The sequence below is a fragment of the Somniosus microcephalus genome, chromosome 34 (genome assembly GCF_052327205.1).
Source record: "Somniosus microcephalus isolate GS21.2 chromosome 34, FLI_Smic_1.0, whole genome shotgun sequence".
Taxonomy (NCBI): Eukaryota; Metazoa; Chordata; class Chondrichthyes; order Squaliformes; family Somniosidae; genus Somniosus; species Somniosus microcephalus.
The window spans coordinates 8,650,132-8,760,999 of NC_141020.1; the positions used below are offsets into that span (position 1 = coordinate 8,650,132).

At 51.2% G+C, this 110,868-nt stretch overlaps 2 protein-coding genes across 2 annotated transcripts; both read right to left on the minus strand.

Annotated features, from left to right (window-relative positions):
* Positions 1-13,445: 13,445 nt before the first annotated feature.
* LOC147096731 (exocyst complex component 3-like protein 2) lies at positions 13,446-72,954 on the minus strand. The gene is made up of 12 exons (XM_085973336.1): positions 72,561-72,954; positions 48,743-49,431; positions 44,657-45,302; positions 43,759-43,873; positions 42,783-42,887; positions 40,373-40,473; positions 30,364-30,474; positions 28,636-28,771; positions 26,343-26,465; positions 24,706-24,861; positions 22,136-22,257; positions 13,446-14,599 (listed from the first exon to the last, which is right to left on the minus strand). The coding sequence occupies exons 2-12, from the start codon at positions 49,407-49,409 to the stop codon at positions 14,359-14,361; spliced, it is 2,523 nt and encodes an 840-aa protein (XP_085829462.1). The 5' UTR covers positions 49,410-49,431; positions 72,561-72,954; the 3' UTR covers positions 13,446-14,358.
* Positions 72,955-82,431: 9,477 nt separating this feature from the next.
* On the minus strand, positions 82,432-93,935 carry LOC147096732 (protein LBH-like). Its single transcript, XM_085973153.1, has 3 exons — positions 93,769-93,935; positions 88,294-88,519; positions 82,432-83,728 (listed from the first exon to the last, which is right to left on the minus strand). The coding sequence occupies exons 1-3, from the start codon at positions 93,814-93,816 to the stop codon at positions 83,625-83,627; spliced, it is 378 nt and encodes a 125-aa protein (XP_085829279.1). The 5' UTR covers positions 93,817-93,935; the 3' UTR covers positions 82,432-83,624.
* Positions 93,936-110,868: the final 16,933 nt, after the last annotated feature.

The following is a 110,868-nucleotide window of genomic DNA, read 5'->3' on the forward strand; positions in this document are numbered from 1 at the left end:
AAGCTTCAGTCTGCAACAGGCACTGACTGCCCTTCTGCCACGGTGCGGAGTGAGCCGATCAGCAGGGAACAAGGCGGCCGAAGAGACTGTGAGTAGGGGAAGGTGTAGAAGTATCCGGAGGATAAGGGCAGAGCACTCGACCTCGGTCGAGGGGGAGCTGAGCCGGTCAGAAGTCGGGTCCAACGGCGTCGGGTGACAGCCGGACCGCGATCGGCGGGAAAAATCCGGGCAGCGACCGCAGCCACGAAGCGCTGAGCCTGCGAGTAGGCGCGGGAGGAGAAACCCAGCCGCAGCCGGGGAGGGAAACACCGGTCTGCGAGAGGGCTGGGGAGGCGAACGGGAACCGTGCGGGTGAGAGCCGGGTGCGGAGAGAGAGACTGCGAGGAGCCAGTCCAGCGGCTGAGCTGTTCTCCACCAACGGGGTACTCAGAGCCGGCAAAACCGAACGTGCGGGAGTGGGTGAGAGACACAGCCGAAAACGGGGTGAGAGACTGCGCGAGAGCCAGTCCAGCGGCTGAACTGTTCTCCACCAACGGGGTACCCAGGGCCGGTAACACCGAACGTGCGGGTGAGAGAGCGACAGAGCCGGGTACGGAGAGAGAGACTGCGCGAGAGCCAGTCCAGCGGCTGAACTGTCCTCCGTTAACGGGGTGTACCCAGCGCCGGTAGAGCCGTGCGGGCGGGAGGAAAAGACAGAGCCGAGTAAGGGGAGCTGTGCGGAAGCCAGCCAGCGGCTGAACCTGTCCGCTGTGGGGGAAGCGTACCCCTTCCACCGGGAAGAAACGCGGGAAGCCGCCATTAGGCGGAGAAGACGCCAGAAGCGGGAAACCGCCATTGAAGTGGGCGGGGCGAGAAAGGAAGAGCGGGAAACCGCCATTTTCGCGGGAAAACCGCCATCTTGATTGACATACCGCCATTGAAGTGGGCGGGGAGAGAAGGAAAGAGCGGGAAACCGCCGATTTCGCGGGAAAACCGCCATCTTAGAAACAAACAAATAAATAAGAATACTTAAAGAAATACTGGTGCTGCTCCCAAGGGAAGAAAAATGCCTAAGCGAGGGAATATTAACGACTTTAATTCTGAAATAGAAGACTGGGCCACGTACGTGGAACGCATAGAGATCTATTGCGAAGCCAACAAAATAGAGGAAGACGACAAGGCGATAACATTGTTAAACTCGATGGGCGCAAAGACATACGGGCTCTTGAAGGATTTACTAGCACCAGGTAAACCGGCGGATCAGTCTTTCGAAGAGATTGTGGTTGTTCTGAAGGACCACTTGAACCCCACACCGTTGATGTTGGCTGAACGATTCAAATTCTATGCAAGAACGCAATGGAAAGACGAAAACAACGCAGAATACTTGGTCGAACTGCGTAGGCTAGCGAAATACTGCCAGTTCGGAGGGAATCTGACAGAGGCACTGCGAGACAAGTTCGTAGGCGGATTGTCCAAGGAAGGGACGCAAAAGCGCCTACTAGAAGAGAACGACCTTACACTTGACAGGGCTGTCCTTATAGCCGCATCACACGAAGCCGCAGCGAAAGGAACGGCGGAAATGCAACTAAAGGCGGCGGCGCTCGGGGTGGACCAAATTACCTCGAGTACAACAAAATGCTATCGTTGTGGGAAGACAACACACGACCAGAATCAATGCTGGTTTAAGAACCAAGAATGTAGGAAATGTGGCAAACTGGGTCACATCGCTAAGGTATGCCGGTCAGGGAAGAAGACCAACAACCAAAGGAAGCCATCACAAGAAAAGTACAACAAGGTATACAAGGGGGCTGAGAAGAGTTCAGACGAACAGAATCCAGACTCAGATCCAAACGGCCAGGAGCTGGGTAGTCTGAGTATCCACCATGTGAGTAAGGAAGCTGACCTACAAACTATCTGGGTCATGCTAAAAATAGCTGGAGTCCAAGTGAAAATGGAGTTGGACACTGGATCAGCTGTATCAGTCATAAATCGAGGGGATTACCACCGGCTATTCTCACACATACCCTTAAGAGATACCAAGTTCGTATTGCAGACATACACGGGGCATAAAGTATACCCCATGGGAAAATTAAGAGTCAAGGTGAGAGATAGGGGTAAAGAACACCCAAGAATGAACTTGTATGTACTACATGAGGGAGGACCACCACTTCTAGGACGGGAGTGGATCAAGAAAATAGACATGGAATGGCACTACCTACAAGCAATGACGAGTGAGGACTCGGTGCAGACAAGCAGCTCAGACTCTGAGCCGGAAGACGATAAGTCCAGCCCACGTATGAAAAACAAGGTTAACATGAACTCACTGACTAAGGTTGGAAAAACGAGGGCGGGCATAAAGACAGAGAATTCTGAGTCTGTTCAAGTCACAGACATATGCATTACGGAGGAACACCGAGCTCGAACTCAACGATATTTCAAAGTACGACAACAATTCGAACAATTAAGTTACCGTCTCGTACAAGAGATGAAAACAATGAAAAAGTTCTATGACACCGAATGGGAGAGTCTGGAAAGACAACAGAACCTGCTGGCTCAAGCAGAGAGCGACCATAGAGCCATCGTGACCAATTACCGATCACACCTCCCTTATGATGTTCAGGAGTTAGAAAATTTGCATGATCTAGAGATACAGCATAAAGGCAAACCACGCTACACTGAGGATTTTGTTCTGCAATTGGAGACGGAGCTAGGGCAGGCAAGGTTAAGAGAAGCTGAATCGCAGTGTGCACTTAAAGAGATGCAGAAAAAAATCTTGGACATGGAAAAGAGAAACGCTTCTTTACCTGATGTGAATAATGTGGCCATGTTGCAAGAGGAGCTTATCACTCAGTTAAATGAAAATAAAGGGAATATGACTGAGATAGACTGCAAGAATAAAGAAGATTTGATGGCAGTGAGACTTCAAGAGGCAGATAGCATAGCAGCCTTGGCTGAACTCCAACAGGAAATTGCGAAAGAAGCAAATGAAGAGGAATCTTCAGGAAGCCGGGATTTTATTCCAGTTCTTCTCTACGACTCCTTACAAGCAGAGTGTGAGAAGTGGAAAGAACAGTATGAACAGGCCCAGGCTACAATTCTGGAGGGGATTAACTCGGCAACCTCCGAAAAGCTAGTTTCAGTAGAAGCATATGAGCAACTAAAGGTTGAACATGAGCAAGAAGTCCAAAGGCTGCAGGAAATTCTTGATGAGCTCAAGGCCAAGACAAACTCATCGGTAGAAGTTCCATCCATAGATGAGAATTTAACGGGGAAAGACATGGCAGAACATGAAAGACAAGATGTCCAAGAACTCATAAAAATATTGGAGGAAACCCAAGACAAATATGAGGCGGCAATGACCGAGGTTCAACGACTTGAAGAGCAGAGTCAACTGGGAATCCTTTCAGTGGAAGGGAAGGAAACTGTAAGAAACACAGAGACTGTAAGAATGGGCTCTGAACATGAGCTTGGGAGCATCAAGGCGCAACTTCTTCGAGCGCTTGAAACCAAAGTACAAGAGGAAAGGAAGGTGAAAGCATTGGAGGGGAAGGTGGATGAAATGGTGAAGACTCTGATCCACAGAGTCCCCGCGGAAGAGTTAACGGTCAGCCAACTCCTTCACATGCTGAGAGACAAGACTCCACAATGGGAACACGAGCTTCAATCTGCAAAGGGAAGGAATTCGGAGCTCCCAAAAGTTACAGAAATAACTGAGGTGGCAACACAGATTTTGTGTTACAGTTTACTCTATGAAGAGCTCGTTGAATCACGTCAATGTGAACAGAAGAATGTTGAAACAGCTGCTTCAGTAGAAGGATTAAATAGCCTGATACCGCAATCCCCGGTGGAAGGGAAGGTATTGAACTCACAAATGAGGTCAGTAGTGAAGGAATGGCAGACAACCCAGGAAGAGCGGGATGAATATGAATGCATGAAGAAGTCTTTTCAAGAAAGATGTCTAGGGAAGGAACCACCATCAGCTAACGTCCAGACAGGTGAGGAGGAAGAAGAAGGCTCTCTCGCTGGCCTAACTCAGGACGAACCCGAATATTACCATGACCTGTTGAGTGACACTGAATATTACGAGGATGTGGTCTGCCCAGCTTGTGATGAAAACTCCCAAAGTGCTGAAGTCCGGAGGAAGCACTTAAGGTCTAAGGAACATAGAGAGTTGGTGGCGCTACAGCTGGCAGCCGAGAAAGGCGCTCCGAGAGTTTCAAAAAGGCAGAAAAGAAAAAGAAGAAGCAGAAGATAATAACTGTCTAAAATATTAGCACTTCTACCATCTCAGGCGGAACACTACGAAAGGAGCTAAATTAGTTGAAAAACTGGAAAATGTCAAGACAGCCAGTTGGTTGTAAAAGTCCGCACTGCTGGTTCAACAGGACGAAAGTTCAAGCTGTTACGTCAAGAAAAAGGCTATGGAGGAGTCACGCTAGCCAGGTGAACCGGCTACACCAAAGAAATGTTGTTCGGAACGAGTCAAGATCAGAGACTGAATCTATGAACTGTTTCCGCAGAGACTGAACCTGTGAACTGTTCCCACCGAGATTATATCTGTAAATTGTTTTATATGACATTGACTCCACCGAGATTATATCTGTAATTTGTTTATAGGAAGTTGAAGATATGTATGTTTAACGGAGACTCTGTAAGTAATAAGCTAAAAAGGGAGGATTGTAGTGTATGTACCCGTCTACCTTTAAGGGAACTATTGAATGTAACCGTTCACCTTTAAGAGAACTACTTTAGGTGTGGCACTATTTGTTTGGCTTCTGTATACTGTAATACCGATAGTGACCACAACAGTATATAAGTGTTGTGGCAGGATTGCTGGAGCAGATTCGCCCGGACCTTCAAATAGTAAAGACCTGTTTGTTTGTTACTTCTGAAGTCTGTGTATTTATTAACTGCACAACCCACAGACTTTACATTAACGACCACAACCTGGGCTCGCCAGGGGCTGGAGCTGCCCTCAATAATCCCCTACTTCAGGAGCCGCTCCACTTCGGTTTTGATGAAAACCCTGTCCCCGGCACTGTATCGCCTGCTCTTTGTGGCGATGGGCTTACAGTCGGGGGTGAGGTTAGCAAACAGTGGGGGGGGTGGGACTCTGAGTGTGGAGAGGTTGCATCTGGTGCGCGGCGGGCAATTTGGAGGCTGCTGGCTGCGGACTGTGAGTGGGGGGAGGGGGCCACCATACGCCATCGTAACGCTTTTGAGGTGGCATTGGAAATCCAACCCCAGTAGAACGGCAGCGCAAAGTTGGGGCAGGACCAGGAGTTTAAAATTATTGAACACAGTCCCGTCTACTACTAGTGTCACCACGCAGTAGCCGCCAATGTCCGCTGACTGGGACTCGGCGGCCATAGAAATCCGCTGGTGCGCAGGCAGGACTGGGAGAGAGCAACGCCGCACCGTGTCGGGGTGGATGAAGCTCTCTGTGCTCCCGGAGTCAAAAAGGCAGTTTATTGCATGGCCGTTTACCTTAACGTCCATTTTGGACCGAGCTAGTTGGTGCGGTCTCGTTTGGTCCAGCGTAACAGAGGCCAGCGTAGGGGTCGGTGTGTCGCTGCGGGTATCAGATGGGGGGGGGTTGGCGGCCTGCTGCGTCCCGGCTGGTGTCCAAGATGGCGGCGTCCATGATTCCCATGTGGCTGGAGTCGTCCAAGATGGCTGCTGCTGCGGTGGTTCGCACATGGCTGGGGAGGCCCAAGATGGCGGCCCGCACGGCCCACATGCGGCGCTGTTGGGGGCCCAAGATGGCGGCTCGCACGGCCCACACGCGGCGCTGTTGGGGGCCCAAGATGGCGGCTCGCATGGCCCACACGCGGCGCTGCTGGCGTTCGGGGTGGCTTTGGCCTTGCAGACGCTAGCGTAGTGTCCCTTTTTCCCGCAGCCCGAGCAGGTCGCATTCTTTGCCGGGCAGCGCGCTCTGGGGTGTTTGGCCTGGCCACAGAAGTAGCATTTCTGGCCTTGGGATACTGCTGTCTGGCTTTGGGACACTGCTGCGGTGGTTGGGCCGTTGTTGGGCTGTGGCTGGGGTGGCACGGTGCTATGGGGCTGTCCTACCGTGTCCCAGGTTGTCGTTCCCCGCGGCGTCCACGGTGCAGAGGAGTAGGCATCCATGCCCCGGTAGGCTGCGTCCAGCGTTAGTGCGATTTCGGAGGCTTTGTCGAGGGTGAGGTCACTCTGCTCCAGCAGTCGCTGTCTGGTGTAGTTGGACCTGTGGCCCGCTACGAAGGCATCCCGGATCAGTTCCTCCGTGTACTTAGTGGGCGTTACCGCCTTACACCCACAGGCCCGGCCAAGCACGGACAGTGCTTGGAGGTATTCCTCAGTCGATTCCCCAGGTTGTTGCTTGCGACTCCCCAGGAGGTGCCTGGCGTAAACTTCGTTCACAGGGCGCGTGTACTGGGTCTTGAGGAGCTGGAGGGCGGCTGTGTACGAGGTCGCGTCCCGGATGACTGAGTACACTCGGTGGTTCACCTTGGAGATCAGGACAGACAGTTTGTTCGCATCCGTTACGACCGCAGTGGAGGCAGTCAGGAATGCCTCGAAGCACGTGAGCCAGTGAGCAAACTTGGTGGAAGCGTCCGCTTCCCGACTGTCCAGGTCCAGGCATGCTGGTGTGAGGATCTTCTCCATTATAAAAAATATAGTTAATAAAATTGATGCGCCATCAATTACTCAAAAGACTGAGGTTGAGCGAGTAACAACCAGGCTTTTATTAACTAAAGAATGAAGGTCTAGTCTCGAGTGGTCGACCCGTCCAGAATACTAAGGGACTGGGAGGTAGTCACTTATATACCTGGAATAGTGGGAGGAGTCAGCCGAGGCATGTCCAGACCTGTACCTAGTGGAATACACATACACATACAGACAGGTATAACAGTGGTTTACCACACACACCTAACCATCTTCTCCCCATATCCCTCAACACCACCTGTCCATCTTCTCCCCATATCCCACAACCCCACCTAACCACCTTCTCACAATATCCCTCAATCCCACATCACCATACCCCTCAATCCCACTCCTTCACCATATCCTTCAATCCCTTCTCTCTCTCCAGTAACACATCTAATTGTCTCTCGGTCCCAATTATAGGCCCCAATTTTAACAGGGCGGTTGGGTATGTTGCGTGAGAGCCTCGGAGAGGGGGGGTGGGGGGAGGCCAATTCGGGGGGAGTCCAGGAACGTGAAGAGCCGTCCCATCTTAACAGCTGGCTTTCATGTCCATACATTTGCTCGGTGACCTGCTGGAACCCGGCCTGATCCACCACCTGAGCGGTGGGCAGGGGCCTGAATTTGATGGCAGGAGGCCGCAGCCGGGGACCCTTGGTGAATGTCGAGGGAGGGAGGCGCTGGACACGATCAGGGGGAGGGGGAGAAACCCCTGGGCAAGAGAGGCCCAAAGCTTCCTTGTGAGGCTCAGAGGAGAACTCTTGTCCCTCCTGGCCCACAAGGACACCTAAAAGAACTTTAACACTTACCTTCCCGGGCCTCTTTGGGCCCACGATCTCACCCAGTCCCGGCAGGTCTGGCCTGGTTTGGGGTGGGTGGTGGGGCCAGCGGGGGAAAAGCGTCACTGTTCCCTCCACTCAAGACCTCTGACTTAAATTGCCCCCATCCGCCTATTTAAAGAAGGACCCCACTGCCCTTCTGCATGTGTCCTGCCCGCCTGCTCAAAGGAGCAGGTTAACATGGAGACATGGTGCGACCGGAGGGGGCGGGGGGGGGGGTGGCGGTGAGCTGTTGCCCTCTTTTTAATTGCCCCAACCACAACAACCCCGGTATCGGCCAAGCGAGGGCATAGGGTTGCCAAGTCTGGCTGGACATATTCCTGGAGCTGTCATCACATGACCTCCAACCGCCCCCGCCCCCACACGCTCCCGCCATTGGTCGCCCGACATGTCCATCCTCGCGACGCCCCGCCCTCCCGCGGCCAATCGGAAAGCGAACGGACTCTTCGGCCGCAATTTTGCCGGTGCTCGGAGGGCGGGATTGGAGGCGGGACCGGAGGCGGGACCGCTGCCAAAATCACAAAGGTTGACAGTGGACAGGAAACCCGCCTCCAATCAATCTTCCCAAGTGTCGGGTCCCCGATTTGCGCATGGACCCGACACCTAGCAGCGGGAAGAGGATTAAAGCCGGCTGTTAACAGGTACTTGATACTTGTTAACAGGCTCTTTTTCAATTTTGCCACTTCTGGCTCGGGTTCCATCAGAACATAAGCAATAGGAGCAGGAATAGACCACTTGGCCCCTCGAGCCTGCTCTGCCATTCAATAAGATCATGGCTGATCATGGGCTCAAAGCCACTTCCCCGCCCGCTCCCCATAACCCTTCACTCCCTTATCTTGCAAAAATCTGTCTATCTCCACCTTAAATGTATTTAATGACCCAGCCTCCACGGCTCTCTGGGGCAGAGAATTCCACAGATTTATGACCCTCTGAGAGAAGAAATTCCTCCTCATCTCAATTCTAAAAGGGCGACCCTTTATTCTGAGACTGTGCCCCTGAGTTCTAGATTACCCCCACGAGGGGAAACATCTTCTCTGCATCTACCTTGTCGAGCCCCCCTCAGTATCTTGTATGTTTCGATAAGATCACCTCTCATTCTTCTAAATTCTAAAGTCCGGACACCACGCCAGGTAAGTGCGTCATGTTGTGAGTCTGCTGAAATGTTTCTGCATTGAATACAGCTGCAGAAGTGGTGTGAAGGATCCAATGGTGCACTAGTGAGCTTCAGAGGTAAGAAAATGTTGGGCAAATCATTTTTAATGCATTTACACTTTTCTGTAGGTAACACGTTTTGAATTGGCTGTCTAGTCCCACCTCATTCTCTCACCAGTGACAGATCGCTTCTGTAACCTCACCTGCAGCTGCCATCTGTTCTAGCCTAAGGAGGGAGTCACTGGAGAGCCTGGGTGCAAGGGCTCACCTTAGTGCAGTGATTGTCAGTGTTTGCAGCACCTCAATGCTGTCAAACACTGAGAAATCAGCTGTCAAAGAAAGATTGTGCGCGATCCCTTTAAGAAAACCGGCAGATGACGCGTCATCAAATGACGTCATCCGACCGGCTTCCTCTTAATTGGTCGGCAAGCTCGCAGAGTGGGGCTTAACAAGGTCAATCAACGTAAAATCACGTCCGTTGGCCGGATGCAGTTGGGGGCGGGACTGGAACCCAGAAACCAGCTGACCCGCTCCCAACCCGCATCCACTGGGAAAATCGCGTCCGTTACCCGATTGGCTAATTCTTGACTGTCAGTCAAACAGCATTTTCCCTCATCTCCAATATTTTTTTTATAATTAATAGACAAAAGTATGGAAAGAAAATGTTTTAAAAACCACAATTCTTTAATCCCCCTTATGATTGGTTTTCTCCCGGGTAACCTGCAGCGATGACTTGGAGATTAGTCTTTAATTCCTGAAGACTCCACCCGGAGGGAATTAGAATCAAGTCCATACCGTCTGCTTCAATGTCCTTCCTTGAGAACTTATTCCACAATTCTTCGTGTGAAAATGTTCTGCCGACTTCCCTTCTTAACTTCTTTATTAAACTTGCGTCCAATGGGATTTGTACCAGTCACCACAGGAAGTAATTTGCCCGTATCATCTTTTGTAAATTCCCTCAATAATCCTGAAAACGTCACCGAGGTCACATCAAAGTCAGCTCCTTTCCCGTGAAAACAAACCCCAACTTCCTTAACCTTTTCCGATGCCCAGGACTGGTCCTTTGCAAACTCCTCCAGCCCTACAAGCCTTCGCGATCTTTAAAAAAAAATTATTCCTGGGATCTGGGCGTCGCCAGCAAGGCCGGCATTTATTGCCCATCCCTAGTTGCCCTTGAGAAGGTGGTGGTGAGCCGCCTTCTTCAACTATTGCAGTCCGTGTGGTGAAGGTGCTCCCACAGTGCTGTTAGGGAGGGAGTTCCAGGATTTTGACCCAGCGATGATGAAGGATCGGTGATATATTTCCAAGTCAGGATGGTGTGTGACTTGGAGGGGAACTTGGAGGTGGTGGTGTTCCCGTGCGCCTGCTGCCCTTGTCCTTCTAGGTGGAAGAGGTCGCGGGTTTGGGAGGTGCTGCCGAAGAAGCCTTGGCGAGTTGCTGCAGTGCATCTTGTAGATGGTACACACTGCAGCCACGGTGCGCCGGTGGTGGAGGGAGTGAATGTTTAAGGTGGTGGATGGGGTGCCAATCAAGCGGGCTGCTTTGACCTGGATGGTGTCGAGCTTCTTGAGTGTTGTTGGAGCTGCACTCATCCAGGCAAGTGGAGAGTATTCCAGCACACTCCTGACTCGTGCCTTGTAGATGGTGGAAAGGCTTTGGGGAGTCTGGAGGTGAGACACTCGCCGCAGAATACCCAGCCTCTGACCCGCTCTTGTTGCCACAGTATTTATGTGGCTGGTCCAGTTAAGTTTCTGGCCAATGGTGACCCCCAGGATATTGATGGTGGGGGATTCGGCGGTGGTAATGCCGTTTCTCCAATTCTGGCCTCTTGCACGTCCCCGATTTCAATCGCTCCACCATTGGCGGCCGTGCCTTCAGCTGCCTGGGCCCCGAGCTCTGGAATTCCCTCCCTAAACCTCTCCGCCTCTCTCTCTCCTCCTTGAAAATGCTCCTTAAAACCGACCTCTGACCAAGCTTTTGGTCATCTGTCCTGATAGCTCCTTCTGTGACTCGGTGTCATTTTTTATTGATACCGCGCTTGTTAAGCACCTTGGGGCATTTAGCTATGTTAAAGGCGCTATATAAATGCAAGTTGGTGTTGTTGTTCCTCATTTCTGTCTCCTTTCCCTCTCAGTGGCAGAATAATGAGGCCACTTTAGCAATGCCTTGGTTGAGGTAACACAGAATCATAGAATCACAGAACAGCACAGAAGGAGACCATTCGGCCCATCGCATCTGCGCCGGCTCTTTCGAAGAGCAACCCAGTTAGTCCCACTCCCCCCGGCTCTGTCCCCGTATCCCTACAATTTTATCTCCTTCAGGTATTTATCCAATTCCCTTTTGAAGGCTACTATTGAATCTGTATCCACCGCCCTATCAGGCAGAGCGTTCCAAATCCTCACCACTCGTTGTGTAAATAAGTTGTTCCTCATGTCGCCTCTGGTTCTTTTGCCAAGCACCTTAAATCTGTGCCCTCTGGTTATTGACCCTTCCGCCAATTGGAAACAGTTTCTCTTTATTTACTCTATCTACATCCTCCATGGTTTTGAACACCTCCACCAAATTTCCTCTTAGCCTTCTCTGCTCCAAGGAGAACAACCCCAGCTTCTCCAGTCTCTCCATGGAACCGCAATCCCTCATCCCTGGAACCATTCTAAAAAAAAGGAAGACAAGACATTCGAGGGACAAAGAACTTTATTTAGTTCCTGTTATAATATGATTTTCACAGTCTGAATTTACACAATCTCTATGATTAGATCAGGCATCAAAGTACATCAAAGCGTTTCCCCAGGATTTCCTGTACATATAGGCTTTGAAAACACAGATTATTCCATTGATGGCTCGGCTGCGAAGGGACTGACATTCCTGAACTACTGCCGCCTGTTGTAGAGTGAGATTGCTTAGCTGCCTTAAGATCGAACCTCTGGTTCTTGAAGCACGGGTCTTGTGACTCCAGGGGGCACCCCCCCCACCCCGCCAGGCAACCCAGAGGTAAACGCCTCGCACTGGCGGATATCGACAGCCGGCGAGTCTTGGCCGGAAACGCTACGATCTACACTGGTTCCGAATCTCACAAGGATGAAAACGCTGGCAGGTGGAGGCTGGCCGTTTTCCGTTGAGAACTGTTTTCCCCCTCCCCGCCCCCCCCCATCCCCCTTTTTTCCCTCTTCGTACAAGAACCTTCTCTGCTGTGTTCCACATGACTCAAGGGCCCCTTTTTAAGGCAGGTTGGGATCTCCCAGTGCTCAGATGGGTTGTACTTGGGCAACATGGTCGCAGCTATACCGACTGAAACCTTCCCTCCAGATTAGAACAGACATACGGCACCTGCCCCACTCACCACAAACAATCTACGAACAAGATAGATTTGAGTTTATCTTTCCAAGATATTTTTGGGGGGGCGTGAATCAAGATGAAGGATTCCAGGGGTACGTTAGCATGCTGGTTATGTTACTGCACGAGTAACCCAGAGACCTAGGCCTAGAAATTCAGTTGGGCGCGCCAGCCGTTAGCGCCTTAGGAGGAGTAGATCTCGAGTGCTAGGCGCTTAGCACCCGGGCGCAGCGCGATCTGCGCCTCGCCCCAACTTCAGTACACATTTAGCGCCGGCGCAAAGTCTTAGCGTGCGCCCTGCTGCGCGCGCAGATCATGACGTCATTTCGTCGTGCAACGCCCTTTGTGCGCCCCAAACCGGAACTTCACTTGCGCCGGCCCATTGTGCGCCGGGCAGCCCTAACGACTGTGAAGTGGAACGGTACACAGCCAATGCGGGCCGTGGGGAGCGCAAATTAAAGGGCCCTCCTGTACTAGAAATGGTACGTCTGGCTGGCTGGGGAGGAGGAGGAGGAGGAGGAGGAGGAGGAGGGAGGACTGGTGTGCCGGGAACACATAACAAACTGATGGAGAGAAACCCTCCCCAAAACCACAAATACACCAGTGTCGGCCTGTCAAAAAAACAAATCCACCCTCCCCCTTTAAGAGCTCACCAGAGCCAGAGTGTCTGCCGTCAATCAGCAGCTCGCCGCACCTGCCCTGCGCCCAACTTCCGGTTTAGCGCCCTGGCCCGCCGGCTTAGCGCCTAAAGAGAGGCGTGCAGCGCCAGTTTTAGCGCTCGAGCAAACTCTTAGGGCGAAGCTAATGAATATCGGAGAAGTGGCCTCGATTTGGCGGCGGGCGCAAACTTTAGCGGCCGCCCGACTTTACCGCCCCAAAAGTGGCTACAATGAATTTCTAGGCCCTAGACTAATAATCTGGTTGGCGCGAGTTCAAATCCCACCACAGCAGCTGAGGAATTTAAATTCAGTTAATTAAATCTGGAATAAAAAGCTAGTGTCAGTAATGGTGACCATGTAACTACTGGATTATCGTAAAAACCCATCTGGTTCACTAATATCCTTTAGTGGAAGGCAATCTACCGTCCTTACCCGGTCTGGCCTATATGTGACTCCAGGCCCACAGCAATGTGGTTGATTCTTAACTGCCGCTCTGAAATGGCCTAGCGAGACCCTCAGTTGTACCAAACCACTGTGATAAAGTTAGCACTGTGAGAGTACCTTCACCACACTGACTGCAGCGGTCCAAGAAGGCGGCTCACCACCACCTTCTCAAGGGGCAATTAGGGGATGGGCAATAAATGCTGGACTTGCCAGCCACGCCCACACCCCATGAACGAATACATTTTTAAAAATGTCTGGGAATGGAGCACGTTTCTTCAGCTCTGGTATCCGGAGTCAGGATTAAGCAGCCCCCAGGACAGGTACAGCACTCCCGCCCCCCCCCCCACCCCCTTTAGATGCTCTACACTGCCTCTCACAGTAGACTGTCCCTCACTGCACCAGTGTGACGCGCTTACCATTTGTCATACCAGCTGCCCTGTGCCCTTGCCAATTAGTGCCACATTGGGTATCCCAATCGCCCGGGCTGGATTTCAACACAGGAGCCAGAGCGGCCTCTTGCATTGTTCCACGGAAGCTCACCGTAAACTCGAGGAACAGCACCTCATCTTCCGATTAGGCACTTTACAGCCTTCCGGACTCAATATCGAGTTCAACAACTTCGGCCCCGATTATATTTTTTTATCCACACCTTTGGTTTGTGACTTTTTCTTTTTTCTCTCTCTCTCCCACGCGGCAGCTGTCTCTCTGCCAGTGCATTTCACACTTCATCTAGAGCCGTGCTTTGTCTCTTTACCTGTCCTATTACCATCTCGTCTCACCTTGAATATCTCTCAATGTCTCTTCTTTCATCCCCTCCCCCATTTACCAGCCCCCAAACTGCCTTTTGTTTTATTTCCTGCCTTTTCTCTCAGTTCTGACGAAGGGTTTCGACCCGAAATGTTAACTCTGTTTCTCTCTCCACGGATGTTGCCCTGGCCTGCTGAGTTTTTCCAGCGTTTTCTGTTGTTATTTCGGATTTCCAGCATCCGCAGTATTTTGCTATCGTATCTGTGAAGAGGTGTCTGACTCTCCAGATTGTGAGAGGTTGTCGGGTCCCAATGTTCGAGGCGCCACCTGTAAAGGGACTGTTAAAGGGTATGTCTCGGAGGGTCCTGGTAATTCCAGGGTGTACCTTGTGGTCCATCTCAAGCCTCAGCTCGGCGGGCGTCAGTTATTAACGATCGCCACGATCATTCCCTTCCTACTCACAGGCGGCCAGACGGGTTCCCGCCACCTCCGTCCCCCCAACCTCCGCCTTCCACCGGTCACCTGGTGCGAACGCTGCGTCGGCGAAACACGGACAGGCAGCCGGAGGCGCGGCTCATGCGGAGGTTGACGCACCCCATTTCTGGCAGGACATCGATCTCGGCGAACAGCGCTCTGTCGCGGGAAAGGACCAGCTCGCCATTACAGTCGTCAAAATCCTGTAGAGTTGCCAAGATGTTCTGCCGGCTTGCTTGGCCTACATCTCCCTTCACATCCAGCACGGCGGAGATATGCTTCTTACTGTAGGGGCAGGCGCAGAAAGAAAGTTAGCATTTTAATTGTTTCACTTCTTCCCCCCGCCCCCCACCTTTTCCCTCCCGGAGACATTGGGCTGGATTTTATCAATGCAGGCGAGTAGGAGGTGGGACTCCCACTTTCAGGGTTGTAGTCCTGCCTCCATCGAGTTGTGGCCAATCCACGCGATTTTCCCTTGATTGACCTTGTTAAGCCCGCCCAGCGGGCTCAGCAGGCCAATTAAGGGCCACCCGGCAACAGGTGACGTCACAGATTGACATTTCATCTGTCAAGAGCTTTTGACAGATGAACTATCAGTGTTTGACAGCTCTTTGAAGCTGTCAAACACTGACAATCTGTACTCCAAGTTAATTCTTTCCTCTCAGGCTGATTTAGAGATCTCTCCAGAACAGAAAGCAGAGGCTGCAGATTTTGACAGCTGGCGGCCATTCTGCTTTCTGTGCCGGTGAGATGAGGGACTCCCGAGACCTGAAGGAAGGAAGCCTGCATTAGTAAGTAAAGGTAAGTAAAACTTATTTAAACACTTTACACACACCAAACACACTTACCTCACTCACCTGAACACCGGACATCTCGAACCCTCCAAGTCCTTCAGCCCGACGGTCCGCCTCGCTAACTTGGCGTGGTCTGGAGCCGTCGGGCAGCCCACACTTCAGGGATAAAAATAGGGATTAGGCTAAAAACTGCCTGTTAACTACCTGTTAACAAGCAGTTAATTGGCACTAATCCCCTTCCCGCCTCGGAGAGGCGGCTCCCAGCACAGGTCGGGTACCCGCCTCCTGGGAAACGGTCATGGAGGCGGGTTGGGGGACGGGATGGGTTCGTGCCCCCTGATTTTGCGATTTTAATACCCCACACGCCTCCATTCCCGCCTCCACGGCCCTGGGAAATTCTAGCCCATTGCTTCTCGCTGGGAGATGTTCTTCACAATTCAGCGGGCGGCTCTCTCACCTGCTGAGTCAGAAGGTCGTGGGTTCAAGTCCCAGCTCCAGAGACCCAAGCATGTAATCCAGGCCGACACTCCCAGTGCGGTACCGAGGGAGTGCCGCACTGTCGGAGGTGCCGTCTTTCGGATGAGACGTTAAACCGAGGCCCCGTCTGCTCTCTCAGGTGGACGCAAAAGATCCCACAGCACTAATTCGAAGAAGAGCAGGGGGAGTTCTCGCCGGTGTCCCGGCCAATATTTATCCCTCAATCACATCACAAAAACAGATTATCTGGTCATTATCACATTGCTGTTTGTGGGAGCTTGCTGTGTGCAAATTGGTTGCCGCGTTTCCTACATTAGAACAGTGACTACACTCCAAAAGTACTTCATTGGCTGTAAAGCGTTTTGGGACGTCCGGTGGTCGTGAAAGGTGCTATAGAAATGCAAGTCTTTCTTTCTATCCAAATATTGTATTTATTATTTGGCATGCAAGCCATTTATGCCTGACTGCCAACCTTTATCTCGACCTGCAAACAATGAGGTTGTGTTTTTAATTATAAAATGAGTTTGTTTAACATTCGTGAACTTCTGTCTGTCTCCTTGGCATTGACCGCTGATGGGAAATTTGGCGATTTATTTTCCGACCCGACCTCCTCCCTTTAGACTAAACATAGATTTTAATTAACAGTTTCTTCAGTTGCGGGATTGGTGTCCTTACATCATGCTTGCGAGGAACCTCCCTTGACGGGATACTCAGCGTCACCACGGAGCTAACAAGATTCTCGTCACAACACCGTGCACCCTTACCGGGAATGTACACTGAGCTTTTCTTTGGTGCCTTGCCAATTTTCTTTGCCTGTTTGTGGGAACTTGCTGTGCGCAAGAGAGTGTGACTGAGAGAGGCCAGAGAGAGAGAGAGAAAGAAAAAAAGCTCCCACTAGCAGCAATGTGATAACGACCAGATAATCTGCTTTAGTGATGTTAGTTGATGTAAAAGATCCCACGGGCACTATGTCTCCATCTATGGCCAGCTCAAGATACCACAAGCAGGGAGAGTTCTCTCCAGTGTCCTGGGGCCAGTATTTATCCCTCAACCAACATAACAAAAATCAGAAAGAAAATACTGCAGATGCTGGAAATCTGAACTAAAAACAGAAAATGCTGGAGATACTCAGCAGGTCAGACAGCATCTGTGAAGAGAGAAACAGAGTTAACGTTTCAGGTTCTGTTCTGACGAGAGGTCATCGACCTGAAACGTTAACTCTGTTTCTCTCTTCACAGATGCTGCCTCCTGCTGAGTATCTCCAGCATTTTCTGTTTTTTATAACAAAATCAGATTAGCTGGTCATTATCACATTGCTGTTTGTGGGACTTTTGCTGTGTGTAATTTGGCTGCCGCGTTTCCTACATTACAGCAGTGACTCAGCAGTACTTTATTGGCTGTAAAGCGCTTTGGGACATTCCGAGGTTCTTTGCGCACGATCCTGGATGGCGAGTGTCGTCAGGCCGTTCGACTGTAGAAGGCATCGTGGCCGACTCCAACCCTGTCCTCAGCATTGTTGGGGTTAGGGTGGGGGGAAACCCGCCACGGTTCTTGCTCCTGATCACCATCCGGTGGCCACCCGCCCACCACCCCCACCCCCTCCCGTGGAAAGAGTGAGTGTGTGGACATCGAGTGAGAGCAGGGTCGGACCCGCCGGCGATGCCTTCCACGGCCGAATATTCTGCCGAAGACTCACTGTCCGTACAGAAAGCTGTACTGAGCGAGAGGCAGGTCCCTACAAGAGAGGAATAAAAGAAAAAAGAAAGACTTGCATTTCTATAGCGCCTTTCACGACCACCGGACTTCCCAAAGCGCTTTACAGCCAATGAAGTACTTTTTGAAGTGAAGTCGCTGTTGTAATGTAGGAAACGCGGCAGCCAATTTGCACACAGCAAGCTCCCACAAACCGCAGTGTGATAATGACCAGATCATCTGTTTTAGTGATGTTGATTGAGGGATAAATATTGGCCCCAGGACATAACTCCCCCTGCTCTTCTTCAAAATAGAGCCATGGGATCTTTTACGTCCACCCGAGAGAGCAGACAGGGGACTCAGTTTAACGTCTCATTCGAAAGACGACATCTCTGACAAAAATAGGGAGGTATTGCTTCAGTTGTACAAGGTATTGGTGAGACCGCACCTGGAATACTGCATACAGTTTTGGTGTCCATACTTAAGAAAAGACATACTTGCTCTCGAGTCAGTACAAAGAAGGTTCACTCGGTTAATCCCGGGGATGAGGGGATGGACATATGAGGAGAGGTTGAGTAGATTGGGACTCTACTCATTGGAGTTCAGAAGAATGAGAGGCGATCTTATTGAAACATATAAGATTGTGAAGGGGTTGGATCGGGTGGATGCGGGGAGGATGTTCCCGATGATGGGTGAAACTAGAACTAGGGGGCATAGTCTTAGAATAAGGGGCTGCTCTTTCAAAACTGAGATGAGGAGGAACTACTTCACTCAGAGGGTGGTAGGTCCATGGAATATGCTGCCCCAAAAAGCTGTCGAAGATACACCATTACATAAATTTAAAACAGAAATAGACAGTTTCCTAGAAGTAAAGGGAATTAAGGGTTACGGGGAGCGGGCAGGAATTTAGACATGAGTCTGGGTTCGGATCAGTCGTGGCCCTGTGGAGCGGGCCCAGGGGCCGTGTAGCCTGATCCTGCTCCTATTTCGTGTGTCTAATTCTGTTAGATTCAGGAGATGGTTCTGTGATAGTGGATTGGCGGTTAGGATCAGATCAGCCATGATCTTATTGAATGGCGGAGCAGGCTAGAGGGGACGATTGGCCTACTCCTGCTCCTATTTCTTATGTTCTTATGTCAGCCTAGCTTTATGTGCTCAAGTGCCTGTGGTGGGACTTAAACCCACAACCTGCTGACTCAGAGGCGAGAGTGCGACCCACCGAGCCACACCAGTAATCAAGCTCGTAATTAGCTCTAAAATAAATCCTGTTAAGAACTTCTCCCTTGGCAGTGGAGCAATTAGTGCTACTATGTTAGGAAATGAGACCGAAGATTATACGGTTTGTTTTCCCCTTCACACTGATTCATTTTTATGTCACGATGGCACCCAATATGGCCACTGGGACAGGAAGTGCTCCTGATTTCACTTCCTGTACACAGCCCTTGCCAGCGTCTAGTTTCCTCCCTTGCTATAAGTAGGATTCCAAATCAAAGCGGAAATGGACGCCTGTCACAATTCAGCGGCGGACATCAGGATGCTGAACAGTCAGGAAAAAGATCAGGAAAAATAACAAAATAAAAAAAGGCAATTGATAACACGAGGCAGTGACGTACTGCCGCGGTGCCAAGAACATTTCAGTAGGAATGGTTGGGAATATTGTTAGATATGTTCCACATTCCTTGGCGTCAGGCTCTGAATACACTCGGGAGTTTGCTAAAGTTCAGGAAGACCTTGTTGGCTTGAAGCATTTCCCATTGTTTGCACATTGCAAGGGCAAGCGGAAGGATTTAGATTAAAGAACATAAGGAATTAGGAGCAGGAGTCGGCCGTACGGCCCCTTGAGCCTGCTCCGCCATTCAATAAGATCATGGCTGATCTTCGGCCTACACTCCACTTTCCCGCCCGATCCCCATATCCCTTGATTCCCCTAGAGTCCAAAAATCTATCTATCTCTCTCAGTCTTGAATATACTCAACAACTGAGCATCCACAGCCCTCTGGGGTAGAGAATTCCAAAGATTCACAACCCTCTGAGTGAAGAAATTCCTCCTCGTCTCAGTCCTAAATGGCCGACCCCTTATCCTGAGACTGTGACCCCTGGTTCTAGACTCTCCAGCCAGGGGAAACAACCTCTCAGCATCTACCCTGTCAAGCCCTCTGAGAATCCTATATGATTCTTTTAAGGTGATCTAATATCTAGGAGGACAAAGTCACCCACCACTGGGAGGGTGGAAATATTGTGCGCCCCTCATATGACTTCCGATCTTCTCCCTCTCCTCTCCTGAAGGTGTTGACTTCTCTTGGAGGGTCATTGACCCCCTCGTCTCAATGGCCAGCTTCATGTGTGAGGACCAACGGTCAAGTGTTGGCAGGGTATTCGCCTGTGGGGGGCATCACAGCTGTGCCGGATCCTGTCCTCACTCAACATCCACACTCGTGCACCTGCCAGCAGGAATCTAGATTTATATTTGTTGCATTTCCCTTGTCTGAAGGATCTCAGGCCCACTTGAAACCTTCCAACTGAGGCCTGGTACCTCAACACAGACATGGGACTTCCTGGTCTGTAGGAGTTAGCCCCAAAGAGTACAATAGTGTAGTGGTTATGTTACTGGACCAGTAATCCAGAAGATTTAGACTAATAATCTAGTAGAACATGAGTTCGTAATACCACCATGGCAGTTTGAGAATCATAGAGTCATAAGGGCACAGAAGGAGGCCATTCGGCCCATCGAGTCCGTGCCGGCCCTCTGTAGAGCAATCCAGTCAGTCCCATTCCCCCGCTCTCTCCCCGTAGTCCTGCAAGTTCATTTCCCTCAAGTGCCTATCCAGTCTCCCCTTGAAAACATTGAGTGTCTCCGCTTCCACCACTTCCGTCGGCAGCGAGTTCCAGGTCCTCCCCACTCGCTGCGTAAAAAAGTTTTCCCTCTCATCCCCCCTGTATCTCTTGCCCAAAACCTTAAATCTGTGTCCCCTAGTCCTTGTACCCTCAACTAGTGGGAACAGCCTTTCCCCGTCTAGCCTATCCAAACCCGTCATAATCTTGTACACCGCTATCAAATCACCCCGCAACCTCCTTCGCTCTAATGAAAACAAATCCAGCTTCTCCAACCTGTCCTTGTAGCTAAGATCCCCCCATCCCCAGAACCATTCTGGTAAATCTCCTCTGCACCCTCTCCAGGGCCTTCACATCCTTCCTAAAGTGTGGTGACCAGAACTGGACGCAATACTCCAGTTGTGGCCTAACCAGCGCTCTATAACCATGAAGCAGTCAGATAATCCTCTCCCGATTTTCAATCCCTCCACCATTGTCGGCCGTGCCTTATGTTACCTGGGCCCTAAGCTCTGGAATTCCCTCCCTAAACCTCTCCGCTTCTCTACCTCTCTTTCCTCCTTTAAGATGCTCCTTAAAACCTACCTCTTTGGCCAAGCTTTTGGTCACCTGTCCTAATTTCTCCTTATGTGGCTCGTTGACAGATTATGTTTTATAACACTCCTGTGCAGCGCCCTGGGACGTTTTACTACTTTAAAGGCGCTATATAAATTCAAGTTGTTGTTGTTGTTGATATAAAAAACAACTGATCCACTAATGTCCTTCAGGGAACGAAACCTACTGTCCTTCGGCAGAAACATACAGCACAGAGGAGGCCATTCGCCCCATCGTGCCTGTGAAAGAACTCGCCAATAAGTCCTGCACCCCTGTAAATTTTTCCCCTTCAACTAGTCATCCAATTCCCTTTTGAAAGTTGCTATTGAATCTGCCCTTTCAGGCAGCGCATTCCAGATCATATATGTGACTCCAGCCCCAGACCAATATTTCTGACTCTCGCTAGCCTCGCTGTATCGAACCTCTGTACAGAATCACCAGGTGGGCTTCACGTACAACACCACCATCTCGGGGCGACTTGGGACGGGCAATACATGCCGGCCTTGCCAGCGACGCCCACATCCCCAGGATGAATTCAATAAAAACACCAGGGGGGAAATTCGGTTGCTTTGCGCCTCCCGTTCGCGCCCTAAGAGGGAGGCGGGGCGCTTCCAGTAGAGCCGCTGCTTCCCTCTTGGGGCGCTATCACTCAATTTCGGCTGCGGGGGGGGGGGCGCTAATCTTCCCGGGGTGCTAAAAGTAGCGCCCCGGTGAAGTTAGCGCCCCAAAGGGGGCGCAACTCAATTTTTCCCCCCTGCAGGAGCTGTATTCACAGGGACAGCTACGTAAACCCTTTTAAAGGCTTTCTTCTTCAGGGCTTTTGGGAATGGTAGTGTAGTGGTAATGTCACTGGGCTAGTAATCCAGAGGCCTGGACTTAATAATTCAGAGATGTGAATTCAAATCTCACCACAGTAGCTGGGGAATTTAAATTCAGTTAATTAAATAAATCTGGAATAAAAAGCTAGTGTCAGTAATGGTGACCATGTAACTACCGGATTGTCGTAAAAACTCATCTGGTTCACTAATGCCACTTTAGGGAAGGAAATCTGCTGTCCTTACCCGGTCTGGCCGATACGTGACTCCAGACCCACAGCAATGTGGTTGACTCTTAACTGTTCTCTGAAATGCCAAACAAGCCACTCAGTTGTAACAAACCGCTACGAAAAAGAATGAAACCGAACAGACCACCCGGCATTGACTGCAGCGGTTCAAGAAGACGGCTCACCACCACCTTTGCAAGGGCAATTAGGGATGGGCAATAAATGCTAGCGATGCCCACATCCCATAAACGAATAAAAAAAAAACTGAACCCAGCACCAGACGGTGTGGATCACGACATGTTTTTTTTTTTCTGTCTACTTTCCTCCCACAGAAATCGCGGCAAGGGGAGGAGAACAGGCAGAGTACTGGCGAAGAGTGATGGTTTAACTCACCGGATATCAGGGTAACTGCTCACCATGGCCCCAACTTCCATCTGCATGGAGGGGATATCCTTCAGTCTGACGATCTCTGCCAGGTGATTGATCGCAGGGTCCAGCCAGGACATCGTGGACTTCTGGAAAAAAAGAGGGGAAGGAAGAACAGCAATTGTCCGTTAGTGGCCAGGATCACGCTGAATGAAGCCTTGAACCCAGAGCTGTCACCACTGGGCACACCCTGGGTGTGAGGTTTCCAGTCTTGGGCTGCTAATCCCAGGGTCTGATCGTGGGAAAAGCAAACACGGCTAAAAGTGGCAAACTGTGTGACATGAATCTAGTCATTCATGTGGAAATGACTTATGAAATGATACTGGGTGGCCTGCTGGTGGCGCTGTCCAGGGAGAGTATAAATACTCGGGCACGGGCCCAGCTTGCTCAGGACATTCTTTAACAGGAACTGGTGAAGGACACAACTAGACCTCCATGTTGAAAAACAGTTGATTAAAGCCTTGTTTAATACTTGGACCAAGTGCCTAGTAGTTTTCATATGTCACTGTGTCTGCCACATAATCTGTGATGGCACAACCTCGTTCTTATTCTCTTTCCCCCCTCTACTCATCTTGTGTACTTCTGTCACCATCTCTCTATCAGAACTGATAGGGTAGATAGAGAGGAACTATTTCCGCTGCTTGGGGAGTCTAGAACTAGGGGGCATAGTCTAAAAATTAGAGCCAGACCTTCCAGGAGTGAAATTAGGAAACACTTCTACACACAAAGGGTGGTAGAAGTTTGGAACACTTCTGCAAATGGCAATTCATGCTCGATCAATTCATTTTAAATCTGAGATTGATAGCTTTTTGTTAACCAAAGGTATTAAGGGATATGAGGCAAAGGCGGGTCTATGGAGTTAGGTCGCAGATCAGCCATGATCTCATTGAATGGCGGAGCAGGCTCGAGGGGCTGAATGGCCTCCTCCTGTGCCTATGTTCCTATGTCTGTCTGTCTCTGCCTGTCTGTGTTGTCTACAAATATCTTCTATTTTCTCTCCTTGAAGAGCGAGAGAATGTAGGAGACAGCAATGGAGGCAAGACAATCCCATCAGTCATAGCTGTTGTGAAAAGCCCCTATTAGGATGAGAGGGGCTATAGTTTTATTTATAAATCAAAAGGACATGTTTCTATTCCAGTGTTGAATCATGTCAAGCTGTTTGTTACAAGTGTAACTGAGATTTATTACCGACGTTAGAGTTTCTAGGGATATTGAATCAGCTGCAAATTAAACATAAAAACACAAGCCCTGATACCATCCCCATCGCATTCACCCTCTCACGGTCAGGCCCACCACCTCCCCCACAAATCCCCCCGACTCTCCCACTCCCCATCCCCCCGACTCTCCCACTCCCCGTCCCCCCGACTCTCCCACTTCCCATCCCGACTCTCCCACTCCCCCCGACTCTCCCACTCCCCCTCCCCCCGACTCTCCCACTCCCCATCCCCCCGACTCTCCCACTCCCCATCCCCCCGACTCTCCCACTCCCCCTCCCCCCGACTCTCCCACTCCCCCCGACTCTCCCACTCCCCCTCCCCCCGACTCTCCCACTTCCCATCCCGACTCTCCCACTCCCCATCCCCCCGACTCTCCCACTCCCCCCGACTCTCCCACTCCCCCTCCCCCCGACTCTCCCACTCCCCGTCCCCCCGACTCTCCCACTCCCCGTCCCCCCGACTCTCCCACTCCCCCTCCCCCCGACTCTCCCACTCCCCCTCCCCCCGACTCTCCCACTCCCCCCGACTCTCCCACTCCCCCTCCCCCGACTCTCCCACTTCCCATCCCGACTCTCCCACTCCCCCCGACTCTCCCACTCCCCCCGACTCTCCCGCTCCCCCTCCCCCCGACTCTCCCGCTCCCCCTCCCCCCGACTCTCCCACTCCCCCTCCCCCCGACTCTCCCACTCCCCCTCCCCCCGACTCTCCCACTCCCCCTCCCCCGACTCTCCCGCTCCCCCTCCCCCCGACTCTCCCGCTCCCCCTCCCCCCGACTCTCCCACTCCCCCTCCCCCCGACTCTCCCGCTCCCCCTCCCCCCCGACTCTCCCACTCCCCCTCCCCCCGACTCTCCCGCTCCCCCTCCCCCCCGACTCTCCCATTCCCCCACCCCCCGACTCTCCCACTCCCCCTCCCCCCGACTCTCCCACTCCCCCTCCCCCCGACTCTCCCACTCCCCCTCCCCCCGACTCTCCCACTCCCCATCCCCCGACTCTCCCACTCCCCCTCCCCCCGACTCTCCCACTCCCCATCCCGACTCTCCCACTCCCCATCCCCCGACTCTCCCACTCCCCCTCCCCCCGACTCTCCCACTCCCCATCCCGAATCTCCCACTCCCCGTCCCCCCGACTCTCCCACTCCCCACCCCCCGACTCTCCCACTCCCCCTCCCTGCTGTCCCCATTGATTATGCCACTCCCGGTCCCACTCCCCATCCCATTCACTGTCCCACCCACTGTTCTGTAACCTCCAAGAATACGCCCAAACAAAGTTGGCCGCCTTAGTTGGGCCTCGTCAGTGTTTTGAACAAACTGTGAACTCACTTGACTTTCAAACAGCTCCTTCACTTGTGCGGACTCGTCGCTCAGTCGCTCAGCTACCTTTGCTTGCATCTCGGTCGATCTGCAGATTATCCGCACCTGCATCAGTGCCGTCAAGTACTCGATGACCACCCGCACGTGGATGGCGTTCACCAAAGCCTGGGTGAAGACATTTTTTGTTTCTGTTTTAATTTGACGTAGGTTGATGCACAGAGGGTTTCAAATCCTCGCAGGGTTACTCATCATTTCGTTAAAGAGTTGTTTTTTTTATTTGCTTATGGGATGTGGGCGTCGCTGGCAAGACCAGCATTTATTGCCCATCCCTAATTGCCCTCGAGAAGGTGGTGGTGAGCCGCCTTCTTGAACCGCTGCAGTCCGTGTGGTGAAGGTGCTCCCACAGTGCTGTTAGGGAGGGAGTTCCAGGATTTTGACCCAGTGACGATGAAGGGTTGGCGATATATTTCCAAGTCAGGATGGTGTTTGACTTGGAGGGGAACTTGGAGATTGTGGTGTTCCCATGCGCCTGCTGCCCTTGTCCTTCTAGGTGGAAGAGGTCGCGGGTTTGGGAGGTGCTGCCGAAGAAGCCTTGGCGAGTTGCTGAAGTGCATCTTGTAGATGGTACACACTGCAGCCACGGTGCGCCAGTGGTGGAGGGAGTGAATGTTTAAGGTGGTGGACGGGGTGCCAATCAAGCGGGCTGCTTTGTCCTGGATGGTGTCGAGCTTCTTGAGCGTTGTTGGAGCTGCACTCATCCAGGCAAGTGGCGAGTATTCCATCACACTCCTGACTTGTGCCTTGTAGATGGTGGAAAGGGTGTGGGGGGACAGCGGGAGGCTGTCGGGACTGTTCACTGTGGGACTTACACCATGGGACTGACAAGTGGCCTTTCTCGATGTAAGTTAATGACAAGCGATCAGGAGCAGGAACCCTGGCTGGTTTCCTCTTCCCGAATCGAGCCATCTGGAGGCCAAAGGGTTGAGGTTTTGGACGAAGTGAATAGAAACATAGAAGATAGGAGCAGGAGTAGGCCATTCGGCCCCTCGAGCCTGCTCCGCTATTCAATGAGATCATGGCTGATCATCCAAACTCAGTACCCTGTCCCTGCCTTCTCGCCATATCCCTTGATCCCTTTAGCCTTAAGAAATATATCTAACTCCTTCTTGAATATATTTAATGAATTGGCCTCAACTGCCTTGTGTGGTAGAGAATTCCACAGGTTCACCACTCTCTGGGTGAAGAAATTCCTCCTCCTCTCTGTCCTAAATGGCTTATCCCTTATCCTTAGACTGCGACCCCTGGTTCTGGACTCCCCCGCCATCGGGAACATCCTTCCTGCATCTAGTCTGTCTAGTCCTGTTAGAATTTTATAAGTTTCAATGAGATCCCCTCTCATTCTTCTAAACTCTAGTGAATATAAGCCCAATCGACCCAATCTCTCCTCATACGTCATTCCTGCCATCCCAGGTATCAGTCTGGTGAATCTTCGCTGCACTCCCTCCATGGCACGAACATCCTTCCTCAGATCAAGTGACCAAAACTGCACACAACACTCAAGGTGTGGTCTCACCAAGGCCCTGTACAACTGCAGCAAGACATCCTTGCTCCTGTACTCAACCCTAAATAGGGGAATGTTACCTTACCTGGTATGGTGGAGTTTTCATTTTTCGGAAGTGGTTGAAATGCTGCTGGATGGTGCTGGTGATGCTTTCAAAACTCTCATTGCTTTGGACCCATTTCTTTTTGAACAGCTTTGAAAAGCTTGGCTGTAAATGAAGACCACAGACATGGGAATAGGGTTTGTAAACAAATCCAAGCTCATAGATTCTAGGACGGTTCCCGCGGATTGGAAGGTAGCAAATGTAACCCCACTATTTAAGAAAGGAGGGAGAGAGAAAACGGGGAACTACAGACCAGTTAGCCTGACATCAGTAGTGGGGAAAATGCTAGAATCTATTATTAAGGACGTGGTAACAGGGCACTTAGAAAATAATAATAGGATTGGGCCAAGGATTTATGAAAGGGAAATCATGTTTGACGAATCTGTTAGAGTTTTTGAGGTTGTAACTAGCAGAATAGATGAGGGGGAACCAGTGGATGTGGTGTATTTGGATTTTCAGAAGGCATTCGATAAGGAGCCACACAAGAGGTTATTAAACAAAATTAGGGCTCATGGGATTGGGGCAATATACTAGCATGGATTGAGGATTGGTTAACGGACAGAAAACAGAGAGTAGGAATAAACGGGTCATTTTCGGGTTGGCAGGCTGTAACTAGTGGGGTACTGCAAGGATCAGTGCTTGGGCCTCAGCTATTCACAATCTACATCAATGATTTGGATGAGGGGAGCAAATGTAATATTTCCAAGTTTGCTGATGATACAAAGCTGGGTGGGAATGTAAGTTGTGAGGAGGATGCAAGGAGGCTTCAAGGGGATATAGACAGGCTAAGTGAGTGGGCAAGAACATGGCAAATGGAATATAATGTGGAGAAATGTGAAGTTATCCACTTTGATAGGAAAGTAGAAAAGCAGAGTATTTTTTAAATGGTGAGAGATTGGGAAATGTTGGTGTTCAGAGGGACCTGGGTGTCCTTGTACACGAATCACTGAAAGTTAATATGCAAGTACAGCAAGCAATTAGGAAAGCAAATGGTATGTTGGCCTTTATTATAAAGAGGATTTGAGTATAAGGGTAAAGACATCTTACTGCAATTATATAGGGCCCTGGTGAGACCACACCTGGAGTATTGTGTACAGTTTTGGTCTCCTTACCTAAGGAAGGATATACTTGCCATAGAGGGAGTGTAACAAAGGTTCACCAGACTGGTTCCTGGGATGGGGGGATTGTCCTATGAGGAGAGATTGAGTAGACTAGGCCTATATTCTCTAGAGTTTAGAAGAATGAGAGGTGATCTTATTGAAACATACAAAATTCTTACAGGGCTTCACAGGGTAGATGCAGGGAGGATGTTTCCCCTGGCTGGGGAGTCTAGAACCAGGGGTCACAGTCTCAGAATAAGGGGTCGGCCATTTAGGACTGAGATGAGGAGCTTTTTCTTCACTCAGAGGGCGGTGAATCGTTGGAATTCTCTCCCCCAGAGGGCTGTGGAGGCTCAGTCGTTGAGTATATTCAAGACTGAGATCGATAGGTTTTTGAATATTAAGGGAATCAAGGGATATGGGGATCAGGCGGGAAAGTGGAGATGAGGTAGAAGATCAGCCATGATCTTATTGAATGGCGGAGCAGGCTCGAGGGGCCAAATGGCCGACTCCTGCTCCTATTTCTTATGTTCTTATGATCATGGTGGGGGGGGGGGGTGGAGTTTAGTGCCTCCCCTCCTCAGAAACACTGACAGAAGCAGCGGTCCTCCCAGAGTCGGGTAATCGGTGCATTATTTGTTTTCTTTCCCCCCCTCCTCTCTCGAAAGGTATCATCTCCGTGTACCTCACCCAAGTGGCCATTCTTCACGTCTGACCTTCAACCCTCGGCTCAACCAATGTGCACACCTGCCCACTTTCCTGCGGTTGCGGGGGGGGCGGTTAGTGGTCAGTCATGAACCGGAGCAGGGACCGAGATTGATGTTCTCCTTCTCAAGCCTGGGGGGGTGGGGGGCAATTGTAGAGCTCCAGCTGTTGGCCAGCTGTTGACCAGCTGTTACCCCAGCTATCAGCACAGATTGGGAACAGAACACCGGATCTTCTGGTCTGGTTTGCCCCAGTAACGCAAGACGCAAGGCAGTGTGCGATCCCACTGAGCCATGAGGAAGGCTCGGAATCTTGATGCCCAGATGTTATGGCGGCTCCCACAATAACGCACGTGTGTGTGAGTGTGTGTGTGAGAGTGTGAGTGTGTGTGTGTGTGTCGCAACTTGGGAGTCCAGCCATTCGACTGAATCCTCCTGACAACGGATAAAAGAAAGACAAGGTTCTCTCACCTTTAGTTCATCAAAAAGCTTCTCCATTAAGAGTCTGTTGCCTTCCCTCACCACCTTGTCCAGAGAAACCATCGCCTTCTTCCTTTCTTCTTCACCGTCAGTGGAGACTTTCTGTGTCAGGCGTTCGATGTAGTCCCTGAAAAAACCATGGCAGAAGGAGAAGGCTGAGTGCGGGGATGGGCCAGGAGCGACAGAGATGGAGATTTTGTCATCTGATCCGCTTGGCCTGATTCCAGCCTGTAACTACTCCTGGGTATCTGTTATTCTACATCTGTAATTGTAGAGTAACTACCCTGTGTATATAGTAGAGTAACTGCCCTGTGTATATAGTAGAGAGTAACTGCCCTGTGTGCACTGTAGAGAGTAACTACCCTATGTATATAGTAGAGAGTAACTACCCTGTGTATATAGTAGAGAGTAACTACCCTGTGTATATAGTAGAGAGTAACTACCCTGTGTATATAGTAGAGAGTAACTGCCCTGTGTATATAGTAGAGAGTAACTGCCCTGTGTATATAGTAGAGAGTAACTGCCCTGTGTATATAGTAGAGTAACTACCCTGTGTATATAGTAGAGAGTAACTACCCTGTGTATATAGTAGAGAGTAACTGCCCTGTGTATATAGTAGAGAGTAACTGCCCTGTGTATATAGTAGAGAGTAACTGCCCTGTGTATATAGTAGAGAGTAACTGCCCTGTGTACACTGTAGAGAGTAACTACCCTGTGTATATAGTAGAGAGTAACTACCCTGTGTATATAGTAGAGAGTAACTGCCCTGTGTATATAGTAGAGTAACTGCCCTGTGTATATAGTAGAGAGTAACTACCCTGTGTACACTGTAGAGAGTAACTACCCTGTGTATATAGTAGAGAGTAACTACCCTGTGTATATAGTAGAGTAACTGCCCTGTGCATATAGTAGAGAGTAACTGCCCTGTGTATATAGTAGAGAGTAACTGCCCTGTGTATATAGTAGAGAGTAACTGCCCTGTGTATATAGTAGAATAACTGCCCTGTGTACACTGTAGAGAGTAACTGCTCTGTGTATATAGTAGAGAGTAACTGCCCTGTGTATATAGTAGAGAGTAACTGCCCTGTGTATATAGTAGAGAGTAACTGCCCTGTGTATATAGTAGAGTAACTGCCCTGTGTATATAGTAGAGAGTAACTGCCCTGTGTACACTGTAGAGAGTAACTGCCCTGTGTATATAGTAGAGAGTAACTGCCCTGTGTATATAGTAGAGTAACTGCCCTGTGTACACTGTAGAGAGTAACTACCCTGTGTATATAGTAGAGTAACTACCCTGTGTATATAGTAGAGAGTAACTGCCCTGTGTACACTGTAGAGAGTAACTACCCTGTGTATATAGTAGAGTAACTACCCTGTGTATATAGTAGAGAGAAACTGCCTTGTGTATATAGTAGAGTAACTGCCCTGTGTACACTGTAGAGAGTAACTGCCCTGTGTATATAGTAGAGTAACTGCCCTGTGTACACTGTAGAGAGTAACTGCCCTGTGTATATAGTAGAGTAACTGCCCTGTGTACACTGTAGAGAGTAACTACCCTGTGTATATAGTAGAGAGTAACTGCCCTGTGTACACTGTAGAGTAACTACCCAGTGTACACTGTAGAGTGACAGCCCTGTGTATATGGTAGGGAGTAACTGCCCTGTGTATATAGTAGCGAGTACACGGCCTGGTGTATGTTAAGTAGAGGTGTGGAGTTACCTGAAGGCAGGGCAGCAATTCACCACCGCAATCGTTTGAGGGACTAACCATTCCGGGCTGGCTGTACTTTCGGAGAATCGTTCATAAAACCCTTGCACACTTGTTTGAAAACTGTAAAACAAGAGACAGTGAGATCAGCGCAGGCTCCAAGACCTCTAAGAAGAGACCGGACAGATTGAGAAGGCAGCAGGTGTGGATGGTGCAGTCTGAGAATGCTGAGACCCGTCAACCAGGCACCAAGTATGGTAGCAGGATGGTAGAGCCATGTGATCTAGTGCAATCGTGAACTCGTATCATATCTTGTACGGTGTGGGTGCAATCTTGCATTTATATAGCGCCTTTAACGTAGTGAAACATCCCAGGATGCTTCACAGAAGCGTAATCAGGCAAAATTTGACACCGAGCCTCATAAGGAGATATTAGGACAAGTGTCCAAAGGCTTGGCCAAAGAGATAGGTTTTACAGAGCGTCTTAAAAGGAGGTGAGGGAATTCCAGAGCTTAGGGCCCAGGCCTAAGAACATAAGAAATAGGAGCAGGAGTAGGCCATACGGCCTCTCGGGCCTGCTCCGCCATTCAATAGGATCATGGCTGATCTGAATCTAGACTCACGTCTACTTCCCTGCCCTCTCCCCGTAACCCCTAATTCCCTTATCTGCTAGGACAATGTCTATCTCCATTTTAAATTTATTTAATGTTGCAGCTTCCACAGCTCTCTGGGGTAGCAAATTCCATAGATTTACTACCCTCTGAGTGAAGAAGTTTCTCCTCATCTCAGTTTTGAAAGGGCAGCCCCTTATTCTAAGATTATGCCCCCTAGTTCTAATCTCACCCATCAGTGGAAACATCCTCACCGCATCCACCCGATCAAGCCCCCTCACAATCGCCTCTCATTCTTCTGAACTCCAATGAGTAGAGGCCCAACCTACTCAACCTTTCCTCATATGTCAACCCCCTCATCTCCGTAATCAACCGAGTGAACCTTCTCTGAACCGCCTCGAGAGCAAGTATATCTTTTCTTAAATATGGAAACCAAAACTGCACGCAGTATTCCAGTTGTGGCCTCACCAATACCCTGTATAACTGCAGCAAGACTTCCCTGTTTTTATACTCCATCCCCCTTGCAATAAAAGCCAAGATTCCATTGGCCTTCCTGATCACCTGCTGCACCTGCATACTAACTTTTTGTGTTTCATGCACCAGGACCCCCAGATCCCTTTGTACTGTAGCACTTTGCAGTTTCTCTCCATTTAGATAGTAACTTGCTCTTTGATTTTTTCTGCCAAAGTGCATAACCTCACACTTTCCAACATTATATTGCATCTGCAGCTGAAGGCACGACCGCCAAAGGTGGAGTGAAGTAAATTGGAGGAGCGCAGAGATTTCGGAGTCCCACCTGGGGACCTCCTGCAAATACTGACACCTTCACAGAAACCATCTTACAATATTGGTGCCCTCCAAGGGAATCCCTGCAAATATTGATACACTCCTGGAGACCCCTTGTTCTCACTTCTGAAAGACAGTCTCAACCAGCCAGAGAAAAACAGTGTTATGATTGCAGAAAATACTTTTTTTTATTTGTACACAGGAACAGAAATAGTGGAGGCAGTTCAGAGAAGGTTCACGAGGTTGATTCCGGAGATGAAGGGGTTGTCTTATGAGGAAAGGTTGAGCAGGTTGGGCCTATACTCATTGGAGTTTAGAAGAATGAGAGGGGATCTTATTGAAACATATTAAGATTCTGAAGGGGATTGACAGGGTAGATGCAGAGAGGATGTTTCCCCTCGTGGGGAAATCTCGAACTAGGGGGCACAGTCTCAGAATAAAGGGTCGCCCTTTTAAAACGGAAATGAGGAGGAATTTCTTCTCTCAGGGGGTTGTGAATCTTTGGAATTCTCTTCCCCAGAGAGCTGTGGAGGCGGAGTCACTGAATATATTCAAGGTGGAGAGAGACAGATTTTTGAACGATAAGGGAGTCGAGGGGTATGGGGAGAGAGCGGGGAAGTGGGGTTGAGGCCAAGATCGGATCAGCCATGATCTTATTGAATGGCGGAGCAGGCTCGAGGAGCCGAATGACCTCCTCCTGCTCCTACGTCTTATGTTCTGGTAAGTCAACAGGTACAGAAAAATATAGAAATATGATGGCCTCCATGGACCCCATAAAATCCCCGGATGCCCTGAGGCTGCCAACAGGGATGCTGGAGCGTTTTACCTTGTCAAAGGTGCTATATAAATGCAGGTTGCTGATATTTGAAGAGAATCCCACAGACGAGTGGGTTAAGGGTTAATGAGGTATATTACCAACAATACTCATTGTGCAGGCAGAGGAGGAACCGTGCAAAAGAACAATGAGTTACGGAACCTGGCCGTCCAGGTTCTGTTTGTGTGGCATGACCTGAACAAATTGAATCGCTTTGCCTAAGGAAGGATATACTCGCCATAGAGGGAGTGCAACGAAGGCTCACCAGACTGGTTCCTGGGATGGGGGATTGTCCTATGAGGAGAGATTGAGTAGACTGGGCCTATATTCTCTAGAGTTTAGAAGAATGAGAGGTGATCTCATTGAAACATGCAAAATTCTTACAGGGTTCGACAGGGTAGATGCAGGGAGGATGTTTCCCCAGGCTGGGGAGTCTAGAACCAGGGGTCACAGTCTCAGAATAAGGGGGTCGGCCATTTAGGACTGAGATGAGGAGGAATTTCTTCACTCAGAGGGTGGTGAATCTTTGGAATTCTCTGCCCCAGGGGGCTGTGGAGGCTCAGTCGTTGAGTATATTCAAGACAGAGATCGAGAGATTGTTGGATATTAAGGGAATCAAGGGATATGGGGATAGTGCAGGAAAGTGGAGTTGAGGTAGAAGATCAGCCATGATCTTATTGAATGGCGGAGCAAGCTCGAGGGGCCGAATGGCCGACTCCTGCTCCTATTTCTTATGTTCTTAATCTGAAAGGGGAACTAACCAGAAATTACAATTCCCAGAAATAAGTGGCAATGGAATTTCAAGGGATGAGGGATGTGTAGGAAAGGGTAAGCGAAGACGACTCCCTCCTCTGTACCTAGCAGGTGAAAGTATAAAGTCAGATGGGGATATACAATGGGCTGTAGGGTCTGTATATCTGTATAACCTTAAAATTAGAGCTAGGCTGTTCAGGGGTGATGTCAGGAAGCACTGCGGGTGGATGGGTTGTTGAGCATTCACGATGCTGAGAGGGTCGTGGATAGCACGTTTAGTGAGTTGGTCACACCGCAGGTAAGGGCTGCACAGGAAGAAAGGAAATGGGTGACCACCAGGCGGAGAAATAGAAGCAGGCAGGTAGTGCAGGAGACCCCTGTGACCATTCCCCTCTCAAACAGGTATACCGATTTGGATACTGTTGAGGGGGATGACTCACCAGGGGAAGGCAGCAGCAGCCAACTTCCTGGCACTGGGGGTGCTCCTGCTGCCCAGGAAGGGAGGAAAAAGAGTGGGAGAGCAATAGTGGTAGGGGATTCTATAGTAAGGGGAACAGATAGGCGTTTCTGTGGCCGTAGACGTGAATCCAGGATGGTTTGTTGCCTCCCTGGTGCCAGGGTCAAGGATGTCACTGAGCGGCTGCAGGGCATTCTGGAGGGGGAGGGTGAACAGCCAGAGGTCGTGGTCCACATTGGTACCAACGACATAGGTAAAAAGAGGGATGAGGTCCTGCAGCAAGAATTTAGGGAGCTAGGTGGAAGATTAAAGAGCAGGGCCTCAAAGGTTGTAATCTCTGGATTACTCCCGGTGCCATGTGCTAGTGAGTATAGGAATAGGAAGATAGAACAGATGAATGCGTGGCTCAAGGGATGGTGCAGGAGGGAGGGCTTTCGTTTCCTGGATCACTGGGTCTGCTTCTGGGAAAGGTGGGACTTGTACAAGTCGGACGGTTTACACCTGAACCAGAGGGGGACCAATATCCTTGCGGGGAGGTTTGCTAGCACTGCTGGGGGGGGGGGTTTAAACTGACTTGGCAGGGGGATGGGATACAGAGTGGAACTATAGTAGGGGGTGATTTGCAGCCAAATACGGAGGAAAAAACAAGTCAGCTGGGAAGGCAGAGCAAATATGTGAAGGCAAAAGGGAATATGGCAAGGCTGGAAGGCATTTATTTTAATGCAAGGAGTCTTGCAAATAAGGTGGATGAACTGAAGTTGTTGTTGAACACATGGGAGTACGATATTGTTGCTATCACGGAGACATGGTTGAGGGAGGGTCAGGACTGGCAGCTCAATATTCTGGGGTATAGAATCTTCAGGCGAGACAGAGGGGGGTGTAAAAGGGGAGGGGGTGTTGCAATATTAATTAAGGAATCAATTACTGCTGTAAGGAGGGATGATATATTAGCGTGTTCCTCAAATGAGGCCATATGGGTAGAACTTAAAAACAAAAAGGGGGCAAGCACTTTGCTGGGAGTGTACTATAGGCCCCCAAGCAGTCAGGGGGAGATAGAGGAACAGATATGTAGGCAAATCGCAGAGAAGTGCGAAAATAATAGGGTAATAATAGTGGGGGATTTCAACTTCCCCAATATTAATTGGGATAGTCAGAGTGTGAAAGGCTTAGAGGGTGCAGAATTCCTAAAGTGCATCCAGGGGAGCTTTTTGAGCCAGCATGTAGAAAGTCCTACAAGAGAGGGGGCGGTACTGGACCTAATTCTAGGGAATGTAGCCGGGCAAGTGGTGGAAGTGTCAGTAGGAGAGCATTTTGGAGACAGTGACCATAATTCGGTGAGGTTTAAGGTGGTCATGGAAAAAGACAAAGACGGCCCGGAAATAAGGGTTCTAAATTGGGGGAAGGCCGATTTTAATATGATAAGGCAGGATCTGGCCAAAGTGGACTGGGAGCAGCTACTTATAGGAAAATCCACATCAAAGCAGTGGGAGACTTTCAGAAGGGAAATAGAGAGAGTACAACGCCAACACGTTCCTGTAAAGGTCAAGGGTGGGACCAACAAGCAAAGGGAACCTTGGATGACAAGGGATATACAAAAATGCATTAGGAAAAAAAGGGGGGCTTTTGGCAGTTACAAAAGACTAAAGACGGAGGAAGCCCTAGAGGAGTATAAAAAGTGCAGGGGCATACTTAAAAAAGAAATTAGGAGGGCGAGGAGGGGCCATGAAATAACACTGGCGAGCAAAATAAAGGAAAATCCTAAGATGTTTTATAAGTATATTAAGGGCAAGAGGATAACCAGGGAAAGGGTAGGGCCCATTAGGGACCAAAGTGGCAATCTGTGTGTAGAGCCAGATGATGTAGGCGGGGTTTTGAATGAATTTTTTGCATCTGTGCTCACTATGGAGAAAGACGATGTAGACATAGAAATCGGGCAAGGGGACTGTGACATACTTGAACGTATTAGCATCGAGAGGGAGGAGGTACTAGCGGTTTTAGCAGGCCAAAAAGTGGATAAATCCCCAGGCCCGGACGAGATGTATCCCAGGCTGTTGTGTGAGGCAAAGGAGGAGATTGCAGGGGCTCTGACACAAATTTTCAGAACCTCTCTGGCCACAGGGGATGTACCAGAGGACTGGAGAACAGCTAACGTAGTACCATTATTCAAGAAGGGTAGCAGGGATAAACCAGGGAATTACAGGCCAGTGAGCCTAACATCTGTGGTAGGGAAATTATTGGAAAAAATTCTGAGGGACAAAATTAGTCTCCACTTGGAGAGGCAAGGATTAATCGGGGATAGTCAGCATGGCTTTGTCAAGGGTAAATCATGTCTGACCAATCTGATTGAATTTTTCGAGGGGGTGACTAGGTGTGTGGATGAGGGAAATGCTGTGGATGTGGTTTACATGGATTTCAGTAAAGCTTTTGACAAAGTCCCGCATAGGAGACTGGTCAAGAAGGTAAGAGCCCATGGGATCCAGGGTGCCTTGGCGCGTTGGATCCTAAACTGGCTGAGTGGCAGGAGGCAGAGGGTGATGGTCGAAGGTTGCTTTTGTGACTGGAAGCCTGTGTCCAGTGGGGTACCTCAGGGATCGGTGCTGGGTCCCTTGCTGTTTGTGATCTACATAAATGATTTGGATGAGAATGTAAAAGGTATGATCAGTAAGTTCGCAGATGACATGAAAATTGGTGGGGTGGTAAATTGCGAGGAGGAAAGCCTCCGGCTACAGGACGATATAAACGGGTTGGTCAGATGGGCGGAAAAGTGGCAAATGGAATTTAACCCTGAAAAGTGCGAGGTGATGCATTTTGGACGGACAAATAAGGCAAGGGAATACACAATGAGTGGTAGGACCCTAGGAAGTACAGAGGGTCAGAGGGACCTTGGTGTACATGTACATAGATCCCTGAAAGCAGCGGAACAGGTAGACAAGGTGGTTAAAAAGGCATATGGGATACTTGCCTTCATTAGCCGAGGCATAGAATATAAGAGCAGGGAGGTTATGATGGAGCTGTACAAAACGCTGGTGAGGCCACAGCTGGAGTACTGTGTGCAGTTCTGGTCGCCTCACTATAGGAAGGATGTGATTGCTTTGGAGAGGGTGCAGAGAAGATTCACCAGGATGTTACCTGGGATGGAGCGCCTCAGCTATGAAGAAAGACTAAACAGGCTGGGGTTGTTTTCCTTGGAGCAAAGAAGGCTGAGGGGGGACCTGATAGAGGTGTACAAAATGATGAGGGGCATAGATAGGGTAGATAAAGAGGAACTTTTCCCCTTAGTAAGGGGGTCAATAACAAGGGGGCATAGATTCAAGGTAAGGGGCAGGAGGTTTAGAGGGGATTTGAGGAGGAACTTTTTCACCCAGAGGGTGGTTGGAATCTGGAACTCACTGCCTGAAAGGGTGGTAGAGGTAGGAACCCTCATAACATTCAAGAAGCATTTGGATGAGCACTTGAAATGCCATTGCATACAAGGCTATGGACCAAATGCTGGAAAATGGGATTAGAATAGACAGGGATTGATGGACGGCGCAGACACGATGGGCCGAAGGGCCTCTTTCTGTGCTGTATAACTCTATGACTCTATGACTCTATGACACTTCTTCACACAAAGGGTTAGTGGAAATCTGGAACTCGCTCCCTCAATAAACTGCTGAGGCTGGGGGAGATCAAGTGAAAATTTAAAAACTGAGATTGATAGATTTTTGTTGGGTAAGGGTATTAAGGGTTACGGAACCAAGGTGGGTAGATGGAGTTAAGATACAGATCAGCCATGATCTAATTGAAGGGCGGAACAGGCTCGAGGGGCTGAATGGCCTCCTCCTGCTCCTGTGTATAGAGTACATGAGTTCAATAGAGGAGTGAGAGCTTTCGTTGCTTAGCAGCGGGACTGACCTTTGAACTTGCTGGAAGCCATAATGAAAACAGCGGGGGGGGTTGATTGATGAGAAACCAAAATGCCAAATTTTGGATTTAGTTTCAAATAGAGTTGGGGGAGGGTTCGAGGTGTCTGCCTCAGGTTTAAGTTCAGTGTAGCGTTGGACGTGAACAAAGAGATAAAAATCTTTGTTGGAGATATGTATTGTCGCACGGGGCAGGTGGCAAGGGCAATGAGAGAAAGAAATCTTTCTGTAGGAATTCCAGTAACCTAATTCACGGACTTCCCAGCTGTGCCCTTTAGCAACAAGGAGGCAACCAGCAGGTTAGCAGTAATTGCAAAGTCAAGAACCAATCAGGAGGCAGAATAGGTTTCATGTGGGGGAAGGGCAGGGTTCTGAGATAGGCTTTACTGTTGATGGAAGCTCATTGCAAAGAAAGACTTGCATTTCTATAGCGCCTTTCATGACCACCGGACGTCCCAAAGCGCTTTACAGCCAATGAAGTACTTTCTTTTGAAGTGTAGTCACTGTTGTAATGTAGGAAACACGGCAGCCAATTTGCGCACAGCAAGCTCCCACAAACAGCAATGTGATAATGACCGGATCATTTGTTCTTTAGTGATGTTGTTTGAGGGGTAAGTATTGGCCCCTGGACACCTGGGGAGAACTCTCCTTCGAGATAGTGGCCGTGGGATCTTCTATGTCCACCTGAGAGGGCGGACGGGGCCTCGGTTTGACGTCTCATCTGAAAGAAGGCACCTCCGACAAACCTTCAGACTTAACATCTGTGCCCCTGAGGTAAAAGCGCAGAGGGCGAGAAATTCGGCTCCTTTGTGCCTCCGGGGGGTGCTAATGGGGGGCAAAGGGCTTATCGGCCGGGGGGGGTTAAAAAAGCACCCCCCGAGAACTTCGGCGGGGCATTGCTGAGGCGCTACCCGATAGTGACGCGACCCCTTAGCGCCCTGCGACAGAAATTTGGCTGCTCCCCGCGGGCGGTGTCAGCGCCAGCTTGGCGGGTCGCGAGCCGGGCCGACCTTCGCTCGCGGGGCGGCATTGAAAGGGGAGGTGCGGCCGCGACCCGCGCCGCCATTTTCTTTTTTTCCGCCGACCCCTAGGTTGGCCCTCCGTGGCAGTCCTTGGCGAGGTCCTGCCCGCCATCGTGGCGCCGGGCTGCTGCCATGGCACCACGCCACCCCGGTGGCCTAGTTGAGGCCATTAAAGGCCCTGCAGAGTGCGCAGCGGCCCTCCCCTTTAACTGATGGGGAGGGGGGGCGTTGAAACGCGGCAGGGCTCTGTGGAGCCTCCGCCGATTGCGCCCTGACATCGCCTCGGTTACCGCCCCACCAGGAAGTGGAGTGCCCGACATTGCGCGCCACTTCCTGTGCGGGGCGGTAAGTCGAATCTAGCGGCCGGGGTGGCACTTCCGTACCGGGCGCTAAATGTCCAGCCTCACCTCGGTTGCCAAACGCGGCGTAACCGAATTTCCTGCCCAGAGTGTTGTTTTAGAAATGAGGAATTATGAGGTTGCCCAATCACAAACTGCACCAAATTCAGTGGCTGACATCTCCACGCACTGGGGCGACATAAGCAAAGCGTCACGCTGTTACAGCCCGGCCCTATATTTCCTGTCTTCAGTTTGACAGGGCCAGTTATCTGAGCTGAGATATTTGGTAAAGAACAATTCAAGGCTTTAGCGCGACAGACAGAGGTCAGAGAGGGTGGGAGAGACAGAGTAAGAAAAGCTCCCACAAACAGCAATGTGATAACGACCAGATAATCTGTTTTAGTGATGTTGGTGGATGTAAAAGATCCCATGGCACGATTTCGAAGAAGAGCAGGGAACTTCTCCCCGAAGTCCTGGTTATTTATCCCTTAACTAACATCACTAAATCAGATTATCTGGTCATTATCACATTGCTGTTTGTGGGAGCTTGCTGTGCGCAGATTGACTGCCCCATTTCCTACAGTATAAAAGTGACTACACTTGAAAAGTACTTCATTGGTTGTAAAGCACTTTGGATCGTCCTGAGGTCGTGAAAGGAGCTATAGAAATGCATCGGTGGCCGTGCCTTCAGCTGCCTGGGCCCTAAGCTCTGGAATTCCCTCCCTAAACCTCTCTCTCCTCCACCGAGCCACATAAGGAGATATTAGGGCTGTTGACCAAAAGCTTGGTGAAAGAGGTCGGTTTTAAGGAGCGTCTTAAAGGAGGAGGAGAGAGAGGCGGAGAGGTTTAGGGAGGGAATTCCAGAGCTCGGGGCCCCGGCAGCTGAAGGCACGGCCGCCAATGGTGGAGGGATTTTAAAAACGGGGAGGCATAAGAAGCCAGAATTGGAGGAGGGCAGATTAATTTTTTTCTTGAATTTGTTTATGGGGTGTGGGCATCGCTGGCAAGGCCAGCATTTATTGCCCATCCCTATCTCAGAGGGTTGTAGGACTGGAGGAGGTTACAGAAATAGGGAGGGGTGAGGCCACGAAAGGATTTGAAAACAAGGATGAGAATTTTAAAATTGAGGCGTTGCTCAACCGGGAGCCAATGTAGGTCAGCGAGCACAGGGTTGCTTTAAGCTGATTCCTGACAGGAGTTTTGCATGGTTAGCAAACTGAGATCCCTCCACTGTGAGCCCGTCACTCGAGCCTCCCCCCACCCCGCCCCACACCCCCACCCCTCCCACACGCACCCCGTGCATCTTCCTACCCTAAACGGGGCACTCGGGGACAAGTACCTTTGCAGGAAGTCGGCCAGGCTACGGAGACAGCAGTGAGCGATTCGAACCCCGAGCTTCTCGGTGATTGCGGCAGATTTTTCAACGTGTTCTTTCAGGTGCTGAGGACAAGATATAAACATTTTTACAAAACTATGAATCGGAAATTTCTCCACCAGGATCCCTTTTAAAGAGGGAGTCTCACCATCAGGGACCCCTTTTAAAGAGGGAGTCTCACCATCAGGGACCCCTTTTAAAGAGGGAGTCTCACCATCAGGGACTCCTTTTAAAGAGAGAGTCTCTCCATCAGGGACCCCTTTTAAAGAGAGTCTCACCATCAGGGACCCCTTTTAAAGAGAGTCTCACCATCAGGGACCCCTTTTAAAGAGGGAGTCTCACCATCAGGGACCCCTTTTAAAGAGGGAATCTCACCATCAGGGACCCCTTTTAAAGAGAGTCTCACCATCAGGGACCCCTTTTAAAGAGGGAGTCTCACCATCAGGGACCCCTTTTAAAGAGAGTCTCACCATCAGGGACCCCTTTTAAAGAGAGTCTCACCATCAGGGACCCCTTTTAAAGAGAGTCTCACCATCAGGGACCCCTTTTAAAGAGAGTCTCACCATCAGGGACCCCTTTTAAAGAGGGAGTCTCACCATCAGGGACCCCTTTTAAAGGGAGTCTCACCATCAGGGACCCCTTTTAAAGGGAGTCTCACCATCAGGGACCCCTTTTAAAGAGAGTCTCACCATCAGGGACCCCTTTTAAAGAGGGAGTCTCACCATCAGGGACTCCTTTTAAAGAGAGAGTCTCTCCATCAGGGACCCCTTTTAAAGAGAGTCTCACCATCAGGGACCCCTTTTAAAGAGAGTCTCACCATCAGGGACCCCTTTTAAAGAGGGAGTCTCACCATCAGGGACCCCTTTTAAAGGGAGTCTCACCATCAGGGACCCCTTTTAAAGAGAGTCTCACCATCAGGGACCCCTTTTAAAGAGGGAGTCTCACCATCAGGGACCCCTTTTAAAGAGGGAGTCTCACCATCAGGGACCCCTTTTAAAGGGGGTCTCACCATCAGGGACCCCTTTTAAAGAGGGAGTCTCACCATCAGGGACTCCTTTTAAAGAGAGAGTCTCTCCATCAGGGACCCCTTTTAAAGAGAGTCTCACCATCAGGGACCCCTTTTAAAGAGGAAGTCTCACCATCAGGGACTCCTTTTAAAGAGAGAGTCTCACCATCAGGGATCCCTTTTAAAGAGAGAGTCTCACCATCAGGGATCCCTTTTAAAGAGGAAGTCTCACCATCAGGGACCCCTTTTAAAGAGAGTCTCACCATCAGGGACCCCTTTTAAAGGGAGTCTCACCAACAGGGACCCCTTTTAAAGAGAGTCTCACCATCAGGGACCCCTTTTAAAGAGGGAGTCTCACCATCAGGGACCCCTTTTAAAGAGGGAGTCTCACCATCAGGGACCCCTTTTAAAGAGGAAGTCTCACCATCAGGGACTCCTTTTAAAGAGGGAGTCTCACCATCAGTGACCCCTTTTAAAGAGAGTCTCACCATCAGGGACCCCTTTTAAAGAGAGTCTCACCATCAGGGACCCCTTTTAAAGAGAGTCTCACCATCAGGGACCCCTTTTAAAGAGGGAGTGTCAGCATCTTTTTAAAGTCAAACTGCAGGAATTATAATCCGGTTTGATTTTTAAAGAAATACCTGCCTCCATTGATTTCTTTATTGGCGAGTCTAGTATCACATTTGGGCAAAGTGTCTGAGAGCAGCGCCTGAGGGAATGGAACGCATAATGACGAGCCATTTCCACAGGGGATGTTATCGACAGTGTTGTCTGAGTTCTGTGCGTGTTAATTGAATAACTTCGTCAAGACCTTTCCTCAGTAGCCTTGGCCGCACAGAGTTAGCCAGCTCCTAAGCGGTGAGTCCCGCTATGTTGAGGGGCGTTGAAAGAAAACCAGATGCTAACCCATGCTGACGAAACGCAATTCATCCTTGGGTCGATCGGCCACCATCTGCTCGTGACCAGTTCTACAACTGCACTGGGCAAGGCCCTCGAGATAGACTACTCTTACACAAGAACACAAGAAGTAGTGGCAGCAGTAGGCCATTCGGCCCCTTGAGCCTGCTCCGCCATTCAATAAGATCATGGCTGATCTTCTACCTCATCTCCACTTTCCTGTACTGTCCCCTGATACCCCTAGAGTCCAAAAATCTATCGATCTCGGTCTTGAATAGACTCAACGACTGAGCCTCCACAGCCCTCTGGGGCAGAGAATTCCAAAGATTCACCACCCTCTGAGTGAAGAAATTCCTCCTCATCTCAGTCCTAAATGGCCGACCCCTTACTCTGAGGCTGTGACCCCTGGTTCGAGACTCTCCAGCCAGGGGGAAACATCCTCCCAGCATCGACCCCGTCAATCCACCTTACCTGAATGACCCTGTTTCCCAACTCCGATTGAAACATTCTGCTCTCCTGTTTCCATTTCTCCTGTTCCGTGGAGAGTTCCTGTTCCATATGTTTCGTAATCTGCGTCTTCAAAACACAAAGAAACGAAACAATCAGAAGCGTCGTTTGGATAAACTCGCGCTCAGCACGGTGAGGGATGCCGGCGGTGAGGAATGGAACCCTTCCCATCTCAGATACCCTGCAGCAGCTCCAGGCGTTCCCAGGTCAGGTACGATGTGGAAGAACGTCGCCTGCACTGTGCCGCAATGATGCGTCTCGACCCTAGTCTCAGATAAGTGCCTCTATTGCACCAATGTGTTCCATTTTCCAATTCCCACACAGTTTGGTCTCTCTTTGTGCCAAGTTAAGGTAGTTTTGCACTCTGGTCCCTTGCTCATGGGGAACTAGGCTGAGACCGAGACCAAACTCCTACTCCAGCATTTAAGGCTTGAGAGGTGATTAGCCCCCTCAAATATGCTCACCAACACTGGCTCATCTACGCTGTTATCCCTGGTGTAGGGGGAAATGTTAGAAGGTTCAACAGCTGGACAGAATGGAGGCAGAATACAACAACCACCTGCATTTATATAGTGCCTTTAACGCAGTAAAACAAGGCGCTTCACTGTAGTGCAATCAGGCGAAAATTGACACCAAGCCAAAGACGGAGACATTGGGACAGGTGACGCAGGGTTTAAGGAGCGTCTTAAAGGAGGAGAGAGAGGGGCAGAGAGAGAATTCCAGAGCTTGGGGCCCAGGCAGCTGAAGGCACAGCCGCCAATGGTGGAGCGACGGAAATCGGGGATGGGCAAGAGGCCAGAATTGGAGGAGATCTCAGGGAGGGTTGTAGGGCGGGAGAAGGTTAGAGAGATAGAGATAGGATAGATCCTGGTATGTTCCAATTTCAGGGAAGCTTTGGTGTTTTTCAGAAATGCTGGTAGGAGTAAGTATCTGATCCTACCTTCACCATGGCGATACACTCATCCTCCAGCCTCTGGACCGTTTCTTCCGGTAACAGCGGTCCCAGCTGTTGTTTTCTGATATGCGCAGCGAGATCCGCGTGGCCCATCACTTCTCTAATAAAAGCAAGACAGGTGTCAGCCGTGGCTCAGTGGGCAGCACCCTCGCCTCGGAGTCAGAAGGTCGTGGGGTTGAGCCCCACTCCAGAGACTTAAGCACAAAAATCTAGGCTGACCCTCCCAGTGCAGTGCCGAGGGAGCGCCGCACTGTCGGAGGTGCCGGCATTCAGATGAGATATCAAACCCGAGCCCCTGTCTGCTCTCTCAGGTGGATGTGAAAGGGGGAAGGCGCTATATTGAAGTAGAGCAGGGGCAGTTCTCCCCGGTGTCCGGGGGCCAATATTTATCCCTCAACCACCACTAAAAACCATTTTTCATGCTGTATGATTCATTCCCATTTGCAACATTTTCACAGTATGTTCTTTCAATTCCTACCTCCCCTCCTAACCGCCCCCCCCCCCCGCATTCCCCCCTGCCCTGTCTCTGCACCTGCTTAATATCTGTTACATCTCCAGCTTTTTCCAGTTCTGATGAAGGGTCCCAGACCTGAAACGTTAACTCTGTTTCTCTCTCCACGGATGCTGCCTGGCCTGCTGAGTATTTCCAGCATTTTCTGTTACACTAAAAACAGATGATCCGGTCATTATCGTATTGCTGTTTGTGGGAGCTTGCTGTGCGCAAATTGGCTGCCGCATTTCCCACATTACAACAGCGACTACACTTCAAAAAGTACTTCATTGGCTGTGAAGCGCTTTGGGACATTCTGAGATCGAGAAAGGCAAGTCTTTCTTTATTTTTCAGTTTTCTCCATCCCCCCTACAGGAAGCCGAATGGTCTTACCTGAAGTAAACATTGTGACACCATTGGAGAAAGATGTAGAGGTCCTGTATTTCCAATTCTTTCTGGCCCATCTCAGAGAGACAGGAAGACAGCCCTTCATGGTAGCTCCTCACGTAGACGTTGAATACGTCATACTCTTTTGGGTAGACCGGAATAATGATCTTTCGGACCGCGATCAAGTCGGTCACGGTCTGCTCTTTGAGGCTGCTCAGCTGCTGGGCGATGGGGCTATTTTCTTTCCCCTTGCTTTGCGACAGCCTCTCGGCCACCGACCCCTTCACCGCTTCCCTCCATTTTCTTCTCAGCTCCCTGGGCCTTCCGGCAGCAGCGGCGCTCCCAGGACCCCCATCCTGACTGGCCCGCGCCTTGTCGACCTTCTCTTCCCTCTCGATGGTCTGCACCATTTGCTCCAAGTGGGGAGCCGGGTGCGATTCGGCCAGCGACTCCGTGACGATTTTCCTCAGCTCGCCCTCCAGCGCCTCGTAGAGTAGCGTCACGTCCCTCGCCTTCCTCCCGCTGTCCTTGCTGGCGCTGGCACCCTCCGAGCTTTGCTGCTTCACCCGCTGGCACTCCTCCTCCAGCTCAATGATGTGGCTGTCGGCCTTCACCAGGTCCCGCTTCTGAATTAGTTGGTGGATTTCAAGAACTGTGAAAAAAAAACGCACAAAAGTAACATTAACAGTCCAACGTCAATAACCGTTTGTCACAGCTCAAATCCTCCGTCCATCTCCCAGCTTACCAAACTTAGAAATGGTTCTAAGTAGCTGGATTGTAACTAGTGGGGTACCGCAAGGATCATGAATCTTTGGAATGCTCTTCCCCAGAGAGCTGTGGAGGCTGGGTCATTGAATATACTTAAGGCGGAGATAGACAGATTTTTGAACGATAAGGGAGTCGAGGGTTATGGGGAGCGGGCAGGGAAGTGGAGTTGAGGCCAAGATCAGATCAGCCGTGATCTTATTGAATGGCGGAGCAGGCTCGAGGGGGCGAATGACCGACTCCTGCTCCTACATCTTATGTTCTTATGATCAGTGCTTGGGCCTCAGCTATTCACAATCTAATTTGGATGAGGGGACCAAATGTAAGATATCCAAGTTTGCTGGGTGGGAATGTAAGTTGTGAGGAGGATGCAAAGAGGCTTCAAGGGGATATAGACAAGCTAAGTGAGTGGGCAAGAACATGGCAAATGGAATACAGGAAACTCTTTGGTCTCCGGCACCGACGGGACCGGCGTGTTGCCGGTTGATCAAAAATTCCGGATGACGGAGAGGGTTATCTACCGAGGTTATTTTTAACAAAGAAAAATAAAAAAATCAAGAAATGTGCAGTATACAGTAATTGGGTACTCACCTACAGAATGTTGTGTTAAATGGATGGTGGAAGATGCTTGATTAAGTACAGTACTGCCAGTTGAGGGTAATGCAATGCAATGACTACCGGCAGCGTGGGAGACACACAGTACCCCTGTAAAATGGCGGATCGGAAGAGACTACTGGCAGCGCGGGAGAGTCAGACTCCTGTTACAGGGGTATTGAGGTGTTCCGACTTCCGACAGCACCAAGAAGCCGAGTAGTGGCAGTTTGGCGAACTACCCCCACTGACTAACTCGGCCACCGCGGGAGGCTCGGACTCGGCAACATTGCCGGTTATTGAGGTGGTGTTTTCGGACTGAGAATTTTGCCGGTTAATAGAGAATTCCGGATATTTAAACAAGAGTTTCCTGTATAACGTGGAGAAATGTGAAGTTATCCACTTTGGTAGGAAAAATAGAAAAGCAGAGTATTTTTTCAATGGTGAGAGATTGGGAAATGTTGGTGTTCAGGGGGACCTGGGTGTCCTTGTACACGAATCACTGAAAGTTAACATGCAGGTACAGCAAGCAATTAGGAAAGCAAATGGTATGTTGGCCTTTATTACAAGAGGATTTGAGTTTAAGAGTAAAGATGTCTTACTGCAATTATATAGGGCCCTGGTGAGACCACACCTGGAGTATTGTGCACAGTTTTGGTCTCCTTACCTAAGGAAGGATATACTTGCCATAGAGGGAGTGCAGCGAAGGTTCACCAGACTGGTTCCTGGGATGGGGGGATTGTCCTATGATTCTCCTAGGCCTACATTCGCTAGAGTTTAGAAGAATGAGAGGTGATCTCATTGCAACATACAAAATTCTTACAGGGTTAGACAGGGTAGATGCAGGGAGGATGTTTCCCCTGGCTGGGGAGTCTAGAACCAGGGGTCACAGTCTCAGAATAAGGGGTCGGCCATTCAGGACTGAGATGAGGAGGAATTTCTTCACTCAGAGGGTGGTGAATCTTTGGAATTCTCTACCCCAGAGGGCTGTGGAGGCTCAGTCGTTGAGTATGTTCAAGACAGAGTTCGATAGATTTTTGGATATTAAGGGAATCAAGGGATATGGGGATAGTGCAGGAAAGTGGAGATGAGGTAGAAGATCAGCCATGATCTTATTGATTGGTGGAGCAGGTTCGAGGGGCCGAATGGCCGACTCCTGCTACTGTTTCTTATGTTCTTATTGCGCAAAGCCACGCCATTTGACATAAATACAAGTTCTTTCTTTCTATGTAGCTGTTGTATTTGCCTGCAAGCCATGAATGCTTGACTGCCAGCCCGTATCTTCACTTCTTTGACAATGTTCTTTTACTAGACGGCAAGCCCTCTTATCTACTGGCCCACCCTCGCAAGTCAATGGGCCCAGCGCCCAGGCTCAAACACAATGGCGGGCAGTGGCCGAATTGCTGTTTGGAACTTCCTGCCTCCAGCAGCTGTCGACGGGCTTGCTGCCTCGCCATCCGCTCGAGAGAACAGGTGCCTCCCCCTGTGTCAGGGAGGTTTCCCTCCCGCGCACAAACCTTTAGCCCTTCTTATAGCCGGTGATCCGGACTCGAGTCGCCAACTCTGGTGGGACGCAGTCCTGGAGCTTTCGGCACGTGACCCGCCCCCCCCACCCCTCCCGCCATTGGTCGCCTGACACGCCTGTCCTGGCGCCGCCCCTCCTTCCCCACACCAATTGGATAGCGACTGGACTCTTCGCTACCCGATTGGATTACTTGAGGCCGTCCATCATGCCCGATATTTTTAGAACCAAAAATATTAATTACTTTCTTTTCAAAAACGCAATTTTTTTTAATGGCCCCCCCCCCCCTTTATGATTTTCTTCCCTGGGTTTTGCTCCCGGCAGTGTCCTGGAGATTAATCTATAATTCCTGGAGACTCCAGGGAAATCTTGGAGGGTTGGCAACGCCCAGATCCATTAGGATCCTTGCCAACCAAGAGGGAACGAGGAAGTTAAAGTGCCCTGTGAAAAGTGGAGTACTTTAATTAGCTCAAGGTCCTTTCTATCTGCATTATGATTTTACACAAAAGCTATTCGTAGCCGGTTCAGGATGCGTTCATCTTATAACTTTACATGTCAGCCGTGGCTCAGTGGGCAGCACTCGCGTCTCTGAGTCCGAAGGTTGTGGGTTCATAGTCCCACTCCAGGAACTTGAGTACAGTATAGTAAAGCTAGGCTGACACTCCCAGTGCAGTGCTGAGGGAGTGCTGCACTGTCTGAGCTGTCGTCTTTCAGATGAGACGCTAGGCCGAGGCCTCGTCTGCCCTCTCAGGTGGATGTAAAAGATCCAACAGCAATTATTTCGAAGAAGAGCAGGGGAATTCTCCCCAGTGTCCTGGGCCAATATTTATCCCTCAATCAACAGATTAACTGGTCATTATCACATTGCTGATTGTGGGAGCTTGCTATGCGCAAATTGGCTGCCGTGTTTCCTACATTACAACAGTGACTACACTTCAAAAAGTACTTCATTGGCTGTGAAGCGCTTTGGGACATCCGGTGGTCGTGAAAGGCGCTATATAAATGCAAGTCTTTCTTGTGGTAGCGAGTTCCACATTCTCACCGCTCTCTGGGTAAAGAAGTTTCTCCTGAATTCCCAATTGGGTTTATTAGGGACTATCTTATATGTATGGCCCCTAGTTTCGGACATGACCACTCACCGCCCCCCCACCCCCCACAATCTGCGCTGTAACCCCCACCAAGATTGTGCGCACGTCTCTGCGAGGGGAGCGTACCTGACAGAGGCTCCTTGACTTTGGCTACCGTCTCGGTTGGTTTCTCCGCCTCGCCCTCCAGATCGGGTTTCTCCAGCAGGGACTCCGTCTTCCCCTTGCTCCATTTCAGAAAGGACAGCCTCTTCCTCGACTCCGAGTCCGCTGGCGAGGCCTCCTTCTCCGAGCCGCCGCCGATCTTCACCGGCGAGGGGAGCTCCTCCGAGTGCCTGTGGCCTTTCTTCTTCTCCGGGCTCTTCCGAAGCGAGTCCGGCTCGGTCGGCGACGACGGGAATTTGAAGAACGACTTCTTCTCTCCGTTTTTCTCCTCGGTCGGAGATTTCCCTTTCTTCTTGTTCTTCCCCAACACCTTCCTCAGGGACAATGTCAGCGTCCCGTGTTTCTCGCCGCCATTTTTCTTGGGCGAGGAGCCATCGCCCGCTCGCTGGCTTTCGTTGAGAGGCTCTGCTGCCTCAGTGGCATTCTCTTTCTCCGCCTCTTCATCAAAAGGACTCTTCTCTTGGTTTAAGTCTTCGGCAAAGGGATTCGTCTCGCTGCTCAGGTCTTCCTCGAAAGGGTTGGATCCACCATTCATGCTGCCACCCAATATTATTTCTTTGTGCAGCTTTGCGGTTCCCCCATACAGTTTCGTGGGGCTCAGCCTAGTTAAGCTGCTCTTCAGGATTGGCATCGGACTGGCACTTTAGCACCTCCTGTACATCGAAAGAAAGGCACATTTGTTACACCAAGTCATTTAAAACGAGCATTCCCTTTACAATAGCCCATTCATCCATGTGTTTCTTATCTCCAGACTCAACAATCCAATTCTCTATTGGCCGACCTCCCATCTTTCACACTCTGTAAACTTGAGCTCGTCCAAAACTCGGCTGCCCGTGTCCCAACTCGCACCAAGTCCCGTTCGCCCATCCCCCTCCCCCAGTGCTCGCTGACCTACATTGACACCCGGTTAAGCAATGCCTCGATTTAAAATTTTTCATCCTGGTGTTCAAATCCCTCCATGACTTCACCCCTCCCGATCTCTGTAACCTCCTCCAGTTCTACAACCCTCCCAGATCTCCGCGCTCCTCCGATTCTGGCTTCTTGTGCATCCCCCGATTTCCTTCGCCCCATCATTGGCGGCCGTGCCTTCAGCTGCCTGGACCATAAGCTCTGGAATTCCCTCCCTAAACCTCTCTTTCCTCCTTTAAGATGCTCCTTAAAACCCACCTCTTTGACCAAGCTTTTGGTCACCTGCCCTAATTTATCCTTAATAACAACAGAAAAAGCTGGAAAAACTCAGCAGGCGGGGGCCTACCTGCGGCCGGGGGGGCGCAATTTAAAAGCAAGGTGCGGGGCGGCCATTTTTGTTGCTGGCCGCCTGCCAGCACCTGCCTCCGCTGCCGTCCCCGGCCTCCTGAACCGCCCCCCCGCAGAATGCCAGCTGTGCGCCAAGAGCCTGGCACTTCTTTTCAGTGCCGGGCTCTTTTGCCAGCACTCCCGATCCGCGGGGGCCCAGCTGGGCCCTGGTTCACGCTGCGCAAGGCCTCTCCCCTTTAAGATGGGGAGGAAGGCCATGTGGGGTGCTTCCAGTTGCGCCCCACTTCCCTCTTGGGGCGCAACCACTCAATTTCCGGCGCGGGGGCGCAACTTTTTCCGGAGCACTAAAAGTAGTGCCCTTGCAAAGTTAGCACCCCAAATGGTGCACTACTCAATTTTTAGCCCTTGCATTTCTATAGCGCCTTTCACGACCACCGGACGTTCCAAAGCGCTTTACAGCCAATGAAGTACTTTTGAAGTGGAGTCACTGTTGTAATGTGGGAAACGCGGCAGCCAATTTTGCGCACAGCAAGCTCCCGCAAACAGCGATGTGATAATGAGCAGATCATCTGGTTTTTGTGATGTTGGCTGAGGAATAAATATTGGCCCCAGGACATTCTATGTAATTCTTTCTCCAGAACATGCTCTTCCTCCTCAACGGCTGCTAAACTTGCGTGACCTTTCCCGAGATACTGTGGCATTCCCTTCCTCAGTTTTCCCTTCCTGCTACCATCTACAAGCCTAGCGTGGCCAAATCCAGTAACTGCTGTCTGAGGTGCCGTTTTTCAGGTGAGAAATGAGGAGGAATTTCTTCACCCAGAGAGTGGTGAACCTGTGGAATTCTCTACCACAGAAGGCAGTAGAGGCCAATTCATTAAATATATTCAGGAAGGAGTTGGATATATTTCTTAAGGCTAAAGGGATCAAGGGATATGGGGAGAAGGCAGGGACAGGGTACTGAATTTGGATGATCAGCCATGAGCGCATTGAATGGTGGAGCAGGCTCGAGGGGCCGAATGGCCTACTCCTGCTCCTATCTTCTATGTTTCTATGAGACGTTAAACCGATCTCACGGCCACTATTTCGAAGGAGAGCAGGGGGGGCGGGAGGAGTTCTCCCCGGTGTCCTGGGGCCAATATTTATCCCTCAGTCAACATTACTAAAAAAACAGACGATCTGATCATTATCACATTGCTGTTTGTGGGAACTTGCTGTGCGCAAATTGGCTGCCTCGTTTCCGAGATTACGACAGTGACCGCACTTCAAAAAGTACTTCAATGGCTGTAAAGAGCTTTGGGACGTCCTGAGGTCGTGAAAGGCACTACATAAATGCAAGTCTTTCTTACTGACCAGTTGCGGAGGTTCCTCCTCTTAATTTCAGGCCCAATTAGTTCACTTCCAGCCACACCTGAGTGTTTTATTTTAAATTTCACCTGTGTGTCGACCGTGAAGACCTTTCTCCCAGACCCTGTGATCCTGCCCCCCCACTATTTTATACATAGGGAGTATCGCATCACATCACATCACAGAATCACAGAAATCACAGAAACCCCACAGTGCAGATAGAGGCCATTTCGGCCCATCGAGCCTGCACCGACACATATCCCACCCGATCCCCGTAACCCCTACACCAACACATATCCCACCCTATCCCCGTAACCCCACGTATTTAATCCCCCTAACACTAAGGGTCAATTTATCATAGCCAATCATCCTAACCCGCACATCTTTGGACTGTGGGAGGAAACGGAGCACCCGGAGGAAACCCACGCAAACACAGGGAGAATGTGCAAACTCCACACAGTCACCCGAGGCCGGATTCGAACCCGGGTCCCTGGCGCTGTGAGGCAACAGTGCTCCGCTGACCCCGTTGGACATAGCGTCCGGCGGTAAGTCAGGGGGGCACTACCGAAGATCGTGGCCAGGGCGCGAGCGGGGCGCTGGGCACGGCGATGATGTCATCACTGGTGGCGCAGCGCCACGAGGCACTACCGGTTAGCGCCGCTGCTAACCTCCCGCTCAATTTCGCGGGAGGCGCCGCACTCAGGCGCTAGTTGCTTTGCGCCTGTTAGCGTCCTCTTAAGGCGCTAATGGGAGGCACATAGCAACCCAATTTTTCCCCGAGTCTTTCTTTATGTACAGCACAGAAACAGGCCATTCGGCCCAACTGGTCCGTGCCATGTTTATGCTCCACACCAGCCTCCTCCCACCCTCTCTTCATCTCACCCCATCAACATACCCTTTCTCCCTCGTGTTTATCTAGCTTCCCCTTAAATGCATCTATACTATTTGCTTCAACCACTCCCTGTGGTAGCGAGTTCCACATTCTCACCACTCTCTGGGTAAAGAAGTTTCTCCTGAATTCCCTATTGGATTTATTAGTGACTGTCTTATATTGGTGGCCTCTAGTTATGCTCTTCCCCACAAGTGGAAACATTTTCTCTACGTCTACCCTATCGACCCCCTTCATAATTTTAAAGACCTCTATCAGGACGCCCCTCAGCCTTCCCTTTTCTAGAGAAAAGAGCCCCGGCCGGTTCAGTCTTTCCTGAGAGTTATAATCTCTCAGCTCTGGTATCGTTCTTGTAAATGTTCTTTGCACCTTCTCCAGTGCTTCCACATCCCTTTTGTACTATGGAGACCAGAACCGTTCGCAGTACTCCCGAGTGCGGTCTAACCAACGTTCTACCTAAGTTTAACATCACTTCTCTGCTTTTCAATTCTATCGCTCTAGAAAGGAACCCGAGGGCTTGGTCTGCAGTTTTTCTGGTCTCGTTAACTAGCGAGGAGAATTCAGAGCCTCGTTGGTCGCGGTTAGTTCAAAGGCTCTGTTTTGCGCCAATCTGCATGTTCATTGTCCTCAGGATATTTCAGCATCATTTCAGTAACCAGCAAGCAAACCAGCCCATGTCTCCGCCGGCCTGTCTGAGGAGACGCTTACGTTTTCAGATTGTTATTATGCTTTTCAACACATTTCAATCAAAGAAAGAAAAAAATTACAGCCAATGACGTGCTTTTGAAGGGTCGTTGCTGTTGAGCAATCAGCAGCAAAGCAAACTCCAGTAGTTCACCCCGTGTACTCACCGCACCCCCTCACCCTCCCCCACCCCACCCCCTCACCCCCACCGCGCCCCCCTCCCCCACCTCACACCCCACCCCACCACACTCCACCGCACCCCCTCACCCACCCCACCCCCTCACCCCCACCGCACCCCCTCCCCCACCTCACACCCCACCCCCTCCCCCACCCCACCATACTCCACCGCACCCCTCCCCCACCGCACCCCCTCCCCCTCCCCCACCCCCTCACCCCCACCGCACCCCTCCCCCACCACACCGCACCCCCTCCCCCTCCCCCTCACCCCCTCCCCCACCTCACACCCCACCCCCTCCCCCACCCCACCACACTCCACCGCACCCCCTCACCCTCCCCCACCCCACCCCCTCACCCCCACCGCACCCCCTCCCCCACCTCACACCCCACCCCCTCCCCCACCCCACCACACTCCTCCTCCCCACCCCCTCACCCCCACCGCACCCCCTCCCCCCCACACTCCACCGCACCCCCTCACCCTCCCCCACCCCACCCCCTCACCCCCACCGCACCCCCTCCCCCACCTCACACCCCACCCCCTCCCCCACCCCCTCACCCTCCTCCTCCCCACCCCCTCACCCCCACCGCACCCCCTCCCCCACCTCACACCCCACCCCCTCCCCCACCACACTCCACCCCCTCCCCCACCTCACACCCCACCCCCTCCCCCACCTCACACCCCACCCCCTCCCCCACCTCACACCCCACCCCCTCCCCCACCACACTCCACCGCACCCCCTCACCCTCCCCCACCCCACCCCCTCACCCCACCCCCTCACCCCCACCCCACTCACCTCCTCCCTCACCCCATTCCCCGCCCCTCCCCCACACCCCCCAACCCCACACCCTCACCCTCACCTCCTCCCTGCCCCCTCCCCCACCTCCCTTCCTCTCTCACCCCACCTCCCTTCCTCACCCCTCTCTCTCATCCCACCTCACCCCCCCCCTCACCCCCTCTCACCCCACCCCCCCCTTACCCCACCCCCTCCTTCCCTCTCATCCCACCCCCTCGCCCCTCTCACCCCACCCCTCCCCCTCTCTCACCCCGCCCCCTCCCTCACTCTCTGGCTCCCGATCCGGTTATACACCTGGTGACCTTACTGAGACTGGTGAGAAGACTTTGACAACAAGCACCGATGCTTTGATGTTGTGTTCCAATTGCATGGCTACCAACTGGGAGAATGGCTGGCTACACAACCAGCACCTTACGTACAGTTCTCACGAAAGATCTTTGACCTGAAATGTTGACTCTCGTTTCTCTCTCTCTCTCTCTCTCCGCAGAAACTGAGCGTTTCCAGCGTTTTCAGTTTCTACGCCTCACGCCTGCGCCCTTTCGATCAAGAACTGTGTCGCTCGCCAGCTCAGTCCTGCGATTCCGAATGGATTAACTGTTGCTATTTTCCGGGAGGGAGGAATGGGGTGTAATTAGCCCAAGTGCCTCGGGGTAGGAAGGGGACGATCCAGAGTTGACGCTCCTTTTTTGGAAAGTGCCCATGAGTTGAGGGCTTGTCTGTGCTTCTCTCCATAGCTGACTATTCTGCCAATGCTCATGGTCATAGAGAATAGCCACTGCTGTGAGGTGCCAATGAATGTCTGTGGAACTGTCCCCCAACAACAACAGCTTATATTTATATACAGTACATACAATACAATGATACACCGCAGAAGGAGGCCATTCGGCCCATCGTGCCTGTGGCGGCTCTTTGGAAGAGCGTTTCAATCAGTCCCACTCTCTACTCCTTCCCAATAGTCCTGCAAATTTTTCCTTTTCAAATATTTATCCAACTCCCTTTTGAAAGTTTAAGATATTTTCAGTGAGTTTATAGCTGCTTCAATCTATACCTCGACACCCCCTAGCCCCTGAACCAAAAAAACCCAACACGGTTCGCTAAATATGCACTGAGGGGGAAAAGTTCAGTTGTTTGCGCCTCCCGTTAGCGCCTTAAGAGGGCGCTAATGGGGCGCAAAGCAACTAGCGCCCGGGCACGGCGATGTTTGCGCCGCTCGCGAAATTAACTAGACATTTTGCAGCGGCGCTAAACACTACCGCCACGATCTCCTGCGCCGGCAGATCGTGACGTCAGTCGAGTGTGCAACGCCCCGGTAGCGCCCCGGACCGGATATTGAGTGGCGCCCCCTGCCTTACCGCCTGCTGCTAGCAACGACAGGTTGAGGGGAGCGTTTTGCTGTCAGAAAGGGACTGGGGGAGCGCTATTTAAAGGAGACCGCTTCCTGCCTTTTTTTGTTAGTGACATTTTTGCACCACGCATTCTGAGAGAGAGAGAGAGAGACTTCTGGAGAGATTCAACGCTGTGTGAAGGAGTTTTGAGTTCTGAGCAGCACTTTGCAGGTTCATTTTGATTTGCCCTTCCTTGCTTCGCCAGCGCTCTGAGGTAACGCCTCGCTCCTCGGCCTTTGCGCCTTAAGACAGGTGTGAAGCGCCTGATTTAGCGCTCCAATCACCTCCAGGGGCGATAAAAGCCAAGTTTGCCGTCGGAGGCGATAATTAGCGCCAGGCGCTAAACTTAGCGCACGGCCGATAATGGCGCCCAAACGGGGCGATACTGAATTTTTCCCCCTAGGTATATTCTTACACTAATCGGTCGAGTATGAGCTCAAAGTGAGAGGTGGATGGAGTGGAGCCGATGCTTTCAGCTATTGGGTGGGATTAGTGAATGGCTATTTCATATATTGGCCCAGTAATTCCTGTCACAACGCGCGAGTACGGACGGGGTACTCACGCGTGTGCCCGGAGGAATTGCCGGTTTTCAGCATGCACAGCGCATGCGCTGAAAACCGGCATTTCCTGTCCTCTGACCCAAGGGGTTAAGAGGCAGAACGCGTACGACTTGTGAGGCAGCGCGTGCGCAGTGAAATTCCTTTTTTTTTCAGAGTTGCCCGAGTGTAAAGGCCTCCGGTTTTTACGCGTGGAAAAACCAGACATAAGTACTTAGTTTTACAGGTAAGTGGTCTTTTAGTACAATTTAGAAATTTTTTTCCCACAGGTTTATTATTTTTAAAGAATTTACAGTAAGGTAAGTTTAGTTTTAGACCCCATTTTAAAAAAATTAATTTTTTTCAAAAATTTGATTAATTGTTTAAAATATTTTTTTAAACTTATTTATAGTTAATATAATCAGTGGGATGTTTTTTAAAATTTTATTTAAAGTTTAAGTAGTGTTTTGGGCGCCCGTAGTTTTCATGAGTTTGACAGTTCTTACTCTCAAACTCATGAATGAAGTTTCCCCTCCTCTGATTGGCTGCACAGTGCTCACCTGATCCCAGCCGGCACATCGCACTAACTACGCTGCTGGATCAGGTAAGCACATCGCGCCGACATCTGAACCGGGCCAGTGACAGGAAATGCAAGCAGGCCCGGGCTTCAGATGTCGGCGCGCCGGGTGAGTGCAGATCGTGGGCTTGCACGGGCGGCAAGCCCCCGATCCTAATTTCAGGGCCATTATTTACAGGTAGTGCGGTCTGCTGTGGGCTGGCTCGAAATCTATTTACTCAGTATTAAAGCACTAAGGCTGAGGGCATTTAGACAGCGGAGACCCTTCAGTACTGGGGGCGAGGGAGGGGAGGGGAGGGGTGGGTCACTCTATGAATTGGCTCCAAATCTAGCACCTTTAACGTCGCAAAACATCCCGTGGCGCTTCACAGGAGCGTTAGCAGAGAAAATTGGACACCGGGCCACATAAGGAGATATTAGGACAGATGACCAAAAGCTTGTTCAAAGGGGTAGGTTTTAAGGAGCGTCTTAAAGAAGGAGAGAGACGGAGAGATTTAGGGAGGGAATGCCAGAGCTTAGGGCCCAGGTGGCTGAAGGCACGGCCGCCAATGGTGGAGTGATGGAAATCGGGGGATACTCAAGAGGGCAGAATTGGAGGAGCGCAGAGATCTGGGAGGGCTGTAGGTTACAGAGGTTACAGAGATAGGGAGGGGAGCGAGGGCCATGGAGGGATTTGAACACAAGGATGAGAATTTTAAAATCGAGGCTACAATTGGCATTCATTCTGCTGGCCCAATGAGGGGGGGGGGGCGGGGAAACATTGGTGTCAGGTGAGAGCAGGACTGGGTATGACTGACCGATGACCCCACGATCGAATATCCTACCAACACTCGCCATCTGGACTCACACATGAAGAATGGTCACACTGGGCATTCTGCTGCCACGCATGAATCTGGCAAAGGAGCAGTGAAAGGAGAGGCGTTCCTCCAAATTAGTCACATACACAATGAGATCACGAGGTGACATTGCACACAGACTTTTATCGCCACGCTACGCACCCAGCTAATCAGCTTAGCTCAGCTGGTAAGCACTTTCGCTTCTCAATCAGAGAGGGCATGGGTTCAGATCCCACTCCAGAGACTTGCAAAGACATAATCCAGGCTCTCACTCCCAGTGCAGTACTGAGGGAGCGCTGCCCTGTCGGAAGAGCTGTCTTTCGGATGAAGATGTTAAACCGAGGCCCTGTCTGCCCTCTCAGGTGGATGTAAAAGATCTCACTGCGCTATTGTGAAGTGTTCTGGCCAACATGCCACCCATTTTTTTTATTTGTTCATACAATGTGGGCGTCACTGGCAAGGCCAGCATTTATGGCATAGTGGTTAGCACTGTTGCCTCACAGCGCCAGGGACCCGGGTTCAAATCCGGCCTCGGGTGGCTGTCTGTGTGGAGTTTGCACATTCTCCCCGTGTTTGCGTGGGTTTCCTCCGGGTGCTCCAGTTTCCTCCCACAGTCCAAAGATGTGCGGGTTAGGATGATTGGCCATGATAAAAAAATTGGCCCTTAGTGTTAGGGGGAATTAAATATGTGGGGTTACGGGGATAGGGCTTGGGTGGGATGGCTGTCGGTGTAGAGACCGGGTGCTAGGGTTTGGATGATCAGCCATGATCTCGTTGAATGGTGGAGCAGGCTCGAAGGGCCGAATGGCCTACTCCTGCTCCTATCTTCTATGTTTCTATGTTATTGCCCATCTCTAATTGCCCTTGAGAAGGTGATGGCGAGCCACCTTGTGGGTCAGAGGGCAGTTAAGGGTCAACCACATTTGGCTGTGCATCTTTTTCCCCATTCATTGGATGTGGGCATCGCTGGCAAGGTTAACATTTATTGCCCATCCCTAATTGCCCTGCTGGGCCATTTCAGAGGGCAGTTAAGAGTCAACCACGTTGCTGTGGGTCTGGAGTCACATAGCGGCCAGACCGGGTGAGGACAGCAGATTTCCTTCTGTAGTGTATGTACCTTTAAGGGGAGAACTACTTTTTACAGCTCCTGTATACTGTAGTACCGGCAGTGACCACACCTGTATATAATCCTGAGTAGGGATCTGTACAGTTAGTTTTAGAGTAACCCTCATCCAGTAAACACCTGTTGATTATTCTCTGCAGTCTCTTGTCTAGTTATTGAAGGACACACAACATCAAGATACACAGATTTAACACCTTCCACTAAAGGACATTAGTGAACCAGAAGGGTTTTTACAACAATCCAGTAGTTTCATGGTCACCATTACTGATACTAGCTTTTTTTTTAAAATTCCAGATTATTGATTTACTGAATTTAATTCCATGGTGGGATTTGAATTCACGCCTCCCGATTATTAACTCAGGCCGCTGGATTACTAGCCCAGTAACATAACCACTTTGCTGCCGATCCCATACGCGATACCTCCTTAAAAAGCAGATTAGTTGCTCCCTCGTCTCATGATTGTGTGTGGGGTCTTGCTGTGCCGAAGTTAGCCACCATCTGTGCCCCCAATAATTGCAAATGTAATTCACTGTCCATTCACCATTTTGTAATGGTTCCCAGAGATGTGATAGAGAGCTATATAAACTCGCCTTTCTTTCTTTGACTGGAGGCGGATTGCGAGCAACCATTTTGTGCCGAATACCCCAAGCTAATAAAAGAAAGGTTTGTATTTTTATCGCGTGTTTCACAACCTCAGGCCGTCCCTAAGCGCTTCACAGCCAATGAAACACTTTTTTGAAGTGTGGTCACTGTTGTAATGTAGGGAACGCGGCAGCCATTTTGCGCACAGCAAGCTCCCACAAACAGCAATGTGATAAATGACCAGATCACCTGTTTTTTAGTGATGTTGATTGAGGGATAAATATTAGCCCCAGGACACCGGGGAGAACTCCCCCCTGCTCTTCTTCAAAATAGTGGCCGTGGGATCTTTTACGTCCACCTGAGAGGGCAGACAGGGGCCTCGGTTTAACGTCTCATCCAAAAGACGGCACCTCCGACAGTGCAGCACTCCCTCAGCACTGCACTGGGAGTGTCAGCCTGGATTGAGACTCAAGTCTCTGGGATAATAATAATAATAATAATCAACTTTTATTGTCATTGTTAGTGCACAAGTGCAGTACAACGAAATGTAGGCTTGCGGCTCCCGAGAGTGTACATTTAGATTAAGACATTTAAACATTCAACATTCATTTGGCTTGTAATACATTAACATAAACATAACCATAATAAAGTGCATTGGCAGATGTGCAGGCTTTAGAGTTTATTTGTGGAGTTCAGTAGGATGACAGCCCTGGGAAAGAAGCTGTTCCTAAATCTGGTCGTTCGGGTGCGAATGCATCTGTAGCGTCTCCCAGATGGCAGGAGGGCGAACAGACTGTGGCTGGGGTGGGTAGGGTCTTTGATGATGGACCGTGACCTCCGTAAACAGCGTTTCTGGTATATGTGCTCTATGGTCGGTAGCCGGGTGCCGGTAATGCGTTGGGCAGTTTTGACTACCCGCTGCAGGGCTTTCCGGTCATAGTAGCTACAGCTGCCATACCATACTGTGATACAGTCCGTCAGGATGCTCTCTATTGTGCAGCGGTAAAAGTTAGAGAGGATCAGGGGTGATAGGTTACATCCCTTCAGCCTCCTTAGGAAAGTATAGGTGCTGCTGGGCCTTCTTCACCAGAGTGGAGGTATTGAGGGACCTAGGAGAGGTCTTGACCCCACGACCTTCTGACTCAGAGGCAAGAACACTACTGATTGAGCCACGATTGACCCTGTCCTACCAACCCTGTCCTTGAATCTCCTGTAGAGTAACCTGATGGTCTCACCCAAGAGCAAGGTGCGTCACAATGAAGGGGGCGAGCGAGCAAGCTCGTACCCTCATGAAGCGCATGTTTGCCGCTGTGACATCCAAGTCTTGACACGCTACCTAACATCAATGGTGGTGCTGTTAAGATCGTTGGAATTCCTCTTGTTTTCATTTAGTCCTTCATGCCCTTCGATAATACTCATCTGATTCCAAAAGAGAAAATTCCAGGTCACAGTTGAAGGGGAGACCATCTTGATAACAAAATGGAGGGGTAGATTGCGAAAGTAAATCTGGTGCTCCTCATGCAATTGGTCTTAAATTCTGGCGCAAAATTAATCGGTCGATTTATCTGAAGCGTGGCATCCAGTTGAGACCGAGCTCCTGATTACTGACAGAAAAAAATTTACTCCGTCCCTCGTCCCCGTTTTTTTTTTGCCTCTTCTCTTGCTGTGGGTCCCGGCCCGGCAACGCCTCGATTTTAAAATTGTGTTCAAATCCCTCCAAGGCCGCGCACCACCGTCCGCCCCCACCCCCAACCACCACCACCACCCCTCCCTCACTTTCTCTGCAACCTCCTCCAGCCCTACAACCCTGCGGGACCCCCGTGAAGCGCCTTGGGGCGTTTTACTGCGTTATAGGCGCTATATCAATGCACGTTGTTGTTGGTGCTCTCTGTAGTTCGAAACCTGCCCAACCAGGTGGATTTTCTACACACGTCACAGGAAGTTCAAACAGCTTAGCGTAACCTGAATAACAACCTTTATCATATTTAGGTAATTTAAGCACCGTTGGTAATTTGCTTAAAGGTAATTTCCCACGGGATTTCCCAGCATGGGGCTGCTGCATTAAGGTCGATTGTAAATGGATCACATGTTTTTGGAGCAGGCTGATTACTGCCTGGCAAAACTCATGGTCCAGTGTCAACTTCATAAAGGGGTATTGTCTTCATGCCTCTATTTGTGTTACCCCTCTTCCCATCGCGTTACACCTCTCCCCACCGCGTTACGCCGCTCCCCGTCGTGTTACGCCTCTCCCTGTCGCGTTACGCCTCTCCCCGTCGCCTTACGCCTCTCCCCGTTGCCTTACGCCTCTCCCCGTCGCCTTACGCCTCTCCCCGTCGCCTTACGCCTCTCCCCATCGCGTTACCCCTCTCCCCGTCGTGTTACCCCTCTCCCCATCGCGCTACCCCTCTCCCCTGTTACCCCTCTCCCCATCGCATTACCCCTCTCCCCGTCGTGTTACCCCTCTCCCCGTCGCGTTACCCCTCTCCCCATCGCGCTACCCCTCTCCCCCCGTTACCCCTCTCCCCATTGCGTTACCCCTCTCCCCGTCGTGTTACCCCTCTCCCCGTCGCGTTACCCCTCTCCCCATCGCGTTACCCCTCTCCCCATCGCGTTACGCCTCTCCCCGTCGTGTTACCCCTCTCCCCATCGCGTTACCCCTCTCCCCATCGCGTTACCCCTCTCCCCGTCGCGTTACCCCTCTCCCCATCGCGTTACCCCTCTCCCCATCGCGTTACGCCTCTCCCCATCGTGTTACCCCTCTCCCCATCGCGTTACCCCTCTCCCCCTCACTTTACCCCTCTCCCCATCGCGTTACCCCTCTCCCCATCTCGTTATCCCTCTCCCCGTCGCGTTACGCCTCTCCCCGTCGCGTTACGCCTCCCCCGTCGCATTACGCCTCCCCCCGTCGCGTTACCCCCCTCCCCATAGTGTTGCGCCTCTCCCCATCGCGTTACCCCTCTCCCCATCGTGTTACGCCTCTCCCCATCGCGTTACCCCTCTCCCCCTCGCCTTACCCCTCTCCCCATCGCGTTACCCCTTTCCCCATCTCGTTACCCCTCTCCCCATCGTGTTATGACTCTCCCCATCGCGTTACCCCTCTCCCCATCGCGTTACGCCTCTCCCCATCGCGTTACCCCTCTCCCCATCTCGTTACCCCTCTCCCCATCGTGTTACGCCTCTCCCCATCACGTTACCCCTCGCCCCATCGTGTTACGCCTCTCCCCATCGCATTACGCCTCTCCCCACCGCGTTACCCCTCTCCCCATCGCGTTACGCCTCTCCCCATCGTGTTACCCCTCTCCCCATTGCATTACGCCTCTCCCCATCATGTTATTCACCTTTTTGTCTGTGCTTTCTCTCGCTCGCTCTCACTCTATCTCACTCTGATTCTTTTTCTTTCTTCTCTCCCCAGTACTAAACTAATATTCAATTTCTCCCCTCCATCAGAAACCTGGCTCCCTCAATTCCATACAGATAACTGACTTGGGCACTACCGTTTTGATTGTCACAGCCACAGCCACTGACCACAACCCTGCTCCAAGCCCAGATTTTGAACCTCTCAGATGCAATTACAGTGCAGCAAAGTGGGAGGACTTTGGTTAAAGGGAGTGCCACAGCCCAGTTGCACATCAAACAGAGAAAGGCAAAGATGGAGACAGGTAAGAAGAGGCAGAGAGAGAAAGACAGAGAGTAAGAGAGCGAGAGAATGAGAACGAGAAAGAGAGAGGGGGGAGGGAGAGAATGAGAGTGAGAGAGTGGCAGACAGAGAAAGGCAGAGAGAGAGAGAGAGAGGGAGCGAGAAAGAGAGAGAGGGGGGAGGGAGAGAATGAGAGTGAGAGAGAGGCAGACAGAGAAAGGCAGAGAGAGAGAGAGAGAGAGGGAGCGAGAAAGAGAGAGGGGGGGAGGGAGAGAATGAGAGTGAGAGAGAGGCAGACAGAGATAGGCAGAGAGAGAGAGAGGGAGCGAGAAAGAGAGAGATAAAGCAAGACAAAGAGAAGTAGAGAGAGAGAGCAAGAATCAGAGATAGTGAAAGGGTGAGGCTTCTTACCTGTCCCCATCTTTGCCTTTCCCTGTTTGATGTGCGACTGGGCTGTGAGGCAGAGAGAGAGAGAGAGAGAGAAAGCAAGACAAAGAGAGATAGAAAGGGAAATATGCAGAAGAAGAGAAAAAGGGAGAGCTACACCTAATTCAGTCCCTCTCCCTGGGCTGGGTTTAAACTGATTTTTACTGAAATAACTCAATATTGCAAAGCTGCTTTACATTTGGTGCAAAGCGGAATAGCCAGCCCTACCTGGTCAAGGAGCAGGAACACCAACTGAAGGATTGCCCTTGGGCTCAGAGGTTTAACCAGACACTCACTTTCACTTTCACCTACTCCGAGCCAATCCATTCGGGAGTCAGCTGTCGGTGGAGTGCAAGGGAAATCACCCGGGGAATTGGGCCTGCTAGTTTTAACTCTTTCTCAGTTTTCGCCCCCTTCTCTCCTCTCCTGAAGACGCTGACTCCCCCGCACCCCCCCCCCCCCCCCACTCACTGGGATCCTCAGTCATTCTCCAGTGCCTGACTCGAGTGACCATCCTCCGTACCCGAGGTCTGGACTGCGTTGTGTTGGCAGGCTATTCCACCACGGGGGGCGTCACAAACAAGCCCTTTTCAGCTTCTGTAGTTGTGCCAGCCCCAGTGGGTCGCTCGCTTCTCGCCTCCGAGTCTGACGGTTTGTGGGTTCGAGTCCCACTCCAGGGACTCGAGCACATAAATCCTGGCTGACGCTCCCAGTGCAGTGCTGAGGGAGCGCCGCACTGTCAGAGGTGCCGTCTTTCGGATGAGACGTTAAACCGAGGCCCCGTCTGTCCTCTCAGGTGGACATAAAAGATCCCACGGCCACTGTTTTGAAGAAGAGCAGGGGTGTTCTCCCCTGTGTCCTGGGGCCAATATTTATCCCCACTAAAAAACAGATTATCTGGTCATGATCACATTGCTGTTTGTGGGAGCTTGCTGTGCGCAAATTGGCTGCCGCGTTTCCCTACATTACAGCAGTGACTACACTTCAGAAAAGTGCTTCATTGGCTGTAAAGTGCTTTGGGAGGTCCGACTGGTGGTCGTGAAAGGCGCTATAGAGATGTAAGTCTTTCTTTTTCAAATCTAACAAAAGCAGGTTGTGCGACTGTTCCTAATTTACACCAATGGACTCAGAAACCCAATGCAAATTGGTCGTGCTTGCAAATGACAGAAACTAGCCTTGGAGGAGGTTGCTCAGGAACCAGCGAATGTGGGGGAACAAAGCCTGTAAACTGGGCAGAATGATGGCAGATGGAATTCAACGTAGGCAGAGCTGTCAAGTGCTTCACACAGGAAGGACAAACGAGCGCCTGTCAGGCTCCATGAATGGTGTTAAAAAAGCCACGGACGAAGTTGTAAAAGAGACCTGGGAGTATTAGTAACATAGAAACATAGAAGATAGGAGCAGGAGTCGGCCATTCGGCCCCTCGAGCCTGTTCCGTCATTTAATGAGATCATGGCTGATCATCCAAATTCAGTACCCTGTCCCTGCCTTCTCCCCATATCCCTTGATCCCTTTAGCCTCAAGAAATATATCCAACTCCTTCTTGAATATATCTAATGAATTGGCCTCAACGGAGACACAAGGGAAGCGTTCAATAACTGGAAGCAGAGCAGCGTAGCGTCCCAGGGGGCTAATTATTAGTGTCAAGGGTTCGAATTATGACAAAAATGGGGTTTTCAATCTGGGAAGTGACCTTATAGCGTGGGAAAGATAAATCCAAAGTATTACTTGAAATTAAATTGCGAGACTAGGACAGGCGCGATACAGGTTCAAACAAGTAGACCGTACATTTAGGACTGATAGGACTGAGAGGGAGAGCAGAGAGAAGGGAGGAGAGAGAGGGGGGAGGAGAGAGAGAGGGGAGGGGAGGAGAGGAGAGGGGAGGAGAGAGAGGGGGAGGGGAGGGAAGAGGGGCAGGGGAGGGAGGGAGGGAGAGTGTAAAGTCTGTGGGTTGTATAGCGAAGTAATACACAGACTACAAGAGTAACTTTAACAGGACTTTACTGTTCGAAGGTCAGGGCGAATCTGCCCAATAAATTCTGCCACAGCACTTATATACCGGTGTGGTCACCGTCGGTATTACAGTATACAGCAGCCAGGATAAAGTAGTGCCACACCTAAAATAGTTCTCTTAAAGATGGACGGTTACATACAATAGTTCTCTTAAAGGTAGAACAGTTACATACACTACAATCCTCCCTTTTTAGCTTACAACATACTTATTCCCCATTAACATAACATCATAACATATCCAACTTCATGTTACAACAGTTCACAGAGGTAGTCTCTGCGGAAACAGTTCACAGATTCAGTCTCTGCGGGAAACAGTTCACAGATTCAGTCTCTGATCTTCTTGACTCGGTCCGGACCACGCCTCCGTGGTGTAGTCGGGTCACCTTGCTAGAGGGACTCATCCCATAGTCCTTCCCTAGACTTAACAGCTTTACTTCCATCACTTCTGAACCAGCATTGCTGACTTTTTTTTTAAAACAAACAAAAAACAGTTGGATTGCCTTGGGGAATTTTCCTACTTTCCAACTGATTTGGCTCCGTTCGGGGGACCACGTGTGTGATCGGGTAGAGGTAATAATGGTTCAGATGGTTATCACCTTCTGCTTCGTCTTTCCTTTTTTGCTTCTTGGAGACTCTCGGGGCTCCATTGTCAGCTGCCAGCTGTAACGCCACCATCTCCCTATATTCCTTAGACTTTAAGTGATTCATCCTGATTTCGGCACTTTGGGAGTTCTCGGCACAAGCTGGGCAGACCAGGTCCTCGTAATATTCAGTGTCACTCAACAGATCATGGTAATATTCGGTGTCGTCCTGAGCTAGGCCAGCGAGAGGGTCTTCTATTTCCTCCTTACCCAGCTGGACGTTAGCCGACTTTTGTTCCAAATCCCGACATCTGTCCTGAAGAGACTTCATCATGCGTTCAGATTCATCCCGCTTTTTCTGGGCTTCCTGCAAGTCTTTTACTAATGACCTCATTTGTGATTTCAATACTTCAACTTCATTCGGAGATTGATTGATCGGACTATTCAATCCCTCTACTGAAGTAGCTGTTTCAGTATTCTGTTGTTCTACATTGCCGTGCGTCAGCGTACTTTTGGCATCCAAGGGCTGTTCTGCTGCAGACTTCTCAGTCTGGGTTGCCACCTCAGCTCTTCCAATGACTTTTGAGAGCTCCCTTCCCTTTGAAGATTGAGGCTCGTATTTAAGTTTTTCCCATTTTAGAGTTTTATCCCTCAGCATATGAATGAGTTGGCTGACTGTTAACTCTTCTGCCATCATCCCTTTTCCATTAACTACAGGGCTGTTTATAACCTTGCCCTGGAGGAGTTGGCTGACTGTTAACTCTTCTGTCCTCATCCCTTTTCCATTAGCTGCAGGGCTGTTTAGAACCTTGTCCTGGGGCTCCTTTGCTGCTTCTACTTCGCCATCATCCGCAGCCCCCATCATTCGAATTTCCACAAATGAATCGTCCGGTGATGCTGCACCCAACTTCAGCAGGAGCTCGGAAGTCATGTCGACCAACTCAGCTTTTTCTGCCTGCAACCTGCTAACCAGCGCCTTCAGTTGCGGCACATCTTGTTCCACCGGATTGGAGCACGCCCCTTCAGAAGCCGAATCAGCTTTGATTCGTTTGGCCTCCTCGTGCAGATGGGGTGTGTGCTCCTGCTCCCTTTTCTTCCCCAGCTGCTTCTGTTGTCTTTCCAGATTCTCCCATTCGGTATCATAGAACTTTTTCATTGCTTTCATTTCTTGCTCGAGACGGCAATTCAATTGTTCTAATTGCTGTCGTAATCTGAAATAAGTTTGCGTTCGAGCTCGATGTTCCTCAGTAATATATATGTCTGTAACTTGAACAGACTCAGAATTCTCTGTCAAGCTATGTTGTTGTTGTTCAGAGGAATTCTGTTCTGAAGCTTTGTTCTCCTCTGGAGCATAAGCCTTTATGCCCACATTCGTTCTACCAACCTTAGTCAGCAAGTTCATTTTAGACTTGTCTTTCATGCTTGGGCTGGTCTTATCGTCATCCGTTTCAGAGTCTGAGCTGATTGTCTGCCCCGAGTCCTCACTCGTTATTGCTTTGAGGTAGTGCCATTCCATGTCTATTTTCTTGATCCACTCCCGTCCTAGAAGTGGTGGTCCTCCCTCAGGTAGTATGTATAAGTCCATTCCGGGGTGTTCTTTGCCCCTGTCTCTCACCTTGACTCTTATCTTTCCCATGGGGTATACTTTATGCCCCGTGTATGTCTGCAATACGAACTTGGTATCTCTCAAGGGTATATGTGAGAATAGCCGGTTGTAATCCCTTCGATTTATGACTGATAGGGCTGATCCAGTGTCCAATTCCATTCTCACTTGGACTCCGGCTATTTTTAGCATGACCCAGATAGTTTGTAGGTCAGCTTCCTTACTCACATTATGAATTCTCAGACTACCCAGTTCCTGGCCGCTTGGGTCTGGATCCGAATTCTGTTCATCTGAACTCTTCTCAACCACCTTGTGTACTTTGTTGTACTTTTCCTGTGATGGCTTTTTTTTTTGGTTGTTGGTCTTCTTCCCTGACTGGCATACTTTGGCTATGTGACCCAGTTTGCCACATTTCCTACAGTCCTGGTTTTTAAACCAGCATTGGTTCTGGTCGTGTGTTGTCTTCCCACAACGATAACATTTCGTTGCACCCGAAGTAATTTGATCCACACTGAGGACCGCTGCCTTCAGCTGCATTTCCGCAGTTCCTTTCGCTGCGGCTTCGTGTGATGCTGCAATAAGGACAGCCCTATCCAGTGTAAGGTCGTTCTCTTCGAGCAGTCGCTTTTGCGTTCCTTCCTTCAACAACCCGCACACGAACTTGTCTCGCAATGCCTCTGTCAGATTTCCTCCAAACTGGCAGTATTTCGCTAGCCTACGCTGTTCGACCAAGTATTCCGCGTTGCTTTCCTCTTTCCGTTGCGTTCTCGCATAAAATTTGAATCGTTCCGCCAACATCAGCGGTGTGGGGTTCAAGTGATCCTTCAGAACAGCAACAATATTATCGAAGGTTTGATCCGCCGGTTTAACGGGTGCTAGAAGATGCTTCAATAGCCCGTATGTCTTCGCCCCCATCGAGTTTAGCAAGGTTATAGCTTTATCATCATCCTCTATTTTATTGGCCTCACAATATATCTCAATGCGTTCTACATACGTGGCCCAATCTTCTACCTCGGAATCGAACCCATTGATGTTACTACGCTTAGGCATCTTCACCTCTTCCTGAGAAACAACAACAATATTCTTTAACTTTTTCTTTTTTCTTTTTCCAAGATGGCGGTTTCCCGCGCTTATCTTCTTTCCCTGCCCAATTTCAAAATGGCGGTTCCCGCTTCTGTCTTCTTCCCCGCCTACTGGCGGCTTCCCGCATTTCTTCCCCTGGCGGGAGGGGTAAGCTTTCCCTCAGGCGATGGCCGCTGGCTTTCGCGGTTCGCAGCCTGTGCGTCGGCTTCAGCGCGTTCCCTTCTCTCGGCAGGGCAACCGGCGCTGGGTACAACCCGTTGGTGGCGAACAGTTTCAGCCGCTGGGCTGGCTCTCGCTCGGCCTTCCTTGCTCGGGCTCTGTCTCTCCCGCTCGCTCGGCTCTCGCTCGCTCTCTCTCGGGCTCTGTCTCTCCCGTTCGCGCGGCTCTCGCTCGGGCTCTGTCTCTCCCGCTCGCGCGGCTCTCAATCGTGCCTCCCAGCCCTCTCGCAGTCCGGTGCTTCCCTCCCCGGCTGCGGCTGAGTTCTCCGCGATTTATTTATTTTATCTCTTCCCGCGCCTTACGATCCCGGTCGCAGCGCTTCGTGGCCTCGGTCACTGTCCAACCTTTTTCACCCAATCGTTCCTCCCAGCCTCTCGCAGTCCGGGGCTTCCTCCCCGGCTGCGGCTGCGTTCTCCGCGGTTTATTTATTTTTATCTCTTCCCGCGCCTTACGATCCGGTCGCAGCGCTTCGTGGCCTCAGTCACTGTCTGGCCTTTTTCACCCCAATCGCGCCTCCCAGCTTCTCGCAGTCCGGTGCTTTCCTCCCCGGCTGTGGCTGAGTTCTCCGTGGCTTATTTATGTTTATATCTTCCCGCGCCTTACGATCCCGGTCGCAGCGCCTCGTGGTCGCGGTATATGTCCGGCCTTTTTCGCCGTCGCGGTCTAGTCGTTTCACGACGCTCCCCGGCCCGCTTGTACCGCGGCTTCTGCTCCACGCTGCCCCAGTCTCAGCGCCTCTGGGCCTGACTTCTGTCCGGCTCCTTTCCCCCTCGACCGTGGTCGAGTGCACCGCCCTTATCCTCCGTTTATTTGTTTCTATTTTCCCTTTACTCACAGTCACTGTGGCCGACTTGCTTCTCGTGTTGATCGGCTCACTCACCACCGTGGCAGAAGGGACAATCCGTGCCTGTTGCTGATGGAAGGCTGCGTGTCTGAAGTCTTCCTTCTTTCTTGCTGTGCAGACTCGAGTTTTCTCTCAGCAGAACGACGAGGGCGGTTGCCTCTTCTCGACGCTTCGTTAACTGCTTCGGACGTATTGCTGCACGCAGGGTAAGATCGAACTCGTCGCCACTGTAAAGTCTGTGGGTTGTATAGCGAAGTAATACACAGACTACAAGAGTAACTTTAACAGGACTTTACTATTCGAAGGTCAGGGCGAATCTGCCCAATAAATTCTGCCACAGCACTTATATACCGGTGTGGTCACCGTCGGTATTACAGTATACAGCAGCCAGGATAAAGTAGTGCCACACCTAAAATAGTTCTCTTAAAGGTGGACGGTTACATACAATAGTCCTCTTAAAGGTAGAACAGTTACATACACTACAGAGAGGAGGAGGGGGGAGGGGAGGGAAGGGAAGGGAGGGGGGAGGGAAGGGGAGAGATGGAAGGGGGGAGGGGAGGGAGGGGCGGGAAAGGGGCAGGGGGAGGGGCGGGAAGGGGGGAGGGAGGGAGAGGAGGGAGGGAGAGGAGGGGAGGGGAGGGGAGGGAGGGGAGGGAGGGGGGAAGAGAGAGGGGAGGGGCGAGGAGAGAGAGGGGAGGGGCGAGGGGAGGGAAGGGAAGGGAGGGGAGGGGAGGGGAGGGGAGGGAAGAGAGGAAGGGAGAGGGGAGGGAGGGGAGAGAGGGCAGGGGGAGGAGAGAGGTGGGAGGGGGGAGGAGAGAGAGGGGAGGAGAGAGAGAGGGGGGAGGAGTGAGAGGGGGAGGAGAGAGAGAGGGGGGAGGAGTGAGAGGGGGGAGGAAAGAGAGGGGGGAGGAAAGAGAGGGGGAGGAGAGAGAGAAAGAGGGTTGGAGGACAGGGAGGGAGGGGGGAGACAGAGAGGGGGAAACAGACAGGGGAGAGGAGACAGAGAAGGGAGGGGGAGACATAGATGGGGGAGAGAGGGGGAGACAGAGAGGAGAGGGGGAGGAGAGAGAGGGGAGGGGGAGGAGAGGAGAGGGGAGGGGGAAGAGAGAGGGGGGAGGGGTAGGAGAGTAAGGGGAGGGGGAGGGGAGAGACAGGGGAGGGGGGAGAGAGAGGGGGAGGGGAGGAGAGATGGGGAGGGGGAGGAGAGAGAGGGGAGGAGAGAGAGGGGAGGGGGAGGAGAGAGAGAGAGAGGAGGGGCAGAGAGAGGGGAGGAGAGAGAGAGGGGGGAGGGGGAGGGGGAGGAGAGGGGAGCGGGGAGGAGAGAGAGGGGAGGAGCGAGAGGGGAGGGGAGAGAGAGGGGAGAGAGGGGGGAGGAGAGAGAGGAGGGGGAGGAGAGAGGGGGGAGGGAGAGAGGGGAGGGAGGGGGTGGAGGGGGTGGAGCGAGAGGGGAGGGGGGTGAGGGGGGAGGAGTGGGAATGGGGAGGAGAGAGAGGGGGAGTGAGAGGGGTGATAGAGGGAGGGGAGAGAGGGGGGGAAGAGAGAGGGGGTGAGAGAGTGGGGGGAGGGGAGAGAGAAAGAGGGGAGGGGAGAGAGAGAGAGGGGGAGGGAGAGAGAGAGAGAGGGGAGGGGGAAGAGAGAGCAAGGGGAGGGGAGAGAGAGGGGAAGGAGAGGGGTGGAGGAGAGAGCGAGGGGGGAGGAGAGAGAGGGGGCAAGAGAGAGAGAGAGGGGGAGAGAGGGGAGAGGGAGAGAGAGCGTGGGGAGAGGGAGGGAGAGAGAGAGAGAGAGGGGAGGGGGAGGGAGAGAGAGACAGGGGAGGGGGAGAGAGAGAGAGGGGAGGGAGAGAGAGAGGGGAGGGGGAGTGAGTGAGAGAGATGGGTGAGGGAGAGAGAGGGAGGGGGAGGGAGAGAGAGAGAGGGAAGGGGGAGAGAAAGAGGGGTGGGGAGGGGGGAGAGGGGAGGGGAGGGGGGAGGGAGAGAGAGGGAGGGGGAGAGGGGAGGGGGAGAGAGAGAGGGGGGAGGGAGAGAGAGAGAGGGAGGGGGGAGGGAGAGAGGGGGGAGGGAGAGAGAGAGAGGGAGGGGGGAGGGAGAGAGAGGGAGAGGGGGAGGGGGCAGGGAGAGAGAGAGAGGTGAGAGAGAGAGAAAGAGGGGAGGGAGAGAGGAGAGAGAGCGGGGAGGGGGAGGGAGAGAGAGCGAGAGAGAGAGCGGGGAGGGGAGAGAGAGAGGGAGGGGAAGAGAGAGAGAGGGTAGGGGAAGGGAGGGAGCGAGTGGAGGGAGGGGGAGGGAGCGAGTGGGGGAGGGGGAGGGACGGAGAGTGCGAGGGGAGGGAGGGAGAGAGAGAGAGGGGGGAGGGGCGAGAGGGAGAGAGAGGGGGGAGAGAGAGAGAGAGGGGAGGGGGAGAGAGGATAGGGGAGAGAGAGGGTGGTGGGACAGCGAGAGGAGAAGGGAGAGAGAGTGAGAGAGGAGAGAGGAGGAAGAGAGAGAGAGAGAGGGGAGAGACATACAGAGGGAGAGAGAGATACAGTGAGAAACATAGAGAGGGGAGCGAGGGGTGGAAAGAGAGGGGGTGGAGAGAGAGAAGGTGGAGAGAGAGGCACACAGTGAGAAAGAACAGAGTGAAGCACAGATATATAGAGGGAACCATACGGATAAACACAGAGAAAGAGAAAGAGAAACCAACAGAAACATATAGACAGAGAAACAGAAAGTGAGAGAGAGAAAGATGGAGAAAGGGAGAGTGAAATATACAGAGAGGGAGGGAGAGAAACTGAAAGAGAAAGAAACAGAGGAAAGAAAGAAAAGGAATGAGCACGGAGGAAGAGTGAAATCAGACAGGAGAGAAACTGAGGGTAAAAACAGAGAGGGCAAAATAATACTTAAATAGAATTTAAGCCAGGTGAGGTTTTAAGTATAAGAAATATATTAATGAAAGACATATTTCCTATGTATGGAAAAGTAAACGATCCATAGTAATGCAACATCTGTTATGATGAAGGGTCCCCGCTGCCAGCAATAAAAGCCTTGAAATATTAATGTCGAATTTCCAGACCATCGGTCCTGAGCTTGGCAGCTGAGGAAGCTCCCTCTTAAAATTCGGAAACATGCTCAAAACAACCAGGAGAGAGAGAGAGAGAGAGAGAGAGATCCCAATCACGAGTTTAAAAAATAAACACACACAAAACGGCGTTGCCTTTACCTGTTTCGGAGAGTGCAGAGATAAAGAGAGAGAGAGAGAATTACAAAAAAAACAACTTTTCCCTGTCAGTCGCTGGAGAAGTTGTCCAGGCTGTGTCCTGGTGTGTGGGACAGTCTGTAAATGAAGCTTTGCAAGGAGGCGGAGGAGTTCCCATCCTTCCACACATGGAACCTCCCCAATCATCTGTCTTTCGGACAGTTTGTATACATTTGAATCACTTCCAGATGCCAAGTGAACACAATGGTGTTTGTGGCTCTTTAAAGTGCGACTTCAATCCTTGGCAAAGAGGGGCACTCAATTCAATTCAATTCAATTCAAATCGCTTTATTGGCATGATGACAAGGTACATCTTATGTTGCCAAAGCATCGAAAAACACTCCTCCTTTGTCCTAATTCTCCCACCCTCCTTTGGCTTCTCTTAATCCCCCCCCCTGCTTTATTTCTCTCTTAAGTCTGATCTCCTTCCCTTTCTCTTTCAATGATGCTGTTTGTGTTTTTAGTGCTTTCAGCTGTCCTTTAATTCTCCTCATTTAAAAACAAAAATCATTCTCGGGGATGTGTGCGTCGCCGGCATTTATTGGCCCATCCCCTAATTTGCCCCTTGAGAAGGTGGTGGTGAGCCGCCTTCTTGAACCGCTGCAGTCCGTGTGGTGAAGGTGCTCCCACAGTGCTGTTAGGGAGGGAGTTCCAGGATTTTGACCCAGCGACAATGAAGGATCGGCCGATAGATTTCCAAGTCGGGATAGTGCGTGTGTGTGACTTGCGGGGGGTGGGGTAGGGGGGGAAACTTGCAGGTGGTGGTGTTCCCACATGCGCCCGCTGCCCTTTGCCCTTCTAGGTGGTGGAGGTTGCGGGTTTGGGAGGTGCTGTCGAAGAAGCCTTATATTAACTTTAAAATTACAACTTTAGTCTGCTTGGGCACCGCACCTCAGAGCGGGCCTTGGAGGGGAGCAGCGCAGGTTCAGCACAATGATACCGGGGCTAAAAGGGTTAAATGATGATGCCAGGTTGCATGAACTGGGCTTGTATTCCCTTGAGTTTAGAAGATTAAGGGGTGATTTGATAGGGTAGAGAGAGAGAGAAACTATTTCCTCTGGTGGGGGGTGGGGGGGGGGGATTCCAGAACAAGGGGGCATAACTTTAACATGCTGAGGGAGTGCTGCACTGTCGGAGGTGCCGTCTTTCAGATGAGACGTTAAACCGAGGCCCCGTCTGCTCTCTCGGGTGGACGTAAAAGATCCCACGGCCACTATTTCGAAGGCGAGCAGGGGGAGTTCTCCCCCGGTGTCCTGGGGCCAATATTTATCCCTCAACCAACATCACTAAAAACTGATTATCTGGTCATTATCATGTCGCTGTTTGTGGGAGCTTGCTGTGCGCAAATTGTCTGCTGCGTTTCCTGCATTACAACAGCGACTACACTTCAAAAGTACTTCATTGGCTGTAAAGTGCTTTGAGACGTCCGGTGGTCGTGAAAGGCGCTATAGAAAGGCAAGTCTTTGTAAAAATTAGAGCCAGGCCGTTCAGGGGTGATGTCAGGAAGCACTTCTTCACACAAAGGGGAGTGGAAATCTGGAACCCTCTCCCCTAAAAAACTGTTGAGGCTGGGCGGGTCAATTGGAGCTTTCAAATTGCTAGATTTTTGTTGGGTGAGGCTATCGAGGGATATGGAGCAGAGGCAGGCAGTCGGAGTTGAGATGCAGATCAGCCTTGAGCTAATTAAATGGCGGAGCAGGCTCGAGGGGCTGAATGGCACCAACCCCCCGCCCCCCTGCCCACTCTCCTCCTGTTCCTAATGTTCCTAACCCTGACTGACAGTTTACGTTGTGTTAATCCTCTGCAAAAGGGAGGGAGAGGGCTGTTTTCCGTTTTTTGGGTAATAATCGTTGTGATGGTCCCTCAGGGAAATCCACTTGGCAGTTGTCGGACTTACAACTCCGTGGCTCCAGTCCAACCCAGGTCCCAGAAGTGAAAAGGCAGCGCTGCGACTGACATGTGTCCCGAATCCCATCGAAGGCGGCAGACCCCACTACTCTGGACTGCATGCAAAAAAAAACTGATCCTTTTAGGCATTGGGGGGGGGGGTTACTGTCTCAGTTAATTCTTCACCAAAAATTTTGCAAATCAGTTGAAACTCTTAAACCCCTTAAAACTGTTTGAGGAACCTTAGAGGAGGCACTCCCCCCTGGTGGACGGTTAACGTCATCAACTCAAATTGTTGGCTTTTTAAAAAAAAATGTTATTACGGCCTGGATTTTGCAGTGGGAATGGCGACAAAACTGTCAGCATTCGCCCTCTGGTAAACGCGGAATTCCTGAAATTTGCGGTCAGGCATTCCCTGCTCCGCCACTTTCCGATTAGGCACTCTACAGCCTTCAGGACTCGACATAGAGTTCAACAATTTCAGACCATAACCTCGGCCCCTATTACATTTTTATATTTTTTATCCACACTTATGTTTTGTGCCCTTCCCCCTTTGTTTCTCTCCCACATGGCAGCTGTCTCCCATTCTGCCAGCGCATTTCACACCTAATCTAGAGCCGTCTTTTGTCTCCACTAGTCCTACCACCATCTCGTCTGGTTTTGAATACCTCTTAATGTCTCTTCACTTCTCTTTTGTTCTTTCATCCCCATTTCCCAGCCCCCAAACTGGCCTTTTAATCTGTTTCATTTCCTGTGTTTTTTCAGTCCTGACGAAGGGTTTCGACCCGAAACGTTGACTCTGTTTCTCTCTCCACGGATGTTGCTCTGGCCTGCTGAGTTTTTCCAGCATTTTCTGTTGTTATTTCAGTGAAAGCTGCTATCGCTGTTAAACACACCATAAAAAGTTAAGCCTTGTTCAAATAGGTCTAACTGAGGATTTAATGGCATATTGACTCCTGAACAACCGTGCTGGCCCTGAAAAACTAACTTTATATTTGTGGAATGTTACATTTCTCCATTATGCTAAAAATGACTAGATTTTTAAAATAATAAAAAATGTTTAAAAAATTTTGTTTAAAGTTTTTTTAATGATAGTTCAGCTTCTTATCCCCGTGTGTATGTATGTCCCAATCTTTATTTCGCTCTGTGTAAAAATTTTTAAAAGTGAATTGATAATCAGTGCTTTTTATTTCCTGGTTTGCTGTCTGTGAGAATTCTTCAATGTGATTTGCTGCTTAGACTGCTTGATGACATCACTGCTAATGTACGCTGTGGATCCCCTTTTGGCAGTGCTACAATCAAATTACGGTCGAGAAACCTAAAGTTCACGCCACAGAGATCGCAGGAATTTTGCGGGCAGCTTTAGGGTTAGGGTTAGGGTCCGCAAATTCCGGGCCAATCTCTCCTGAACATGCTGACACTTTCACAGGTGCCCCAATATGTCCAAATGGCCATTCTTCATCTGTGAGAGCCAGCAGGCTATTCACTCACAGGGGCATCACAGCCGAGCACCAATCCCACTCTCTAATGGGATAGGGCCCAGGACCAGGCGAGAAAACCTTGACGGCCGTGGTGTCACTTAAAGACATCCCTGTGGCGTGTCCGAGTGGCAATTAGCACGGAGATTTAAAAAAAAATCATTTATGGGATGTGGGCGTCGCAGGAAAGGCCGGCATTTAATGCCCATCCCTAATTGCCCCTTGAGAAGGTGGTAGTGAGTTGTCTTCTTGAACCGCTGCAGTCCGTGTGGTGAAGGTGCTCCCACAGTGCTGTTAGGGAGGGAGTTCCAGGATTTTGACCCAGCGACAATGAAGGAACAGCCGATATATTTCCAAGTTAGGATGGTGTGTGACTTGGAGGGGAACTTGGAGGTGGTGGTATTCCCATGTGCCTGCTGCCCTTGTCCTTCTAGGTGGAAGAGGTCGCGGGTTTGGGAGGTGCTGCCGAAGAAGCCTTGGCGAGTTGCTGCAGTGCATCTTGTAGATGGTACACACTGCAGTCACGGTGCGCCGGTGGTGGAGGGAGTGAATGTTTAAGGTGGTGGATGGGGTGCCAATCAAACGGGCTGCTTTGTCCTGGATGGCGTCAAGCTTCTTGAGTGTTGTTGGAGCTGCACTCATCCAGGCAAGTGGAGAGTATTCCATCACACTCCTGACTTGTGCCTTGTAGATGGTGGAAAGGAGCGGGTTAGTGCTGTGAGCCCCAGCCCACTGGGGATTGGGTTGAGAGCCCCCAAACCCGTTTCGTGTAGGGACTCTTACAACCAGCAGAGAGAGGAGACTGTCATCGACCTGGGCTGGTTTTGAAACCTGGCCTCGGAGGCGAAAGGTCATTGTCGATCCCAGCCCTCGACACAGTCTGCTGCTATTTAATAATGCTTTTCCTTCTCTCGAGGACGATGAATCAATCTCTGTCCCCACTCATGTGTTGGATTGAAAGAAAGAAGGCTTGCATTTATCCAATGCATTTAATCTCAGGACATCCCAAGTGTTTTACAGCCAATGAAGTACTTTTTGAAGTGTTGTAATGTAGGAAACGCGGCAGCCAAATTGCGCACAGCAAGCTCCCACAAACAGCAATGTGATAATGACCGGATAACCTGGCTTTAGTGATGTTGGTTGAGGGATAAATATTGGCCCCAGGACACTGGGGAGAACTCCCCCCTGCTCTTCTTCAAAATAGTGTCGTGGGATCCTTTACGTTCACCTGAGAGGACAGACGGGACCTCAGTTTGACGTCTCATCTGAAAGACGGCACCTCCGACAGCGCGGCGCTCCCTCAGTACTGGCACTGGGAGTGTCCGCCTGGATTGCACGTGCTCAAGTCTCTGGAGTGGGGACTTGAACCCACAACCTGCTGACTCAGAGGCAAGGGTGCTGCCCACTGAGCCGCTGCTGACACCTGATCGTCCCCCGTCGAGTATCGCCTGGCCACATCAGAACGCCACATTTTCAAACGCAGCGACTGTAATATTGATTACCGAGGAGTGGGGTGGGGGGGTGGGGGGTGGTTAACATTGGCGGTGAAGGAAAAAACCGCAAGCCCTTTCCTTGGGAAAATGAAACTGGAATGTGATTGCCATGATCCGCGGCCTGTGGCCTCTGATAGCTGAGGCCAATTCATGAAATATATTCAGGAAGGAGTTAGATATATTTCTTAAGGCCAAAGGGATCAAGGGATATGGGGAGAAGGCAGGGACAGGGTACTGAGTTTGGATGATCAGCCATGATCTCATTAAATGGCTGAACAGGCTTGAGGGGCCGAATGGCCTACTCCTGCTCCTATCTTCTATGTTTCATCCCTTAAACCTCCACAGTCCTAGCTCCAATGGGGAAAAAAAAGAAAAGGAATTTTTAAAACAAGTGGTGAAAGGGTTCAGCATTTAATTGAACAAATCCATTCCTTTGATTCTGAAAAGTGATTGACATTCAGGGGTTGTACCAAGTGCCCTTGTTGAACAGGCCCAGGTTGCTATGGCAATTCTACTCAACGCAAGCAGGATAATTATTGAGAAACACTCACGATTTTCAGAAGCACTTTGCGTTGGAAATAGAATTGGATCAAACTGCCGCTTAAACTGTTTCACACTAATACAAAAAAAAAGAAAATACCGCAGATGCTGGAAATCTGACACTAATGTCCCTAACTTAGGCAGAGTGCACATGCGTGTGTTTGTGTGTTAGGGACCATCTCAAAAGTACTCAGCCCTACCAGAAACGTATGAGCCTCCAAACCGGATCGCGCTTAAAGTGGGGGCTGGTGGTGGTGTACTCTTTTTGATTGGGTGTTTAAACAAATTGTCTGTAACTTAATACAACTTTAAATAAACCATAACAAATGAAATTAAAATTTGATTGGCCGGGGGGTGATGATGCACTCCAGGCCCCGCGGCACCCACCGGTGGCGGGAGGTCATGATCGCGCTGGCGGACACCGCGTGCTCCATCTCCCGGGGGCCACCTAGCCGCGAAAATGGCCGCGGAAAAGAGGCGGGGCAGTCGGGCCGGACGACCCCCTCGACCGCCCGCTGCCCGGACCTGTTAATGGCCACTTTGGCCAGGCCCAGGAGCAGTCCTACGAGGAGGTTCCCCCCCGATCCGCCCGCTCCACTCCGCACTGGGTGACCGAAGATCAGGAGTGTGGGGACTGAAGTGCAGCCAAAAATCGAGGAGCAGCCCCTTCAAATAATGGCGGGGGCGGGGGGGGGAGGGGCTGGTGGTGGTGGTGTTGGCGGGCAAGAGCCGGCGGTCTTCACATGTAGCTGGGGAAGGAGCACGCCTGCTCCTCCTCCCCGGCTCCACATTCAGCCAAGTATTTTTTTAAATGTTCCTTTTTTTGGTGGCCCCCCCCTTTAAGGACTCGGTATACCTGGTAATTCCAATGTCTGCTGCGTTTGGTTTGGGTCCACAGACCGGTGTTCGACCCCCCTTGTTGTTCAATATAAACACCTGCCTTAGGCGGCCGTCAGGGATGCCTCTACATCACCCGAACCAACCCACCGTCTGATGTGTATCCGACACTATTCGGTTGCCAGAGGTTGGCCACCAGATTGGACCACTTTGCACCCGTTTTGCGGCCGGAAAATGGGCACAGCAAGGTCCAATTTCAAGCCCGTGGTTTTCTAGTCATGTGGCAGCTGGCTTTTGTGAAAATAAAGGCTTTTTTTTTTACTTACTGTACAGATTTACTATAAATGACATACAATGAAGGGCATTACAGTCAAGCCCAATCCTATCCTTGCTTGGTGTCCACACATTGGCCACTGGAAGCCATCAAGAGTGGGAGCCCTGGCTGGGAGGGCCTGATCTGGGAGGACATCACCTGGGAGAGCCTGATCTGGGAGGACCTGATTTGGGAGGTCCTCACCTGGGAGGACCTGATTTGGGAGGTCCTCACCTGGGAGGACCTCATCTGGGAGGATCTGATCTGGGAGGACCTCATCTGGGAGGACCTCATCTGGGAGGACTTCATCTGGGAGAGCCTGATCTGGGAGGTCCTTACCTGGGACAGCCTGATCTGGGAGGACATCTTGAGTGGAACATGACAGAAAGCAATGTCCTACAATAATGCTAAAGCTGTGGAAAGTCTCTGGGATGATCCTTTTTTCCCCTAATTCTCTACAACAAGGTAGATGCACATCAGTTAACTCTGCTCCATGTTGCTGGAACCAGCTGGGATTCTGAAAGCTGTAGTCTCTGAGCTTATTGACCAAGGGATATCCTGAAGGCCAGGAATAGAGAAATAATCACGTTTATTACCAGCTGATATTTGCTCATAGTAAATCGATATTCTATACAAAGGGGGTGAATGGGAAGGGGTTTGGTCTATTGGGATTCTATACAATGGGAGTCAATGGGAAAGGGTTTGGTCTATTGGGATTCTATACAAAGGGAGTCAATGGGAAAGGGTTTGGTCCATTGGGATTCTATATAATGGGAGGTAATGGGAAGGAGTTTGATCCATTGGGATTCTATACAATGGGAGTGAATGGGAAGGGGTTTGGTCCATTGGGATTCTATACAATGGGAGTTAATGGGAAGGGGTTTGGTTCACTGGGATTCTCTACAGTGGGAATTCAATTTGTTAGTCCTGATTATTTTAGATATATATATATGGGAGCACATAGATAGGATTATAGCTCAGTAATCTGAAACTTTTCATGTGTTTTCTCACAGAAGCTGTCGGCAGCTCTGTTATTTTTACCTGTGAACGCTTGACCTTCTGGTAACCTTGACTGACCACCTGCCTGTTTTCACCAGCCATCTTTTCTGCCTCTGGGCCAACAATGCTCTCCCTCTCTGGAAAAAAAAGAACTGGCCAGTGCTCCTAAATAAAGCCATCTCCCAACAATCGCGTCACAGCAACCTTTGGTAAGAAGGGTCGAGAAAAAGAAATGAATGGAGGGAGAGATAAGAGAACACTTGCCGCTGTACCGTGCCTCCTCACATCTCTCAAGACAACCAGAAGCACATTCCATGCAATGAATGACAATGGGCAAGATTTTCATTGGGCCGTGGAGGCGGGATTGGAGGCGCGTGGGGGGTTAAAATCTAGAAATCAGGGGGCCTGAGCCCATCCCGCCCCCAACCCGCCTCCGTGCCAGTTTCAAAGGAGGCGGGCACCCGCCCCACACTGGGACCCGCCTCCCTGAGGCGGGAAGGGGATTAGTGCCAATTAACTGCTTGTTAACAGGTCGTTAACAGGCAGTTTTTAGCCTAATCCCTATTTTTATTGGTGAAATGTGGGATTCCCGACGGCTCCAAACCACGCCAAGTTAGTGAGGCGGGCCGTCGGGATGAAGGGCTTGGAGGGGTCGAGATGTCCGGTGTTCAGGTGAGTGATGGGTGCATGAGTGCAGAGGTAAGTGTGTTTGGTGTGTGTAAAGTGTTTAAAGAAGTTCTACTAACCTTTACAGCCTCCCTTCCGTCAGGTCTCGGGAGTCCCTCATCTCACCGGCACAGAAAGCAGAATGGCCGCCAGCTGTCAAAAGTTCCAGCATTCAGCTTTCTGTTCCGGGGAGATCTCTAAATCATCCTGAGAGGAAGGAATTAACTTGGAGTACAGATTGTCAGTGTTTGACAGCTTCAAACAGCTGTCAAACGCTGATATTTCATCTGTCAAAAGCTCTTGACAGATGAAATGTCAATCTGTGGCGTCACCTGTTGCCGGGTGGCCCTTAATTGGCCTGCTGAGCCCGCTGGGCGGACTCAACAAGGTCACTCAAGTCAAAATCGCGTGGGTTGGCCGGAACTCGATGGAGGCGGGACTACAACCCCGAAAGTTGTAGTCCCGCCTCCTACCCGCCTCCTCAATGAAAATCCAGCCTGTTGACTTATTACAGAAGGGAACGCGGTAGCCATTTTGCATATCGTTGCAATCCACAAATAGCAGGGAGCAAAAGAGCAATTAATCTGGGGGGTTTTTTGGTGTTGGTTGAGGGATCAATGTTGGCCAAATGTTGTGTCCAATTCTGGGCACCACACTTCAGGAAGGACGTCAAGGCCTTGGAGAGGGTGCGGAGCAAGATTTACCAGAATGGTACCAGGGGGATGAGGGACTTCAGTTACGTGGAGAGACTGGAGAAGCCGAGGCTGTTCTCCTTCAAGCAGTGAAGGTTAAGAAGAGATAATAACAACAGAAAATTGCTGGGGAAACACTCAGCAGGCCGGGCAGCATCCGCGGAGAGAGAAACAGAGTTAACGGGGTCGATTTTCCTTAAGCTGTCGGGAAGGAGGCGGGACTACAACTTTTGGGTTTTAGTCCCGCCTACATCGACGTCTGGCCAATCCGCACGATTTTCCCTTGATTGACCTTGTTGAGCCCACCCAGCGGGCTCAGCAGGCCAATTAAGGGCCACCCGGCAACAGGTGACATCACAGACTGAAATTTCATCTGTCAAGAGGTCTTGACAGATGAAATACCAGTGTTTCACAGCTGTTTGAAGCTGTCAAACACTGACAGTCTGACTTCTAACCGGAGTCCTTCTACACAGACTCAGTTAGAAGTCTCACCGGCAATGAAAGCTGAAGGCTGTCACTTTTGACAGCTCGCAGCCATTTTGCTTTCAGTGCCGGCTGAGTGATGGACTCCCGACGCCCAGAGGAAGAAAGGCTGTAAAGGTAAGTACAGGTAATTTAAACTTCTTTACACACTTTAGACACACCAAACACACTTACCTTTGCACTCATGCACCCATCACTCACCTGAACACCGACATCGCGACCCCTCCAAGTCCTTCAACCCGACGGCCCGCCTGCTCTAACCTGGCGTGGTTTGGAGCTGTCGGGAATCCCACACGACACCCCTCAAAATAGGGATTAGGCTAAAAACTGCCTGTTAACTACCTGTTAACAGGCAGTTAATTGGCACTAATCCCTTCCTGCCTCGGGTCGGCGGGTCCCAGTGTGGGGCGGGTACCCGCCTCCTCTGAAACTTACGTGGAGGCGGGTTTTGGGCGGGATGGTGTCGGGACCCCCGAATTCGGGATTTTTGCCCCCCTGCCCGCCTAAAAGCCCGCCTCACGGCACACTGAAAATCTAGGCCAACGTCTCAGGTCTGTAACCCTTCGTCAGAACTGGAAAAAGTTAGAGATGTAACAGGTTTTTAAGCAGGTGTAGAAGCAGGGAAAGAGGGGAGGGATGGGAGGAAGGAATAAAAGGGACGGTCTGTGCTAGGATGGAGGGCAGGAGAGATTAAATGTTGCAAATGAGGATGGCAGAATCATCAACAGCTACCGCCTGAAAAAACAGGGGCCGAGGTTAGGGTCTGAAATTGTTGAACTCAAAGTTGAGTCCTGAAGGCTGTAAAGTGCCTCATCGAAAGACGACCCGCTGTTCCTCGAGCTTACGTTGAGCAGAAGAGATTTGATAGAGATGTTCAAAATCATGAAGGGTTTTGATAGAGTAAATAGGGAGAAACTGTTTCCAGTGGCAGGAGGGTCGGTAACCAGAGGACACAGATTGAAGGTGATCGGCCAAAGAACCAGAGGAGAATTTTTTTTTTTACGCAGCGAGTTGTGATCTGGAACGCGCTGACTGAAAGGGCGGTGGAAGCAGATTCAATGGTAACTTTCAAAATGGAATTGAATAAATACTTGAAGCCGGAAGAAAAATTATAAGGCTATGGGAAAAGCAAAGGGGAGTGGGACCAATCGGAGAGCTCTTTCAAAGAGCCGGCACAGGCGCGATGGGCCGAATGGCCTCCTTCTGTGCTGTACCGCTCTGTGATTCTATGAGGTTACCAGGAGGACTCTCCTTCTTGAGATTGTGCCACCAGATTTTTAACATCCATCTGAACAGGTCGGTTTGGCACCTCCGACAGTTCAGCACTCTCTCACTGTACTACCGGGTCAGCCTAGAGTAGGAGCTCGAGTCCTGGAGTGGGGCTTGAACCGACAGCCCTCTGACTCAGACGCGAGAGGGCTACTAATGGAACCAAGCTGACGTTTAAAGCAGGAGGGGGTTAGGGTTAGAGAAGGTGTCCTTTAGCGCACATCAGAATCTTTTTTTTTTGGGGTGAGGAGAGGATTCAAGTCGTCGATGCTGGTCTTTGGCCCCTTGATTCCACGGCTGCTTCCCTTGTGAGCAACCAGTTGGGTTCAGTGTGGGAAACGAGAAATGATTCAAGGTTGCTCCCTGTGTTGTCAGTCGCGCCTTGCTGCCTCTCGGTTATCGCAGGGTAAGGACACAACCTCAATGACTTCATCGCTCTTTGCCTCAGCTGTTTTCTCTTTGGCTTCTGCCTCCCCTGGGGAAGAACCACAAAATGATGAGAAAGATGTAAGCGTGTTGTCATAGCAACAGTGTTCCAGGTGATGGTCCAGCTGGTTAGCCTGGAAAAGAGACGTATCGACATAAGAACAACACGAGAAACAGAAGCAGGAATAGGCCCCTTGGCCCCTCGAGCCTGCTCCGCCATTCAATAAGATCATGGCTGATCTTGGGCTCAAAGCCACTTCCCTGCCCGCTCCCTATAACCCTTCACTCCCTTATCTTGCAAAAATCTTCCCCTTAAATCTATTAAATGACCCAGCCTCCGCGGCTCTCTGGGGCAAAGAATTCCACAAGTTTACGACCCTCTGAGAGAAGAAATTCCTCCTCATCTCAGTTCTAAAAGGGCGACCCTTTATTCTGAAGCTATGCCTCCGAGTTCTTTATGGAGGTATACAAGGTACTTAACAGAACCCCTGTGCTCGCTCACCTACATTGGCTCGCGGTCCAGCGACACCTGGATTTTAAAATACTCCTCCTTGTTTTCAAATCCCTTCCATGGCCTCTCCTCCCCCTCCCTATCTCTGTAACCTCCTCCAGCCCTACAACCCTCCCCCCGAGATCTCCGCGCTCCTCCAATTCTGGCCTCTTGCGCATCCTCGATTCCCATCGCTCCACCGTTGGCAGCCGTGCCTTCAGCTGCCTGGGCCCTAAGCTCTGGAATTCCCTCCCTAAACCTCTCCGCCTCTCTCTCTCCTCCTTTAAGACACTCCTTTAAAACCGACCTCTTTGACCAAGCTTTTGGTCACCTGACCTAATATCTCCTTCTGTGGCTCGGTGTCAAATTTTGTTTGATAATCGCTCCTGTGCAGCACCTTGGGACGTTTTACTACGTTAAAGGTGCTATATAAATGCAAGTTGCTGTTGTTGGTAGGGAAAGCCAACCCCAAAATTAATATTTATTGATATTCCAAAGCAGCTGGGACAAGAGGGGACATGGTGAGGATAATGAAGAGCAAATTTAAGGCAGATGCTGTTCCTTTAAGCCGAGGATGATCCACATCTGGAACAGGTTGCCACGAAGGGTGCTTGAGGCCAGGACACTGGGCTCATTTAAGAAACAGCTGGATTCTGTAATGGGAAGACGGTCAGTTTTGGTATGCCGCAAGGAAGGGAGCCAGTAGGCTCAAGGAGGTTCGTAATAAGCAGCGATCTCGCTGTGCTTGTTCAGGGGGTGATGTCAGGAAGCACTGCTTCACACAAAGGGCAGTGGAACTCTCTCCCCACCCCCCGCACCAACACCCAAAGCTGTGGAGACTGGGGGGGGGGGTCAATTGGCAAATTTCAAAACTGAGATTGATAGATTGGGGAGACCAAACACAGATTGGGTGACCGCTTTGTGGAACACCTCCATTCAGTCCGTAAGGGTGACCCCGAGCTTCCGGTCGCCTGTCATTTTAATTCACCGCCCCATTCCCACTCGGACCTCACCATCCTCGGCCTCTTGCATTGTTCCACGGAAGCTCACCATAAACTCGAGGAACAGCACCTCATCTTCCGATTAGGCACTTTACAGCCTTCCGGACTCAATATCGAGTTCAACAATTTCAGATCATAACCTCGGCCCCTATTACATTTTTACATATATTTTTTATCCACACCTTTGTTTTGGCCCTTCCCCCTTTTTCTCTCTCCCACATGGCAGCTGTCTCTCATTCTGCCAGAACATTTCACACCTAATCTAGAGCCGTCTTTTGTCTCCACTAGTCCGACCACCATCTCGTCTGGTTTTGAATACCTCTTAATGTCTCTTCACTTCTCTTTTGTTCTTTCCCAGCCCCCAAACTGGCCTTTTAATCTGTTTCATTTCCTGTGTTTTTCCTCAGTCCTGACGAAGGGTTTCGACCTGAAACGTTGACTCTGTTTCTCTCTCCACGGATGTTGCCGGGCCTGCTGAGTTTTTCCAGCATTTTCTGCTTTTATTGATAGATTTTTGTTATGCCAGGGGTGTATTAGGGGTTACGGAGCCAGAATTGAGATGCCGATCAGCCATGATCTAACTGAATGGCGGATCAGGCTCGAGGGGCTGTATGGCCCACTCCTGTTCCTTTTTAAAAAAAAAAATATTCGTTTTTATGAGATGTGGGCGTCGCTGGCAAGGCCGGCATTTATTGGCCATCCCTAGTTGCCCTTGAGAAGGTGGTGGTGAGACACCTTCTTGAACCGCTGCAGTCCGTGTGGTGAAGGTGCTCCCACAGTGCTGTTAGGGAGGGAGTTCCAGGATTTTGACCCGGCGACGATGAAGGAACGGCCGATATATTTCCAAGTCAGGATGGTTTGTGTGACTTGGAGGGGAACTTGGAGGTGGTGGTGTTCCCATGCGCCTGCTGCCCTTGTCCTTCTAGGTGGTGGAGGTCGCGGGTTTGGGAGGTGCTGCCGAAGAAGCCTTGGCGAGTTGCTGCAGTGCATCTTGTAGATGGTGCACACTGCAGCCACGGTGCGCCGGTGGTGGAGGGAGTGAATTTTGTCGATTGCACATTCTTTTCCTCTGTATTCTCCATTCCAGTGTATTTTTCCTTTTTCAGAGTGCAAAGTACACAATGACACTGATATTTTATTAATTAATAAATGAATAACTGTGGGTGAGGATGGACCTCCTTTTAGAGCAATCTGGCCCTGACTTACACATGAAGGTCGGCCATTTGGGAAAAGTACCAGAGGGCTAAGTGCCAAATAGAAGGTAATGAAAGACTTGCATTTATATAGCGCCTTCCACGACCACCGGACGTCCCAAAGCGCTTTACAGCCAATGAAGTACTTCTTGAAGTGTGGTCACTGTTGTAATGTAGGAAACGCGGCAGCCAATTTGCGCACAGCAAGCTCCCACAAACAGCAATGTGATAATGACCAGATCGTCTGTTTTTGTTCTGTTGGTTGAGGGATAAATATTGGCCTCAGGACACCGGGGGATAACTCCCCTGCTCTTCTTCGATATAGCGGCCGCGGGATCTTTTACGTCCACCTGAGAGAGCAGACGGGGCCTCGGTTTAACGTCTCATCCGAAAGATGGCACCTACATAGAAACATAGAAGATAGGAGCAGGAGTAGGCCATTCGGCCCCTCGAGCCTGCCCCGCCATTCAATGAGATCATGGCTGATCATCCAAACTCAGTACCCTGTCCCTGCCTTCTCCCCATATCCCTTGATCCCTTTAGCCGTAAGAAATATATTTAACTCCTTCTTGAATATATTTAATGAATTGGCCTCAACTGCCTTCTGTGGTAGAGAATTCCACAGGTTCACCACTGACAGTGCGGCACTCCCTCAGCACTGCACTGGGAGTGTCGGCCTGGATTTTGTGCTCAAGTCTCTGGAGTGGGACTTGAACCCACGACCTTCTGACTCAGAGGCGAGGGCGCCACCCACTGAGCCACAGCTGACACGTAAGTCTCATGATAGTTAACACTTGGTCCGCGTGACCTCCTGGACTGGTTTCTATCGCTTGAGTGGGTCGGGGAGGAATTTTCCAAGAGTATTCTTTCTCTATTGACCCTGGGTTTTTTCTCTTTGTTGCTTCTCCCACGAGATTACACGGGCGGGGTGGGTGGGGCAGATAAGAGGGGGATGGAGGAGGTGTTTAGCCACGGTGCTTCGGCCATCTTAAGTGTGGGGCATGCTTGATGGGACCATTTGGGTTTTTTTTCCCTGCCCTTTAATTCCGTATTGTGATGCATTATCCCATGGCTTGTCTCCATGGTTTGTCACTGTCTCTGTCCTTCACTTGTTCTGCCCACATATATTCCGTGTATGTTTGTGTAGAACGGTTACCTGCATTGAGTCGCCACCTTTAAAATAAGCAGAGTCAGGGGGAAACATTGGAGAGGAGGAGAAGAGGAGAGCGATATCTCCTTACCTAAGAAAGGGTATACTTGCCATAGAGGGAGTGCAGCGAAGGTTCACCAGACTGATTCCTGGGATGGCAGGACTGTCGTATGAGGAGAGATTGGGTCGACTAGGCCTGTATTCACTAGAGTTTAGAAGAATGAGAGGGGATCTCATTGAAACGTATAAAATTCTGACCAGGCCAGACAGACTGGATGCAGGGAGGATGTTCCCCCTGGCTGGGGGGGGTCTAAGACGAGGGGTCACAGTCTCAGGATACGGGGTAGGACATTTAGGACTGAGATGAGGAGAAATTTCTTCACTCAGAGGGTGGTGAACCTGTGGAATTCTCTACCACAGAAGGCTGTGGAGGCCAAGTCACTGAATATATTTAAGAAGGAGATCGATAGATTTCTAGACACAAAAGGCATCAAGGGGTATGGGGAGAGAGCGGGAATATGGTATTGAGATAGAGGATCAGCCATGATCATATTGAATGGCGGAGCAGGCTCGAAGGGCCCAATGGCCGACTCCTGCTCCTATTTTGCTATGTTTCTACTGTCAGACAAGTGCCACTCCCACATTGGGCCCCAGTGATTGAAAGTTGCCGGTTTGGTGATTCTGGTTACAGCACCGGGGAGGAGCCCCCCCCCCCTTGAGCAGTCCCTCTGTCCCTCTGGGTTATCAGCCTCCCTAATTAAAAAGGAGAAGGATTCTCACCGAGTGGTGCGGTCTCACTGGGCTCTGAATCGCCAGCGTTCCCGATCGCACATCTCGCCTCGAAGAAATTTTCCACATCTTCAAAGGAACTCAGGTCTTCCGGCGGCCAGCGCAGCTCCCCACTCTCAACCTCGCTGGTGTCGGTCGGCTCCACGACGATCAAAGGCAGACGCCCTCTGAGCCTCCTGCGACACTCATCAACGCTCTCCAAGGGGTCGGGGAATATCTGTGTGGGGGAGCCAACGGGAGAGGGGAATAGGAAGAGAGAAGGAGGATCACATCTATTAGTTACAGAGTGCCTCTCACAATCCTAGAACAGCAACAGGAGCAGGATTCCCGACTGATAAGAATCACACAGCACAGAAGGAGGCCATTCGGCCCATCGTGCCTGTGCCAGCTCTTTGAACGAGCTCTCCAATTAGTCCCACTTCCCCCCTGCTCTTTCCCCCATATCCCGGCAATGTTTTTCCTTCTCAAGTATTTATCCAATTCCGTTTTGAAAGTTACTATTGAATCTGCTTCCACCGCCCTTTCAGGCAGCGCGTTCCAGATCACGAGCGGGTCAGAGGCTGGGTATTCTGCGGCGAGTGTCTCACCTCCCAACTCCCCAGAGCCTTTCCACCATCTACAAGGCACAAGTCAGGAGTGTGATGGAATACTCCCCACTTGCCTGGATGAGTGCAGCTCCAACAACACTCAAGAAGCTCGACACCATTCAGGACAAAGCAGCCCGCTTGATTGGCTCCCCATCCACCACCTTAAACATTCACTCCCTCCACCACCGGCGCACCGTGGCTGCAGTGTGTACCATTTACAAGATGCACTGCAGCAACTCGCCAAGGCTTCTTCGGCAGCACTTCCCAAACCCGCGACCTCTTCCACCTAGAAGGACAAGGGCAGCAGGCGCATGGGAACACCACCACCTCCAAGTTACCCTCCAAGTCACACACCATCCTGACTTGGGAATATATTGGCCGTTCCTTCATCGTCGCTGGGTCAAAATCCTGGAACTCCCTCCCTAACAGCACTGTGGGAGTACCTTCACCACACGGACTGCAGTGGTTCAAGAAGGCGGCTCACCACCACCTTCTCAAGGGCAACTAGGGATGGGCAATAAATGCTGGCCTTGCCAGCGATGCCCACATCCCATAAGCGAATTTTAAAAAAAGTCTCCTCATCTTGTCTCGCTGAAGAACAGAGCTACAAAAGGTAGGAGAGAAGATGAGATAAAGCCAGAAGTGTTGGGTTTTAAGTTTGTACAAAAATTATTGGCAATTCTTGCACTCATTAAACATCAGCAGATTCCCGTTTCGAACACCCAGCGTTGGCATCGCGCACCTCCCCGCTCAAGTACCATATGGTTAGCTGCAGAGTAAAGCTTCCTCTGCTCTGCACCAACAACATCCCCCTCAGGCTCACTCTCATCCTCCAACTACACCCTTGTAGCAAATTTCTTCCACTCGCCAACCTGCCGTCACCTGGAGTGAGAGTGACGATTGCTGCCAAATTAAAGGGTAGGGGGCGGTGTTGCACCACAGCGACGGGCAGGAAAATACCCGCTGGGTCCTTCCAGCCTATCCCACACAAAGACAGCACCTCCGACAGTGCGGCGCTCCCTCGGTACCGCACTGGGAGTGTCAGCCTGGGTTATGTGCTCAACTCTCTGGAGCTGGACTTAAACCCACAACCTTCTGACTCCGAGGACAAGAGTGCTGCCCACTGAGCCACGGCACCCATGCACGAGTGCCGATAGCAATGGGACTATGGGAGGGCTTCGCAACAACAACTTGCATTTATATAAAAGAAGGGAAGACTTGCATTTCTATAGCGCCTTTCACGACCGCCGGACTTCCCAAAGCGCTTTACAGCCAATGAAGTACTTTTTTGAAGTGTGGTCACTGTTGTAATGTGGGAAACGCAGCAGCCAATTTGCGCACAGCAAGCTCCCACAAACAGCAATGCGATAAATGACCAGATCATCTGTTTCAGTGATGTTGATTGAGGGATAACATATTGGCCCCAGGACACCGGGGAGAACTCCCCTGCTCTTCTTCAAATAGTGGCCGTGGGATCTTTTACGTCCACCTGAGAGAGCAGACAGGGCCTCAGTTTAATGTCTCATCTGAAAGACGGCACCTCCGGCAGTGCAGCACTCTGGGTGTGTCAGCCTAGCTTTACGTGCTCAAGTCTCTGGAGTGGGACTTGAACCCACAACCTTCTGACTCAAAGGCAAGAGAGAGTGCTGCCCACTGAGCCACAGCCGACTTTACATATCGCGCCTTTAACCTAGCAAGACGTCCCAAGGCGCTTCACAAGAACGTTATCAACTTTAAAAATTGACACCGAGCCACATGAGGAGAAATTAGGGCAGGTGACCAAAAGCTTGGTCAAAGAGGTCGGTTTTAAGGAGCGTCTTAAAGGGGGAGAGAGAGAGACGGAGAGAGGCCTCATCCGGTTCCCACCTGGTTTCCACACACATGCACCTTCCAGCCAGAGTCACGGGACAATGGTCAGGAGCGGGAAACCCTGGCTGAGTTTTCGTCCCCAAGCCTTGGCCGCAGGTCGTGAAGTCTCGCCGCCCTCCGTCCTGCCCGAGTGAACACCCGCTAACTCAGTGCAGACGGTTCCCCCTTTAAATGAATCCCTGAAAGATAATACAGTTGAGGCAGTCCAGGTAACCCGAGACATTTGGCACAATTTCCTCGGGCCAGATTTAGCCTCAATATTTTCACTGGAGCGTGTCACCACAGCCCAGGGGGTTATTTTAAGCTTGATATAAATAACTGTCGCCTGCTTTAGTCATTGTTGGATATTGCTAACAATCAGACGCCGGCTTGTGATTAATGTCATTGATAACAGCAACTGCCAAAACCTAAATCCCTCTAAGCACTTATTAGTGTCACTGTAGCAGTGTGTCTCAAGGTTTCCATGATGCCACACAACAACAAATTGTATTTATATAGCGCCTTTAACGTCGCGCACTCGCCTCTGAGTCAGAAGGTCGTGGGTTCAAGTCCCACTCCAGGGACTTGAGCACAAAAATCTAGGCTGACGTTCCCAGTGCAGTGCTGAGGGAGTGCCGTACTGTCAGAGGTGCCGTCTTTCGGATGAGACGTTAAACCGTCTGCTCTCTCAGGTGGACGTAAAAGATCCCACGGCACTATTTCGAAGAAGAGCAGGGGGGAGTTCTCCCCGGTGTCCTGGGGCCAATATTTATCCCTCAACCAACATAACAAAAAACAGATTATCCGGTCATTATCACATTGTTGTTTGTGGGAGCTTGCCGTGTGCAAATTGGCTGCCGCGTTTCCTACATTACAACAGTGACTCCACTTCAAAAAGTACTTCATTAGCTTAACCGGTGGTCATGAAAGGTGCTATATAAATGAAAGTCTTTCTTTCTTTCTTTAGTAAAATGTCCCAAGGTGCTTCACAGGAGCGATTATCAGACAAAATTTGACACCGAGCCACATAAGGAGATATTAGGACACAGGCTTCGTCAAAGCGATCGGTTTTAAGGAGCGTCTTAAAGGAGGAGAGACAGGCGGAGAGGTTTAGGGAGGGAATTCCAGAGCTTAGGGCCCAGGCAGCTGAAGGCACAGCCGCCAATGGTGAGACTATGAAATCAGAGACGCTCAAGAGGCCAGAATTAAATGAGCGCAGAGGTCTCGGAGGGTCGTAGGGCTGGAGGAGGTTTCAGAGATAGGGAGGGTTTGGGGCCATGGTAGGATTAGAACACAATGAGGTTTAAAATCGAGGCGTTGCTGGACCGGGAGCCAATGTGGGTCGGAGAGCATGGGGTGGGGGTGATGGGTGAACGGGACTCGGTGCGAGTTAGGACACGGGGCAGCAGAGTTTTGGATGAGCTGATCACAGAGGGTCCAAGGTGGGAGGTCTACCAGGGGACCATTGAACACACAGGCATATGGTGTCTGTATTTAAAGGGAGATGTAGCTACCGGAAATCTCTCTTAACCGGCAAAATTCAGGAGTAGGTTCAGGTAAGTTTTACTGTATATTAGTGGTCGTGTAACTGGGGTTCCTGGACCTGTCGCCGTGTAACCGGGACTCCTGCACAAGTGCCGTGTAACTGGGGCTCCTGCACCTGTGGCCGTGTACGGGGCTCTCGTACCTTGGTAAGTATACCTCTCTGTAATCCGGACTTTTTGATCAACCGGCACCACGCCGGTCCCGTCGGTGCCGGATAAAAAAAGAGTTTCCTGTATATGATTGCACAAAGGGAGATAGTGTGAAGGACCCAAGCTCCTTCCCTAGTCTGAGCTGAGTTAGTTCGCCTCAGTTGGGGACGGTGGTGAGGGGGGGCACTACAATTGGCCTCAGACCCTTGGGCTAGGGTGCGGAGGAATGAGCCAGACTTCCTGCTCCTGAAAATTAAGCAAGGAGAGGGTGTCAGCTGAGGCCCAGCACTGACCCCTCTGAGTCAGAAGGTTTGTGGATTCAAGTCCCACTCCAGAGACTTGGGCACAAAAATCTAGGCTGAACACTCCCAGCGCTGTATCATAGAATCATAGAAAGTTACAGCACGGAAGGAGGCCATTTGGCCCATCATATCCGCGCTGGCCGACAAAGAGCTATCCAGCCTAATCCCACTCTCCAGCTCTTGAGCTCTTGGTCTGTAGCCCTGTGGGTTACGGCACTTCAAGTGCACATCCAAGTACTTTTTAAATGCGATGAGGGTTTCTGCCTCGACCGCCCTTTCAGGCAGTGAGTTCCAGACCCCCACCACCCTCTGGGTAAAAAAACGTCCCCTCAAATCCCCTCTAAACCTCCGACCAATTACTTTAAATCTATGCTGTACTGAGGGAGCGCGGCAATGTCAGAGGTGCCGTCTTTCAGATGAGACGTTAAACTGAGGCCCCGTCCGCCCTCTCAGGTGGTACTATAGCAAAGAAGAGTTCTCCCCGGTGTCCTGGGGCCAATATTTATCCCTCAACCATCATCACTAAAACCAGATGATCTGGTCATTATTTCATTGCGTTTTGGGACATCCTGATGTCGTGGAAGGGTCGTGGGACCTCTTACGTCCACCTGAGGGGGCAGACGGTGACATGAATCAGTCATTCATGAAAGAAAGGCTTATGAAATAATACTGAGCGGCCTGCGGGTGGCGCTGTCCAGGGAGAGAATAAATGCTCGGACATGGGCCCAGCTTGCTCAGGACATTCTTAACAGGAACTAGTGAAGGACACAACTAGACCTCCATGTTGTAAAACAGTTGATTAAAGCTTTGTTTAACGCTTAGACCAAGTGCCTAGTAGTTTTCTTACATCAGACGGGCCCTCGGTTTAACGTCTCATCCGAGAGCTGGCACCTCTGACAGTGCGGCACTCCCTCAGCACTGCCATTGGGAATGCCAACTGGATGGATATTTGATGAGTTGTGATTAGCTGCAGGGTGAAGGACGGGAAGGGAGCGAGGCTAAAGCATGGAAAGAAAGATGTCCGCTGACACTTACCTGGATGGGGAGTTGCTCCTCATTCACTTTCAAACTGACTTTCTCCATGGCTGATTCTCGACCAGATGGGAAAACCGTGCCCTTCTGGAAACAAAGAGAGCTGCAAAAACATCTCAGAACTTCAACAAAGCGTCGACGTTCCTTATTCAAATGGTGTGGGTCTGGTGCCAGACACTGACTCCCCCCACTCCCCATTCCGCCCCCCCCCCCCGCCACCTACCAGTGACTGGACTACTAACCCAGAGGACGCGAGTTCAAATCCCACCAGAGCAGTTTGCGAATTTGAATTCAGTATAAAAAAAAAATCTGGGGAAAAAAGCTGGGAGGAAAAATTCAGTTGTTTGCGCCTCCCGTTAGCACCTTAAGAGGGCGCTAATGGGGCGCAAAGCAACTAGCGCCCGGGCGCGGCGATGTTTGTGCCGCTCGCGAAATTAACTAGACATTTTGCGGCGGCGCTAAACATTACCGCCACGATCTCCTGCGCCGGCAGATCGTGACGTCAGTCGAGTGCGCAACGCCCCGGACCAGATATTCAGTGGCGCCCCCTGCCTTACCGCCTGCCGCTAGCAACGACAGGTTGAGGGGAGCGTTTTGCAGTCAGGAAGGGGCTGGGGGAGCGCTATTTAAAGGCGACCGCTTCCTGCCTTTTTTTGTTGGTGACATTTTTGCACCACGCATTCTGAGAGAGAGAGAGAGAGACTTCTGGAGAGATTCACCGCTGTGTGAAGGAGTTTTGGGGACTGAGCAGCACTTTGCAGGTTGGTTTTGATTTGCCCTTCCTTGTATCGATTTAGAAGAGACTGTGGGGGCTGCACTCTGAGCTCTTTCCCTGGGCCTCTCCATTGTTCTTTCCAGCAGATTTTTTGTACAGGTCTCTCCAGGCCGAGACTCAAGGCTGCAATGAACAGGATGTGGATGGAGAGCAAGATCGACCCTCCCCTTTAAGATAAAAACAGAAAATGCTGGAGAAACTCAGCAGGTCAAGCAGCATCTGCGAAGAGAGAAACAGAGTTAACGTTTCAGGTCGATGACCTTTCGTCAGAACTCCCCTTTAAGAACTGGCCAGCGCCAGTGTGTCTGTGTTCCATTGCTGACTGACATCACATGAGCTTCGCCAGCGCTCTGAGGTAGCGCCTCGCTCCTCGGCCTTTGCGCCTTAAGACGGGTGTGAAGTGCCTGATTTAGCGCTCTAATCACCTCCAGGGGCGATAAAAGCCAAGTTTGCCGTCGGAGGTGATAATTAGCACCAGGCGCTAAACTTTGCGCACAGCCGATAATGGCGCTCCAAACGGGGCGATACTGAATTTTTCCCCCTTGGTCTCTGTAACAGTGACCATGAAAGCAGTCGGATTGTCGTTTTGAAAACCCCAGCTGGTCCACGAATGTCCTTTAGGGAAGGAAACCTGTTGTCCTAACCCAGGTCTGCGCCTATACTTGACTCCAGTCCCTCCAAAGTGAGCCCCTCAGTTGTGTCAAACCGCTACAAGCAGCGGTTCAAGAAGGCGGCCCACCACCACCTTCTCAGCGCATCTAGGGATGGGAAATAAATGCCGGCCTTGCCAGCGATGCCCACATCCCGAGAATGGATAATTAAAAAAAAGCTGCACAATGCCAGTATCACTGCTGGTTTTACTTATTTTTAAAGATATGTTGGTGCCCATCGAGTTGAGAGGTATTACCACTGCGGAGTAGAACATTTCAAACACCCCAGTGTCAGCACCAAGTCCGGTATGGTGTATTAAGAACATAAGATGTAGGAGCAGGAGTGGGTCATTCAGCCCCTCGAGCCTGCTCCGCCATTCAATAAGATCATGGCTGATCTGATCTTGGCCTCAACCCCAGCATCCTGCCCGCTCCCCATAACCCTCAACTCCCTTACCGTTCAACAATCTGTCTATCTCCACCTTAAATATATTCAATGACTCCACCTCCACAGCTCTCTGGGGAAGAGAATTCCAAAGATTCACGACCCTCTGAGAGAAGAAATTCCTCCTCATCTCCGTTTTAAATGGGTGCCGGCTTATTCTGATATTACGCCCCTTATTCTGCTTAACTCCAACTTCAAAAACATCCACAGCTGCTGATCAGGAATTCCATCCAACAATAACTACAGGAAGGAAAGAATGAGAGTTGTTCGGGGAGTCCAGAACCAGGGGTCACAGTCTAAGGATAAGGGGTAAGCCATTTAGGACTGAGATGAGGAGGAATTTCTTCACCCAGAGAGTGGTGAACCTGTGGAATTCTCTACCACACAGGGCAGTTGAGGCCAATTCATTAAATATATTCAAGAAGGAGTTAGATATATTTCTTAAGGCTAAAGGGATCAAGTGGTATGGGGAGAAGGCAGGGACAGGGTACTGAATTTGGATGATCAGCCATGATCTCATTGAATGACGGAACAGGTTCGAGGGGCCGAATGGCCTACTCCTGCTCCTATCTTCTATATTTCTATGTTTCTATGTTCACTCGGCCCATCAAATCCACTCCTTCTGACTTGTATAATCTGCTCTATCGCGGACTCTGCCTCACTTACTGAACCTCCTGAGAGAGTGTGCTGCACCAACACTGTCTGCTTCCCAAAAGCTATCCAGCAAAACCCAGAATATTCATCCATCCACATGATTATTATTCAACCCAGTCTCCAAACAACGTTCCCTCGCCTCCCAGTCCAACAGCTCAGGAACCATTGTGTTTACTGGGCTAATTGTTCATCTCAGTCTCCATCTATCGCTATAGGGCTTTGGTGGGACCACCACACCTGGAGTACTGCGCACAGTTTTGGTCTCTGATGGGCCTTCAATAACCACAAAACTAGAAGTTATAGACTTAAACAAGTTGGCTTTTAATCACTAAGATCAGAGCTAACATCTCAACACGCCGACTGGTTCACAGGAATGAGTCATACAGATCCTGGGATCTTTATGTAAGAGAAGTCAGGGGCGGAGCCAAGACCTGGAACCTCCCAGGTTAGTTGGGAAAGAGGAAGTGAAACTATACACAGTGGGGGAGGGTAATATACATGAGTGCAAAATGAATACAGGACCAAGACAAACAGATTTCATTACATTCACCCCTTCTATAGATTTAGTCCATCGGGGTGATGTTTCTTAAAAGTTGGTATAAGTGAGTCTGTCAGGAGGTTTTGCGGTTCTCAGTGATCAGCGCAAAGCCAGTTGGGGTGCCTCTAGGGGAGTGGATTCTGGTTCCTCCGCTGTCCGGGCCTCCGCAGTGTCTTCCAGGTTATCTGCAGTGTCCTCCAGGTTAAAGTTGGGTATTGATACCTCTGGGCGTCCTGTCTCTTTGTAGTGTAGGTCTTCATCGGGTAGTCTCCCATCGTTCTCTCCGCTCCCCGAGGGAGCAAGGTCTTTTATGGAAACAGTGTCCTCTCGCCCGTCAGAGTATTCGATATAGGCGTACTGAGGGTTTGCATGGAGGAGCTGTACCTTTTCCACAAGGGGGTCCGTTTTATGGCCTCTCACGTGCTTCCGCAATAGTACTGTCCCCGGAGACATCAGCCACGCGGGTAGAGATATGCCCGAGGTGGATTTCCGGGGGAAAACGAACATCTTTTCGTGAGGGGTAGCGTTAGTGGCAGTACATAACAGAGACCTTATGGAGTGGAGCACGTCTGGGAGGACTTCCTGCCAGCGGGGGGTCGGAAGGCCTTTTGACTTTAAGGCTAACGTGACAGCCTTCCAAACAGTAGCATTCTCCCTTTCCACTTGCCCATTACCCCGGGGGTTGTAGCTAGTGGTTCTGCTAGTGGCTATCCCCTTCGAGAGCAAGAACTGGTGCAGCTCATCACTCATGAATGACGTCCCCCTATCGCTGTGTATGTAGTTCGGCATGCCAAACATGCAGAATAGATTACAGAGACACTTGATGACCGTGGCACTGGTCATGTCTGGGCAGGGAATGGCGAAGGGGAAGCGGAAATATTCATCAATGATATTGAGGAAGTATACGTTACGGTCGGCAGAGGGAAGGGGTCCTTTGAAGTCCAGACTTAGGCGCTCGAATGGCCGTGTGGCTTTGATAAGGTGTGCACGGTCAGGCCTGTAGAAACGAGGCTTGCATTCCGCACAGATGCGGCAGGCTCTGGTCATTGCCCTGACCTCCTCGATGGAGTGGGGCAGATTGCGGGACTTTATAAAATGGTATAGTCGGGTGACCCCTGGGTGACAGAGGTCGTTGTGGAGACCCTGTAATTTGTCCGTATGAATGCTGGCACACATTCCCCGCGATAGGGCGTCTGGGGGTTCATTAAGGGCTCCCGGCCTGTACATAATATCATAGTCGAACGTGGATAGTTTGATCCTCCACCTGAGTATTTTGTCATTCTTGATTTTCCCCCTTTGTTTGTTATTAAACATGAAAGCCACCGACTGCTGGTCGGTGAGCAGGGTGAAATGTTTGCCGGCTAGGTAGTGTCTCCAGTGCCGCACTGCCTCCACTATAGCCTGTGCCTCCTTCTCGACAGAAGAGTGCCTGATTTCAGGTCCCTGAAGGGTTCGGGAGAAGAAGGCCACAGGTCTCCCAGCCTGATTGAGGGTCGCAGCTAAGGCAAAGTCTGACGCATCGCTTTCGACTTGAAAGGGAATGCATTCGTCCACTGCACACACTGCAGCCCTTTCAATGTCCTGTTTAATACTGGTGAAAGCCTCCCAAGCTTCAGCTGATAGTGGAAAGACGTCGATTTAATGAGGGGTCGGGCCTTATCAGAGTAATTGGGCACCCATTGGGCATAATACGAAAAAAATCCCAGGCACCTTTTTAAAGCTTTGGGATTGTGTGGCAGGGGCAGTTCCTTTAGGGGGCGTAATCGGTCAGGGTCCGGTCCAATTACCCCATCTTCCATCACACAGCCGAGGATACAGAGACGGGTTGTGTTGAAGACACATTTGTCTTCGTTGTAGGTTAGATTCAGCTTTAGGGCAGTTTTTTAAAATCTCGCAAGATTTAGATCGTGGTCTTGCTGGTTGTGCCCGCAGATAGTGACATTGTCCAGATAGGGGTAGGTAGCTTGTAGTTTATTCTCGTCAACCATGCGGTCCATCTCACATTGGAAGACCGAGACCCCATTTGTTACCCCGAAGGGCACTCTGAGAAAATGGTAGACGCGCCCGTTCGCCTCGAAGGCGGTGTATGGGCGGTCCTCCATTCTAATGGGGAGCTGGTGATACGCGAATTTGAGGTCGATAGTCGAGAAGACTCGGTATTGCGCAATCTGGTTGACCATTTCTGATATGCGGGGTAAAGGGTAGGCGTCCAGCTGGGTATAAATATTAACAGTCTGGCTGTAGTCAATTACCATCCGTTTTTTTTCGCTATTTTTAACTATGACTACTTGGGCACGCCACGGACTGGTACTGCATTCAATAATGCCTTCCCGCAGGAGTCTGTCCACTTCCGCCTTGATAAAGTGTCTGTCTTCCAGACTGTACCGTCTACTTTTGGTCGCTATGGGCCTACAGTTCGGAGCGAGATTAGCGAATAAAGAGGGCGGGCTGATTTTTAAGGTTGATAGGCCACAGACTGTGAGTGGCGGCTGGGACCCGCCATATGCTAGCGTGACACTTTCGTGGTGGCACTGGAAGTCCAGGCCCAAGATTACATTAACACAGAGTTCTGGCATCACGAGGAGTTTAAAATCCTTGTAGTCCGTGCCTTTTACAGTCAGTGTTACCACACAGTAGCCCAAAATGTCCAAAGTGTGGGGCTTAGCAGCCATAGCAATTCTGCTCCGTGTAGGGGTTACCGTTAATGAGTGCCGCAGTACCAGGCTAGGGTGGATAAAACTCTCGGTACTCCCACAGTCAATTAAACATTTTGTTAAATTCCCGTTTACCTGTATGTCCATCATGGATTTTGTCAACGGGTGTGGCCTGGATTGATCCACCGTGATCGAAGCCACTGTTGGGCCCTGGGCGGCCGTTGAGTTGGGAAAAGATGGTGGATCCCAAGATGGCGGCCCGCACGGCACGCACGAGGCGGTGACGGAGTTGGAAATCAGATTCCCCCTGCAGACTTTGCTAAAATGCCCCTTTTTCTTACATTTGAAGCATGTAGCGTCCTTCGCTGGGCATCGTTGTCTGGGGTGCTTGGCCTGGCCGCAGAAGTAGCATTTCGGGCCTCGAGACATTGCCGCTGTAGTAGGACTCCTGGGTGAACTTCTGTGTGGGGACTCCGGCGGCGTAGAGCTGGTCTGAGACCTGGATGGGGAAGATGGCTGATTCCAAGATGGCGGCCCCCTCGGCGCGCACGAGGCGGTGAGGGCCGCATGGCCGGAAGAATAAGAGTCAGAGTTTTTCTGGGCCACGTCCAGCGATCGCGCAGTGGCCACTGCCTTTTTTAAGTCCAGGACCTCCTTCTCCAGCAGTCTCTGCCGGATATAATTCGATTTGAGGCCCGTGATGAAGGAATCGCAGACCAATTCGTCAGAGTATGCGTTGGCCATCACGGCCTTGCAGTTACAGTCCCGGACCAGGTCCTTTAGGCCCTGTAAGAAATCGTCCATTGATTCCTCTGGTCGCTGCCTGCATGTAGCCAGCAGATGTCTGGCGTACACTTCGTTTACCGGCCTCTGGTATTGGGCCTTCAGGATAGTGATGGCCTCCGTGTAAGAGGTGGCGTCCCGGATGAACGAATAAATCCGATGACTTACGCGAGTAGTCAGTAGACTCAGTTTATCTACCTCGCTAGCGGATGAAGCCCCCGCGAAGAGTTCGAAGCATTTGAGCCAGTGTCCAAATTGATTTGATGCTTCAGCAGAATGTGGATCCAAGTCCAGACACTCTGGTTTTAGGAGTCGATCCATCCTAGTATTCTTTAGTGATTAAAATTGATGGGCCTTCAATAACCACAAAACTAGAAGTTATAGACTTAAACAAGTTGGCTTTTAATCACTAAGATCAGAGCTAACATCTCAACACGCCGACGGGTTCACAGGAATGAGTCATACAGATCCTGGGATCTTTATGTAAGAGAAGTCAGGGGCGGAGCCAAGAGCCAAGACCTGGAACCTCCCAGGTTAGTCGGGAAAGAGGAAGTGAAACTATACACAGTGGGGGAGGGTAATATACATGAGTGCAAAACGAATACAGGACCAAGACAAACAGATTTCATTACAGTCTCCTTCTCTGAGGAAGCACATACTGACCTTAGAGGTGGTGCAACGAAGGTTCACTAGATTGATTCCTGGGGTGAGAGGGCTGTCCTATGAGGAGAGATTGTGTAGAATGGGCCGATACTCTCTGGAGTTTAGAAGAATGAGAGGTGATCTCATTGAAACACAAGATTCTGAGGGGGATTGACAGGGTAGAGGCTGAGAGGTTGTTTCCCCCTGGCTGGAGAGTCTAGAACTAGGGGGCACAGTCTCAGGATAAGGGGTCGGTCATTTAAGGCTGAGACGAGGAGGAATTTCTTCACTCAGAGGGTTGTGAATCTTTGGAATTCTCTGCCCCAAAGGGCTGTGGATGCTGAGTCGTTGAGTATATTCAAGGCTGAGATCGATAGATTTTTGGACTCTATGGGTATCGAGGGATATGGAGTTTGGGCAGGAAAGTGGAGTTGACATCGATGATCAGCCATGATCTCATTGAATGGCGGAGCAGGCTCGAGGGGCTGAATGGCCGACTCCTGCTACTAATACTTATGTCCTAGCTACCAGTCCCACTGCCATCAGCTATGAATCCAGCTCCTTTGTAAAGGAGCTTATCGACTCAGCTCCCGCTGCTTTTGCTAGGGGTGCATGGGTTTGAACTATTGGACTCCGGATCGGGCCTGTCTGTGATGCCTCACATGGACGAATAGTTTGCTATGGTTATATTTGAAGAACAGTTGCTTGGGTGAGTACCAGAGGGCCCCGGCCAACACCGGTGAAACTGTCCCCCCCGCCGGAGTGAGTCAGGGCCTTAAGGAGAGGAGAGTAAAACCATGAGGGGAAGAAGCCAAAGTGACGGGGCCCCATTTACCAGCTGTTGGTAAAGTAAGAGTTCAGGAGGATATTCAGGTTCAGAGCATCCTGCTTTAACAATGGGGGAGAAATTCGGTATGGCCCCTTTTGGGGCGCAATTATCGACTGGGCGCAAAGTTTAGCGCCCGGCGCTAATTATCGCCTCCAACTGCAAACTTAACTTCTATCGCCCCTGGAGGTGATTGGAGCGCTAAATCAGGCGCTACACACCTCTCTTAAGACGCTAACGCCGAGGAGCGAGGCGCTACCTCAGAGTGCTGACGAAGCTCATGTGATGTCAGTCAGCAATGGAACACAGACACACTGGCGCCGGCCAGTTCTTAAAGGGGAGGGTCGATCTTGCTCTCCATCCACACCCTGCTCATTGCAGCCTTGAATCTCGGCCTGGAGAGACCTGTACATCAAATCTGTTGGAAAGAACAATGGAGAGGCCCAGGGAAAGAGCTCAGAGTGCAGCCCCCAAGTCTCTTCTAAATCGATGCAAGGAAGGTCAAATCAAAATGAACGTGCAAAGTGCTGCTCAGTACCCAAAACTCCTTCACACATCTTTGAATCTCTCCAGAAGACTCTCTCTCTCTCTCAGAATGCGTGGTGCAAAAATGTCGCTGACAAAAAAAATCAGGAAGCGGACACCTTTAAATGTCACTCCCCCAGTCTCTTCCCGACTGCAAAACACTCCCCTCAACCTGTCATTGCTAGCGGCAGGCGCTAAGGCAGGGGGCGCCACTCAATATCCGGTCCAGGGCGCTAACGGGGCGTTGTGCACTCGACTGACGTCACGATCTGTGGGTGCAGGAGACCGTGGCAGTAGTGTTTAGCGCCGCCGCAAAATGTCTGGTCAATTTCGCGAGCGGCGCAAACATCGCCGCGCCCGGGCGCTAGTCGCTTTGCGCCCCATTAGCGCCCTCTTAAGGGAGGCGCGAATCAACCGAATTTCCCCCCCAAAGAGTAGAAGATAAAATAGGAACAAACGACAAGAAGAAAATGACGCCCCGCGGCTGGAACCCACCCAGACCAGGGTAAACTCTTAGTAACTGCATCCCACACCCCCACTCCACTCCACACACCCCCCACTCACCCCCCCCACTCTCCCCACCCCTGCCCCACTCACCCCCCCACTCCACTCCACTCTCCCCCCCACTCCACTCCACTCTCCCCCCCACTCACGCCCCACTCACGCCCCCACCCCACTCCTCCTTACTCCAATACTCCTCCCACTCTCCCTGCCCCCGCATTACCCCCACTCCCTCCCACCCCTAACCTGTAATCCCCCTCACGCCCCCCACTCCTCCCCCTCCCCCACCATCACCCCATCACTGCCCCTCCCCCACCATCACCCCATCACTCCCCCTCCCCCACCATCACCCCATCACTAACCCTCCCCCACCATCACCCCATCACTGCCCCTCCCCCACCATCACCCCATCACTCCCCCTCCCCCACCATCACCCCATCACTCCCCCTCCCCCACCATCACCCCATCACTCCCCCTCCCCCACATCACCCCATCACTCCCCCTCCCCCCACATCACCCCATCACTCCCCCTCCCCCACCATCACCCCATCACTCCCCCTCCCCCACCATCACCCCATCACTGCCCCTCCCCCACCATCACCCCATCACTCCCCCTCCCCCATCATCACCCCATCACTGCCCCCCCCCACCATCACCCCATCACTCCCTCTCCCCCACCATCACCCCATCACTCCCCCTCCCCCACCATCACCCAATCACTCCCCCTCCCCCACCATCACCCAATTACTCCCCCTCCCCCACCATCGCCCCATCACTGCCCCTCCCCACCATCACCCCATCACTCCCCCTCCCCCACCATCACCCCATCACTGCCCCTCCCCCACCATCACCCCATCACTGCCCCTCCCCCACCATCACCCCATCACTCCCCCTTCCCCACCATCACCCAATCACTCCCCCTCCCCCACCATCACCCCATCACTCCCCCTCCCCCACATCACCCCATCACTCCCCCTCCCCCACCATCACCCCATCACTTCCCCCCCACCATCACCCCATCACTGCCCCTCCCCCACCATCACCCCATCACTCCCCCTCCCCCACCATCACCCCATCACTCCCCCTCCCCCACATCACCCCATCACTCCCCCTCCCCCACCATCACCCAATCACTCCCCCTCCCCCACCATCACCCCATCACTCCCCCTCCCCCACCATCACCCCATCACTTCCCCCCCACCATCACCCCATCACTGCCCCTCCCCCACCATCACCCCATCACTCCCCCTCCCCCACCATCACCCCATCACTCCCCCTCCCCCACATCACCCCATCACTCCCCCTCCCCCACCATCACCCCATCACTCCCCCTCCCCCACCATCACCCCATCACTCCCCCTCCCCCACCATCACCCTATCACTCCCCCTCCCCCCACCATCACCCCATCACTGCCCCTCCCCCACCATCACCCCATCACTGCCCCTCCCCCACCATCACCCCATCACTCCCCCTCCCCCACCATCACCCAATCACTCCCCCTCCCCCACCATCACCCCATCACTCCCCCTCCCCCACATCACCCCATCACTCCCCCTCCCCCACCATCACCCCATCACTCCCCCTCCCCCACCATCACCCCATCACTTCCCCCCCACCATCACCCCATCACTGCCCCTCCCCCACCATCACCCCATCACTCCCCCTCCCCCACCATCACCCCATCACTCCCCCTCCCCCACATCACCCCATCACTCCCCCTCCCCCACATCACTCCCCTTCCCCCACATCACCCCATCACTCCCCCTCCCCCACATCACCCCATCACTCCCCCTCCCCCCACCATCACCCCATCACTCCCCCTCCCCCACATCACCCCATCACTCCCCCTCCCCCACCATCACCCAATCACTCCCCCTCCCCCACCATCACCCAATCACTCCCTCTCCCCCACCATCACCCCATCACTCCCCCTCCCCCACCATCGCCCCATCACTGCCCCTCCCCACCATCACCCCATCACTCCCCCTCCCCCACCATCACCCCATCACCCCCCCTCCCCCACCATCACCCCATCACTCCCCCTCCCCCACCATCACCCCATCACTCCCTCTCTCCCACCATCACCCCATCACTCCCCCTCCCCACCATCACCCTATCACTCCCCCTCCCCCACCATCACCCAATCACTGCCCCTCCCCCACCATCACCCAATCACTCCCCCTCCCCCACCATCACCCAATCACTCCCCCTCCCCCACCATCACCCCATCACTCCCCCTCCCCACCATCACCCTATCACTCCCCCTCCCCCACCATCACTCCCCCTCCCCCACCATCACCCCATCACTCCCCCTCCCCCACCATCACCCCATCACTCCCCCTCCCCCACCATCACCCCATCACTCCCCCTCCCCCACCATCACCCCATCACTCCCCCTCCCCCACCATCACCCCATCACCCCCCCCTCCCCCACCATCACCCCATCACTCCCTCTCTCCCACCATCACCCCATCACTCCCTCTCCCCCACCATCACCCAATCACTCCCCCTCCCCCACCATCACCCAATCACTCCCCCTCCCCCACCATCACCCCATCACTCCCCCTCCCCACCATCACCCTATCACTCCCCCTCCCCCACCATCACTCCCCCTCCCCACCATCACCCTATCACTCCCCCTCCCCCACCATCACTCCCCCTCCCCCACCATCACCCCATCACTCCCTCTCCCCCACCATCACCCCATCACTCCCTCTCCCCCACCATCACCCCATCACTCCCTCTCCCCCACCATCACCCCATCACTCCCCCTCCCCCACCATCACCCAATCACTGCCCCTCCCCCACCATCACCCCATCACTCCCCCTCCCCCACATCACCCCATCACTCCCCCTCCCCCACCATCACCCCATCACTCCCCCTCCCCCACCATCACTCCCCCTCCCCCACCATCACCCCATCACTCCCCCTCCCCCCACCATCGCCCCATCATTGCCCCTCCCCCACCATCACCCAATCACTGCCCCTCCCCCACCATCACCCCATCACTCCCCCTCCCCCACCATCACCCCATCACTCCCCCTCCCCCACCATCACCCCATCACTCCCCCTCCCCCACCATCACCCCATCACTCCCCCTCCCCCACCATCACCCCATCACTCCCCCTCCCCCCACCATCGCCCCATCACTCCCCCTCCCCCACCATCACCCCATCACTCCCCCTCCCCCCACCATCGCCCCATCACTCCCCCTCCCCCACCATCACCCCATCACTCCCCCTCCCCCCACCATCACCCCATCACTCCCCCTCCCCCCACCATCGCCCCATCACTCCCCCTCCCCCCACCATCACCCCATCACTCCCCCACCATCACCCCATCACTCCCCCTCCCCCCACCATCACCCCATCACTCCCCCTCCCCCCACCATCACCCCATCACTCCCCTCCCCCCCCCCACCAAGAAGACATTTTCTAGGTGGCCACAGAGAGAGAATGCAATTTTAAAGATGAAGAAGAGAGGGAGGAATTGTGCGAGGAAGGGACCGAGAAAGAGGGAGATGAAAAAAAGGAAACTGAGAAGGAGAAAATGAAATAGAGAGAGAAAATAAAAAAACGAGGGAAAACGGGGAAGAAAGGAAGCTGAAAGGGAAAGATAAAAGTTCATCAACAGCAGGAGAGAAATAAGGAAGAATTAGAGCAAATAATGAAGGATTAGAAGGGGGAATGGATCAAGTGCATTGTACAGAGACTTTAAATGAACTGAGGAAATAAGAAGATTACAAGAGTTTCTCTGTCCTGAAAATGGATTGAGGATCAAGATTATGAAAACTGGAACAGCTTTTATGTCTTACCTCACTCCATGTCCTCTACCCTGGCTCTGGACTCTACTTCCTCGGTGTGTCCCTCTCCTCTCCTCTCCCACTTTTCCTGCTTTTGGGAATTGAGTCTGTCAGACTCTGGAGAAACCAGGTCAACACCGGGACCCCAGCTTACTCCGCAGGAGGGATGGATGTTTGAAGCAGCAAGGAACAATCCCCTCTTAGACTAATGACCAGAAGAGAATTAAAACACCTTTTTGCACCTACAGAAATCGGGCACCCAACCAATGTGGTGTGGCAGCTAAACTGACATGCAGCTCTCTCAAGCAGCTTAATCCCCGCACAGTTTCTCTCAGTCTCCAGCTCTCTCCTTCGCTTTCAATCTTCCTATCTCTTTCTCACATTGTGTTCCACCCCTGCGCCCCCTCCCTCGTAACCTGGCGTTGCCTCTCTCTCTGTCCCGTGTCCCTGTCTCTGCCTCCTGCCGTGTGCCTTTTTGTGCGAGTCCCTTTCTGCTCCGTTCTGTATGTCTCTGCCTCTCATGTGACTCTTTCTCTATATCCCTTTCTCTGTGTGTTTTTCCATTTCCCGGTCTTTATATCTCCCTGGCTGCGTTCAAACCTGCCCCCCCCCTCCCCCCCCCCCTCAGTCTCTAACTCTGTTTCTCTCTGTGTCTATCAGTCTATCTCTGTGTCTGTTTCTCTCTGTCTCTGTGTCTATCTGTCTATCTGTGTGGCTATCTCTTTCTGTGTTTGTCTCTCGCTCTGACTGTCTCTCTCTGTCTATCTCTCTCACTCTCTCTGCCTCTCTCTATCTCTCTGTCTCTCTCTCTGTGCCTCGCTCTCTATCTCTGTGTTTGTCCCTCTCTCTCTCTCTCTCTCTCTCTGTGCCTCGCTCTCTATCTCTGTATTTGTCTCTCACTCGATCTACCTCTCTCTCTCTGTGTCTCTCTCTCTCTGTGCCTCTCTCTCTCTGTGTCTGTCTCTCTCTGTGCCTCTCTCTCTCTCTCTCTGTGTCTCTCTCTCTCTGTCTCTCTCTGTCTCTCTCTCTCTCTCTCTGTGTCTCTCTCTCTCTCCTGTCTCTCTCTCTCTCTCTGTGTGTCTCTCTGTCTCTCTCTCTCTCTGTCTCTCTCTCTCTCTGTCTCTCTCTCTCTCTCTGTCTCTCTCTCTCTCTCTGTGTGTCTCTCTCTGTCTCTCTCTCTCTGTCTCTCTCTCTCTGTCTCTCTCTCTGTCTCTCTCTCTCTCTCTCTCTCTCTGTCTCTCCCCCCCCCCTAATGATGGTAGACTTGCGTGAGATGTCTCTCAGCTGCAGATCCTTTTTATGCTTCAATAGGATTAATGCCTCCTTTGATTAATGTAGGACTGTGACCGTGGCAGAGCTAACTACTGGAGCTAGCATCACGGATAATCCTGAAAGGAATTAAGGCTTTGCCACAAACTTACCAGAAATGGAAAAAAAAAAGGTAAAGATAGACAAAGCAACTTATATTTCAGAAATGATAAAAAGGCAATTTTAACTCGACTCACAGGAACCTGGCAGGCGGGCGGGCGGTTAAAATCGCCCCTGGCTCTTACCCGTCCGAAATCCGCCACGATTCCAACATCTGCAACTTTAACCGGCTCTCCTGAGCAGGCGGCAAGGACGCGCGCCCGGAGCCAACGGGGTCCTTCTACACATAGGCATGCTGCGGCCCGGTGACATCATTGAGACCCCGGCTGTAATTTTAACTCGGGCCCGAGCGGGGAATCCGCCCTGGAGTTAAAATCGGGGGCCACGTTTGAGTGCGCGTGCACTGTGCTTTAATTAAAAGGAAGGACACTTTCGTAGTTCCTATGTTGTCGAGAGGTCTGACACTGGCTCTGGCGATAGGTTGGTGCAGGCGATGAAGTGCCAACTTTGACAGAGTCTGTCTCGGGATGGGGCGGAGCTTAAGATAACTGGTTTCAGCCGGACTTGGTATCCAACAGCTCAATTTGTCCCTTTTGAACAGGACCTCGTCAGTAGTGATTAAAATACAAGGATGGGGGGCCTGAGAAAGGTGCCATAAAGGGCCCTTGTTGACCAGTTAAAAACCATCAAACATAACAAAGAGACTCAATGTGGCAACATCAGCTTGCATTTATATAGCGCCTTTAACGCAGTAAAACGTTCCAAGGCGCTTCACGGGAGCGATTATCAAACAGAATTTCACACCGAGCCACATAAGGACAGACGACCAAAAGCTTGGTCAAAGAGGTCATAGAAACACAGAAGATAGGAGCAGGAGTAGGCCATTCGGCCCCTTGAGCCTGCTCCGCCATTTAATGAGATCATGGCTGATCATCCAAATTCAGTACCCGGTCCCTGCTTTCTCCCCATATCCCTTGATCCCTTTGGCCTTAAGAAATATATCTAACTCCTTCTTGAATATATTTAATGAATTGGCCTCTACTGCCTTCTGTGGTAGAGAATTCCACAGGTTCACCACTCTCTGGGTGAAGAAATTCCTCCTCATCTCAGTCCTAAATGGCTTACCCCTTATCCTTAGACTGTGACCCCTGGTTCTGGACTCCCCGACCATCGGGAACAGCCTTCCTGCATCTAGTCTGTCTAGTCCTGTTAGAATTTTATAAGTTTCAATGAGATCCCCTCTCATTCTTCTAAACTCCAGTGAGTATAAGCCCAATCGACCCAATCTCTCTTCATACGTCATTCCTGCCACCCCAGGTATCAGTCTGGGGGAGGTTACAAAGATAGTGATGGACGAGGCCATGGAGGGATTTGAACACGAGGAGGAGAATTTTAAACTTGATAAGTGGGACAGTTCCATTTTATGAGTAGACCTGTGAATGCCCAAGTCTGACTGAACTCAAGGTGCAGGCTTCAGCAGAGCGTAGGCCTTCAGAGCGGGGTCACTATGCTTGCATACTGTAAAGATGTAATCTTGCCCCGCCAGAGATGCCATGCAATTTCAGCCTTGATACGGGAAAGATGGCTGAATGGACAGATGTCCTTAAGGTGGCGCTGCCACTGTGCGACCTTAAGAAGAGTGAACTTTTATATAATGGCCTTCGGTTACAAAAAAACAGGCAGCCTGGTGTAAAAATAGACTGACCCGACCATTTAATGGATAGGACGTAATCCTAAATGGGAATGAAGGTCCGCTCAACCCAGACTGAACCACGCAGGGTTCATTGAACTCAACAAGCAGCTTTCAGACCTTGGAAAGACCTCAAGGACCGCTTTATGTCCCAAATAAAGGCTATCCCTTCGGCTGCCCCTACCTTCTCTGATCCCTTCCCTTCCCTCCCATACCTCTCGATTTCAATCTTCCCACTGCCCTTTTCCCAATCTGGCTCCCAATACCCTGCTTGCTTCATTGTTTCTTTTCCCAGGATTTCAAATTTGTGCAACTCCTTAACTCCCTCAACCTTCCCTCATACAATCGACAGGCTTTCAAAACCCAACCTTGATGCATCTAGTCATTACTTCCTGATTCACTTTGCTTGCTCCTCTACTTCTTTTCAACTTTGTGGTGTCCTGCACCATGGACCTTAGTCCTTCACCTTGGACTTCCAACAGAAAAGAATTCTTCCCTCTTAGTGCAAGTCAATTTCTCTTGTATTTACTGCATACACCAATCCCAACACAGGAAGCAGTGGAAGATTTGTTGGGACAGTGTAGAGGGAGCTTTACTCTATATCTAGCCCGTGCTGTACCTGCCCTGGGAGTGTTTGATGGGACTGTGTAGAGGGAGCTTTACTCTGTATCTAACCCGTGCTGTACCTGCCCTGGGAGTGTTTGATGGGACAGTGTAGAGGGAGCTTTACTCTGTATCTAACCCCGTGCTGTACCTGCCCTGGGAGTGTTTGATGGGACAGTGTAGAGGGAGCTTTACTCTGTATCTAACCCGTGCTGTACCTGCCCTGGGAGTGTTTGATGGGACAGTGTAGAGGGAGCTTTACTCTGTATCTAACCCGTGCTGTACCTGCCCTGGGAGTGTTTGATGGGACAGTGTAGAGGGAGCTTTACTCTGTATCTAACCTCGTGCTGTACCTGCCCTGGGAGTGTTTGATGGGACAGTGTAGAGGGAGCTTTACTCTGTATCTAGCCCGTGCTGTACCTGCCCTGGGAGTGTTTGATGGGACAGTGTAGAGGGAGCTTTACTCTGTATCTAACCCGTGCTGTACCTGCCCTGGGAGTATTTGATGGGACAGTGTAGAGGGAGCTTTACTCTGTATCTAACCCGTGCTGTACCTGCCCTGGGAGTGTTTGATGGGACAGTGTAGAGGGCGCTTTACTCTGTATCTAACCCGTGCTGTACCTGCCCTGGGAGTGTTTGATGGGA

What these genes read in the sequence shown, in the direction of transcription:
- LOC147096731 (XM_085973336.1), bottom strand. Translation starts at nt 49,409, where the DNA reads ATGCCAATCCTGAAGAGCAGCTTAACTAGGCTGAGCCCCACGAAACTG. An exon ending in AGTGTATCGCCATGGTGAAG is followed by an intron (nt 42,888 to 43,758) that starts GTAGGATCAGAT and finishes TGTGTTTTGAAG; the next exon opens with ACGCAGATTACGAAACATAT. An exon ending in AGGAGCTGTTTGAAAGTCAA is followed by an intron (nt 22,258 to 24,705) that starts GTGAGTTCACAG and finishes CTTTTTTTCCAG; the next exon opens with AAGTCCACGATGTCCTGGCT.
- LOC147096732 (XM_085973153.1), bottom strand. Translation starts at nt 93,816, where the DNA reads ATGGAGAAAGTCAGTTTGAAAGTGAATGAGGAGCAACTCCCCATCCAG. An exon ending in AGGAGCAACTCCCCATCCAG is followed by an intron (nt 88,520 to 93,768) that starts GTAAGTGTCAGC and finishes TCCCCCACACAG; the next exon opens with ATATTCCCCGACCCCTTGGA. An exon ending in CAGTGAGACCGCACCACTCG is followed by an intron (nt 83,729 to 88,293) that starts GTGAGAATCCTT and finishes GTTCTTCCCCAG; the next exon opens with GGGAGGCAGAAGCCAAAGAG.